The sequence below is a fragment of the Falco peregrinus genome, chromosome 10 (genome assembly GCF_023634155.1).
Source record: "Falco peregrinus isolate bFalPer1 chromosome 10, bFalPer1.pri, whole genome shotgun sequence".
Taxonomy (NCBI): domain Eukaryota; kingdom Metazoa; phylum Chordata; class Aves; order Falconiformes; family Falconidae; genus Falco; species Falco peregrinus.
Genome location: NC_073730.1, coordinates 18,550,397 through 18,685,711, shown reverse-complemented (window position 1 = coordinate 18,685,711; position 135,315 = coordinate 18,550,397). Strand labels below are relative to the sequence as shown.

At 37.7% G+C, this 135,315-nt stretch overlaps 2 protein-coding genes and 1 long non-coding RNA gene across 6 annotated transcripts in view; 2 read left to right on the top strand and 1 right to left on the bottom strand.

Moving 5' to 3' along the window:
* Positions 1-18,216: 18,216 nt before the first annotated feature.
* On the bottom strand, positions 18,217-46,922 carry SELENOF (selenoprotein F). Its single transcript, XM_005238460.4, has 5 exons — positions 46,767-46,922; positions 43,992-44,159; positions 31,390-31,453; positions 21,636-21,685; positions 18,217-19,215 (listed from the first exon to the last, which is right to left on the bottom strand). The coding sequence occupies exons 1-5, from the start codon at positions 46,833-46,835 to the stop codon at positions 19,084-19,086; spliced, it is 483 nt and encodes a 160-aa protein (XP_005238517.2). The 5' UTR covers positions 46,836-46,922; the 3' UTR covers positions 18,217-19,083.
* A 519-nt stretch (positions 46,923-47,441) lies between these two features.
* On the top strand, positions 47,442-128,819 carry HS2ST1 (heparan sulfate 2-O-sulfotransferase 1). Of its 4 annotated transcripts, XR_008749024.1 has the most exons (9): positions 47,442-47,860; positions 107,762-108,000; positions 114,568-114,653; positions 118,154-118,292; positions 121,680-121,777; positions 122,957-123,114; positions 124,174-125,612; positions 126,556-126,675; positions 127,361-128,819. XR_008749024.1 is itself a non-coding variant. In XM_055815407.1 (7 exons), the coding sequence occupies exons 1-7, from the start codon at positions 47,737-47,739 to the stop codon at positions 124,398-124,400; spliced, it is 1,071 nt and encodes a 356-aa protein (XP_055671382.1). In that variant the 5' UTR covers positions 47,442-47,736; the 3' UTR covers positions 124,401-128,819. The 4 variants fall into 4 exon arrangements, 1 of the variants encoding a protein (XP_055671382.1); XR_008749023.1 differs by having other exon boundaries at positions 126,556-128,819; XR_008749022.1 differs by having other exon boundaries at positions 124,174-126,675.
* A 5,034-nt stretch (positions 128,820-133,853) lies between these two features.
* LOC114012460 (uncharacterized) overlaps positions 133,854-135,315 on the top strand; it is a 90,332-nt gene continuing 88,870 nt past the window's right edge. The window contains exon 1 of the long non-coding RNA XR_008748983.1: positions 133,854-134,388. This is a non-coding gene — a long non-coding RNA (uncharacterized LOC114012460). The remainder of the gene's footprint in view (positions 134,389-135,315) is intronic.

Sequence of the window (135,315 nt, the reverse complement as noted above, 5' to 3'; positions counted from 1 at the left end):
GTAACTTTTTCCTAAACATTGCACCCTTTAACGTTTCATAAATAGATTTTTAAGGCTATAAAAAGATTAAAAGAATAGATTGCGTGGGAATATATATATATTATTTTTTTTATAGTTCCAGCATATTTAATTACTTGAGTTGAACCTGGTTGAAGGAAGGAACTTCAACTGAGAAGGAAATTACTCTTCTTGCAGAAGATGCAATGTTGACAGAAGTCCACTTTAGCTCTCAAGGAATACTGGTACCAGGTGCTTAGCTAACTGCTTCTGATCAGCAACTTTGTTTTCAATGACAGTTCTTTAAAAAAAATTTAACATTGTCATTGCAAACATGTAAAGAGGAAGCTTTCAGCAATATAAATTACTTCAATGTGATAGGTAAAATTGTATTCATTTAGGTAATGTAGTTGTTGAATTTAAAAATTATTATTTTTATTTTGAATTGCACTTCCAGAAATAGCCTCTTTCATTTTTAGAGTGCAGAGGTTACATTAAAACAAATGAATTGAGTTGGCTATTCAATTGCAACCTTCTTGAAGTAACTGCTGAGAAAATCCTAGATTTATTTGGTCTGTTGAATGCAACGATTAGAGGGAAAACAATAGTCTTAATTACAGGTGAATTTAAAATAACCATGAATAATTCATGATGCATTAAATAAAATTAATAGGAAGATGAAGTCCTACGGTTTAGAAGGAAAAAAGACTGAACACTTTAACCACAGTGATGGTCTTATTCATTCTTCTCCAATGTGAACTGACATCAAATGTTGTGTTTACATTCAAATCAGTATTACTTATTTGACTTAATTTATAGAATATTCAAGAATACACATGTAAAACAATTAAAAAATACACTTTACTCTCTGCTATGCTGGACCATTTGCTTCCTATTTAAATGCAATAGAATGTTATAGAGCAGCATTTAAAAAGATGGTGGGGGTTTAGTGAAATGTTAGTACAAGTATGTGAAGGTAACGTTTGGCAGCAAAATTACTTCTTGTTTTACATCAGCAGCTTAAGCTATGTGCAAGAGAAACCGCAGTTGACCCCTTAGTCTAACAAAAGTGCAAATCCATGTTCTCAGGTCTCCCTGTTTCTGTTTAATTTCAAACCAAAAATAATTTTCCTCTGAACTAAACAAAGTTGTTCCTGTTTTCTTGAACTCATCTATCTTGAGGTTCTCTGTTGTACCATTGGGAGGGGAAGCTGGTAGAAAAGTGCTTGTTTAACACTAGTATTAAATTGAATAGAATTTTATTGCAAGTGGTCCCAAAACTCAACCTCTTTAAGTGTGATATTGTAGAGAACTTACAAAGAAAAGTTGACTGGACTTACTTGGTTTTGCTTTCTGACTCAGTGATTTTTGTAACAAATAGGAAAGAATGGAAGTTGGCTTTGGGGGTCTCATTTCTTCAGTTAATTCCCTGTTTTCTTAGAACAAGCTTTATTGGTTGAAAGAAAGGAAAAAAGGTAAACCAGGCCAGAAAAGCATTATATGAAAGTTCCAGGCATCTGGGAAATCAGATTTCAAGCATGGAAAAAGGTGCAGAATACGCATTATCTTATACTTAATAACTGGTTTGGCAAGAAAAGTGCATCTGAATTGATACCTAAGGATGTGTGCATGGGGGGATAAATACTTTCATTGATGCTTAGCGTATACCTTTTTTTTTTTCTTTATTTACTGGCATTTTACTTTATTTTTCTAGTTAATGCTATGATTTTGGACCATTTCAACCAGAATGGCCATCCCACGTATACTCTGAAACAAACCCGAGTTAGTTTTTGTCAAAGATTATCAGCTTTTGTGGCAGATGGGATAATATATGGCATCGTTAGTGTGAGTAAATGAATGCTTTTAGAAAACCAAATACTAGCTTTAAATAGTTTCTACCATAATTGCTGGTTTTAATACTTTCTTAGTCTAAGATTGAAAAGTAACTCCTACTGATTCTTAACAGAAATCCTGTTTTGGACTTTTTGCAAACCATGAGATTTTTTTAATTGTTCTATAGCTTCTGTTTCTTTCTAGAGTAGTGTTGTATCTTGGAGCAGAATTCTCTACCATATGGAAATTTTGGCTATGAAACCATCAGTATACGTATCTTAATTCAGGCAAATGTGTGTGGGAAGGTAGAGGAAGGAAAGAAATATATCCATGAAGTACATGAATGTGCAAAGTTTATCAAACTTAGCATAGAGCTGTGCCCAAACTAATTAGTGTTCTGAAATGCAAGCATAATTAGCTCACAAACAATGCTGTTATTACAGCTTTACTACCTCTAGGACTGGAGCTAGCATCTCTGGATCTCATATACAGGGTATGAATTAGTATGCTGCCATATTAATTCTTACAAGTGTCACTAGCTCAGGTACCTCTATAACATTCAATAAACTGTACATTATAGAAGTTGCAAGAAAGGATACAATAAAGCCTGTATGTTTTATTTGTCAGGATATCCCATACCTTTAAGGAACACTAAGGAGAGTACTGTCTTGCTACAATGCAGATACTGTAGCAGTAGACTAAAGCAGTAATATGAAAATTTGAAAAATATGAAGTTTAATAACCGTAGGTACTCTGCCAAAACGGAACGTGAGAGAGTTACTTACAAGCTGCTTAGGCGATGACCAGCAAGTACAAGTCCAACAGAAGCTTCCAAAAGATGGTTGTGATGTTTTGGGGGAAGAGAAGCAAAAAACGAAATGTCCAAACATGAAACCTAAAGATATTTTGACAAAACCATGCACATAACCGGAGTTTATATATATGCTTAGTATATGGCTTATAGTAAGTAACCACTGAAAAAGTATAGGTATATTCTGGAACAAGATGTTGGCAGAATAAGAGTGATTCAGATTAAATATTTACACATGGTAATTTTAGATTTAATTTTTTGGATGTAGGTAGCTGTGCAGCTGGACCCTAAGTTTGGCCACAGGATGCAGTTTCGTAATTGCAGTTTGCTGTATTGTTCTCAGTAGAAGAAATATACATGACAGTTTCACTTTTAGATCTGGCCAAGGGAAGAGGTAATATTAAAACTGTTTTAGTTCTGCTATCAAGAATACATTCAGAGTTTAATCTGGGAATTAATTATAAGACATCGATATATTAAATGATATTAAATAGAAATCAGTTATTTCATGAGTGTTTGATTATTAGCACTGAATAAGGGCCTCTTAAATCTCAACTTGGTTCTTTATGGAAGATTGTACAGGAATGACCTGAGGTGTATTCTAGGAGCCTAGGTGTGATAATATATGGAAAATTAGTTAGTTTGCCTCTATAGTGCTTCAAAATAATTAGCAACACAAAAACTTGATTTACTATATGCAACTTCCATGTATCTGTGTAGAATGTGGCTTTTCATATATTACATCTGGCCTTTCCAGCCTCCTCTTAAAAGAATGCTTTCTACCAAGCAGCTTCGTTAAAGTTCATTCTGTGAATTGTGTGTTTTCCGTCTGCATCCATAGAGCTGCTTTTAACACCAATTGTAATTTTAATATCCCATGACAATGCTTTTTACTATTGTCTCAGTCAGTCATGCCACAAAATAAGCATCAGAAGTACAATGTATGTAGCTGCTTTTTCCCAGAAGATTATGGTCATGATTGCTTGGTTCCAGCAACGAGTTTCTGCTGTCAGCAGTCTGTCCATCTGGCTTTTAGATTTGGCAACAACACACACATTATAATGATGCTCCCTTTCAAGCACAGGCATTTGAGAGTATATGCTGACTCCAACAAGTACTGGTAATTACATGGTACTATTAAATGCAAGGTACACTAGCAGAATCTGCTGGGAGTATGGGTTGCTTCATAATGGTTTTGCTCTTTCTTCAGAAGTCATTATACCTTTAAGTATTAAGATGTCCATGCTAAAATTTAAGATTTACTGTGACAAGAAGTCTCCTTTGTATACAACCTTCGTAGCATAATGCCAGTAATCACTGGAAGATACATTTAAGATGTAATATTGAACAGAACCAAATTAGTGTTGTATTTTTAGATTAGTGGTGCCCAAAGTCTGGGTTTCTAGGAATCTGTCTGGCCACGCTATGTCATCTGTCTTAGAATAATTCTGCTGTTTTTCTCTGTATCTGGTGGTACTGAATGTAGAGATGCCTGAAATTTATAGTTTGCTTTGTTTGTCCTTCTTTCTTAGCTTACTCTCAGGTCTGAGTCTTGCTATGAAACAGGCTATCAAGGCTTTCAGACACCACCACCACCCCCCCCCTAAAACAAACTCAAGTATTTAGAAGTAAATAAGCAGCTCAAGAAGGCAGGAATTGGTAATTCCTAAAGACTGCAGTACTGGAGGAAAGCTTAAGTACAGTCTGTGCATTTTGTTTTAGAGCAGTGAAGGACAGGGGGCACATGCACCAATCAGCAAGATACGTGAATGATAAATTTCTTCCTCATGGTGTATAGTAAAAAAAGTTCCTCTAGTGCAGAATATAGTCTCCTGTATCCATACAGATCTGTAGGTCAAACCTAGAAGAAAACTGTATTTAGGAATGCCTTTGCTGTACATCAAAGGACTCCTGTCAGCTGTGGTAGGCCTGATCTTTACTCATGCATGTAGCATGGGATTTATGTATGATGTCTTAGGAAAGTCAGCTGGGCAGGATTGGCCTCATCTGTATTTTGTACAGTAAAGATGTGAGTACTCCCGATTTTACAAGGAGCTGGCATGGGCTTTCTGTATGATAGAAGATACCAAGAACATACTGCAATTTGGGAAACATAAGAACAAATATAAAACTTGTTAGAACTTATGCTGGCTGTGTTTGTACTGTGTAAACACCTTGACTGGGATTTCAGAATCAAAAGTATGTATTGACTGTATTTTAATACTAGTGTTCACATAATACGATTGGAATCGATTGGAATAGCTGAACTGTGCCTTTAAAAGCTGTGAGGGCTTAAAAACTGACATTATGAAACAGATCATTGGTCTGGGGTTCAAGCTAGGTACAGCAGTACAGTGGAATTGTATGAGAACAGTGACAGACTGCCTCTTCCTTTGTTTTCATTTTAAAAGCCCCAAGAATTTGTCATTTCAGTGTTGTACAGAGAAAGGCACTTGTCACAACCCGCAAATATGAAAGTCTTATGAAACAAATGTTCTCCATTCAAAAGACATCATATTACTTCCTTGACTCAAATTTCTGGCAGGAGTCCTGTTAGTAACTTTTATGCTTCCACCTGGAAGGAACAGACAAAAATATTCCCATTTGTATCCAGCACAAAATACTCGAGTGTAAAAGGAAACGGACTCTCAGATCCCCCAAAATGGAGGCTGAAATTGTCAGTGGAAGGTAGTGAAGCCCTGTAAAGTTCTGCAGTGCAACCTGGTACCTTTTAATCCATCTTCAGTGTCTCCACCTAGTCATGCAACTCCATATTAAAGTTAGAGCAAAAGGACTTTATGTTTAAATGTCTAATCAGTAGTTGATGATAATATGTGGCTTCCCTTATCCCAACTCAAAGCTCATCTTTCAGAGGGTCAGGTAGTCATCTGGTCTGAAGTAAGTACTTCTGGGAAAGTGAACAGGGTTATCAAAACCCCCATCAGTCATAAATAAACTAAGTCCTGGAATCTTGTTTAACAAAAACTCCGGTAAGAGTTAGTGGATGATGTTTGTCCCTATATGAGGTCATGGGAAGTTAGTCATTGCCTTCCTGGCACTATGGTTACAACATGGGAACAAGGACTGCGGAATTAGGCTGCCTTATTTTCCATGGATTGCCAAATGTATTTTATTTAGGGTGAAAGTCTACTGAGTCCTGTGAGACTTGAGCTGAACCCCTGTATCTCAGACCTTCTTGAAACCATTTTTTCCCTCCATTTCATTCATTTTAAGAATTTATGAATTGCTGAAAATCCTTGCTAAACCTGGCCTGCAGCCCAATCCTGATTAATTTCCTTTTTTTTTTTTTTTTTTTTTTAAAAAAAAAAGTAGAATTCCTAGCCGGGTATGTTCTAATATAACGGGCTGTAACCAATTAATCACACAGCTATTAATGGCAGTACAAGGCAGTACATTGCAAGCTTGTTAGCTTCTCTTAGCTATGCGAATTTGTGTTTGGTGAAAATGCAAAGACATCAGTCAAGCTGACAGACGCAACCTCAGTTGTCTTCTGTGCTACTGCCCTTGCTATTGTTCAGTGACATGGAGCATTCAGCATGGCATCTGGCAGTGAGAAGCCCCTCGAAACTGATGAATTCTGTACTTGATTAATTCTGTACCTTAGCTGAGGAATGGCAAGAAAATGTACCATGAACGCAAACAAGACATTACTGTATGAATTTTATACCTTTTATAAATAGTTTCCTGCCAGAAGTGAACGATAGGAAACACATTTGCATGGGGAGCTTGCATGCAGTTAATAATTTGAATGCTAAGAAATTTTTTCCTCCTGACAGCACAGAATTGTTTTATAAATTTTTAAAAAACGTAAAATAGGTGTTTGACATGAGCGATTAAGGGAAGCTATTTAGAATTGCAAAATGAATTAGAGCTTTAAAATGTCTTTACACAGTTATAGGCAGAAGCAAAAGTACTGGAATTGGAATAATGAGCTAGGAAATCACTTCTTCAAAAGAAGAAACATTTGAAACCAGAAATAATCTTCCAGTTTTACTTCTCTGAGTTAAATTGCTTTTAGTTCTAGATACTCGACAGTGATATTGATATACATCAGGAGTCTCACAAATAGGAGGTTTTTGTATGTTACAAGTTTTGGTTTTGAAATGTTGAAATCCCCTTTTTTGAGATTTAAGGAGTTATGTTTTATGCATCTTTGGAAAAGGAAAGGTGAATGCCACCAAGGCTTAATTTCACATTTCCTACTTTAACCTTTACATGCCATCCAGTGGAAACAGCGTTGGTATTTCTCCATTGGGAATATTAACCATCTAGGTGAGTTTCTAATCCTGTTCCCCTGCAGAGAAACTATTCATTGTTTTCAGTGTAATGCCTCCATATTGCTGATTATAAATGTCGTGTGTCATTGTCTCTACCTGGGAGAAACTGCAGCACAGAAATTGGGGGTGATTCATCTGTGTTGTCTTAGTGATACAGTGGTTGAGCCTACTGTTTCCTGATGGTTTGTGCCTTAGTCATATCCTCCTGTTGGCAGAGATGACCTCTTGAGGTCTGTGCTCATGTTTTGTATTAATAGAAAGAGAGAATTCTCTCTGAAGTGTTTTTTTCCATCTCACTTGTTGTCCTGAAAGCATACTTTAATGTTACTTCATAATTTTTTAATTTTCTCAAACTTTAATTGTGCTCTGATGTTTTGGTTCTTGGACAACCTGTTTAAAAAAAATAATAAAAAAATTGTTCAGCACCAGTTGTGAGAAGGTCTGGCAGCCACTTGGGGAATACAGTAGGAGACCGGGTCCAACCTGCATCAGAACAGACTTATTTGCCCTGTTCTAATAGAATAACTGCTGGTGTCAACTTCATAAGGATTTTTTTTCCCTGCCATTTCAGATATTTCTAGTGTTTTTTAGATCTGTAGATTTTAATGTCAAGATACTTCTAAAGACAAGAGTATTTCTCTCAAAAGCCGTATACAGTGACTCTAGTGCATCAGGTGAAGATCTACAAGTTACCATGACTACCCTAAGGCTTTTCCAAGTTGCACTTGACTGAGCTCACACAGCTTGTAGCACTTGAGTTTGCGGCTGTGAATGACAGGAACCAAAAGGCAAGTCCTGCCTCCACCAGACATGCTCCACTGCTGTACCACAGGAGTCTGAAGTTTCTCTGCACCATTTGTGCCGCAGGAGATGGGTTCTTGGAAGTGCAGATTCTTCCTCCCTCCAGACATGCTCAAACCCTGCCATTATTGTGAGCAAGAAGGTAAGGGGTTGTAGGGCTATGGACGGTGAGAAATGAATGATTAGAAAACCAAAATCCAAACTCCTGTCAGTGTGCAGTGGAAACCCTGTGGTTCCAGTTGCAATCCAGTTTGGGGTCATTAGGTAGCATGTGTTTGCTAATAGGCTGAGAGTTTTGGAGAAATCTGTGGCAACAAGGGAGGAACATAGAGCTTTTTGGTAATTGTGTTAATGCTGTAAAAAGCCTGTAGATCACACACTTATCTTTTTTTTTCTTTTTTTAATTTAAAGACATGCCTAAGGATAAATAGTGTTCAGCTATATTTGGCATGGAATGGCTGATGGAATAAATAAGGGAACCAGTTAAAATTAGAGATGAGGGGAGTCTGGCTGAATGTCAGTTCATGGATAGGTGTGATGGGCTAGACTGGTAACTGTGCGTCTTTAAAGCATTGTAGAGTTTGACGGGAGCGGTGTTTAAGTTTTGGTGCCAGATGAATATGGAGTGGGCATGCAGGTAGCTTTTTAATTCTTCTGGAGACTTTGATCACTATGTATGTCAGGCTTTTATAGAGGTGGCTCTTCCTAGATTGGACATTTCCAGACATTTTTTGTCCCAACAGCCCCTGTAGGCTACTGGTTCTCTGATCATAGAGGACCAGAGCCAGTGGCATTGCTTTCTGTGATCCACTGAACTGCTCTCAGCTCATGCGAAATCCTGCATATTTTGCAGCTAACCTTTATTTGCTTTAGTTTAAAAATCTGCTGATGTCTCTGTAAGTCCAGCAAACCTTTTAAATGTGCTTATGTGAGTGGAATAGTTTGTACATTCAGATTATGTATATTTGTAAGGTCTTTGCTGGTTGGAATTAAATGCTACTTTGCAGCAGTAACCATTTGGAAGAAAAGTGGAAAGCAGCGTGTTATTTTAGCCCACTCTGGCACTGCTGCCAAATGCTGATTCTGTCTCGGTGATTACTGTAGTTGTTTGTCATCCTGTCAGTTCTGCAGCAAATAGCAGTGTAACAAATGTGCTAAATACAATTTGTAAAACCACACAGTAGGATCATGAACAATGGTGACAGTGGTGTCCATCCTTAAATGTGTATCTGCAGGGATTAGGTGCTGTTCTTTGTCAAGTGGCTGTGCTGAGAGGAAGGGAGACTTGGACTGTGGAGTTGGGAAGGGACATAATTTGCTTGTCTGCATTAGTGTTTTGATTCACAATGGGTGTGTGCTTTTGATGTGAACCTCTGCTGTCCTTGCTTAGTGTGCTTTGGTTTATGTCATTGTAGTCTTAGAGTATGCGGTCTGGATTCCTTTAATATGAAATGAAAGTGGGAGATGTTTCCTAGGAGCACACCTGGAACGTGCTATCATGTAATGCATTCTCAGCACCAGCTCTTTTGCTCTCTAATTCTTTACCCCTGTGACATGCTAATGTAGACAGAGGTGGTCAGTGACACAAAAGAGTAGTGAAAACTCTCTTCAGAAAGTCTCACAGCTTTCTGAGCTTGGATGAAGGTTTTTACCTGAATTTTTTAACTAATTCTTGAAATGATACTGCTTTAAGCAAGACCACAACTTCTGCTTTTCTCACAAGCACTGGAATTCAAAACATAAGCAAACAGCCTCCCTTCATGGGGACAATGACCATAAGTAACTCACTTTAAAACCCATTTAAAATGACAGCATCTTCATACTGTGCTCCTATGTCAACAGAAGACCCATTAGAAGTATGCTGGCAGGCTCTGCCCTTTGGAAGGCTCTTTGTCCATAGGGGTGAGGTTTCTGGGTGTTGCTCAGTATCTGAACAAGAGGAGGCTGGTAATAGGCTACATGTTGCTCACATACTTCACTGCAGGGCCATAGACATATGTGCCTTTCTACATATAGAATTTATCTGCTAATGACAGCAATTCTTACCTGGATGGTGAACATTAGATCACATGAAAACTGTTGACTCTGCCGCAGGGTTTTTCAGTTAATGCAGAGGGGTTTTCAGTCGCTGTTTCAGTAGCCTGTTTCAATAGAGTTTGTACACCAACGCTGTAATTACAAGTATCCCATGAAAGACGTCTGTAGTCATGCTGCTCCAATGCAGACATATCTTTCATGCATGCATGATCTTTGTTGTCCAAATGACCCTTTTCTCCATCCCTGGTTTACACTGTTAATTCTCAGCTGGGGTAAATTGATGGTGAAGCAATGCTGTCCTTGTGATTTTGTAATCAAAGATGCAAAATTAAACTGAGGTAAAATTTCTTCCTGAATACATATTCACAGTGTGTAAATGATGATCCTTGTGAGTACAGTTTACAGAAACAATTACCTGCTAAAAAGGAGGAGGGGTACAACTATGTCTAACTTAAAACCAAACAAACTCCAGCTCACAAAACCCGTAAGGGGCAGAGCACTGGCAGAGCCATGGCACTGCCTGTGCCTAATAAGCAGCAGGTGGCAGCCCGTGTTTTGCCATGTTTGGTCCTTGCCACCACACTCCCATCCTGAGCAGGAGCTGGCTGGGATCCAGTTCCAGAAAACGTGAGAAATAGGGGAACCAATGCTCCTAGTATGATTAAATTTTGTGGCTTCCCAGTGCTTGTACGTGCATGAGTGGTGAACAGCAGCAATGCTCATACTGGGCTAAGGGGTGAGTTTCACTTTCACAGAAATAATTTATGGCAATCCCCAGCTGTTACAATGATAAACAATGATAAATAAAATAGTTTCGTGGTGAAGAATCTGTAAACTAGGAAAAGGATGAGCTGGGGAGGCCGAAGCTACACACAGCTCTGAAGCATAGGGCAAGCAAACTGAATGTCCCTTTAGACTTACCTTTTATTTAAAAGAAGTAAGAAAAGCCAACTCTTAACACCCACCTCCTTGCATGATTCTGTCTCTCAGATCACCTCAGGAAAGCACGTCGCTGTCAGCCTGGCGCTGACCACCACCCCCAGCCCTGTGCAGACCGGCCCCTCTGTGGCGCCCAGCACTGTGGGCAGGGCGAGGGCAGCCAAGATGGCGCCCGGCAGCCTGCAGGGGCCGCGCTGGCTGGAGGGCAACGGTAGAAGTGTCGCTCTGCCTTTATGGATACACACACCTCCTCGTGTGGGTGTCATGTCCCCTAATATTTGTTTCACGGCAATATGTGCTTTGCCTGATGGCAGGATCTGCCTTTTGTTCCAGCGATGCAGAAATGATCTGTAAGGCTTATTTCTTGGCCTGGCAGATCTGTTTGAGGGCCAGTGACAGCTGCTGTGTTTTTCTTTCAGAAATCCCAAATCTTTGCAGCCAGGATTAAGAAGTAGAAGTTCTGCTTTGATTTAGTTTCTCTGGATTTGCTGTTCCAATTGTTTGTAGTCTCTGGTGTGACAGGAACTGGGTGCCAGCACAGGCTCCGGAGGGAGCCGCTGCAGACAGCCGGGGTCCAGGCCGAGGCAGGAGGTCACGGGGAGGCTGTCCCACAGCCAGCGACACCGCTGCCTGCTCCACACAACGTGGAAAATCAGGTTGTGGATCTGCTTTGTCACAGTCCCTTCAGCAACCTTCCGGCACCGTCGAAGGTGGCACCCAGCCGTTCCCCTGGGGGACTGGGGGCATGCGGTGACCTCCCGCGGGGAGGCTGGGCACCCTGCGCCGGGGAGAGCCTGGCCGCGCTGCCAGGGCTGGTGTGGCCTTGGGGGCGGCAGAGTCCAGAAGTGACAAGTCATAAAACTAGATACTCTGTGACTGATGCACATAATCTGATAAAAGCGTCAGCAAGACTCCACTCTGCAGACACAGCTGCTTAGTTTGGGGCATGTGTGGCTGACATGCTGGAGCGTGAACACGGGTGTTTCCTCACTGCTGGGAGTGGAGGGACGCTGCGGTTTGTTGCTTTGTTACAGCTCTGCTCTGTCGTATCTGGGAGGGGAAAAACAAGCTGGCAGCACTAAGAGTCATACAGTCTGACTGGAAACTCCACAGGCTGGAGCCTGGCTGCACTAGGTGCAGAGGCCCTGAGGTGTTTCACCATGAGCCACCTAAACCTACTGGTAAAGACGCGTCCGCCTGTTCTGAAGACCTCTCCTTATTGAAGATGAGTGCTTTCCAGAAACTGGGTCATTTGGCCCAAAACGTCAAGTAATGTTGGAGAAATCAAGTCATTGAGGGCAGGGGGAAAAGGCAGAGTAAATAATTATCTTAACTATCCTGTTCTCTGCTTATCCTCATGCACAAAAAATCTGTGTTTGTCCATGGAATTTCTAGCCCAGTCAGGAACTGTGGCCTAGAGACAGGTTTGATAGACATCCTTCCTTAAAATTACATCCTACAATAGAAGAAAGTAGAAACTTTTCTCTGCCCATATTTAAGAGGAGGAATGCTTTTTGAGCCACTGTTCTGCTGAAATAACTACATGAAGACAATACTGGGTTAAAGAGAATTAGACTATACCAAAATGTGACTTGCCCTCCTAATCGTAGTTTTGTCCCAAGCACACAAGAGCAAATACTAAACGATGTGCTTTTCCTACCAGTCTCACTTTAATCCTGGGGGGAGTCAGAAGGACTCCTAGCTAACCAAACTAAATCCAAACTCGAAAGATCATTGTCAAGAGAACATCTTCCAGTATCTTTTCAGGATAAAAAACTTCATGGTATTAAAATTATTGAGGGACACATCTAGAAGTACTTTTATGGAAAGATTTTGAGCTGACCTTCAAGATTATATACCAGAAAGCAAAGGCCAGAGGTCTTCCACATTTAGGTACCACTGAGGTTCTCTTTTGCTGAGGTTTTACCCATCCATATTCCCAATGTTTTTTGGAGACCGATTCAGGTTACCTGGCAAGAGACTGTCATGCTGCTATAAGCTACGAACCTGTGCAGTCCCAATGTCTTCCCACTTCCTTCTTGTTTGTGCAACCAAATAGTGGTTGCGCCCTGGCATGCAGGTTCTGCAGCTATTACCTGTCCTGTGGAACCATTTTTCTAGTTACTGAGACATACCATCTAGATTACCTTCCCAACATGGCTTTCTAAAAGAAATTATGAAGTATTCTTTTATGCCTTTCCTAACCAAGCATCTGCTTGGGCCCCATCTACCTGGTAGGTAGAAGAGTGCTGTGGAATGTCTCTTCCCTCTGTCCTCACCCACAAATGCAGCCTTTGCTGGTGACTTTGGAAATGGTTTCTTTTGTGCTTGATGCACTTAACCCCAAGGAGATGTATTCCCTGCTCCAGGATACGTACTGTACTGTAGTGCTGTCAGAGAAGGTCAGGGTGTGGAACTGCTTTAGTGAATAATTTTGCAAATGTTAAAAACTTCTACGCTGTAAATCCATTACCTAGGTACTCCTATATATCAAATGCTCACACAGCCTCCTCTGAGGCTTTCCGTTACAAAGAAACTAGGAAGTATATTCTTAGATGAATTTGTGGATTTACAATAAGACTGGTTTACTCCTTCCCATTCCATTCAGCACGACTTAAAGTGGGATTTCACCACAGTAAAATCTTGGGAAGAATACTGAGAACTAAGACGCTCTCTTGACTCATGAGAGTGGTTGCTTTCCTACTGCTGCTGAGTAAATCAAGCACTTAAAAATAAGACAAAGTAGAAGTATCTCGGTCTCTGCAGTTTGATTCTGCTGGTTTGATTGTTAACTCTTTTTTTTTTTTGGTGATGCATTTTGTATGGCACGTGAACATAAAACTACCTCTCTATAGAAGACTAAATTGTTGAAAGCCTATGCAATTAATATAGCAGTAAATTAAGCAGGGTTTTTAAAGCAAGAAATTAAGGTGCTCTATTTTGTGTACAAATCTTTGCTGTTACGAGATCAAAACCCTGAATTATTTATGAAAAAATACTATGTTGTTTCGTAGCTTTGTAGTATCCATTGATTTTTTACTAAACAACTTTATTCTTATTCAAATTACTACTTAATTATTACTACCCTTCTGCCTTTGGTTCATGCCCTTGTTCCTACTAAATATAAAACACTGTTAAGTGTTCCTATGAAAATGTGAAATTGTTTTCCCCTCCGCTCCATTCTAATACATTCTTTTACTTGCTGTCACTTTTGGTAGAGGTTCAGAGCAAAGGGTATCTTTGTATTCCAGTAATGGATAAGGATGTAAATTTATGTCAAGTCAAACGACCTGAGCTTAATCTCAATCTGAAAGCAGTGAACAGGTAACCCTCAGGGAAACCAAGCAGCAGCACTGCAGGCACAACTGCAGCGTGCTGTAGCAAAGATGCCGTTTAAGCTTGTGTTCTGTGGGCTTGGCAGCTGTGGTATATACTCTAAGATCCCCTCAGTATTTGTAGCTTGTAATGATACTCATACTGGTTTGTCTTATTTTCTGGGGTTTTTTTTGAAGCTAGTTGCACTGTGATGTCCCAAGACACCACATGTGCCATTAATTCTCTTTGATGTGGTACAGACCTACCCAAACTTACCACAACCACCGAAGTGCTCATCCTGGCAAGTATCTGCAGCTCTAACTGAACTCCTATGCACTAGGATCAATTCCCTTTCTACAAAATGTTTGAACTTCATGAGGCATATATGGCCTCTGAAGGCTTTTGGGATAAAATACTAATATTGCTAGAAACTTCCAAAAGATGCACAATTAATATGTCATTAATACAGCTTTGTACTGGGCCCTTGTAGAATGTAGGTGTGTGTGGTGTGAATTTTCAGGGAAAACAATTACTGGTAGGAATACCCATATGAGGGTATACGTATGTCACCACTGCCTACTTGAAGCTTATGCATAAGGCTGGCTAGGTCACGTGGGGCCACTGCATTCCTGCAAGTGTTTTGAAACAAATATGCTTGATAGCACCACCAGAGCGCAGACAAAATGTACTATGATTTAAAACAAGTGCTTGCTCGATGCAAAGGTACATCATGGTCAACTCTTGATTTTTGGTAGCATAGCAGTGGGAAGTACTTAATTTTTGTATTCCATTTCTCAGTGTTTAGGAGCTCTGTTTAACTTGTGTGTCAGTGGACACAAGCGTGCTGCTGTATGTAAGGCTTTCAGTGTACAAAGGTGCAACTGAAATGCATAGCTGGATACCTTGCTTCTTGGACAGCAACAAAACTGATAGGCCTCATTCAGCATCAGGAATCCATTTAAAAATGTAACGGGTAAATCAAGTACTCTTTGAGATAGTCTGTGTTCACCTGGTGCCATTGTTTGTATTTAAATCAGTAAATGTAAGAATACTCCTGACTGCTTCTGCAGTTTGTCTCCTGTCTGAGCTCACTAGGTAATTTCATAATGTGTTTCCTTCTGTCCATGCTTTATGATAAATGATAAGGAAAAAAAATTGCTGAAAATATTCTCCAGCTACCCGCTGCTTAGACTTTTTATGAGCGTGCACTTGGGAGGGAAGCTGGTGTTCTGAAACACAGGGGTTTGATAACATAATGTATCAGCAGGCTGTTTGTATCAGCTTTGTCTTTTCGCGTATCTTGTACCTCTTAAACCTGACAGCAAATTTGTTTCAGAGTAATGGGGTTGAGCCGTAACAGTTAGTAACTTAAGGAAAACCACACAAATTCAAAAGCTTGTGTTTTCTTTAGATGCTTTTGATACAAATATTCTGCATTTTAGCATTTGATGGACCCTTCTCAGGCACACTAGGCAAATTTCCAAGTCCATTTACTTTAAGTGGTCAAAGCATCCCTAGCAAAGGAAATGTTGTGCTTTGTCTAACCTTCCTTACACACTGCAAGAACCAGCAAATGATGTTCCTTGCAAACTTTCTCATTAGATTTGAGCCTGTTTGCCTTTATGGGCAGAATGCAGAGAAGTTCTAATGCAGCTCTAAAAATCCTGCTTCTATGCTAATGAAGCAGATTGACAAAAAAAAGCATTTCTTAGCTTTTTATTTCTTTTGGGTTTTTTTGGAGGGGGAAGAGGGTCTAATCTCCCTGGCTGAAGAGTAACATCAGAAGATTTACTTTGCTTCTGAAAGCTCAGTTCAAATAAAAAGTGACATTTTCAATAGGACCCCAGGTTTCTGAACACACTTTTTGTGTGTGCTCTTCATTAAGTTGGCAACCTATACTATCTATGTGATGAAACCAGAAAACAAAGACAGAGTTGAATACTTACTTTCTCCCCATTATTTTAATGTCTTCTGGAAGGTTTCCCTTAGCTCTGAAACAGATTTTTGCCTGGTACAATCACTTTGTTCTAGTTCACGTTGCAGGTATCTATGACTAAGCAGGTACCCAGGAAACCCTTCCAAAAAGCTTGTACACTGTGCTTCAAATTCACCCTCATATCATATATCTGTGTACAGAATGGCATGTATGACTTTTTTTTTTTTTTTTCCTTAAAAGCACTGATTCTCTCTCTCCTGCATGATGAGTTGTCTTTTTTCCTTTCTAAAATGACAGGAGGGGTAGATGGACACTTCATATTTCAACTCAGTCATGCATACTTGCTGCTTTCATTCTTTCTTTCATTAACTCTCTTAAGATTTGGCACAACAAGAGCATTATATAAGACTAAATAATTCTTACATAAATCTGAGTGAATGCCTTTCATGAAGTACTGGCTGCTTATCATGGCTATAAGTAAAAATGAATCACTTCCTTTTTAAACAGGGGCTTTAAACCTTGTATTTTGTGTAGTTAATTGCCACAAGCCAAAATAACCTTTTGAGCTCTATGAATTTTCACAGCTGCAGACTGGAGCAAAACACCCCCACACTGATAAATAGAAACTTAAGAATTTCCAAAGGAATTATTCCCCCGTCCAACTGCCCCTTTTAGCACAAAGCCCAACTCATTTTTGCCAGAATGTTAAATGTTCCTAGCTTGTGTCTGTAAAGCCAAGAAGCTGAGTGATCATCTAAAGGATAGAAGGAGAAAGAATAAAGCAAGGACAGTATGAATCTGACACTTCAAGAACAGCATGGAGAACAGTCAACAGGTCAAGCAGCATAGGTGATCAAGCTTCTGCTAGTGGCTAACAGATCTGGTAGGTTCAGGGCTCAGCCCCTCAGTAACAGAATCACAGAAGACTCTTGACATGTTCCTATATACAGGTGAATACAGGGATGTACCTTGTGCATGCTTTTAAGCCAAGGAAGTAAGGATCTGTATTACAAGGCAAGACTAGTATGTGGAATAAGAATCAGCAAATTGGGAACCTAGGAGGAAAACTAGGAGAAGATATCATTTCCAGTCTCCTTGATGAAAGGTGGTGAGAATCAGTACTGCGAAAGGTATGAGGCTGCAGAAACAGTACTGGCACTGCAGTCATAAACCCCAGTTATGCCGGAGGAGAAATTCTTTGGCCTGGCATCCTCCTCCACTATGGCATAGTTACCTCCTGGTACAAGAATGAGTTCCTTACTTCAGTAAAAGACAAAGAGCAGGTGTGATGGACTTGGTGTTGGAAGAGGAAGGTTTTGTAGGGAAGTAGTGCACTGAGAGTAGGAAGACATGGAAAGAAAAGGGAGGTTGAAGGTCAGAAACCCACTGGCCATCACATCATATTGAGGAGGAGGAATGAAATGCCAAATGAAGCAAACAATCTCTCCATTAAGTGGTAAAGAGGATCTAAGGCTGGAAAGGACAAGGTTAAAATATTTGCTAAAACAGCACAATAAATCATCAACACAGGAACAGAAATCCCTTGCTGGAAAACAGGAATGAGAAGTATGGGATATAGTCAGTATATTAAGAGACCAGTGGATGGCAGCATATTTTAAATACCAAAGTACTGGGTTGTCATGCCATATGTTTTGGTTGTAGTTTATCTCCTAATACAAGAACAAATCCATGTTTGACTCTGATAAGTTAGAACAAGCTGCAAAGATTTGTGAGTTTTGTGTATAGCTCATGTTTTTCTAAGACACTAGTGACCACTACTGTAGCTGTTCCACACTGAGTCATCTGGGAGATGAGCAGCATGTTTTACAAGGACAGGAGTGAAAGGCATAGAATAAGAGTGAGAACAACAGGGGTAACAACGTGTGACTTAGTTCTATGCACCTTCTAAGAGTTCATAAGAATATTTCAGGAATAAAAACTCAGAAGGCTATGCCTAAAAAATCACCTTAGTCTATTACTTCTGATAATTTAGTGTAGTCTCAGTCCCAAGTTTATTTTCTACTATGAAAGCTGATGATTTCTTCTCAAAAGTTAGGAACAAAATCTGTAAATTGTTGAAAAATTTCTTAAGATATAAAATCACATGTGAAGAAAAAAACCCCAAGTACCAATTCAGGCCATAGCATTAACACCCATCCAACCAAAAACCAGTGTGCATGAAGTAGTATAGAGGGAAGACTAACTTGCTAATCAGACTTCAGAAAAAAACAAAACCCACCAAACCCACATTATTCTTGCTTACCGTATTTATTCACTCTTAAGTGGAAAAAACCTGACAAGTCATAATGGATTTGACTCATCACTATACATACTGTCTATATTCCTTGATCACACAAAATTTAAACTGAGAAAGGAAAATACAAATTTTAAACAGTTTATAAATTCATTTGATAAACAGACTTCCAATAAACTTATGAAAGTTAGAAGGAAAGGTTTTTCAAGACTCATTTCTCATGTTTTCTGAAGCAAAACACTTAACATAAAGCACACCTGACATCTGACTAACATACACCTCAGAGGTTTTCTATGTAGTCTTCACTAAAGTGCACTTACTAAATGTTTTACAATACCAGACCATGAGTTCCTCCACCAGCTTCAAAACCTGTGAACTAGATACTCACTGTAAACAATGCTTCTAAAAAATGGACAGTTCAAATACAAAAAAAAAAGAGGGCATTAGCAGTCAATTTTCTTTGGGAGATAGTACACTGCATTTGGTTCTCACTTTCTTACAAACAGCAGCAAACAAAAAGCATGGTAATAATTTCAATTATTTGAAGCTCTTCAGTTTTAAGAGCATTTGTAAGAACAGCTCCAATTATAACAAACTGATATTTGCATAATTAACTTTGAAACAAAGCATTCTGTTAGTGATAAATGCATTGAGCTGAAATATATTAAAGACAAGCTATTCTGTGAACTTGTCAGATACGTGTGCTGAAGCTTCCCCTTCTAATGACAAGATGTTTAGTACAGCACAAAAGATATTTTAAAATTAATATAGAAGCTGGAATGTTTTTTCAATTGTAGTACACTTCATTTGAGAAGATTACCATGACAAAGCATGAAAAGGAAAGAGGACTGAAAGCAATGATTTATAGACGTTCTAATTTTTCACTTAGAAATTCTTCCACGCTATCTGTATTCCACTTGAGGATGCTTAGTTCTTCTGCAATGTTCCCACTGTCATCCAGCAGCTTTAGTACAGGGTCAGAACCACGCACATACTGCAGAAAAAAACAACTCAGTTACCTTGGGCTGGAAATGCATTCTCCATATTAACACTCACCCTACCCCACCAGTTAAAAAGATGTCAAAGAAAGAATAGTAAGAAGGCCAAAGAGCAACACCATAAATACTTAGGAACAGAGCACTAAATTACATCAGAGTATTCTGAGCAAACTTTAGCAACACAATTTGTGCTAAGAAATCAACCTAAGCTTTGGCTTTTTAAAGCTCAGAATTCTCAAAAAACAAACAGACAAGCCTTGTTCCTGACAATGCTCAATGTTATAAATATTCTAATGCCACATATTTTGTTCTGATTTTATGAATTTCATCACTAGAGTGTTTAATCACAATGTATTCTACTTTTCTTGAAGAAAATAGATCTATAAAAATCAAATCAAGCTTATAAGATCAGTCTTCCAGGTTGCTTTCTCTTACGCTATAACCTCCTCTCCTCCAGTATTTTTTCACCTACTGTGCAGATTCAAAGAATTACATGTTCAAAACTAGAGTCTGCGTGTATGCAGAGGAAGAACTGGTAAAAGAGGAGACACCATACTGAAGCTTTAACGACAGAGAGATGCCCTTGGGTTGCACACTCCACCAGCAGAACTGGCCAGTGCCTGCAGCTCTGGATTAGATGCTTTCTTGCCTAGTCCTCAGGAATGAGGGTGGGTGAAAAGAAGGAAGCATAAGGGACAAAGAGGCCTCATTTCACAGGAAATTAAAACACATCAAGAGCAGTAAATGTTTATCTTGAGATCCAGAACAGTTACCTGCCTTAAATAAAACAGGTAGGAAACAGATTCAGTTCCAACTTCTGCCTTGGATTTAACATCAAAGAGAGGAAAGTAGAAGAACAAGTCAAATGAAGACAGGGTGTGGGTGCGGGTGTTGGGGTGTGTGCATGCTGAACGTCTGTGTCTTCTTGGGCCACTGCACAAGCTAATGCATATGCAGGGACAACGCCGTAAGCCTAGCTGTGAAAAACAGTATTCTGCTTCAACTGTTTTAAGTTAACCAAAGCTGGATTTTTCAATCAAGCAGCTGAATGTTTTTTCTCATATTATCAGTAGCCTTTCTACCACTTTAGAAATTTCTGGTCACTTTAACAGCTCAAAGTTCTACTATCAATTTCTAATGTAATCACATTCCTTCCTGCTGTGTTGTATCTGTGCCTGCTAGGCTTTGCTGGTAACATAATACTTTAATGCTTCTGAAGACTCACTAAGTCACAAAATATGTAATGCAAATGAAAGCTTTTAACAGTATTAGAAGGCTCTAACCATTTAAGTTTATGGAAGAATTTCCCCAGGAGCACTTTACTTTACCCTACTGAGCTAACCTAGTTGGTTTTACTTAATGAAGACAGTGGCATCTAATCCATTTTCCACAAGTCTCATAAAATAAATACAGATCCATTTGCACTGAATTTTTTCTCGGTAGTGCTCTATACCAATTGTACTGTATACTGCTTTGATGTTCAATACAGCTACAAAGTTTAAATGAAAATGAACCAGACATGCAGAAGGAAAGCTTTTGAAAGAAACTGGAGGACACAGAGACGTGAATGCATGAGACAGACAGAGGAAATCTGTTTTAGATGGAATCTGCTGCTGAGAAGACAAATCGCTTATTACAGCCATGCACAGCTATAAAGTGATTCCAGATGGTGCCATTTGGTGAATAGAGATGGGAGCAGGAGATGGGAGAATCAAGATGTATATCTGTGAAGTACACTGGAAGTTCACACAGGATTTTAAGAGGAAGGTGAAGTCTTACACTAGGTCTTAAAAGCAAAGAACTGTTTGGGCTTAAGGCAGTGCAGCTTATGCAGCTTTGCATATATGCAAGTCATGAGAAACACCGTTCAGTACATGCATTTGTATAAGGTTGGATGTTTGAATACTATAAAGAAAAACAAAATCACAGAACACAGCAAGGAAATTCTGACAGGGTGAAGAAAAATCTAAGAATGACTGAATGTATGGAAATGGCAGCTCCATCAGAAAATGAGGGAAGAACAGAACAGGAGAAAAAGAAACTACGGCAGAATAAGCTTCAGTAAATCCAAGGTATCCGCAGAGTAAGGACAGAACACAAGTATTCCTTGCATTGTTTTGCCATCTGCTATTACTTATGGGTTCCAGTATATTTTTTATTGGATTAAAAAAAGCAACAAACCCTAACAAGAAAAAAACTCAAATCCCCAACAACAATAAAAAATTGATACCAAACAGTTACCAAGCAATAAACCAATTAGTATTAGCAGCAGGAACTTGTAAAGATTTATGTTGGCAAAGCAAATATATGTCCTGCTAAAGGATTACTTGATCAGCAAATAAGGAACAATCCACAGTCTCTACCAAGCTTAATTCTTCCTAACATCCCAAATAGAAAAAGTTAGGTTACAACTCACCTTGATTTGCAGTCCCCTGAAGAGTTTTGGCTTATCACTCCTGACAAAAGCTATGGTTTGGAGAAAAGAAAGATAATCAAACTCCTTCACTTGCATAAAGTAGCTTTACATTCAAGCTAGTATTCCCTGAATTATTTCTTTTGGAATAATGCTTTAGAAAGTATCTTAATGCCCTAAAAAAGTTAATCATACTAGAGCTATTATGCCTAAGGAACACCCTATTTTCCACTAGTAGTCCAAACAAGCTTCTTATCTGCTTGGATTTTCCTCAAACACTAGTGCAACTGTCTAAATCAGTGTATTTGCATGTACAACTGCCAGTCTTCAGCAGACTGGCCCACATGTAGCTGGGATACGTAAATGTGAGGAAAAGCATTAAGACTGATCAAAATCTGGCTGAAGATAAGCTTTGTGAGGGAGGCTAAATATGACACATATCCCATCAGCACGCTCCATGCAAGCTGCAGCAGTGCGGGTGAAAGGGCACAGAGGAAACTGTGGATAGAGGTGTTAATTCTTGCAAACAAGACAGACAATCTTCTCTTGCAGAGATCTCTGAGATTACACATCAAAACCCAGCAAGAAAACATGAACAGAAAACATTCTCTTGTTGGTATGTCCTCTTCTCTTGACAGTCCTAAAGACAATCAGCTTTAAGATGGACTCTTACGGCCTACTGTGTAGCTACACAGAGTAAAGTTCAGCTCTGAGGTGGGCTGCTGCTGAACAATTCATCACTCGAAGCAGCAGTCAGCAAACAAAAAGCATTAACAGCAGCATAGTCCCTGTACCCCTACGGCACAACCCAGGCCTTGTATTATCTTTAATTTTAAAAAGAAAAGGTTATACGAATTATTTCAGGGCAAAGTGTAAGAATAAACCCCTACTTCCAAACACTTTAGCCTAATGAATGTCTGAATTCTAGAAGTATTTAAAGTTTATTTAGAAAAATAGCATAGTCTTCATTCCTCCTTTTTACATTCAAGTTACGCTAAAGACTGAATTCTAATCTCTGACATTAAGTGGATTCAGGACACTCCTGTAGTATGTCAGTAGCATCTCCCCAAGGATGAACCCTGTCAGTACAGATTGACTCTTACAGAAGTGCTAGCCACATTTTAAAGCTGCTTTTGTGAGGTTAGACAACAATGAATCTCTCACAAATTGCAGTGCATCCAGCTGGAGCATGGAGATGAGTGCAACCTGAGGACTAATGTTTCATACTGCCTTACGAAGTGTAGTGCTTTCCTCTGTAATTGTAGAGATGTCCCCTGGCATCTTTATACCTATCTTTATATTACTGTAGACAGTTACCTTAACACTTTCTCAGTATGTGTATGCTGTGAGTGGCATTTATTTTCTTCCCTCTTCAATGGTGCTCTCTGTACAAATCAAAATCATATACTCTGCCTGCTGCACCAACCACTACAGTGTAAACGAGTCTAAAAAATACCAATGGCCCAATGAGCTGCCAGGTATACTAGAGCCCTGAAGAAGAAAACAAGGGTTGTTTTTGTTCTTTCTGTAGAACTATACGCTAATGTCATATTGTAAGCTGTACTTGTATAACAATCCCAAATAGCACTAAATAACCAGTACTTGCTCACATGCTACAGTTCAATTCCGATTTAAACTCAAAGACTTAATTTTCAGCTTCAGTGTTTCCCATGTCCTTCTGACCTGTTAGTTGTCCTGGCTGTCATCAACTGCAACATGCAAAAAAAAATGGTAAAGATATTTCTTATTCTTTGTAAAATCCACAGCATGTTGAACTATTTCAACAGGAATTTTTCCACATTTTTTCCCCAATTTAAAGCTAAACCTGAAATCAGTCTCTACGGCTTTATATGAAAAGGAGGTTGTAAGCAGCAGTCAGTATGGTGGGTAACTTTAATTGCAAAACTTTAAGAAAAATGGTAAGAGAGCACAGTAAAAAGGATAAAGTTTCAGACGCAAACCTGAACTGTGGAACTCAATTGTATTAAAGAATAGCCTTTGGGGGTTACCACAGGTTACGGCACTTTAAGCTTGTAACAGGTGTGAGGATTTGTTACTTATTTGACAGATGAAAACTCATTTGGACATGAGTGGCTGTTCTCTGGCTGCAGTGCTGGACTGAACAAGCTTGCATAAAATGGGAACAGAATTAGGTGGAGGAAGCAAGTATTCTACAGGCAGTATTACATTTTATCACTTTAAAAGTAGCTATTACACACTTGTATCAATGTCAAACGTCTAAATCTTCTGAAAGCTGAAGCACTACAGAACATTTTTCCTGATGTTTTAGACAACTGGAACAAGATCCGTTTCTGTTAATGGCATATATTTATTTCTAATGCTGATCATAGTTACTTTCTGCATTAGTCACTTGAATTTGCAGTGCAACAAAGAAACATTCACTGTACAAACAACTTAATTTGTATATTCTGAATTTCGGAAGCTAAAGTAAGCAACTAATATACTGGCATGCATTAAAAATACAGGTTATCCCATCAAACACTTTTTTCCTTTCCACAAAATAAGTTGAATAAACAGCCCTTGGAATTGAGGAGGTCAGGAAGTCAGATGCAGCTACAGCACACAATTTGGGACATATGCCTGCTTGCTCATGTGATGGGGTGCACCTTCAGCACTGCCCCAACAGTTTCCCCTCTACACCCTGAAATCAACACTGCTTCCTATGATCCTATGTCTGAAGGCTACTTGCATGTCTTTACACCATTTTTTTTAATAGTTTGATGTTTAATACTAAAATCCTAGCTACCTCCTCATTGTGCTCTCCTTGTAGCACCTTTAGAAATTACACACTGGAGAGAAACAAGCATTTATACAATCCATCCATGGGTGAGCAGGGAAGGCATTTTCCACTTCGACTTCCATAAGATGAACTCTGAGCTTAGTGCCATGACATGATGTTCCAGTGAATTAAACACCAGACTAGAAGTCAGAGCTGTTCTACTGCCAGCTTTGCAACTGTCCTTCCACATAATGTTAAGAAAACCACTTCACCTTATAAAAGATGTGCAATACCAAAGCATATGCCTTCTGTTTGAAGGCAATCCTAAGGTGAGCTAACAGAGCAGACTAGATTGCCATGCGATCAGCTACAATGAAAAGGTCAGAGAAAAGTACCAGGTGTGTGTGGGCATTTTAAAGCCTGCTCAGCACCAAACTGTTTTGCAAAGAGAGGCAATATCGAACAGTGCTTTTCAAGACCTAAAAGCATCCTCTGCCTGTGAACACAGCAGAACAGAGAAGCTCACTGCTATCACTGTAACGTCACTTTGTTTTGATATGTAACACCTATTTGTTTTGAGAGTCTGTGAAAACCAGCCTGTTGGAATTAAAGCCTGAAGTCCTAAATGGAGATTACGAAGGAATCTAAGAATCAGAGGCCCAAACGGCAAGTCTATGTATCTGCATGCACACACCTGCACTATTCTCCGAGGTACAGAAGGATATACCGTAAGAAAACTTCCTGACCCAAAATGGACATGACACTCTCCATGTGGAGTTGCAGATCTATATGCTAGGCATAACCTTTGTAAAGACAGTTGACTACCCACTGTTCTATATTATGGGCATGATCCAGACTACCGAGGATATCCACCATTCAGGAATATTCACATTATTTAGATTCCTGCTTTATGAGGAAAGATCTCATGCTTGATCTGTAACTGAAAAAATACTGTTGAGAAAAAAAATAACTTTATCTCTTAATACTTGAATGACAGCCAATATACAATGGCAGTAAAATCTCACACTAGTTTTCAAACAAATGTGCACGCAGACAAGCAATTTTAACCTTGTCTGTCTCTACACGCATCAGAAGGATTATAATGGCCTCAAATCAGAAAGGCCTGGAGGAGATTAAAAAACCTTACTGTCTCTATTATATCCTTTTCAGATTTTAATGGCAGAAAAGCACAAGTCAGAACTAGTCAAATCTTCAGCACAAGGTCAGCAATAAATTTTTACTGCACAATTTTTCCTCTTGGTAAGCTACAGCATGTCTTCTAGCAGGAATCTAATGTGATTAAGTATCTGCCAGTAATGGGAAACTGCACTTGTTCAAACTTCTAATCCTTTTGTTATTTAAAAAGCTGTGCTTTCCGTTTAGATTTGTTCCATTGCTTACTGTTATAACACTTACAAGGACTATGTATGCCCACGGGGATTCACCCAGCTTTTTACACTGCCTACACCCTTCTTAGTTTATCCTATTTTTCTAGTAAATGCAACCCTTTAGCTTCTTCTGAACGCTTGATGCTGTGTACAGATACACAACTTCATATTACAGATAAGTCATTAAAAATGCTGGCTGTGCACTGAAAAGCAGCTGCATACTTTTCTGATGGTGACTATCCCTGCTGTCCCTCAGTATTACACCAAAAGAGTCCATTATGCGATCATGGCAAGGAATTGTTAGTGCTTCAAGAGTAACATTAGAAAGGAATGCTTCCATCATCATTCATAAGTAAGGAAGGATGTTCCAAAATCTGTATGAAGAATGATCTATTTTTAAAAAAATATTTAAAGTCTTTGTGATGCATTTAAAATGTTGTTTCACACACTGAATTAGCAATAGGAAGCACATAAGTTATTACCAACTTTCAAAAGACTTGCATTTTATGGAACAGTAGCATGGTACTTTGTGCAACTCAATGCAGCACGTATGTTTTTATTTGATTTTTAAAACTCAAAAGTAAGAAAGACTAAATGTATATAAAATGTGTTACAGAAAAAACTGAAGTGATCTAATACTAATAAAAGAGGATGATTGAAATACTTGTAGGATTATCTGTAGTTTTTCTGAGTTAATTTCAATAAAGAAAACGCAGCATTACTTAGCATAAATCAATGAAATAAAGGGTAGTTTGCCTAACTTGGCCCTGAATTATTAGACACAAGCAGTTTGAAAGTAAAAAAAAAAAATACTAGAAACACAAGCTTGTGCAGAATGTCATAGATTTGTACGTTAAGAAAGGCAAAAAGGACTTGACCGTACCACAAACTTAACCATTTTGTACCTGAAATGAACTTGAATAAAGCAATGGTTTTATTGAGGCATTGCTAATTATCAAGTGTTAAACCTATGAAAAAGAAAAGCAACCAAAACAAGAGTAGCAGAGTGATATTTTATGAAGACAGAAAAACCCCAGCGTTTAATTATGTCACAAATACCTAAGCATTGCTAAGACATCTGGCAATATTTCCTAAAAATGTGAATGTGTAAGTCACTGGGAATACAGGCAAACCAAAAGCATTAGTTTCTTTCCTCATACTCTTCAATAATTTATTTTGGGGACATATAAATGCTCTGCAGTTTTGAAGATCGTGTGAGCCTGCTTCCAAAGATACCATGAAAGCCTAGCAACAAGATGGAACTACAGCAGACCTCAAACTCTCATTTACATTTTAAAGGCTATAGCTCTTTACCTTTTGGAGACCTCAGTCTCAGATAAGAATTTAAATATAAGAATTCATAAGGCACATCAATAACTACTATTTGTAGTCTATTAATCGAGTTACAATGCAGCTGTTCACAATTTCATACAAAGCACCACACGCTTTCAAAATCAAATCCAAGACAGAGCTCTGATCAAGTCTGAAGAAGAAAGTTCACAAAAAACCCACAGACAGGGTACTTTATAGAACCAGCAGACCAAAAGACATTTCCAAATCTGAAGAGGACCATTGTTTTAGTTTCTGTATAATCTGCTTACCAAAGACTATGATAAAACGATGCATGTCTGCCACTATAGTATCCTACATTTCTTAGCAAGAGTTTTACTAATATTTCTACCAATGCAAGATTTAAGGTTAATAAAAGTTTCTAACCTTCCTCCTCCAGTGTAAGAATTGCAAATTAAAATAACCTGGAAATAAGTGATCTTACCTACAAATACAATCCCATAACAAATTACACTTTAGTAGCTAAAAGAATCCCCTTCACGATTGCAAACCTGGGCAATGTAAGAGTGCTTACTGACCCTGAAGTCAGAGGATCTAATGTAGTTGCATACTGCATGAGTTCAAGGATGAAGGACCTTGTTCCTCTAACAGATTTGCTGGGAGCACGTCCATTTCTCAACTAAGAGAGCCACACAGGGAGAGGTGACAGTTATTCTATTGATGAACAAAAGGAATGCAGAGAAATAGCAAAGAAATACTCAATTAAACCCCCCAGCCTAATTAAGTTATTGTTAAACTGGAAAGAACACAGGAGTCCAGACACTGTGATCTCCCATCTCATCATTAACAGAACATGGCTGCCACCAAAAAGTCAACTTAAAACAAATATGCTGGGTTAATCACTGACCCAGCTAGTTTATTATGCTATTTCAGAGACTTAGTTTTATGGATGTCAGTCAAAAACTGTTACATTTTCTGTGTTTCCTGGTATAATAAGATACTGCTTCATCTATGAATCTTGTCACTGAAGTTTTCAACGTTCCACTTTGATGAAGTGCTTTTAAATGGTAAATATTTAAGAACAATTTTATACAGAACAATTTCAAAATATATGTAATATAGGAATTAATTTTACAGTACAGCATTTATAATGAAGCAATTTATTTTTAAGGGAAACTTAACAGGAGAAATATTTCAGCACTGAACTTAGAGAAACTTACAGAAACCTGTAAGTGGTCTGTTCCCTGACTTAGCACAAGAAGATGTATTTGAAAAACATAATAGACATCCCTGGCCATATTCACAAGGGCATTTAATACTTTGCTATGGTATTGCAAAGAATAACATTCAGTTTACGATTGAGATAATCTTGCCAAGGACTAGATTTTTTCATCACTTGTCACTTCTTTGCTTTCCCAGTATCTACAAATATATTTCATATGTAATGGTTCTCCCATATCAGGCACACAGGTGTATTCAGCAACTATTTTAGCCTAAAATTATATAACCAGTAATTCTGATACAAATTTTGATACAGAAGGACCACAGAATATTGCATTTAGTTACCATGAGCAATGCAGGTTTTTCCAACTGTGTAATATCCTTACTGTGTAACTTTTACAAACATTTATTAATTCAACAAATTAATATTAACTATTAACACAAATACTACAAATTAATGATTTTAAGGTGTGAATCTCATAAAACAAACATGCACACTATTCATCCTTTGGCCAAATAAAATATAATCCAGAAGTAGTCTGTGACAAATCAAGTCTGTGAGAGTAAACAGTGACAAAACAATTTACACAGGTGCTTAAAAGTGAAGACTTCACAGTCAGATACAGGAGTAACATATACTAATCCAAGGAATACTAATACATACACAGTCCTGCAATTAGTGGTGCCATTTTCTGTATATTCTGGAAAAAGAAAAAATCCCAACAAAATCCTAGCAGAAGCTATAGGAAAGGAATCAAGAGTTATTTGTGATAAGACATTGCCAATGACAAGCTACACAGTTCAATGAAGCCTACAAAAACAATGCCTCGAAAGCAGCAGCATGACCTTCAGGCAACCTAACTTCCGTAGCAAACATCAAACTGAAAAGTTAAAACAGCAACACTTCTTGAATGTTAATGTCTTAAGATGAAGACATTAAATACCTGTTTCTGGTACAAGTTAAAATCAAGGGGAAAAAAATCACAATAGAAGTATTCTTAGATTAATACTAACGTAAGGACAAATTCCAGCTGGAAGAATATATTCTACTGCTTTTTAAAATTTCTAAGTATGCTCTTAAAATTTAATTCCAACCTGTTTTAATACTCTAGAAGTAAATTTGGTCAAGATAAATTTAGATTGGGTAACTGCAGAAACTGGTAATGAACAGGCAAACAAGAACTTAAGCACACTAGTCAGTCCTTTTTTTCCTTCTCACTGTACCAAAGAACTGGTAGTTAAAATCTACTGAAAAACCACTGAAATTCATTCAGTCATTTTAAAAAGCAAGTTATATGATTAATTGAATGCAAATCTTTGAGCATCTTTAAATAACAAAGGACTGAAAGGAAAATAAATCTTTAAAATGTTCAGGCTTTTCCTTTTGTACTGTAAGCTTCTGGAACATGTTCGCAGCAGAAATTAAGGGCCATTTCCTTTTAGGACCTACTGAGGACATAACGCAGGTGGGAGTCAGGCCAATAGGTTGACCTCTTCCTTCAAACCAACAGCTCAAAAGAGCACTTCAGTGTAATAAATTCACAACCATGAAGAAGCTGAGCGAACAGGCAACAACAGTTGGGAATGTTTTTATGTTTACTAAATTTGAATAGTCACGGAGATAATATGGACTCCTGTGCTAATAAAGTTAATCTCCTTGTGCCCCTGCACTAAACAAGTCATTTAAACAATCCCTCTTCTGGCATTTTAAACAGTGGAAAAGAGAAAATAGTTCGGCTCTGGTCTCGCGGTCAACTGAACTGTATGTGGGTAGAGGTGGAAGGAGAGGGTCTAAAGCAGCACAACTTACATAAATTATAATCTGTTTTAAAATCTTCTCACGTGTTTGTCAGTCAGCCTTCAAACAGGCAGGTATGAATACTGACCACGGTAGATGGAGACATGCTGTTTGTGCAATTTTTTTGTCTAACGCTAGACTAGATTAGTTTTTGTTCTCTATGCATCTGTGTCCAACGTACAGTATTAGGATCTTCATCACGGGGGGTGGGAGGGAATCTAAGTAGTGCTATCACCTAAGCTCTTCCCCATTTATAAGAAAATTCCAGTTTGAAATTTCTCACAGATGTTTTTCCTGCAGCTTCTTCCCACCACACACTGATGATACCGATTTTCCTTTTAAACTACCGTATTCCACTTGTTACAGATTTGCTAATAAGTTAAGATTGATTGACTTTATTTGATTGATTATTTGATTTTATAAAATCAATTATGTAATAGAAATATAGAAGGGTAAGAAATATATTTTAATGAAACTTCTATAGTAAAAGCTGCTATAAAAATCCTCTGTACAGCCCCATACTAAGGCCGGAGGTATTGGTCAGAATCACCTAGTAGGAATGTTTAGAACTTAGATAACAGACTTAAGATTTGAGATGATTGTTCATATGTAACCTAGGAAAATGTACTGAAATGTCAAAATGAGAATTAATGTGAACTGGGGAAAGTCGAGTGAAGCAACCCATAGTTGCCGGCCAAGAAACAGTTACCTTAAGTGAAAGGTAATTCCGGCAGGGGGAGATCGAGACCACCGACTCATATACCACCTACCCAAATGGTACCCCAGACCCATTTCCGGACCTTTCTAACCTTTATTGCGCAGAATCGGATATGGGAGGAGAGTATGTTAATGATTTATGGGAAAACTTATGATTTTGTATGAATACTCAATGAATATGTACGGATGAGTTTTATAAAAGGTGTATGATTTTGAACCATGGTGTGCGTTGATCGTGAGAGGACTCACGCACGCACCCGGCCGTTAATAAAGAAGTGTCTGCTTATCTACATCACATTGGTGTCAATAAGTTCTTCATTCCGAGATTTCGGTAACACATTCACTTTAGTTGACATTATCCACAGACAAAACAATTCTACTAGAGGATCTGTGAAAAGGAAGTAGTTCTGTAAGTGCACAATACAATTTCATTACTGGAGACCAGTTCCATGAGTCTCAGGTCAATGCAACTTTCCTGACATAATATATGAAATTTATGATATATGAAATTTATGACTACTTGTAGTAGTACTTAAAAGCACATTTTGTCATTCAGCTGTGAAAGGATTTCATATTTGAAAGAGCAGTAGTGGCTTTACTTACCCTGGACTTGAGGGAACCTTCCCAGTTTTCATCCACATACCTCTAGGACAGCTCCTGCATAAAGCTGTAATGAAAAAAAGCTGTTAGTGACATAAAAATTCTAAATCACTAGTTTACTTATGGCATGTTATCTGTTGAACTATTTTTCTTTGAAAAGACAATATGCTATTGTGTTGATAGTACCTACAAATAAGATCTTAAATAGAATCACAATTCCAGACCTGCCTCCAATTTAATGCAACAACAGACTGTTCCCTCAAGACACATGATAATTTTCATTTATTATATTAAAAATGTAAAAACAGGAACAAAGTTCATGTCAGATATACTGTTGCTGGATGCAAAGTTTCATTTTAAAAAAATGAACACAACTGAACATTTTACAATGCAACTTACAGACTAACAATAGGAAAACAACTTTCTCCCCAAAGATGCTAAGAAAAGTCTAATTAGGTGAAATTTTAGTTTCCATTTTAAACCTAACTTGGACAGTGAAATACTGTTTATAATAAAGAAAAGGCAATGAATTTAGACTTACAATTTGGGCTAACTATTAGTAGCTTATTGTAGTTAACTGGGATTGCAGAAAGGACAGATCACATTAACAGACCTCAGCTGAAGTAATATATGCAGGCTGGACTAAATTTGATGCTTGTACTTAGATGTCACTCACTTCTGACAGCTATACAAGATACTCAGATGCAGTGTTCTTAAAGCTAAATAGAAGTTCATTTCAATTTTATGTGCTATCTAAATAAAAAAACCCTATTGATAACCTATTGATCTTGTATATTGTCACATGTTTTTAAACTTCCTGGTTTGTTTCTTTTTGCAACATGCAATTGATTCTATAGTTTGATGAATCTTAAATCTAAACAACAAATTTTTCCAGCTACTGTAAAGTTAGGCATTTTAATCTTACATAGCTGTCAATACTGTATACCAAATCATGTCCTTCTAACCCTGAAACCCCACTGTTAACAGAGAAGCTGACAGAATAAGCTTCAGTTAATTTTTTTAAATTCAATTCATTACCTTCTACAAACAACTAAGACCCCTGCTTTCATTCTCTTTCAGACAGTGTCTTCATAACAAATGTGCAAGTCAGGACATGGAAAATATAACCTTACTGAAGTGAAGCAAATCCACGTTTCACTTACAATATGAAATGTGAATACGTGTAATTAAAAGTGAGCTTTCACTATGAAATTTAATCAGCACTAACCCCTCTGAAAAAGGGGTGACAAGTTGTAAAAGAGAACCATACATGATATGACAGAAATCTCAGAGACAATTAACTTTGTCACCTATATATGTAGGCATTATGGACAGCCAGGAATACATCTTCATTTCAGAATACGAATCTTCTGAATTCAGGTCCAACTCAATACTTGCCTAAATTCTACAAATTAGAATATAACTACTCAAATCATTTGCAGGGAAATAACAACTTCTTTCCTGACACAAACTAATCTGTAATCATTACTTCCACAGGAAACAACTAAAAACGTTACATTACATTATCTCTTCAGAACAGCATCTCAGAAATTTGCTTAACTGCATTTAGATTTTTAACTAGACATTAGATTTAAGATAAAACCTAACCCAGGACTGCTATGAAACAATACTTGAGATCAAAAATACCAATTTTTTAAAAAAGCTTTTTCTCACTGCTCAAAGATTTTAATTAAAAAAAGGCGCTGATAAACAGCTCAGATACTAGCTTGCATAATTAAAGTTCCTCTGGACTTAAAACATGAAGTAATTACCAAGATAGAGGAAATATGGAATACTGAGATTATAAACTTAATTTACCTTGTCTCTATTAATTATTGTTTAAAAAGTTCAACAATAATTATATCAGCAGTTCTAGATTTAGATATTAGTTTGCACACTCACTAATACACTGAACATTTATACTTGTTCTCTGATACTAACCATTATCTGCATTTTTCTATCAAGAAGTTAATATAAAGAAGTAGACAAAGGCATAAATAGCTTTTTTCTGTCTAATTATTTCATTTATGAGTATAAAGAACTATGTACACCCAAATTTAGGACAATGGTAAAATGAGCATTTTTCAATTCTCATTACTGCAATTAATTCTTACAGTTCATTTCTTCCTTTCAAACAAGGATTTCTATGGAACAAGATCACTGTAAACTACTAAAACTATTAAACTACTCAAATACTTAGTTACTAACATATATGTTATATTTAACTATATAATATATAGTTATATATAACTTATATATACTTAAAACTAGTTTAATACTTAAACTATTAAAAACTACCCCCAGTTTGTAACTCCTAGACAATATCTGATAGAAGTGAAGTTTAACAAAGAAAACAGCTCAGTTGCTGATGTCTATATTTTGAGCTTGTGACTGCCCTAATTGAAGCCCAACTGTGCTGATACAAAAAAATTCAGATTCACGCTGGGACAAACAGCTGCTGTCTAGATGGCCGGACAAGAAAAAAAGAAAAATCAACTGGCTTCATTTATAAATCTAAACAAAGGTGTCTTTTGCAAGAAACACAGGTTTATTTGCATCACTTAGCCCACAACAAAAGCATACTTGTTAGTATCTGCTGCTGCTACCATCTCATCATGTCCAGAGCAGATGTCTTCCAAACTTACTTGTGAAGGCAATTACTGTGTTCAAGTATTACTAAGAATGACATGTATCACTCAGTGTGGAGGCATACAAACATGTCGAGTCAGTTCATTACACAATGCTTAACTCATAAGTTAGTTCATTTTAAAATAATGCTTCACTTGTTTTAGTGCTCATGAAAGTGGGTTTACTACTACAAGCAACGAAATAAAGACTCTCTAAACTATTACTACTGTTCATTTTAACATCCAAAACAAGTCCTGCTATGACTTCCAGGCTGATTCATGTCTGCATCTATAAAAATAACTTAGCTTTTTTTAAAACATTCTAGTGGTGTGCTTTCTAAGGCTATTGTGACAAAATCTGAACTCTTCCCTCATCTTTTACAAAGCATTGTCTTGAGTTAAGTTTCATTCAAAAGCTTTTTGTAAACACCCAAAGGTCTTGTAATAGTTCACACTGATGTAATGAAGATGGCTCTTCACAACTGAGAGGAGGAAAACCACACTATCAGTCATGCCTGCTTTAATAATAAAGGAAAGTGGTAATTATAACAGAATAAGCCATTTACATAAGAATCATATTAAAAATATGTATTGTAAAAATAACTGTTCCAGCAATAAAAAGCAAGGAACCTTAACTTAGGTTAAAGAAAACATTTCACTGGTTATTAGGAAGAGAGTTGAAGTAATTTCTGCAAGACAACATTCCAGCAGCGTTTCATTTATACATAGATATGGTACTGTTATCACAATAACTCATGTTAAAAACTCCAGAAGAAAAATTAAATTCCTGCTACAACGCTGCTATATAACTCTTAAAAACTAAACAGGAACTCAGATCAAACCAAACTGAAAAAACGGTACTTAACAGTGATTGCTTCTTGATAATAATAAAATGATGTTAGATCAAAGGTGACAAAAGAAGTTTTGTAAAATACAATAAATTATCACTAATTTTACTTCCATAGCACCTATATTTTGCATAGTGGTTTCTTCTAACTACTGACTAAGCCTGACCTTGCAGAGTTTACAAAGTGTCACTCAAACTGGATTTGTACAGCTGTTTGCAATCAGCTGAAAAAAAAATTGTAGTACCATCATGTCTTAAGACATGCAATGAAACAGACTGTTAAGATAAAGCCACACAATGGTAAACAGCTATCTTACGGTATCTGGATTTTCTCAGATACCTGCGTATTTTCCTGTCCTAACATCAAACAGTTTAAAAAAAAAAATAGTTAAGCTCTGAAAACAAATGGTAAAGCACACTTATGACTACTGCTAAAACTCTGGAATTTTCAGTTGCCTCAGGTACAAGACAATCTTTTACTAAATATTTACCAAAACTAATCTCTTTTCAATGCAAAGAATTTTTGTTTTTATGAAATTCGCTGTAATTTTGATTTTATGTTACTATATAAGCAGATCTGCCAAAGAAACCTCCTCATCCCCTATCAACGGATACTAGAGTTTTACTTCAAGTAAGTCAGGAAAGATAAGGATATTATTATTCTTATTGGCCGAAGTTACTTGGCATGTGCAAACCTGTATTGTTTTAAAATAAGGTGCATGATCTCTTTTTTCAAAGGCATGCAAATTAAGTTTTAGTGTCCCACCCACAAAGCAAAGCAAGTTAAGAACTGAGTTGTTCTGAGAAATAGTCAACAAAGAGATTTTGATGCAAGTTTCTTCTGCTCTTGCCTAAACTATTATAAGTACCAATTAATTAGTTACTTTTACTAGAAAACTACGTTAGTTAAAAGAAAGGAATATACATTGTGATATAAAATATTTTGTTTTCCATGGGGACAGAATGTGGGGTATTTGTATGAACAGCTAGAAGTTTTAAAAAAAAATAAATCACTCTAGTCTTCCCCTTTCCTGGAGACAGAAAGTGAGCAAGAATCTGTGGGTCAGCAGAGAGCAGTCAGAAAGCCTCACTGCCAGGAACAGTTATGAATTGCTGTTCTGTAATGCAAAAAGCCAATAAAGTCATTGCTACACACACATCACTCAGATCTGATGTAATCAGTAAATTTAGCAACAAAGAAACTGCTCCTATTCACAACTCATGATCCAGTGAAGGCAGATGCCTAACTCTTAAATAAGAGTTTGGAAACAAAGAGTCAGTCAAAAAAAGTTATCTGAATTAGCACTATGTATTACAGGCAAATTCCTCTGAAGAAAGCTCAAGCAGAATCTAAGCTTGCATTTATTTGCAGGGAAGGAAACTCCCAACAGAATACGAGGGTGACAAGTTACAATGAGCATGTTTAAGCACCGAAATAATTTATAGGAAAGCTTGTAGAATCTATATCTTTGGAGATCTTCAGAACTTTTGAGTTCTGCTTTGAACTCAACTTTTTCATTCTGAATGTACACAACACAGTTGTACATTACTATTCAAATCTTCAGCATACAGAAAGTGTGTCATCCATTAAGTGTCTTATTTTTTGGTGTTAAAAAATCTCCTCCACGCAGTATTAAGTAAACAGTTTTGCTCTTTGAATCCAGCCACCACCAAAAAGCTCAAAACCAACTTCCCTTCCTGGCAGACTATTTTTTGTTAACTTTGCTCTCAGAATGGTTTGGTATAAGGTCATGTGAGCAAAAGATGAAAATGCAGAAGCTGAGCAGCCATCAATTCTAGACCTCCAGAGCTGCAGCATGGATTAGATGGTGTGAATGCCCAATTTACCTGAGTGGCAGTGGAGGCAGTGCAGAGTGGAATAGAGAAGGGTGGCAGAAAAAGGGCTCCTGTGTACAGACTCACTTGGATCTGGTTAACAGAATTATATAAACTAAAACGTAGAGAATGTTAACAGTTTAAATTCTAATTTTGGAACACACTGTCCAATTAACTTAGCTATCTAACCACCTACTTGTCTCTAGAAGCAGAATCACCGAACATCTCATATTCTCCAGAATCTGTGCTTTTTTAAAGTTGCAAAGAAAACATTCAGAACAGAACTCATCAACTGTTTAATCTGACTTTGCGCATTCAAGTAATTTTGAGACTGTACTTTTTGAAGTTGTTTTCAACAGAGTCAAATACCAGTATTTTATCCAGATGGAGGAGGTCAGACTTCATTAGCTAAACCTATTCCATTCACCATCACAGATGCGCATCAACAACTGTAACTCAGACTTAGCAAATATACATTTATCATTTCCTTAACTTTTCTTTTTCACTGATAAGATTAGAAAGTGCTCTTCCATATGTAAGGCTTGCCCTGCTACAGACAGATAATCTATTTTACCTTAGTTTATCTGACAGAGATGAACCTTCAGTGAATCTTAAACATTGACTAGCTAGCTGGACCTTCCTTATCTAGGACTACTGTTTGTCAACATAGTTTTCATTGCTGATAACAACATGTACAGAATGAAGGGAAAGAGTGTACATGGTAAAGTTCTTGAGAAGGACATCCACTTCACATTTTTAGTACGAGGTATGGTTGTGCATAATATTTGGAAGTGACAGTATTCTTTCTCAACTAGAGAGAACAATCATCTCAATTACCCAACTTCTCCATCAATATTCCTCAAAGTAATTCCTCTGAACTGTATGGGACACGTTTTTAGTTAAAAGCAAACTTTGAAGGGAGGTCATTTGACGTATCTGATTGATTTGAATGTTAAAATAAGCTGTCACTGAATTATGTTATTTTGAAAATTCACACTTAGTAAAAACAATGAACGTGAACCATTTTTAGGTAGCATGTTAAAAATAAGGAGTACATCCACGTAAAAGCACAACTTGATTTTTACAAAGCAGACAAAGAATTTTATACAATCCAGCTTTTTCTGTCTTGTGGTTTTTGAGAAACAGCTACATGTAAACTAAAATTCTAATGAATTGGTATCACTTACACTTATGTTACACTACTGAGGTGTCAACGAATTCTAAGTAGTTCTCTATTTTTACCCATCAAGTTAAAAACCAAGAGATGAGACTGCTTCATTGGAACTATTCATATTAAAAGTCTCTGGCAGAAAGAGGAGGCTGCCAACAGTAATTTTTGAGTTTAGCACTTTAAATAGTGAAATGAAAAGAAAAAACCCTAAAAAATGAAACTAAATTGGGTCATGCAAGAGTAGCCTAAAGCATTAAAAGCATTTCAAATTTCTCTACAGTTGGTAATTATTGTGAGTTTTATATACTATTTTGAGTTTTAAAAAGCAAGTCTGAACAAGAATGTCACCTTGCTCCTCCTTGTAATTCATAACAGCACATTTAAAACATCTGTACATATAAAAAGATGAGAATTTTATAAGAACTTTCAACTTGATTTTTTATTAAAAGTAGCACACAGTCAATTACAGTGGGCATGTTTATTACTAATATTACACTAAAATATTTGTTTTGTTTCCAGGAGGGGTCCAACACTAATTCCACCCAAAGAAGTGGTTTTAAGTTATGGTCAAACTACATCATAAGGAGCATATAAGCATTATCCATTAGGATTAAAATAAACTGTTCTGAGGAACAGTTTTCTGCATACATGCTCATCTCCTACTCTACAATGTTTAAAGGCCTATGTAACAATTTTGTTGTGAGTGACAAAGTAGACTACAGCAAACTGAATTTGTATAGGCATATTTTTTACCTTTCAGTGAAATTAAGAGTCATCTTTTCCTCAGAACAGAGCAAGCTGAATGTTAGCAGGTACTTCATACGTGGACTAAACACGTATAATTCACTCTTCTGTTGCATATTGTCCCTCACCTCTGTATTCTTCACTCAGAAACAAGCCCCTCAAATTGTGTGATACTATGCAGAAACAGGTGGCTGACATGGAAGAAGGGGTCAGAGCCCAGGCTTCACTTTTGACAGACTAAGTTCTGTGGTTTTGCAGGGTTGAAACAGGCTGAATCATTAATATCTTAAAATGATTTCCCACAATTTCAAGTACCAAGGACTTGCAACAAAAATAATCTCATCTTGATGTGGTGAAAACAGGTATAACCTTCCTGCAGAAACCACAAAAGAACCTGGTTAAGTACAGCACCAGTTACAATGTAATAGCTAGCAAACAGGTCTGCAACATGCCTCATTGCCACGTTTAGATCAATCCAGCTGCAAAACTGCTTACCCAACTGGTCAGGGGAAATACATAAAACTCTAGGAAAGATTCCTCTGCTGTACTTTGGGTTTTCTCCCCATTTTCCAGAGTGTTTTACTATGCATTCTTAGGATTTTATCTCCAGTTGGTTTTCAGCATTTTTCAAAATGTTGAGAAAGCATAATACTTAAAGGTCACTAAATTCCACTCTTTTCTAAATCTCATCCATTCTGTTTGTCTACAGCTAATGGGGTTATGTCCCTAGACTTGCATTAACTTTCAAACAGCAGTCATAAATACTGAAAATCATTTTAGGTTCAGGTAGGATGTAGAATGAGGAGCTGCATGTAAAGCAACCTTAAGATATAGGCTTTAAGATTTTTTGGAAAAATAGCAAAGTTTAAGTTGCCCATCTTTATTTCAGGTTAATATTTCACAATACTTCCATGTCAAAATGAAAGGAACCTTCTGTATTTACTGGTGCAGAAAGAACATCAAGTTGGAAACCTCCCCTCTTACAGCACAATAATCCTTTTCAAGTTTCTGAAATATTTTAGTTTGTCTTGTTACATCTAGTATGAGTTTGGTGAAAAATAACCCTAGATTTCTCACTGTCTTAGCAATGCAGAGGCCAGACATTTCAATAAATTGTTAAACCATACTTTGACAGCTTGTATTTTGACAACCCTGAATATGTGCACAAGATAGTTGCTAAAAATGTCAGGATTTTATGTTTTTGCTTGAATTTTTACAGTGGCACTGTTATTACCCATCTGTATGTAACTTTATGCATATAGACTTCTATATTGTTACGTTTGCCTTGATTTACAACAGAATCATAAACTATTTAGAAATAGCATATGATAGACACATGTGATGTTACCCATGACAACTGGCCATCTACACCATCCATCCTCATGTCTCAAATTTCCTGGCCAACTTTTGCTTACACCTGATGTTACATTATCTAATTCATCAAACACCATAACAATAACAAATCAAAGTGCTGAAATTCAACACATCTTAGTGAGCAAAATATATTTCAAAGCTCCGTTTAGCAATATTGATTACTTTTAAGGGTTGTAGCAATCCTGCACAGTGCAACTGTGAAATTTAATGTATTGCAAATTTCATTACAGAGTTGATTCTTAAAATCAATTTGGATTTTGACATGCATATATTGTGTATTATAATCTTAGATTTATCTCAACAATTAATGGAATATGCTTATCGCTATGTCTGAAGTGATCACACAGCATAAGTGAAGCTGCAGATGGAGTGCAGCTATTTTCAGCTACTGCAAAATATGGACAATCTCTCCTGCTACTACAATTTCACGCACAGTTAGCTTCACCTCCATTTCATCCTTCTACATTTTACACACCAGCAGTACTCTGCATCTGACAGACTGAGGCTTAAAACTTGCAGCTGTCTAAAGCAATACTGTTTAAGCTACCTTCTAAATTAGTCTGGAAGTGAATACAAAATCTCTAGAAGAGGAGAAAATACCCAAAATATTTTTTTCATTTTACCCACAGTACAATTATAAAGTAATAAAAATATCTCATCGGACAGGTGTCAGCAGAAGTTAAGAGCAAGACAAACACTGAATAACAAGATTACCTCACAGCTATTTTCCACAATGTCAATTCACAGAATACTGGACCAATAACAAGACCAGGGTTAATAAACATTTTTCAAGGATATGAAACAGTTGAAATCTGTCAACATCTCATCTGAGGTTGCACTGATGCTGTGCAGCACAAAATATTTTTAGGACTGGGCATATTTCACAGATCATTTGTGAACAGTAACAATGACAGACAAAAATTCTCAGATACACATGCTATCACCTTACCTTTAATTTTAAATTCTCATTTAAAACTCAGGCACAAGTTGTGCAATAAAATAACTCTTGCTTTCTAACACTTGACACATACTTACAAGAAGAATTAACTTTGAATCCTGAAGTCTGTCCAGGAATTCTAGTAGTTTGCAAGTTTGTAGCTCAAACTGCAAACATGCTGTGTCACATGATCTGAACAGTGACCTGCTCACATAATGAACAAGCTAGGTCATGTACTGGAATCATGGTTCGGAAAAAAACCCATAATCATACACTTTGATGATGTTCAAGCATGTAGTCACAGCATCAACAACACCCAGAGCATGCTCTGGAACTCTGCAACATATAAAGCTGCTAATCAGCAAGTTAGACATCTTACACTTAGATGCAAGTTGTTAGAGTAAGATTTAAAAAAAATCTTCAAGGAAGAGGGTAGGGAAAAAAAACCAAACTTTTAAAGACTTTCAACATCTATTCACTCTTGACTATCAAATTTTCATTAGAAAGATTTCTATTATAACCTGAAAAAAACCAGGGAAAGGGGAAAAATTACAGCAAAAGGCAGCATTCAGTTTTTCCATTCTTCATGCATATCATGAGAATACTACTTTAGCAAGAAATTACTATGCTCAATTACAGACACCTATTACAACCAGCACTATGATAAAATACAAGTCAATCCAAAATGTGATGATTCTGAATATATTTGTGGTCATTCTTCCCAACATTACTTTTCCACTGGCTAGTCTTCAAGGAAGATTACTCAGTATAAATTTAAAAAAAAAATGAAAAAAGCTTCCACAATCAGAAAATACAAAAATATATATTTCCAAGTAGTGGTAACAGTATAAAAAACCTTCCACCTTCTGAAACAGCATTCAAAACATTAGAAACAATGCTATAATTTAGCACACAGCCATTATGTTACAACAATCCAGTATTTCTATTCACACACACCGTATGGAAAAGCCTGCACTCAAAACTGGATATGAAAGTGCATGAAAATATTATCGTAATCACTCCATGCTGATACTTAACATGCTAACTCCAGATCTCAAGTATAACTTGTTCTAAATTTCTTACTTCCGTGACATTTTTGAAAAGCTAAAATACTAATCAAGATGTACATTTTTCTGTGCTATATCAGGAAATTGTTCATATTTACTGCAAAGCGCAAGCAGAAAATGAAGCTGGGTAAACCAACACAAATAGATTAAAACCCCTAAAACTTATAATACACAATTTCTTGGTTCCCATGAATATACAACAAATACTGTTCACTATGTGAAGGGATTTGTTGAACAACCCTGAGACCTCATCTAGCCCTATGCTATTTGTTCGACTACATTCTGCATGACTAAAATAGAAGTTTTGAAACTAGAAACATTTATAATGTAAAGCCCTGACCACAAAATGGCATTTGATTAGTCTTACTCAAAAAAGTATGATTATCCACACAGTGAAATCTAGGTCTGATTCACGATAATCATAAATATCTACTGATTTAAAATCTTTTGGTTGACCCGGCTTTTATTCCCGTAACGTTTACAATACAAACTATGTTACATCCTTGAGTAAATTACTGATAAATTGATAAAGACAGATTATTTTTTTCCTCAGAAGTCACACTGACAGAAATGCAACAACTCCTCTAGCTTATTTTCCCAACAAATGACAACAGAAATTATCCTGCTCCACAAGTGCTTGTGCTGTATCTTATGCACACTGAGGGAAAACTTTACGAATACTACCTGAACAAATAAGAGCATCCTCTTCTTAGATGACAACAGGAAGCCTTGCTGCTGCCACCGTAACTGTCACTGGTTGTGGTACACAACCACAGCACAACTGGAGATGCCTTCCTGTTTTTCCATTCCCTTTTAGTGCATTTCATTAGGTTTTATCCTGAAACTGTTCAGCTTTTGTGCATGTATAGATATATACATACATATACACAAGAACTATGGCATTTTCCAGAGACAACTTTACAAGATTCCTATATCTAGTAAAGAAAAAGTCTTATATATCAAGTCCCATAAGGATTGTACTGAAATATTGCTCCAAGCATTCTTTTGTCAATATATGAAACCGCACAATTTATAGTCTTGCCTCTTACCTTAATAGCCTGCCAATATTAAGGAACTACTAATTATCAATTCTCTGCAAGTCTCAAACACTTGTTTCTTGATATTTATTATATTGTACCTAACATCGTAATCAGTAATTTTATTAAAAATTTTAGGCACAATTTTTCTTCAATATTATGGTGAATTTAATTGACAGGAGAAATATGTTAGATCTCCTCATTATTTTCATGGTGTCAGTTATATAGCTATCTCCCAGCGACTAAAAATAATTTCAGCATCTCTTCTCCATGAAATCTCTACTTTCCTGATAAATCACTGGTCTTCAATGTATTCTAGAGTGCTTTTTAAACAAACATATTTGAAAGCATAGGTTCTTTTCAAGAGCTCTGTAAAAATTCTTCCTTGCTGATGTACCTTAAGATACATAAGGTTTTGCCTTAGCCTAACTGCCTGAAGCACAGCATGGGCTCCGAGCAAGATCATTCCCAGTATTTCTAGCTGTTAGAACTTAGCTGTTCCCATCACTGCAGAATGGAATTGAGCAGTCCTGCTTCTGTCAGGTTTGTGCCACTTCAGGAGCTGACCTGACAGCTACACCAGCCTTTTGTTTCTCAGGACTGAACTGAACTATCCTGGCCTACCCCATTACACCATGGTCAGTGACCGAGCAACAGCTGCAATCAAGGACACCTGTCTCCTCATCCTTTTTTTTTTTTTTTTCCCTCTTCAAATCCCATACATATTTCAATGTAAAGAAATTGGACATAGCTCCCATTAGTCACTTCATGCTAGAGAAGGGCTTGTACAGGGGCATTATTTTAGAGCAGTATGGCAAGTTGCAAATCTAGTCCCTACATATACTAGACTATTGAGAAAAGTTGCATTTTCCTCTTGAGATTATACTCCAGATGGCCATATATTTTTAACATATATAAACATAACGTGTTAAATTATTGCACAAAGGACCTGTTCCAAAACCCACCTTTCTAGTTTCCAGCTGAGCTTCTTCTTGGCAGCACTGCCTGCAGAATGGATCCAACTGATTCAGATTGAACTGTCCAAGAAGGTTGCAAGAACTGCATAGCAAGTTACTGGAGAAGCCCAGCTCTCTGCAAGCTTCTGATGACAACTGTGTTCCATATACACTTACCTGAAAATCAATACGTTATACTTTAGTATTAAATTTGATGTTTAAAAAAAAAAAAAAAGGAAGACTAAATTCTTTCATGATTAGGAAGAACAACTAAGTCTCTTGCAACTGTTTTACAGTAATAACTAATGGTCTGCTCCTAAGTGCAAAACACCATCTTATGGTCTTAACAATGGTCTTGAACTAATAGCAAAAATTCTACACACCCATAATACATATATTTCAAGGTATCAGATCTGCCAAAATTCATTTATATACACTTCTGACAACTACTGTTTTTCCACAGCTAGCTCTAAATTAAGAAAAAAACAAGCATAATGAATCAGCTGAAACACACACAACTACAGCTCTCTAAAGCCCGCTCTTTCAAAACAATTTCAGTAAAATTCATATCACTGAAAACACACTTGGAAAATAAGTGCAACAGCTAAGCTTGGGAAAAGCACAAACAGGGAGTGACAGAATAGACTGCTCAACAAGGCATACAAGTAGAATTTTAATTTCATGTTTGCATTAATGTTACAGGAAAATTGCATATTAGAAGTGGAAGTGTAGATAGAAACCCGCAATTCTGATTTACTAGTAATACATTAAAGTAGGCAACTCAATTACATGTTTTCTATGTAAAACACCGGTTCTGTTTTTAATAAGCAGCAAACCCATTTTTACCAACTATGCCAACACTTAAAATATTTGGGGGTTGTATTTCTCACACCCTTGCTTAAACCTTTTTTTCCAGCTGTATGCTAGTGAGAGGGTGGGGAAGCAAGAGAGGAAACAGTTTTTGCAGATGCTTCTCAGTCTGGGTAAAAGCCCTCAGGCAAAACCCACATCTAGAACCCCAACAAAACAATCAGCCAGCACCTCTGTGTTCAGAGAAGAGTGAGATGATACCAGCAAACTGGACTGGATGATAACAGATCAAGAGTCAGAAGAAGTATGCTGGGCCAAACAGAAAAATACAGAAGAAAAACTAAGTTTGTCCTTCAGCAAACCAGACTTTCTTCACATTCACCTATCATTTAACACATACAGCATAACCAAGTAAGGCAGAGACAAAACCCATTTCCTCTGCTGAAGTGGCCAACCTATGGCCAAAAGAAAGACATGTCACTGATGTGACAGACAGGAAGCGTTATGGATTAGGAACCGGTAGAAAATATTAGGTGCCTCATTATTCTGTTTCTCTGTATCTGCTAAAAAAGTTAAAGCATGAACAGAAAAGTATAACGTACAGAAAGTTATTCTGAAATTACTATTTTGTCAGGCAGAAAGCTATTTTTCTTCTTCCTAAAGGACACTTAAAGTAATTTCTAAGTACGACAGCAGGCAAGCAAAAATCGGACGCTCTTATGCTATTCCTCACATTTTTGAATCTGTGCACCTGAGAGCAAAAATGGCTTTACTGGAATTGTCATTTTGCTTCCACCAGCAACACTCTTTGCACCTTTCCCCAACAGAGCTCTAGAGCATCTGCATATATAGGGTCAACACTCTCCTGTTTTGGGGGGAGGGACGACCAACCAAAAAACAACATATGAAAGCAATAAAAGTCTCCATTACAAGATAATTCCTTAGTGAAGAAGTTCTGGTTTCACAGCAAGCTTGAAACAGCTTGAGAATAAAACTACAGGGAGGAGGAAAAGAAAAAAAGAGAAACTGGCACTCCCTAGTATCTTCCCTCAATTTTTAGTACCATAACTACTGTATTATCCTGAAGTAAGTACACGAATTGTAATAAGTGTCTGTTTAGGATTAGAAAAGAACCCTCACATTTCAAAAGCTAACTTCCCACGAGTACAAGATAATTTCAGTTACTCAGCCAGTGATGCGCCTCAGCAGCGGCATGCTCTCCTTTGAAACTTTGATTACAAATACACATTACACGACTGCTTTGCTTTCACATTAGATAATTTAATATATTAAAACAAATGTAGCATCAATACAAACTGCTTTAGTGTGTACTTAAGAGTTAAGGGTGAAAAGTTTGAACAGGTCTTTTGTATAACCTCATGTCTCTGGAGTTCAAGTGGGTCCAAACCGGAGGAGCCTGACCTTCCTGCAAGCCGAGGGAGAGCCCTCCCCGGACAGCCTTCCCCTAGGAACCACAGCCCGCCCAGCTTCCCTTCCCAAACCCATCCTTAACTGCGTAACCCGGGTCACGAAGTTGATAGCAGCACGCAAATCCCGTTACAAACTGTAAATTTATTTCAGGCGACACCGCAAGCGCCACGCGGCCCACCCCGTTTTCCGAGCCGAGGGGACAAAGCAGGGCCGAGGGGAGGGCAAGGCGGAGGCGTTCAGGCTCCACAACGCGCCTCTCGCAGCCGGGAGCAGAGGCAGCATGAGCAGGAGGGCAGAGGGCAGGAACAGACAACAGGCTGCGATAAAGAGCGCAAGAGGCGGCCACGGAGGCAGGAGAGGGCCGAGGCTCAGGACGACGCCCCGGGTACGGGACGAGGTGGGGTGGGCAGGGCAAGGCCCGCTGCATCCGCCTCCCGCTACGGGACACGTCAGTCTCCCTCCCCCTACACCTGCACTTTTTCTCCCACGAAATTGCAGCCGCAGTCAGCCCCGAGCGCGAAAAAAACCGGAACGGCCTCTCACCGCCTGCAGCCCCACTAGCAACCAGAACCAGCAACGCCCCAGGGCCGACAACTCGACAGCCACCGCCATCTTGGTGCCGAACGCTCCTGCCAGCGTCGCCGGAAGGCTGCTGAGGGACCTCACCGGGCGCGGGTGCCCGACGCGCTGCCTGATACGAGAGAGGGCAGACGTCCTCCCGACCCCGGCACCACAGGCAGAAACTGCTAACCCAGAGCACCCGCGGGAAGCGCCTTTTAGTCTGTTCAGAGCAGCGCTCCGCAGCAAGGCTAGAGGAGGCGCCGCTCCGCAGCCTTAGTCAGGCATTGCGGAAACAACCCTGAATGAGGTCCTTTCCGGACAGTTGCTGCCAACCGGCATGTAAGCCGCAAGCCCCGGCGATTGACAGCCGGCCTGAGCAATGCGGTCGTGCCTTTCTCCAGCGCCGCGGCGCCTGTGCGCAACGAGGGTGGGCAGGTGGGTGGGACCGCAAGAGGGGCACCCAATCACGAAGGGACGCATGTAGGCGGGGCATCGCGAGGGCCCGGCAGCTCGGAGACGAGGGGGAAGAAGGAGGAGCCGACGTTTCGTGGGCGGGGCGTCGCCTGAGCGGGGCCAATCCCGCGCAGGGAGAGGCGGGGCGTCTGCAGTACCGCCCAATGGCGGAGGGCGCGGGGGCGGTCCCGCCGCCGGGACTCGGTGGCGGCGGGGGGGGGGCGAGCGCGCGGTCGGGCGTTCCGTTGCTGAGCAGCGCACGCAGACGGGGGAGGGGCGCGCCGGCGGCCGCCGCGCGGCGGTTGGTGACGGGCGCGCGGGCAGCGCGGCGATGTGAGAGCGGCGGCGGGCCCTGTCGCGCAACCCCAGCCGCGCTCCCTTCGCCTCCCCTTGCTCGCGCCGTCCCTGCGGCGGCGGCGGCGGCGGCTCCCGCCGGCCTGCGCGGCCGGGCCCCGCGTTATGTCGTGATCCCGGGCGGGCGGCGCTGCTGCTGCTGCTCATGGGGCTGCTCAGGATTATGCTGCCGCCCAAGTTGCAGCTGCTGGCGGTGCTGGTTTTCGGGGTGGCCGTGCTTTTCCTGGAGAACCAGATCCAGAAGCTGGAGGAGTCCCGCGGCAAGCTGGGTGAGCGGCGGCGGGGCGCGGCCGGGGGCCTGGGCCGGGGCCCGGGGCGTGGGCGGGCGGCCCGGCGGCGGGCGCGGGAGGGGTCGCCGCCCGCCCCCCCCACGCCTCGGTGTGCCCCGGGCCGGGGCGTGGGGACACGCTCCGCTGGCCGCTCCCACGCGGCCCCCGTGTTTACATGCCCGACACGGTGAAGGGCCGGATCGATACGCGCTGGGGGCTGCGGGGGGGCTGTCAGCCGCGCAGGCGGCAGCCTTGGCCCCTGAGTCCGTTTGCGTGCGGGCTCTGCGGGTCGGCAGCGCTAGAGGGACGCCGCCGGGAGCGGCGCGCTGCCCGTCGTGGCCGGGCGCGTTGTCCGAACCGGGCCGCGGGGAGCGGGAAGCGGGGCCGGGCAGCCCGGCAGGCGGGGGGCAACGGGGGTGCCGAGCGTGTGCCCGGGTCTGCTGCAGCGCGGCACCGGCGGCTGCCACTTCAGCGGCTGCCTCCGGCGGTTTGCCAACGCCTGACATTGCAAAGGAAAGCACAGTGTGAAAAAAAAACAACCCAAACCAAATCCAAACAACAAAACACCTAGAGACATCGCTCCTGCGGACAAATGGGCAGTTTGTTTTACGCTCACGGGATGCAGGGTATTTTCTGCAGGTTGCTGAGTGGAGCTAGGGATCGCCTAGACAGTCGCTGAGCTGTAGTTGAACAGAGTAATGATGAACATGACAACTCTTCTGTAAGATTTCTTTTGCTTTTCCTGCTTCAAAAAGACCTTGTTAGAGTAAGATCTGCCTGGTAGGTAACATATTACTACTTCATCTGTTGTACGTAAGGCTGCAGAACTTGTATAGATTTTACGTTACTTAATTAAGGGTCTCAGGGATGTGAAAAAATACCATTCTGAACCCAGTCTGTGGTGCCTGAGTTTTAAAACCCGAGCAATGACACTTCTGGTCTGGGGACTGGTCTGCAAACATTGTTGGTTTGAGTCCTCATATTATTTGACTGTACTAAGGTACTTTAGACTATGAACACTTGGAGTTTGTAGGAAGACAAGTGCACATGTTATGTCCCTACCGGTCTTCAAACTCGAAGTGGCCTTTGAGTGACATGGAAAGTTTCACAATGAGCTTCTAGCAGCACCGGAGTCAGCTTAACGTAACACTGAGATGTATGAATGCTGTTCGGATTTCATTTCTCAGCATTTCTTTTCCACTTTGCTCTCTCTGAACTGGATGTTAGAAATTAGGACCCTTGACATGGCAGTGGTTGACTGCTTGAGGTACAGGCTGCTCTTACTCTGCATATTTTTCAACTGAAAGTTCATACCGGTTGTAATCAAGGCATAATTTTTGCAGGATCTCAATAACTGTAAATAAAAATTTAAAGAAGAAAGTGGGTGAAACTGGAAGGTAATTCAAGCAGATGTTAACGTAGTGCTCAAGGTTTGGTGGAATTTTCTATCCATCTGTCTTAAACTGGTTGGTACCCGTGGCTTCAGTGCCTCTGTTGCAGGCAGGGTGTGTTACTTTAGGGAAATCTACCTCCTGGCATGAAAAGATTAACATAATGCATGTGACAATAAAGAATTTTGCTGGTAAAACTTCCTTTTCTTCATTAATGTATGTGCAATGGGCATGATTAAGTTATGTATTTAGAGGATTAAAATACACAGCTCATACTGCTTTGGGACAAGAATGTAATTACTATGTTCTGCTGATTTTATTTCTTAAGGAGAAGGGAAAACTATTGTAAAGTTTATTGAAAGTATAATGAGAATTTGCTTTTTGAGCAACTTACTAGTGATTCTCTAAAACCTGTGTAAAGAGGAGAAAAAGAGTTTTCTGCAACAGCTTTGAACTCGGGTTCTGTGTTTTTTTTAACGTGAGAGTATGCTTTGTTAAAAAGCTTCTGGCTGTCTAAATGTTTCCTTTTTTACATACTGTTTTGGTATGTATTTCATGACTAGCAAATATTAAGGCTTCATTACAGAAAATTTTTTACCATCATGGTTGGTGGTATTTCTACTGAGCCATAATATGGAGAATGATTTTCTCCAAATCAAAGTAATTAGTTGGCCTAATGCACTTGAATTTCAGTCTTTCTCCCTGCCCGGCGAAAGAATGAGGGGTGTGTGTGGGAAGAGGCAGTGATACTATGATTCGATGATAATGACAAAGTAGTTCTTTTGGTCTTTCAGTTATGTTTCAGTGGGTGCTTTATGTTAGAAGTCATGTGGCATATTGTTTGGGTACTGGGTTTTGAACTATGCTATCTGTTTGCTTTGATACATCATGATAAACTGTCATGTTGGAAAGTAATTACAAGAATTAGGAGCCGACTAGGAAAACCAAATGACTTCAGAATTGAATAGCAAATAAAATAATTCTGCCTTTTTATAAGCAGTTTTAATAATATTCAGCCATACTTTCTAAAAGAAAGTAACATACCACTACTTTGTCTGTTGTATGTAAGGCTGCAGAACTTGTGTAGATTTTACGTTACTTAATTAAGGGTCTCAGGGATGTGAAATAATGCCCATTTCTTTGCATATGAGCAACTCCTGATTCTGTACTGAACAACTGGTGTGTGTGTGGTAATTTCAGTTCAACATCTTAAAATACCTTGCCTGTAACATGAAATTTGAGCATGTTTCTGGGAGAAAAAAGAATGGGAACCTCTTTCTTCCTGTAAGACTTTATATAGGTAAAACTCAGTCACCCTGGCAAACTTTTCCTGTTTAAAGTTGAGAAGTACAGGTGACAGAAACAAATGACCATCGCAAATGCTGATGCTTTTTTTCTTTGTGATGAGATTATTATGATCCTATTACAATTTTAAAAGGTATTTGTAAACCTGTGGGTTTCTTCATCACATGAAAGATAACTCCCTAATTAAAAAAATAAAGAACAATCAAAATATTCATTCTAACTTCTCTGCAGCTGTTGGACTTCTTAAGCTCTTTACAGATAGCTCGTAGCAGTGAGATCACAGGCAGAGCCCAGGCAGAACCCAGTTTCAAGTACTTTTTTGGTGAGCTTTGTACATACAGCTGTTAATCTTGTATGTTATTTTCAAGTTTGCATGTAAAGGCAGCTAAAGTGGCATTCTCTCCAGACTAAGCTGTTCCCAGTTGCCAGTGAATACTTTAGTGTTTTTATTTACGCCTGTTTGTAGGTGCTTGGCCATTACCTCTAGGAATGCACAGTCCTAACAGAGGGTATCGCATGTGAAAGGCAGATGTTGAGGTTTGCACTATCATTCCTGGAACAGAGATAATGTCTGACCATCCCCTTTGGTTTATGGAAGCCTGGTGGGTTCCGCTCTGTGTATGGTTTAAACTGACCTAGCATGAAACATCTACCATGTCATCTCCTGCATTGCCATGAGTGTTCATGGTGAGTTGGATCAAAAACCTGATACAGCTGGAAGTAATTGATCCCTCTCTTCTCTCCCCAAAATTTAGTAATGTGTTGGTGGAGAGAAGGAAGAAAAGAGGGAAATTTGTATGTGTTCTAGTTCTTCTGTTAAATTAATTTTATTCTACAATAGCAAGTACTAGAAGCACGTCAGTAGCAGGTGGGGGAAGTCTGCCTCATTCAAGGAAGGATAGATTAGAGATCGTGAGGATAGTAGATGGGTAAGGATTAGATTACTCTTTGGTGGGGTAGATGTGCGGTAATGCTGCTACTTTCTAGCTCTTTAGTAATACTTATCTATTGGATTTTGAAAATAGTCCATGTCTGAGTAACATAATATACTGTGACAGGGAGAGCAAGGATTGAACAACTATTACTGTTGCAAATTCTGCTTCAGATCGTGTTGAAACACTGGTTAGCTGTATTGTGGGAGTATTTCTTCTGCTAAGTGATAAATTTAGAGCTCATATCTGTTAATTCAGCACCTTGAATTCAGCATATAGAAATCTGTCATTTGAAAGAAATTCCTAATGTTTAACTTAAAAAAAAAAAGAAAATAGTTGAGAATATGTGAGTAATTTGAAAGGCTAAGGCTCTTTTCCTACGCTCAGGGAAGAAAATTTAATTGGTGATTAACTGATTGCCAGATTTTTATTATTTTTAAGGTAGTTGCCTAGCACCTGTGGCCCTTGCTGGGGTAGTATCCTTCTAAGCACTGTGCAAGTACCTAAGAAACCACTGTTCCTTCAAAGTTAAATGATTTAACTTCCCAGTGATTAAATCTTATGCTTTCTAGAAATATGAGAGTATCTGCTTTTGGGGGATGTTGAAATAATTGGTATCCTATGTTTCCTTCATTTAGAAATAAAAAATAATCTCCTGTCAATAGGCCTGCCAGTTGCATGTGTTTGGAAAATCCCTCAGAAAACTTCTTAATTTGTCCCTCATAATATAGCATGCATGGCTCCTTAGTATATTATTTATATTTGAACTTCATTTGTAAAGAGTAGTTTGTGATTGTTGGCAGTTCTGGCTGCACACAGCTATGCAAATAATTTACTAGCATTTCTTTTAAATATAGCTCTATTGCCCAATAGTTATTATTTTCCGCTGAGTAGCCTGAGGCATTCTTTCAGAAGCTGTTTTCTGGTGTACCAGGTTTCCTGAAATAAGAGTTTTAATGCTGCTTCCTCAGTATATCTTCAGCCAGTGAAACACTCTTCCATTTTGCCTTGCTGGTTCTATCATACTTTTTCATTTAGTTCCCCCTTACCATGCCCCGAGTCGTTCCAGGAACTTTCAGAATAAATTTTTAACTACTCCCATACTATGGTTGTACTTGCCATTGAAAATTGTGATATAGAGCAACTGTATGAATTTTATTTTATTTATTTCTTTATTATCTTATTGTTTGTAATTTTATATTTATTTATAACTTTTTTGGGGTTAAGTGTTGCAGCTGCTGCTGTTGCATTTTCTATGAAATCGGTAATGTCTGAATTTTGACTAATACAGAACTGTGCATGTTCGCAAACATGTACCAAGATGGTTCAGACTTCTTAACGGGCTCCGAGGCTCGATCTCACCGCTTTTTGCTGGCACTCCAGCAGCTGTTTCTAATGGTGGAAGTAAGAGGCACAACTTTTAAAATTTCTTTCCTCTTCTGCAAGGCTGCACACGAGAAGCTCCAGTGTTGTACCCAGTTCGCAGCCTTCATGCTTTTAGTGAAACGGGTTTGAGAATTAGTGATGTGGTGAGAGCTGTGCCTTCATCTCTAATAGCAGATGCTGTCCTGAAGAGTTATCTGGCAAGGGGATATTTTTGTTAGACATATTTTGAGGGCAGTTCTGAGAGATTAAATGGACTTGAGAAATCAGATAAAGCTTACGCCTCCGGTCCCTCCAGCCATGGACTGCAGTGAGTGAGGGAATCGCCAGGTAAGACACTGCATCTCTAGATTCTCCATTGGAAAAGGTCAGGTTTGGGCTAGTGCATATCTGCGGATGTTACTTCTTAATGCACAAATTTAAGTTGAAGAGCTCAAAGACTTACAATACCATCCCCCAGGGATATTCTGGAAAAGAGCCATGATTGCAATCAGGTGTTTAGGATAGAAGGGCTTGTTGGACAGCCAAAGAAATGCAAGTGCTGTACTCCTCCTCCTCTTTGTGAATTGATGCAATACTACAGATTTCGTAACGGTAGCTGTGAGGTAGGTTCAAGGCTGAGAACCTCAGGAGAGAGTGTTTAAAGGAGATCTAGGTCCTGTTCTTCCATATATTTTTTTTTTCTACATAGGAAGTGAGATTGCATTATTTCAATGATGAAATACCTGGCAGGTTTTAGCAATGTGCTTGGCACTGAAAAGAAAAAGTGGTAGCACTGCTGGAAATCAGAAAAAACTACTTTTAATGCCTTTATTTACTGTGATAAAGTAACTAAAATGACATTATGGCATGTGACACACCAACGCTCCCTTTGTTTTTCTTGTCTATTTTCTACTGCTGAGTATGGTGAAAGAAACTAAAATTTTCATGTCTGCAACATGCCTTTGAAATGGAACGATTGGAAGTTGCTGTCGTTTTTTTTTAGTTCTCACTGGAGATTATTATCAAAGGGACTGGTTTAAAACACAGCAAAACCCTAACAAAACCAGAGACCCCCCTCAAATACTCCACCAAATTAAAATTGACTGGTTGTGCAATTTATGTATGTATATATGTATATAAACACATACAAAATGTATACATATTTAAAAAATCAAAAGCCCCAAACAGCCCTTGCTAAACTACTTAAACTTCTGAATTAGCATAACAGGTTAAACTATTGCTTTCCAGTTTATAATGTGCATCTGAAGTGAAATGAATTTTAGTTGGGTTGTTTTTTTTTCTGTATTTCCGGAAACTGACATATTTGCAGTTGAATTCTTTTTTTACACTTTGTATTGCCCCTGGCTGTTGAAGTTAGGGACATTTGAACAGTACATGAACAAGTGATTTCCATATCTACTGACTGGCGACTGTGAGTCACTCACTGTTAGACTTACTCTGGCCAGACTTATCTTGTCGTCTAAGAATTAATGCCTTCCCTCAAATTCATGCTTCTCTTCAGGAAATAGATGGCTTTTGCACGTGGTATCCACCATGCATTATCGCTTAATTGGGTCAAAAGACAGCCTTTTTGTGTAATTGTGTGCAATCTGTAGTTTTTGTCACTTAACTGAAATGTATTTAAACCTTGTCAAAGCAGTATTAAAATAGTGGTAAGTGCTTTGCTTGAAATGTGGTGCTATTTATCTGTTTATATATTTGAAATACTGGCTTAGCAAGCATAATGAAAGTGCCATGCTGTGGAAAAATAGCTGAACTGTTACATGTATTTGTATTATTTTTTCAACCAGAAATAAAAGATAAAAGACTGAGTGAAAGGAGTCCAGTGTTGAGAGAGGCATCTGAAATTTGGCCAGCTGGCTGCAGCCTTTCATCAATATGTACAGACTTTTAACTGCAATCTGTCCTAGTCACTATCTAGATGGGGGGCGGGTGGTGTCTTATTCAAACCCTTAGCTTTGTGTGATACTCAAGCCCATCAATTCTGTTGGATTTGCCCACTCCCCTAAAAACTTGTGGCCCTGTGAAGTTGTTGTATTCAAAGCAAAGTCTTCATTCTCCTATGAGAGAAAAGCCAACCTCTTTCCTTCCTGGAACTGGGTCAGTTGGTTCTTTATCCAAACTCCCTCCCCCCGGCCCCCAACTCCTCACCACTTGACCTTTTAAGTTTTGGAGAACTGAAGTCCCTCCATTTGGCATTCCTATCGGTAATTGCATGTATTAAAATTACTGCTAGTTCTGATTATAATTGGGCACTAAAGGTATAAATTCTCAATACTTGCAGAAGCATCCGTGTTGCACATGTATGTATGTTTTTGTGTCAGGAATATGCTGACTACCAGGACATCAGTGTTATTGCAGGATGTGCCCTTGAGCGTTAGGGTCTTGCTTCATATTGAGTCTCTGTATGTTCCCAAGTAATTAATTCATTGCTGTGATTTAGCTTTTTATGGCTATAAATTAAGAAGATATTTTTACCATAGAGGTATTGTTTTCAGATATGTCTGCAAGAAGCCCAACTACATCTGCATGTCTTCTCACTTCTAGTATTCAGGGTATTATTGTTGTCCTTACTTTGCAATATCCTTGTGTCATCATGATTCCAATAACATTACTGCTATAATAATTATTATTCAAGCTTTCTGGTAGTGATAAAATTCATCACGAGTAGCTAGGAGTCTAGGGCAGTGAGAGAATTAATAAGATAATTAAATTACAAAAAGTATTTGGAAAGAAGCTATCTATCACTTTGGCCCAGTCTTTGCATTTCTTTAGGTCCATCCTCTATATCCAGTTAGAGTTTAAAATGACAGCTGACATCCTTTTTTTTATCAACTTGCTGTTTAATTCTGAATACTAATTTGTGTTGAAACATATGTAAAACTTAAGTGCTGTTTTGATAAAACAGCTTTTGATGATTTTGAAGTGTTTATGCAAACCTTATGCATAATTGCTGTAAAACTGTAAAGAGTATGGGGATGGGATCTTAGGTTCCTTAAATTAAAATGCATATCTTCCCCATTTACTTGTGTAGTGGGTTTTCTCTCAGATCTTATTTTATATTCATCTTTATATATATGAACTACACAGGGGAAGGTAAGTAATAAATAAATCTATAATGTATATGATTATAATAAACATAAATGTTATCCATGTATATATCCCTCACCCTCATTGTCTGTATTTTCCAATGTTGTAGTATAAGACTAATCTTTCTTGGACAACAGATTGAAAGGCAGTAGCATTCCATTCAACTTTTTAAAATGTGCAAAAAGGCTGTTGAGATCATGAAGGAACTTGGAGATAGGAGAGCAATTGCACAGAGACTATGCTTGTTCTCACTTTCTGCAAAGTGGAGAGGGAAATCCAACTGATTTTTTTTTTCCTCCTGAATCTTTTCCCTGCATATCTTTCCATTTTCAGTATTTCTGTTCTCTTCTTTTCTGGATATATTGTTGTTGAACATACTCAGAAAAATTGTATAAATAGCATATCTGTGTTTTCATTGAAATATATGCATTTCTTTACATTGATTGTGTGAGGGGCTTTGAAGGAGGTTTTGCAGTAGTAGAAGTCTCTTTTTGCAAAATGTGGCATTTGCTGTGCGTTTTAATATACAAAGCATTAGTCAGTAATTGATTGTTTTATATTGGAGTTGATTTTGATCATTCATTCTGACCAATGGATTTCTGTAGTTCTGAGAAGGATTTACAAATTTAGAGTAAAAGGGAATGAAGTCAAAAAGTAGGGTGTGAAAATGATAGAATCTTATTCTGACACATTAAATAGACCAAAAAGTGTCTCCAGAACAAAACGAAGCAGTCTAAGATTTTATCTCCTTTAACATTTGAATGACAAATGTGAATTGAGGAGAAAATAACTTTTTGGAAGACCTAAGTTCAAATTTTTGTTTCCTTCAAAAAACAGGGATTCATTTTTACAAAAGCTGAGCCCAGCCATGTCCTTCCATTGCCTGTGGTAAAAGTGTATCTCACAAGGCTTTATTCCCACGCTGAAGGACAAAAATACTATACCTTGTCTGTTGACCAAAACACTTGAGCCCAAGTGTATGATCACTTTCTGAAGATGTCATTTTGTACCCAGTGCACAAAATACCTTGTGTGAGGATCTGTGGTTTTGGAGACAAAGTCATAATGTCAGGTTTTGTGTAGCTTGGTGTTGAATGAAGCATTTCATAGGTAGAATCCTGTTTCAGCTGCATTCCCACTGACAACTTTGGAGCCAGGATTTTTCAGCATCTCATTTGTCAGTAAACCTTCAGCAGTATGTGTTCTTAAAAGTGAGAAAACTTATTTTCCTGGCAGAATATCTATAACTGCGTACTATTACTAATACATTATCCTATGAACTCTGCTGAGATGACCATAGCACTAAAATGCTTTCCCTTAATCAAGTTGGTGCCTTTGGGAATATTGAGTGTCTTATAGTTTGCCCCTCTTTTTTTTTTTTTTTTTTTTAATTTTAAGCCAAACAGAAGAAGCTTTCAAAGCCCTCCTGCATGTCTGACAACAATTTAGTCTGTTTTAATAGGGTTTTAGGCAAATTAAATATTTTGTATTAACTTTGGTGATGCTGCCAACAAGGCAAGGTTTCCAAGATAAGTACCTAATAAATAGTTTGCTGTCTTATGATGAAGCAATTAGATCTTACTGTCCAATTTGATGACTTCAGAGTGTGTAAAGTGGGATTGGACTTGCTATGTTTCAGAACTCCATTTCACTTAACACAGGTAGCATTTCAAGAGTAGATGTATATTTGTTTTTTGGAGAATGTTCTTGATTACAAAGTGACCTTTTTCAGTATGATCATTTAGTAGGAATTGGAACATTGCATATTTTTACTTTCTTGTTAAAACAAATTTTATTTTTTAAACACTTCTGGGCTTCCCTCCCTCTGCTTTCTAAATTGTTAGTCCTAACGTGCTGCTTGTGCAGCTGCTGGTGGTTTGAGTGAAGACAAAACTTGCAGTAGCTCCTGTGTTTTAGCAGGACCTGTTTAAAGTTATCTTCAACAGGAGTGTACTTCATGTTTTCGTTTGATCAAGCTGTAACCAAAAAAACCCCAGAAACCTAGAAAATTTATGGCATACTGCTTGATTTATATACTACTAAATTAAGGCTTATAGTCTGTGTGTTTAATGTGTGTGCAGTAATCTAGGTGTTTTCTGCTATGAGATGTACCAGCACACCATACTTTTTAGTAGGCTGGTAGTATTTATTCTAGTCCTTGAACTGCCTCACAAACATGCTTTCTGAGCCAAAAGCAAAGGCTGAATGACCAGAAATACCTTTCTAAGCTTTACGTTTAAACATAGCAGTGTTCATAACCTGTCATGTCTGGTGCAAACTTGAATTTTATCTTTGAAACTATTCAATGGCCAAAGCAGTTAGGATTACTTTTCCACAGAATTCGGCTGGAGCAACTTTTATTCCAAAGTTTTGAATTTTGAGGAGAGGTTTTGGAAGGGGTGATGGAGTAAAATTGCTGTCAGTCATGGAGGTGCATAAGAGGGCTTGAGAAGTCACAAGACCCAACAGATGAGCTGTCAAAGCTAGCAGCGGGTGCATACAATGTTGTTGCCCCAGCAGTGTGCCCAGCACTCTTGTGGGATAGTGTTACCCCATTGCCAGCCAGGGTGGTAACCAAAGGTGTGCCCAGCTGCTCCTCCAGCAGGGACCAGAGCATGGAGTACGAAGCTAAAGCAATCTCATTTTCAGATTAGTTCAGTGCTTTGGGCTTTGAGCTGCAGAGATGGCATATGTTTGCTTCTGGACAGGAAAGGACAGCCACCCCTTCATCCAACCCAGAAAAAATTGGTAGAGCATATTTGTCAGGCTCCTTAGTTATTCATGAAGCATGTGAAATGCATTCAGCCTAAAGGCAAATTTATCTTGTAAGCGCGTGGTCAAGCTTAGAGGAGAATATTAAAGAAGAACTTTTGAAGAGGGGAAATGAGGAGTAGAAAGGACATGCATGTGAGGATCAGTGCAACTTTTGCATGTGTGAGCTATCCACAATCTCTATGATTCCAACAGAAAGGCAGAGAGTATTTTCAAGGCTGGCTTCGCTCTAATTTAACAGTCTGAAAATGTACTTGCTTCTGATTCCTTTTGCTATGTCGTTTACCCTCTACAATACTATTACACCCTCCTTTCTGATGAAAAAATGACATAAAACTGAGGTGGTCATTTAGCAGCAAGAAATGATAAATCAAGTAGTAAAATATTTAAATGCATCCTCTTCTGGTTTTCCTGTCTGTGCTTTCCAAACCATGCTCTGAAAAACATGGTCTTGCTAAAATTCCGAGGGAGCATTTTTCTAAACATTTGTGGTCACTGGAGCAACCCAAAGCATTTTTTCTGGTGATTTTTATGTGCCTACTTATGTGTGATTGCATAGTGCAGATGGCAAGGCAGTCTTAATATGAGAATTAGGAAAGAGGAATAGATGATAAATTACTCACGTATCAAGTTTAAAGAAAAAAATACACATGTAAAGGAGGAATGAAGATACTGAAAGACGTGGTTTTTTTCTTTTTCTTTCTTTCTTGTTCTAAGCTGTAGAAGAAAAGCCCTTAGAAACTGAAAGAACATTTTCATATTTTTCCAGGAGCATTATTGGTGATTATGTGTAAGTTTTAAGTATGTGCACTATTTGGTGGAAGCTTGTGTCAAGGTTGCAGTTAAAAGTGCCTATTGTTTTGTGATAAGTAATGGGATGTAATAAATTAAATTTCTTTAACTGGTACTGTAAAATTTACATACAACGTATTTGTTTTGCTGGAATTGATGAGAAAAGGTTTTAAATGTTAACTAAGATTGAAATACTGGTTTTCAGGAATGAATGTTGGTAAACAGGGTAAACTTTTTTTCTAGACTTGCTTCCTCTCATTGTTATACCATCTTAAAACAATATGGAAATAAAAATAGCACTTAGATCATGTGCTTTGTAAGTATGAAAAAACCCTACTAAATGTCTAATAACATGACACTTAAGCAACAAAATCTGTCAAATATATAGCAGCAGGAATATGAAATACAGTGATTGTTGCTACATCTCTTTTACTTAGTATATATTAATTATGTGTGTGTAAATATAAACATGAGGTGGTACTCTAAAGATAACTAGTATGCAAAGAAACCTATATGAAAATCCTCTCAGATATCCAGGAATTGATTTGGATGAGTTTTATGCCCTTGATGGAATCACATATCCAGAAACTCTCCACAAATCTGTTAATCCTTCAACATTTGCTGTATCAGGTTCCATAATTATGGAGTAACCTAAACTGGCAAGAATATTTGGCTTCTCTACAGGAACATATCTAAGCCTTACAAATATGTATCAGGCAAAACTACCAGGTAGTTTAAAGCTTTACTAACTGATAAGGGTTAACCAAGTAAAAACTGTAAAAAGGGATTGTTCTTTTTCATTTGTTCAAAACCTTTTGTTACAAGGAATTTGAGAAGCTAAAATAACTGATATTTGAGGATTGGAAATGCATTGATTTTGAACATGCCTAAACTTGCTGGTTTATGTAATTTCAGTAACACCCTTCATAGTTTTCCTGCGCTATTTAATATACGGCATTTTGTGGTGACAAGATTTTAAGTAACTGCATGCTGTATGAGATGGAACATGGTAATGTAGCGTATGCTGATGGTTTGTGTATGTGTCCTCATCTTGTCCCAGGGAGGCCTTCATAGAAGTTTTGAGTGTTGTGTTTGTGTCAGAGCAAAGAACCTTTGTTCTAGGAAGTTTGTAGACAGAAAAAAGTAATGATTTGAGGGTAATTATTTTCTTAACTTTACTACTGCTTCCTGTTTGACCTAAATGCAAGGTCAAAATTAGCTAAAAATATCCCAACATTCTTTGAAAAGTATGGCACTTAAATTATTAGAAAGTACAAAGTTTTTAGGAGGTGTATCATTCAAGAACTGTTACCATATGTCACAGAGCATATGAATTAGTTGCTAGAAGTATTCGTGGATAATGGTGGCTGGTTTTCTCTAATAATTAATTTAAAAAACAAGTAACAGTTGGCACTTCTCTAAACTATGTCTGAGCTTACTGCAATAATTATACATTTTATTGGTATTGTTTTATTGTACTCTGCCTTGACAGTAGTACTGATTTTATAAATGTAAAATTAGTTATGGTTTAATTCCTTTTTTTAAAAATAAAAGATAGTCTGATCTAAAGCAAACTTCCCAAACTTCATTTTAGTACTTATTAATCATTCTGTGTCTGTAACCTTCAATAGGCCTCACAGAATGAGTGTTAAATGAAGTAGTTGTGTTTCCAAACTAGAACCAGACAGTTTTGTGTAGGGTAATACTTCCAACATTAACTAAGCACTTAGCATTCTAAATTTAATTTTGGGGTTGTTTGTTTGTTTTAGCTGCAGGCTTATTTCAGGTGAATTTAGAGTACTTTGGATTTAATAATTTTTTATAAAGGGATTGCTTTGACCAGAAAATTTCAGTGTAAATTGTACTTGAGAATTTTATGTGGTAGACACACATATTAGCAATTCTGGTGGCAGTTTTGTGACTAATACTGTTAATTTTATAATAGTGGGAATAAAATTATGCAGTGACACTGTCTTTCCTGGTTGGTTGCTAAAGAGCTAAACTTTTTGGCATAGAAGTAACTATTGGGTTGGGGGGGGAGGTGTTTAGGTTTGTTTTAAGTGAACAGTTACTAATGCCAACTGCTGGAGTGGCATTTTCTAACAAAAATTTAAGATCTCTTCCCTTGAGTGGTCTAGCAACCACTGCATCAACAAAGTGCATGTGGCTTTCCTTGTTTGTGTGTTTTGTGGAAATTTTCCCTTTCATGCTCTGTGAGCCTTGGCTATGATGTTAGAATGAAGAACATCTTTTATTGAGCTTTTTGCCATTTTACAGGTTAATTTGTGAACCGCTGACTGAACAGAACAACTTTTACAGACTATAAAGTGCAGCCTTGTAACGTGGAGTAACAATCAAATAAACCAGAGTCTGTTGGGGAAAGTAATTTTCCCACATCTTTTAAAGAGTCTGTGCTTGAAGCAGGGGAAGGTTGGGGCTGTAGGGTCTTGTGATGATTCATAGCAGTACAAGAGATGTCGGGATGGGAGCAGGTTAGTACTGACAGTGTGGGCCACTATAGGCCATCAAGCATGGAGACATTTAGTAACACTTCTGTCTTTGCTCCCCTTGTGTGTGGAGTCCCAAGGATATAGGTGATTGGTTTATATGAGGGGGGGGGGCAGGAGGAAATAAATGAAAACGTCTTAGTATTTCAGATGGACAGTAATTTTCAAAATATCTGTAGTGACCATCCTAGTACAGAAATTATACAGTCTATCACTTTGATTTGTGTCCTTTGCAGGTATGTGATGTTCATCTGTAGTGACCACCCTAGTACAGAAATTATACAGTCTATCACTTTGATTTGTGTCCTTTGCAGGTATGTGATGTTCTAAACTTGTGAATGTACAAAAAGCCAGTGTTTGTATTTATACTCAAGTTTAAATTTGGTATTTCTTCATACAAATTTGAGAAATATTGCTATGGGTAGAAAACCGTATTGGTATCCTTGTGTCACCTGACAGAGAACTCCTTAGTCTTCCTTACCCTGTTTAAAGCTACGTTGAGTTAGGTTTGAATGAGCCAGTATGTTTACTCAGGCTACTGCAGCCTGTTTTGAAGATATGAACTTGGCTTCTCTAAGCATGTTTCTGCCCAGGCGTTTGTTCCACAGCTCACTTGCATCTTATGAAGTGCTGCATTTGTGATGTATATTTAAGCATCAGTCTGTTCATGATGTATGTTGCCTTGAAGTTGCTGCAAAATAGGGGTTTATGGGTCTTCTTTTTTTTCTATGCCATTTGTTCCATTGTATATCATACAGAATATAGAGCAATTTCTTCTCTTGGAGTCCTGCACCCATCTTAGTGCTGAGAGAATCTTTATAGTTGGGGTTAAAGAATTTCCTGAAATATTTTTAGTTATTAGTCCATGTGGATTGTTAATTATATAAATAACTGTTCAGTAGGCATTGAAATAAAACCTTTATAGAGTTAGTTACTTTTTAGATTAATTGGAATTAAGCTCATTAAACTAACATTTCAGGGGAGAGAGCATATGTTTAGAAGACTGATGACTGTTTCAGGGACAGTATGTAATTTCTGCACAGTACCTTATAATAAAATCATGCTATTAAAGACTTTCCTGTATCTAACGTGTATATGGGCAAATGTGCTATGATTATTATTCTATTCCTTAAATAAGCAGTAGTCTGTCAGCCTTGGAAGGTCACTGGCTATGTCAAGAATTTAACCTGCTTTGACACTTCCATGCTTTCTTCCTGTGAGCAGCTTGAATACCACTTACTCAGCAGTAAGTTAAATAAAATCAGCTAAAGAGAACAGCATACTGTAAATGATGCTGGTAACAGAAAAGACATGTAAAATTGCTTGTCGAGATGATAACATTTCATAACATTCTGGAAAACAACCTATCATGTATTGATCCTTTTTTTTCCCTCATTTTTTTTTTTAGTTGTTCTCCCCCCTGCAAAGATGAAATATAGTCTTTCAAGGAGTCTTATTCCTTTCTTGAAGACTTGCTGTATTGATCTGAAACCACAGAGCTGAAATTGGTCATATTTTAATAGTGTTCCTTCTCTAATGACAATATATGGCCCTGCTGTTTAAGTGGAAAACTTGCCGCAGTATTTCTGTTACTGGAATTTGTAGAAGAGTCAGTGAGGGACTGCTGTAAAACCCCTTATGAGATACTGCTAATGGAACGCTGCACTGACATCTGTGTGAATGAATGGCAGACCTCCGCAGGTGTGATTCCTTAGTTGTGCTTCATGGAAGCATACCACCAACCTGCTCCAGAATAAAGTAATGGGACAGAAGAGATGTTGAGTAACCCCTGTATGAATACAGATTTTCGTGTTTTCTTTTTGGCCTGCTGCTTCACTTATCACAGGCCAACTACTCAATACACTTCTTGTTAGTGCAACTTTAGGTTTCTCAATCAGTGATAAATACAACTTACCATCTTCCTCAGAACAAGGGACGAGACAGTTTCCCCTTTGCCAAATGATTAATTTAAAAATTGCTGCGTATTAATTATTCCCCATAATAACTGTTAGCCCTTGTTGCAAGACCTTGCTGTTATTCTAAAAATAAGTTTACAAAAGGACTTAGCATTAATGAGAAGGCTTCTCCCTCTCTCTGCAAAGAAAATAGGAAAATATAGTCTGTAAGAAAGCATAACACAGAGGCTTGTGGCGATTTTTATTCAATTTTTTTTTTTTAAGTCTAGTTCTAGAAACAAAGGAAGTACAAAAGATCAGAATGACAATGTAGCATTTTTGGTGCTTTCCAGCCTCACATGTTCTTTTACCTCCACTGGCATAAGCCTGATGCTTCAGAAAGTGGCAATGTGTTTGTAATCTCTTAGTGGAACTACAAGTGAGTTAACGTAAGTTTAAGAGTAACAAATATCATCTTAAACTCATTTAGCCTGGCCACTCAAACTTACAGCAGTATATATGCAACAGTAGAATTACTGTATTTTTAGCAATCTGTATAAATAAATAAAATAAAAATATTTTTAACAATCTGCAAGGTGAGGATAGACAACTGAAGGACATCAAGAGTGTGCAAGCTTGGCTTTAGGGAAGAATAGGAACCCAGTAGGTCTAAGTAACTTAAACTGAGCCTGTTAAATTTACAGTCTCAGAACAGATTATTCTATTTTGGATACCACATAATATAAATTTAACATTAAATCAACAAATAATTAAATTGCAGACATGTCTGCAGTGAGCCATGTTTTTAAATCCTAGTGCAGTGCAATTTATGCCAGGAAAATGGCCCTCCAATGAAACAAGCAAACAAACAAAAAACGATGATAAACCATACAGTTTGAAGTTTTGAAAAACTTAAAGTCCAAAATGTTTGTTCTCATCCAATGCACAGGAAAACCAGTTGGTTAATAATGTCACACATGGTTGGGAACAAAATGAATTCAGAATGATGCACTCTTGTGTGATATAAACTGTTCCAGAAAGTGGTGTTGTCAAGAGAACATAGAACACTAAGCAGATGTATTGTTGCACAGAAATTATAAAGGCATGTTAGGCACAGATTTACTGAAACGAGATAGGAGCTAGACAGTGAATTTGATATTCCTCCCCTTCCCTATTGCAGTTGTGCTGTTCTCACGTTCATCGCATGAGAAATTAGTATTGTATGATTTCACAGCAATTTTGCTGAGGGAGGACGGTGTTACCTCGAAACTCACCGAAACTGTACGGTCTCAACATTGTAACGTTGCTTTGCATATTAAGTAGCAAAAGTTTTTGAAGCTAAAGTTTCATCAGTAAAAAAGCAACAATTGCCCTGCTGGTCTTTAATAAAGCCACATGGTAGTGTTGGCTTACATCTGGCAGCGTTGGTGTCTTGTGATGAGTAGTTGTTAACAGTAAAATTGAGTCATCTGGAGTGTCATTCTGAAATTAGTTTTCTTAAGTTTCTAATGTAGTCACACCCGCTCCAGTAGTACCCAGTGAATGCTTTTGCATGTTATTTAAGTGTGTGTTTATATATGTATCTTTAAATTTAAATTCTGAAGAAGTCTATTTAAAAAACAAAAATGGAAACAAGCTCTATTGCATGGAAACTGCTTTAATATATTTTGGAGTAGTGGAGTTTCAGTCTTTAAGTATTGGGGCCTGTGTGGGCTTTTAAAAAATAACCACATGGTATGATCTCTGCAGGTATCTCCTCCTTTACATCTGGTTCCTGCTCCTTCTAATGCTTTAGGGAGAGGGCTGAATGGTAGCTGAACGAGATTTGTAAATTTTTTTAAAAGCCTTTCTGTCCTGTTAATTATCTCAAAAACTGAATCTTTTAAGGGTTGTGATTAGAATTGTTACATGTATTTTTTACTGAGCATTAATTCATGGTTTGCATTTGTGATATGCATTTTTCTGTTTGTTTTAGAGATTATTGTGCATTGTGGGAAGACAGTTTAATGATAACAAGCTATTTGGGGAAGAATCTCTCAATACCAAGTGATCGGGTAATGGCAGGTGAAACTGAATTTTTTCATATGTAAGTGTATTTGGAGAAAAACCCCAGATTTGCACATGGCGGATTCTGAATTGGCTGTCCTCACTGACGACAGAGTTCTTTGAGTTACAGAAGTTAGCTCTATGTAATCTTAAGATCAATTCTCCACAGTGGTCAGAAATGCATGTAGCGTGCTGGAAGATGAGAATCTTTTTTTTTTTTTCTTTTTCCATTGGATACAGCAGTTCTACTGTGTTGTCCTTTCTTGCCCTTCATCTCGGAAAAGGTTATAGCAGTGTTGGAAAATATATATGACTGGTGAGGATAATCAAAGGAACAAAGCATCACCCATATATAGGGGATGATTCAGTAGACTAAGGCTCATCAGACTTAGGAAAACATGTTAGGAAATGAAAGATAGGAGCCTCTCGACCCATGAATAGTATGGAAAAAGTGAGGAAGGAATGCCTATTATACAAGTGTAGGAAACAATAAAAAATAAACTATTGGCTCATAGCTTCAAAAATACTGAAACAAACTGATGAACTGTAGAACACAATGCCAGAGTATATAATGATTATAGAAATGCTTAGAAAACTAGGGGTGGAAAAAATCATTGATCTAAAAATTCACTAATTACTAAGTGGCAAGTAGGTGGACAATAGTAAATACACCAAGAAGATATGACCATGTGCTTGACCTGGTTTTGTGTCCTCTCCAGACATCTGTTGGCCTTTATCAGAAACAGGACATTGGAGCTTTGGTCTGAACCAGTAAACCCCATTAGGTAATGTATGCACCAGGCCACTTCCCTTAAATACCATGTGTCCCTTAATGCATCCTATTCATTCTTTTCATGCAAGGGTTTGCCTGACAGTTTTTCAGCACTGCATAGATTCATAGCTTTTGCCACTTCAGAAGGCAATTAAATACTTAGGCTGACCTTTTGTTTGTCATTAGTCACTTAAATTTCAAGTGGTACCTAGCAAAAGTTTTGCTAATCCATTTCTTCCAGGAGGGGATTCGATCTTGCTTTGAAAAGATCATCAAGAAATGGAACATTTCCGTTGCTCGTTTGTGAATCACCTTTGGAACCTTTCACTATTTCAAAATGAGGCCTCAACTTCTTAAAATCCAGACACGGTTGGTCTCACGTTTCAGCACTGGATCTTGTTAGTATGTTCTCTGTAGTCCCCTCCCCACCACCCTGTGGTATTTTCCCCTGTGAAAGTACTTTTATCCTGTAATCATCTCTCTTCTCAATCTCTGGAAAACTAAACACCCTGAATTCCCTAAGCCTCTCATTGCAACATAGCTTTCTGATTCTTGAATCATTTTTATGGCACTTCTGCAACCTCTAGTTTTCCACTGACCACTTTAAAATGCGGACAAATATACGGGGTGTTCCAGCAGCAGCCTCCTCCCTGCCATGCACTCCATCTTCCCTCTGCCCTGCCACGTGGATGCATTTTTGGTTGGCAGCGGAGGCAGCTGCGGGTATGGCTGAAGTGGCAGGCTGTGTTAACCAGGTGCCGTGCTCCGACGTTTCTCAATTTTTACCGAAATCAAGTAGTAGATAGAATTCTGATAACAGCAGCATTATGTGGAATTGAAAGCAGAGAATTTATCATACTATCTCCAAACTAAAAATGCCAACAAATATTCAGTTTCAATTTATTCGCTAGATACTAGCGACTTAGTTTGTAAATCAAAATACAGAGCTTTTATAGTATGGAGATGAAAGTATAGCTAAAGCTTCCCCAGACTCCTTTGAAAAGTTGATACTTGCAGTATTTACTGATTTATTTTATTGATAGAAAAATCTATCATCTACCATCTATCAAATACTGTGAATATATGTAATGTGGAGTTTGTAATTCCAGTCCAAAAACACTATAGTTGAGCTAGCATGGAGCCATATTTGTGCAGCTGTGCTGCGTTTATTTTTCAGCTGGTTTCAGGTTTGTCCACATGTTACTCAGGGATTCAGTAGGATTTCTTTATAGAACGCAAATCAGGAAAAAAAACCCCCATATCTTAATTTTAAAGGTCTGCATAGGTTTTGCAGAGTGTTTAAATGTCTGTGATTTTAGTATTTATTTGAAACACTGCATAATTTTCAGTGTTATAACAGTATGAAACATGATTGAACATGTTTAAGGATGAGCGATGAATTACATTCTGAGCGTTGGTGGAGTAAATAACAGATCTTAAGATAACATGCTTCTTCTTTATTGCTTGTAATAGTACAGTGAAAGAGAAAGAAACTCACACTTTCATCTCTCCAGTTTTGTTGTTTGTTTGTATTTCCTGAAAGAAAATGGTTTCCCTGGTTTTTCCTTGAGAAAGTAGTTGGGCTTTTTGGATTTCATAATTGACAAGTGGTACTTCTGCTGTTCGACTACCTTAAATATTTAAAATGTAATTTCTTCCACTTGAGAGGAGACAAACAGTTACTTTTCTGCCTGAGTGTTCTGATTTCTATTTGTGATGTGCTTAAACTGGAGATAATGTGGTTTGTAGCTTGTATTTCTGTTCCATAGCTGATACTGTCACACATAAGAGGTTGGAAACCCTTCTGCTAGTAGCGCTACATTGAGAACAAGGCATTCATGGTAGCAGATGCTTTACATTGCATTTATATTTAAATAGGAGAGAGTGATATATTTTCAATTTTAAGAGTTTTTCCCATGACAAAGTAACTTGCTGTCTTGTCTTTTTCTTTGCCATTGATTGATCCATTTGCTTACTTATCCCCAGGAGTGGGAAAGAAGAAATCTAGAGTGAAAAAGCCTTCATTTAGGAGTATGCTGAATGCTTCCTAATAGTGTTTGAGTTCAAAAGACCAGAGTCCTCTGGGTCTGGTTCATTTATATAGTTTTAATTAGAACTGAGCCTCATTAATGAAAATGTGCAAAATAAAACAAGCACATCTCTTTAAAGTTCAAACATACACGTTGTGAGAGTGGGATTTGTGTTTAACCCAGGCAGCTGTGAGTTAGGTGCAGTACAGTGTGCAAGTCAACCATTGCAAAGGATCTTACCCATGCTGACCATTATTATTCACCTGGTTCTCATTCTTCCTAAATTAATTACTGTTTCTTCAGATGTAAACTTTTAGAATCATTGCTCAGGTTATCTATGTTCTGGGCTTGTGAAGTGAAGAGTTCGAATGTAGCTGAGAAAATGATTTCCAACTTGTTATAAAGGGATCTCTGTTTTATGAAGAAATATTGTTGGAGTGCTCTTTGCACTGACTGAGGTTGGGACTCTGTACAGAGCACCGTGAGTGACAGAAGAGTGGGCACTCGCTGTCTCTCTGGTTGCCTATCCAGATTTTTTGGATGATGAAGGAATAGAGCAGCTATAAGAGCTCTGCTCATTTTTAACACGGACAGTCATGGTTGTAACACCAAATGTGTAAGGAGTTGCACTGCTTTATGTAAGTAATTGTTTTGAAAACTAACTAAGCAGTATTTTTGTTTGTTTGTTTGTTTTTCTGGAGTCAAGACCATAGCTTGATCTTGTATGTCACTGGATATTGGGGGTATTTTATAGAAGAGCATGTGTATATGGTGCTTACTATATGCAGCATGCCATTAGGACAAGACTTTATCTACTGTGCCTCCTAAGATGCTGTAAGGTACCGTGCCAGTCCCAGTTTGGAGAGAGACAGACAAACTGGATCAGATATTGGAGAGCTTGTTTCCTGCCCAGCCAGCAGTAGCCCTTGTGTGGTTGGTAGTGGAACCTCTCTGAGACACTGATAATGCAGGAGTAACGTGCTACAAGTGGTTTGCTGTGTTATGGAGAAAGATTAAGTGCATCATACGGCTTTATCAGAAAAACAGACACTCAGTTTTTCAGGTGCAGTCTTGTCACAAATGGAACTGTTTGGGACAGAGGAACAAACACAGATCAAGTGTGGTCATAGTAGCTTTAATCTGTGATTATTCTGGATTGAAAGCATGTTTCTTCATGTTGAGAAGTATGTGGCGTGCATTTACTTGAATGTTGGAATCATTCAGTTTCTCTTAATTCCTTCAATTTTAAAGAGGAGGAATACGTACAGAACTTAAATGCACACAACATATGGCTGAAATACCACGTATACTAAAGATGTAAAAATCAAAGTTGCTGTTTCCATGACAACTGTAACAGAGCCAAAGAGTTCTTTTCATAAAGACAGCAGCCATGCACAGCTAAAGTTCAGAGTCTGGGAACCTGATTCCTAGGATGCTTTAGGGTCTCCATATAGATCTCTGGGGATGTGCTATTTATGTTTGTTATCCACTTGTAACTTAGAGTGTCGCTTGTTCGCAGATACTGCCTACAAAACACACTGATGGGAGTAGAGTGTTTTTATGATATATGATTGATACGTCTGAGATGTTGCAGATGGGAGTAGCAAACTAAGAAGTGATACCACCTTGGCAAAGAGGAGTTTAAAATGGAAAATGGGAGCATTTCTATCTTGAATTTTGGGGGCGAGGGATGATGAGGGCTTTGAACTGCAGCTTTTACTAATCTGAATTGTTTATACGAATACCCATAACCAGATTCTTTCCATGGAAAGACTCTCTGATCTTGTTTACTGGAAAAATTAGTCTATTCAATTTTTCTGCTGTAATGCCACTATATTTCAGTCATGTCAGATGGAAATCTAGTTTTTCTTCCCTCTGACATTAATTGTTCATGTCTTCATGAACTTCAGGAAAAGTGAGACCATAGTTAGTCAAGACAGTGAAGTGAGTGAACCAGTATCTTAAGTATGGCCAGTTCTATGTAAGCGTAGGGTTGCACTGATGTATTTATCATGCTTAACTCCGGTTTAATTTGGATTTTAGATCGATACTGGAATAGAATTTTTATGAGATTATTTACCCTTTTTTGAGTTTCCAGACATAGAGATAAATCAAGGGTGGATTAGCCAAATCTCTCTGCAAGTCATTTAACTTCATCCAGGCTACCCAGCAGAGAAGCTTCATTTTACTCAACTAAAGCAAATATTTCAAATATCTTTTTTTTGTCTTTTTTCTTTTTTTGGCTAGTCTCCAATTTAATATAAAGAACTTTAGTTTAAAATTTTAAAATGGGTAATCTAGACGTTTTAATTTTGGTGAACAAAAGCTCTATTACTTAAAAAGGGAGGAAATAATAATTATAATATACTCTAGTTTTTTCCCAATTAAGAAGTAAAACTTTTAATACATGAAAATTCTTAAAAATGTAATTGAACTTTCAAGAACCCCATTACTGTAACTGGTTAACATTACTTTGATTTGAAGAGTTCAAACCTTTTCTACTGGGACAGCCTGTACAATAATAGAATTGTTCCTTTTTTCTGCTCTGGCTCCTCTATATTAACATACCTCAGTGGCAGTAATCGAGTTTGATCATCATATTTCTGGAATACTAATTCATGAAAATTTAATCCCCCGGTGATACACGTTAGCCTTTCCAAATGTGCTGTTATAAAACCACATGAGAACTGAGCTGGTGGTGGTTTGCAGTCAGTGTTAGCACAGTAGATGGAAGCTAAGTGTTTAGAAACGTGATGCCCCTCCTTCATAAAAGAGCTCTCATTCACATTCCCAGATGGACTTTGCTATCTTGGTTTAAGTGATTCTGTGCCTTATGGGCCTGACCTCCCCAGCTGCCAAAGGTGGTGCTCCTTGGCAGTGATGGTAGGAGGGGCTTTGGGCCAGCTCATCGACCCCTTGACACTGGTATCCTTCAAGGTTTGACATGAACTCTAGGCTAGACCAGAAGCAAAGTCTCTTGGCTGAAGGAGCAGAATGGGATGTACTCATTGGGCTTTGGTTTAGGTAGGTGCTCAGATACATTCAGGCAATTTTATCACTACTTACTTATTTGAGGGGACTGGGGGTGTGAGGGTGGAGAAAGGCTTCGCTGTCAGAGAGAGCATGGGCATGTGAGGTGTCTGACTAGACAGAAACTCCCAAATACAATTATGAATTAATGAATAAATCTCTATTAATAAATAACAGGAAAAGCATTAAAAATATAGCAATTGCCTAGTAACAATGCCTAGCAAATGCCTAGTAACAGATTCTTTCCTTCCACTATTTGGAAAAGGTTTGTGGACAATGCCACTTGCCCCCATCGTCCTAAAGTCAGTGCTGTGTGTTACCAGTGAGGGCACCCTCTTGATCGAAGAAGTTATAGATACAGATTGCAACAGAAGTTCTAAACTGGCTTTTTAAGTGACATTGATTTTTGGAGACATATTTAGAAATGGAACTGTATTTCCTGACAAATGGCTTTACAGTTAAATTTTTTGTTATTACTTGAAATAACTGAATGTGCTTTAGCTTCTGTCATTGAAGTCTTGGCTCATGCATCAGGTTTTGAAATTGAATTTGTAGATAGCATTCTTGGAAAAAGTGCCACCCAAATGAAACATTTTTCTTCTGGTTCCTTAAGTGCTACAGATGTATCAGAGACTGAACATGGATGTCACTGAAACAGAATTCTTAAATACTATTTTCAGAACCAGTACACTGGAAAATATGACCTTTCACTTCAATTTTTCTTTACCTCCAAGCCCAGGTGATGTTCCTCAGTTTCTACAAAGTATATGAGACCACATCACAGTAAAGTTGCAGATTTTCTGAGCATTGTAGGGTTTTAGATTGTACAGGCTCTGTCATCTGTCACAATTCTGCAGATACTTGTACAGAAGAGCATAATTTTTTCCATTCTTTGTTTTCATTTAATGGCAAAAAATCATTACATTTTGCTAGATTTCAAAATGAACTGTTCATGGCTGCTTTCCTAGGCTCCATTTTGTAGACCAAAAGTCTTTTGAGAATAGCTTATGATGTTTTAGCAAAAGCATATATAATTGATAAACTTCCTTTGAGAGTAATATTTAAACATATAATTCAAGTGTCTCTGTTAAAATGCTTAAACATTGATTAGCAAGAGACAAATTTTATCTTTCCCAGCCCAATTCACAAGTGACTAAGGTTGATGAGAGAGAAGTAATTGCCATTGACATGACTGTTAGCATTACATTTGAGTATTGAAAGCGTAGATGGGCTTGAGTTACTGTAATGGGTTGAACCTTCTATCCTGAAAGTTCTGTACATGCAGCATTTTCCCTTTTCTGAGGTCTTTCTTAACAAACTGCTACTCTGACATAACAGATTTTCTCCCTCGATAAAATTTTCCTTTATGTATCCCATGCCCTTTTGTACCTTTAAGGCTTTCATATACTCCTGTTATTTTTGTTTTGTTTCTTATTATGGAAATACAACTGTTTAACAACTCCAGTATTCAGCTACAGTTGTTTTCAGGCGTTTCCTAAAGAGTGATTTTTACTTTTTCCTGGGGGAGAATGTAATTGAGAAGGGTTGTTAAACCTGGCACATCCTCATTTGGTGTTACTAAACACATGAGGAATCATTTTACAATGCAGAATCCATGTCTTTCTAATCAACATTAGTGAAATCTGGCCAGAATATTTAAAACAAGCTATATTTTTTCTTGTTAGAGGTTTAAAAGTGCATGATGTCTGGATTCCAGACTTGTCTTCTATATTATGAATTGGAGGTAGAATACAAAATATAGTTTTGAATTGTAATACATTTGTTGCTTAGCTAAGTAGTTGCAACTTAAAAATTTATTCAGAACTGATGTTTAACATGGCAAGTTGATGTTATTGACGTACTTCTGCCAACCAGCACTTTATACAGTGGTAGTATGGTGCGTGGTAGTTTACTACTGGGAATACACTTTTTTTTTTGCGGTGTAGGACTTTATACTGACAAGAGTTCTTTCAATGAAGTCCATCAAGCTTCAGTCCTGGGCAGGAATCTGGTGGTAGTGTGATTCATTACTTTTAAAGCAAGACAAGTTTAGGTGAGTCATCGAAAAATAAATTACTAAAGCACAGACTTAAACAGTGAATGCTACATGTTGATGCAAGTTGGCAGAAAAAAATTACAGATGTAATCTTTGGCTTTTTACTGAATAGTTCTTTGTATAGACGTAGCTTAACTGCTTTGTTATTGTCTGGTATAATCGGTGCAAGCTTGCCGGTTACATTTTGGAATTTGGAAGTCTGCATGGGACACTACTTTGAAATATCTTGGAATACTTCTATGATCTAATGCTGGTTTTAAATGGCAATTTGATCTTGGCAAGATTAGCCTGGGGCTTCCTCTAGCTAAGCTTGAATAATGAAATACTAAATGCAGTGACAAGTTGTGAGGTTTCTAATAATGGTCTGGATCGATCAAGATCAACTTTATGCTTTGTGCGTTGGTGTTTAATGGTGATCACCGTCTAAATAATGCACCAACTTGATGGTATACCATAAGGGTATGGACCCTCAGCCCATCCGAGCTTACATCCTGGTGGAAGATACTGAATGAAGCTTCCAACTTTCTGGGCAAAGACTCAAAACTGCTAGTTAAACCATTGTAACTAATTGTGCTATATGTTATGTTAGGATCACTTAAGAACACATTGTGCTGTGACGTAGCATCTCCTTTATAAAAAACTTAATGCTTCATAGCTCTGGTGTTATGTTGTATCAGTTTAAATAAAGATTGTCCAAGGAAAAAAAACAGGAGAAAGAGGTGAAGATAATCACAATTCAGCTTAAAAGTGTTTAAGCATTCCCTGACTAGTCTAGACAGTGGTTTTAATTAGTACAGGAAAGAAAGACTTGTGAGCAGATATTTATTAAGTGCATTTGGAAGGGAGGACAATACAAAATAGTTATCCTGAAAACTGTCTGCCAGATTATTTTCCCCTCTCTTTCAAGAGCAGAGATTGAAAATGTGAAGTGTGCTTTTCAGATCTTTGAAAATACTTTACTATATTTCATATTACTCTGGCATCTGGGTTAGATATCTTGTTTTATTTCTGTTTTAGGACTTTACAAATCTGTGCTTTTAGAAGCAAAGAAATGAGGAAAACAGGCATTTAAATCTGCCTGCAGACCAAACAGTCTTACTAACAATAACAAGTTTGTGTATTTCTTACTAGTAAAACCTCAAAAAAAACAAACACCAACTCATCCTCTCACCTCCGCTTTTGTGGTCTTCCTTTGTTGCTACATTTCTAACTATTAAGTTTTCAGCAGTCTTGTGAATTTCAGCTATTTAAAATATGTACCATACAAATAAATTAAAACAAGCAGGAGTTCACTAAGATGTGATAGCAATGATCTATACAGTTTATCCCTTCTCACAGTTGTATTTGAAATAATCTGCTATAGTCAGGCATTAAATGTGCACTCATAACTCCTGGGGTTTTTTGGTGATATTTCTACTAAAGATATATTAAAAAAAAGTGTAACTTGCATTACCTGTGGAATATTGCTTAAAATTCACATAAATGTATATTGTACCAAGAGGGAAAACGTAACATAATCATATCCTAATTGCATAATCAATTCACTGTGTTTATATTTTCTCCCTCAATGCAATTTAGTAAATGGGTGTTCAGGTGAAACAGTTTCTTGCTTACTGTGATTTGTTCAGTTAGTTTTGGGTGGCTTTTTTACCTTAGAAATAATATCTCTTTAACTTAATTCAGAATGTATTTCCCTAATGACCTTTTCAGATTGCACAGGAGGTTAGATTGCTTTCTCATTGTTTGTCTACATTCTGTATAGTTTAGATTTAAACCAGAATAATACAAAAAACAATTCCTTAACACAAAACTTTTTTTCCATTAGTATTAGTATGATTATTCAACATTTGTGGCATTCCTTTATAGTAGCTAAGGATATAGTAAGTTTTTGTGAGCAAAAAAGGCGACAAAAGAAGAGGAGTTTGAGATCTGGAAGTTACTTTTAGCGTTTGGAAGAGAAACTAGTTCCTATTTAATACAGAATAAATACAAGAAAATAGCTTAAATATTGGGAGTGTTAGTATAACATAAAGGCACTTGTCAGCTAGGTTTTTGTGTCTAGTTTAAACCTTAGTGTAAATTTCTCAGTTGTGCTTGACATGACCCAACACTGAGCATCATGGAGTATCACTGACTATAGTGTTGATTCGTACACACTGTACTGTATTTAGGACTTTGTGGTGTGTTTGTATAGGATAAAGCGTATATTCTAGTTGCACCTACTGTAACAGGGATAGACATTCTTATGTGGGCAACCAGTCAAAAGAGCTAGAACCCTGTCTTGAAAGCAGTTTTTCTATTTCAATGAGGTGTAATGATGTGGGGGCAGAGAAGAAGCAATAGGTAGTATATAGGTATGTGGTCCACGTAAGTGCCTTATGCATATAAATTAGCCAGATGCTATTTTAAATTCTCAGTGCTTTCACACAGGGGAAGAGACCAGGGTGTTGTGTGTGTCAGTAGGTGTCACTGAGAAGCTCTACTATTGAAAGTAGAATACAAAGTCTGCTGGAATACAAGGTAGATCACAAGGCAGTCATAGCTTTATAGCTCTGAATTAGAAAAAGGGGAAAGTCAGCTCTGTCCTGAGAAAGGTGACTGAATACCTATGATCAATAGCGACGCTCAGAAGGAATGGATGAGAGCTGAAAAGATGCGCTTTTCTTTAAGCACGGACACACATTGCTTCTCATTATGCACCTGGGCCTTTCAAACCTTTCTGTCGTACTGAGACTCCCAGCCAGGTGTTTTTGCACTGTGAAACGAAACAGTCTTGGGTGCTTATGTAGCTAATGGAGAAGATGCCCAAGGCCTGGGGCAGAGGTCCTTCTCTGCATCTAGCTGTGCTTATTAATTAAGTTAATGCTGCTGCCCAGCTGGAGATTGCTGCCCTCACTGTTTTGCTGAAAAAAGGGGATTCTGTGTATGCTTCCTTGCCTGCTTTAGGTTGTAGTTTAAACAGATGATAAAGGCTGATAAGAGCTAACTCACCTGACCTTGCCTGAGGTTGTTTAGGAGAGCTCACATAATATTTAAACTGAGTAACGGCTGATAGAGGTCAGCAGTCAAGAACTGTACGCTACAGGTTTTTTAGGTGAACATCATCCTATGACCTGAGGAAAACAAGTCTAAGAAATTTCTATAGAAGTAAGTGCTTGCATATTAGGATTGTGCAGATATAACTTGATTATTTCCTTTATTAATTAGGAGTTAAGTTACATGATTTTTCAAGTCTATAATTGTTTTCACTTCAGTGAGTCAGTAGGTGCTGGCCTACATGTTGCCTAGACAAAGGCACAGCACTTCTGATTTTTATGTTTGTGAATTTTGGCCTTGCTGTTTACATAAGCAGTATTTATGACAGCAAATTGATGGGTTGGTTTGTTTGAAAGCAGTCTCTGCTTTGGCAGTGATAGACAAAATGATACTGATTTTACAAGCAAAATGTTTAGCAGTTATACAGTGTATTCATAGAGATGTCTTCAAACATTTTTGGGGGTATTATGAATACTTCTTTGATGCACAGGGTATACGAATATCTCCATCATACAAGTATTTTTTTAAAAAAATAGTGCGCCCTAAACAAATGAAAAAGAAAGCCCCAGAAACCTAAGATTTCTGATAATAAATAATTTTAAATGTGACTAGTCCTATACTAGTGAGTGGAAATAGTCAGTCATATGCTTGGAAGCAGAGCTATTAGCAGTATCTTCAACCAGTACAGTTAGATGTCTATCTCACTTATATGCAGAGGTCCAAGAATTAAACTCCTGGGGCGTATTGTTGGTGAATGCGCTGTCTAACTGAGCTCTCCTCCCTTTCTGGAACACTGAGCAGAGTTTTTTTTCTATTAGGATAACTAAGTGTAGCTTGCAAAATTGCTTTAGCTGTGTGTTACTGCTTCAGAATTTCTAATTTTAGGAAGTAATGCTACAAACATCTTGAAATACATAACTTAAATCTACTTACTTTTCCATTAAAACGTTTGTCACTTATGTCATGTAATAGTTGTTATGTTTTGGTAAGGCTTTTTCCTGAAAGCTGAGTCATATTACACTGAAATATAGAACATCTTGTTGGAAAATCATGTGATTTTGGTGTTTTGTTTTGTTGGCTGTTTGCTGGGGTGTTTTTTGATTAGCTTTTTAAAGACATCTTAATTGGTCTTATATTTCTTTTCAGGTATTCCACAAGTTACGTTTAATATTACACTGAGAGCAAAGCGGGTTTGAGAAGAGTGTTGCTTTTCTGAAAGGCAGGCTAGCATCCAGACATATTATTTATTCATTCCTCAATGTTCTAGGTGTCTTAGGGATGTACTTTGACATGCGTTATTTCTGGCAGCAATGATGACTTAGGCATACCCTGCTCCTCCTTCCCTTACTGCTTGTTCCAAATTCTGTATAATCTTTGTGGGTTACAGAGGTAAACTGAATCAGAGATTTGGTTTACCATGTAGCAAAAGTGGTACTGGGAAGCATAAGGACAGAAAGAGCAGTGGAGAATGTGAATATTGCTTAAATATCTGTATATTGGTGGGCTCCTTTATTTCTCTGAAAATAGATGCTTTGGCATAGAGAGAAGCTAGTTTCTGAAGTGCTGCTGGCCATTGGAACAGGAAGTTATGAAGCTGATCTCACTGTAGGGGTAGCAGGAAGAAGATGAAAAAATATACCCCAAAAGTAACTTAGTTTAGGTATGTATGCTCTCTAAGATTAGTTTGCCCCTCCTCATTACGGTGTACAGTTACACTGTTAATGAAAGTATGGTTGAAGGTGTGTTTATCTCATTGTATAGGAGCTCTGATGAAGAGTAAAGAATGGTAAATAAAGGGGACAGCAAAGTAATAAGGATTGATGTTTATTTTTATTTTTCCTTTGTCTTAAGTTGGCATGTTGGAAGTCACTGGAATTGAGACTTCATAAAAGACGGAAGATCAGGACTTGGGAAAGAGTCTTAATTGTTATACTATGTTTTCACTTCAGCATTAGATGTAGGTTATTCCATAGTCCCTGTTACGTTGTTTATGGAATGGTTTCGTACATTTCTCTGCGTTATCACAGACATCTGTATCTTCCATAGTGACTGTTCCTTGGCAAGTCAGCAGAGATGCTCTCCTAGTACTTCATTCTCCATCTATTTGCTGAACGTTCTTTGTCTTCCCAGTATCTAAAAAAGATAGGGAGCCAGGAAGCTAGCTGACATGCACTTTAGTTTCGCTAAAGACAATGATGGTTTTGGGCAGAAGGTTGAAGCAGTTTTAGAAATTAGCTGGATTGGTAAATGCAATTTGATTTGAAGGCATAAGGCCTTCATTTGTGAAGGTGAACCGCAGTCTGAGTTGTAAGATTTACTGCTTGTTCTTTGGATTGCCTGGGTAGCCAGGAAAATATATTTGTTTCCAGCTGGCCAAATGATTACAGCTTTTCTTTGAGGATTTGAACGAAACTGCAGGCATCCATCTTTGTCATCTTTAGGCTTGATTACTATAGCACACATTTTCTTTATGTACTTTATGCCTGACATTTTGCTTTAATCAGCATTTCCAAGTGAAACTGCTTGTAATTGGGCTTGCTAGCCTAACATGCTCTATATTTTGCGTTATTTACAAGTTTACTCTTGGAATTGCTTAGTATTTGATGACCTGACATTTCATATACCCAAAGACTGACTTTATGGGGCGTATATTGATATATATCTGGACACACTAGCAGCCTGCTTAATTAAGACAATTCTGGTTTTCATGAGAGCCTGAATCTTACTATTTCTGAGTCTTTATACATTGATCTGAGCTATATGAATTAGTAAATTTTTTTAGCCTCCTTGCTTACTGAGATCACTTCCATCTTACATTTTTCTGGCTTGAACAGGTTTTCCTTAGTTCTTGGTTTTTTGCATCATGCAACTGGTAGTATCTCTTGCAGTTACTTATGATTAGAATTGTACTATTTTTAAGCCTCTGAAAATATTTGAAGTTCTACACTTCTATTGATAAATAAGGCTTCAGTTTTACAGTAGTAAAAATAGAAGAGTATAGGGATTGTATCTGGAATTTGCAGCTGCTGAAAATTATATTCACAGATTCTTTATGCATCCTTGGTATCACACCCACACCCCAAGACCCTCAAACCCAAACATCAGTCTTTTTTCAAGCCTTAAAACTTTGTAAGGTCTGTGAATACCTCGACTGCCATTAAAAGAGGAAAAGAGCCAATGTAACTGTTGATACTTTGTATAGTACTTCCTTACATACAAAACCTGAAATGCCTTTACAGATACAGCACTTTAAAAGCGAATGCAACAGTATAAACAGTGTCTTAGGAAACAAGTAAATAGCTTGCCATGTAGTCTGCTTTATTTATGGCCTGACAGCTTACTTGTGCAGTTGGACGTACAGACTTAGACAAGCGTATTTGAGAAGGTACTTTAGAAATATTTCTCAGCACCAGCTCTATAGAAAACCCATTGACCTGTAAAAGTGTGCTGCTGAGAGCTGTATGTTCATCTGGATAGTAAATGTATTTTGTTTTTCATTACTGGTGCTAGTGATCCTGAAGATGTTCCAATGTATACTTAACTCAGGTTTTCCTCTGTATTAGCAGTCAAATGTTACTCTGTTTTCATCTGATTTAGTGTAATGATAGCAAAGAATGGCTCTCAACATTTGGTTGCAAGAATAAAGATACAAAAAAAAAAATATCTGGAAATAGCCTGATGTAAATAATGTCTGCATTTGTAAGACAAGGGTTTTGTTTTAATATTCAGCTTTAATATATTAGTAACGGGAATGACCCTGACTGAAAGGACACTTTACCTCCCTTGGAGGAAACTTACTACATTTTTTTAATTATTTCTCTGCATTTCCTTTAGATATCACATTACCGACTATTGTTTTTAATATCGTATGAACTGATTCCCTTGGTCTCCAGGGGAAGTATGTGGAAAAAGGTCCCCCATCCCATCTTGTAACACAGGAACATCTCTGGTGCATCTATTCGTAAAAAACAATATGACACAAGGGAAACAAAAAAAAAAAATCTTTCAAGAAATCATTGAAAATATCTCTGGGGAAAAAATCCCAAAATATAATGGAAAACAAGGAAGACAGAATCAACTCCAATTTATGACTATAAATACCATTTTATTGCAATGGTGAACAGGAAATCCCTGGTAGGGAACTTCTTGGTCAGTGGCTAAGTGCTTGGGTTTGAACATATTTATGAAATGGATACTCTGGATATTTGCTGCAAATAGATGAGTAGCCTATTACCCCTGACTCCTATTGCAACTTTCTGTCATTGTTTTCTGTGACGTATGTAAAATCTAGAATTCTTTTCAATTTAAGAGTTAGAATGTCAGCTTTTCCTGCTGACATATTCAGAATTGATTTGCCCAGGAAAAGTGAAAAAAATTAAAGTTCTTCTAAAAATGTATTCTAGAATATAAATGGAAATATTTACCCTTGTTTCCATTCACGTGAAGGGAGAAGAGATGAATAAGAACATTCAGATCATATTTGGTATGGAGTAACACTTACATTCTTAATACAGTTTTGGATTATAAAGTTAAATTAGGTGGCTATCTTTCTTGCACAAATTGAGGAGACGTTTTGTTTTACTATAAATTTTAATGAAATTCCAGAATAAATTGACAGGCACTGTTTTCCTTGGGGTATCTTCCGTTACTTTAATATGTTCAGCAAAGTAGTCATAACAATATTTTCTAGTGAGAGTAGTGGTGAATTGAAGCCGGGTTTTCACATCAACATTACCAGCTCAGCTGCTTTTTGCTGCCAGAAGAACTCAGTGCAGTTTACAGCAGTATTTCCAACCATATTAGTTGTGCTGGTTTGTTGGTATAGTGCATTTTAAATACCATTAAATCCTTAATAAAAGCATTAATGTGAATAATATGTCTATAATATTTAGAAGTCAGCTGGGGCTGATTTGCATAGACAGAGGCTGTGTGCTGATTGATGGCATCCATTACAGCAACTCTGTATTTGTTTTAAACAACAAATGGGTAATTATGTGCAGACTGCCAGGTACAGAAGGTAATTCTCAGGTAGATAAATTATAGTTCTTGATCTCATTGATTGGGTCTGCTGTGGGACTATTGATTCCTATTGTAAATGTTTCTTATCAGGATTGTAGAAAAAGCTGAAAATAGGGAAACCTGTCATAAACCTCTACACTTCTATAATTATTAGGATGTTAGGAGAAAAATCCACTTTTGGGCATGTAGTTTCATAACAATAGTTTAGATTATCAAGTTCTTAGAGCAGTAATTGTTTGAGAGCGCTATGAGTTACACAGCTCCTCACCGGTTCCCAGCTTCCACATTCCCTTCAATGCCTGGAGTGGGTTATCTTCCTGAGTTCTATCTTTGGAGTATCCTGAATGAAAAAATACAGAGTTTGAGAGAAAGCATGTATTTCTAGAACCGTAAACTTCAATGATTTCATCTTTTAAAACTCGATTAGTTAATATTTTATATTTCATTGGATAGGTTAGATTATGGTTGGATGGTTTCTTATTGTAGCTCAGCAAGTGAAACCTACTGATTGATTATAAACTCTGGTCAGTATTAGGTATGTTTCAAATTTTTTATTAAAATTAAATTGGCTTTTAATTCTGTGAAGGGTAAATATACAGTGGCATGTAAGTTGTTTCTCCTATGAATCTAATGTTTAATGTTCAGAATATAAGTTTACCCAATGCCTCCAAGTAAAAAACCCACAATGTGTATGTGATGGAAAGGATAGATAATAATATTGGTCATGGAAACTGCAAGATGCAAAGAATTGTTTTTGTTTCCAAAAGCACAAAGAAGTGAAGGAAGTATTTTTAAGATAAAATTTAACATTGAGTGTCAAGGTGGAAATCCAAAGCAGTAACGAGCTCATTCTAACAGGCAGGGTGCTTACAAAGGGCAGCAAACCTACCTGTGCAAAACTAGCTGCCATCCACAGAGCGAGCTGAGGAATATAGCCAGGTTCTTAATGTAGCACTGCATCTGTGTTTGAGGCTAACACTGCTGACATTCTCCTTTGCAATTTTGGCATGACTTTCACTTTAGAAGGTCTTCTTTTAGGGAAATAAAGCACCCTTTTTTAACAGGCTGAATAAATATTGTGTATTAATTTACTATCAAAGAGAAGGATGCCCTTTTCCCATATATTCATCTTTAATAGTCACATCCACCTTAATTAATAATATCTTCAAAAAGTCATTACACAATTACTACTTGTGTTGGGGGGGATAGAGCATATATCTTGGATGAATCTGCCAGAACTTCTTTCACCTAGCTTTCAAACAGCTGAACCACTCTACTAAATCTTTTCTGATAAAGAGCAACAGACATCACATGGTAGGAGACCTTGCTAGAGCAGTAACTAAAGCTTGCAAGTCTCAAGGGACACTCAGAAAAGTACATCAAAGTACATTAATTTTGTGTATGTATAGTTACAACATGTATTTTATTCAGTCTGGTACTCTCTTTGTCCATGTGGAAACCATGTTGGTGGAACTAAAATACAAGGACGAATTCTCAAAGAATTGATGAATAAACATCTAATTGCAACGTAGTACCATACCACTAATATCTTGGGGCTTATTACAAGACGTCTGGGTAAGACAAGTCTTGATAACTGAAATTTAACATTTGATTGAATAAACCTTATAGTTGGTAGAGACACTGATTTTTGTCGCTTTTTTCCCCCCTGCTAACCCTTCACATATGCCACGTTGTCTCTATACAGGTACTAGCAACTTGGTCCCATGCTAATAGAATCTTTCAAAGCCAGCTATCCTTTTTCTCTCAAGGGGCCTAATTAGTATAGTTAAGTTTAACTAAGCACAATTCTCGAAAACTGTAATTAGTTTGGAAAGTGTCACTTCTTGTCAGACCTGACACTTCAGAGACTGAACACTTGCTCACCCATTTTTATTTTTTTCCTCACGTATATCTTTTTGTGTAACTTGAAGTGCACAAGATAAATGAGTAGAGAAAGGTAAACTTTTGATGACAGAATTTTTTTTCTGAGAGTTGTGTGATGCCTGCTGTCATCCTCAAAGGACACCAGTGACTTAACTGATTTTGATAAGGTATTGCGCTTTATGCAGTAATGTAATTGAATTATCTGCAGCGAGTGTCAGCTTCACTGCTATCTTGACTCTCTGCTGCATGCAAGATTCAGATGTAGTACAATGTGTCCTTTTAATCCAGCTACTTCAGTGTCAAGTGCCCGTACAGGTAATTTTATGCATATTAGAGAGCTGCATTAGTAGCAAAACAGGGCATAAGGTGACACTGCAGCAAAATAAATCTTATCTAGCTGTTTGACAAAACATTCTGGTGAAGAAGTAGAAAATAAAATGTGCATTCTGGTGTGCAGCTGAAGGTCTTGTTCTGAGAAACAAACTTGAATAAGATTGCAAGACACCCGCCTTGAAATATCAGCAGCTTCTTTGGATCAGTCAGAGCTGCAGAGAACTGTGACAAGTCAAATTGATGCTACGATTAAGGCCTGAGCCCAGGATTTACACAGCCTAGCTTTAAATTCTGGGGTGTGTGCGTACGCATGCGCAAACAGCTTCTTTGTGCTATGCTTCCTTGTTTATAAAATAAAGATACATCTTCCAATCTCAAAGGATTTTTGGGATATTAAATCCATAAATTCTGGGACTGTGCAGGTTTCATGGCAGATGTGGCCGTCATGGTCCTTCCAGAAACTCCTAAGATACAAGAAAGCAGCACTTGGCTCTAAAATGCTCTAGACACAATGGTCAAGTTAAGGACAATTGTATACTACTAGTTAGGTTCTTTTTAGAAATACTTCCTTTTTTTTCTCTACTTTTCAAAATCTTTCATAGAGAAGGGTATTTCATTTTAGGAGTATACCAGCTCAGAACCGAATAGCTATAGATAAATGCAATGAAATTTTCTTGGCATCAGCTGTGTTACTCTTTCTCACTATTTCTATGAAATAGTCCCTGTTCAACATTAAAAACACTCTCCTTGCTAGGAATTTAAGCTTTGAGGCCAATATTCATTTAGTAAATAGTTGCACTCATTTCTAAATTTAGTTATTACACCGTGGTGGGTTGTTTGCCTCTCACCAGAAGTGGAAGAGGAGAAAGAAGAGCAGATTCTGGGGAGGAAAGAGCAGCTCTGTTGCAACATTCCAGCCCTTTGTGGTACTCCAAAGGGGGGGAAGAAATCACTGTAGATTTGGAGAGACATTTTTAGGAACAGAGTTGGGCAATCAAGTACCGTGAGCTATCAGAAACTCACACGGAAATTAGTTTTGCAAAGAATAAAGTTCTTGCCAGGTACATTCCCTCTAACTGCTCTGCCAGTTGTGGCATCTGGGAGTGTAGCTGGAGGAAGGAGCAGGGAAGGAATTGCTTCTGTATGTTGAGTTGATCTGAGGCCCAGCCAACCATGAAAACTTGGTGCCATCCTTGTGGAGCTGCTTTAAAAGCACCCGTGTAGATTCCTTTGATGTGTTAAATAGCTTCTCTGATCACACCTGTGAAGATTTTTGCAAGAAGTAACTTAAAACCAGAAACTCTATTAATTTTGCTGTTACTTTGAAATACCTGTTCCATGACTGGCATTTATTCTCTTCTTTTAATGTTCATTTAAAGCTATGAAAAAGCACATTTTCTATTTAGTCTTTATAAGCTTATTCACTAGTTTTGGTTTCTATTTTCCAGTGCAGTATAAACATCAGACTATAACTGTCTAACTGTAGCAGTAGTAGTTTTACTGTTTATTGTATAAAAACTGTAAATATGCAGCAGTTTTTATCAAAATGTTTTGCAAACTTTTGACTAAATTAATAGCACTCCTGGGGAAAAGCCAAAAAAATCTAGCCATTGAATACGCATGCAGATCGGACCATCATGAGTTGTGAAACTTTATGTAGCAGTATATTAAAGTTGGTCTCAAAATGCAAGTGTTCCCATCATTTCATCCCGCGTTAATCTTTGGATCTGTGTGTATTTATTGTCATAGAAATTTAATTGTGTTAATGTAGTGCCTGACTCCTAATGAATAATTTGCAAAAGAAGTGGACTGACACTTTCTCAGCATATTGTGTTTGCATCTTAATGAACATTTTCTGCTTGGTCATGATCAAAATAGGAGTACATTTACATAATGTTAATCAAGCACTTGTTCTTAGCATTTGGAAAAGGGCAGGACTTAAATTTAATTTTTAGTGTGTGCATGTCTCTTAACACAAATTTAACGGCTAGTTTAAACTACAAGCTACTGTCACAGTGAAAACTGGTATTAACTGTCCCTTCTACAAACTCTGTATTAAATGTTCTTTTAAGATGTTTTATAGATGGATATTTTATAAGTCATTCCTATTGCTTGCTCTCTGGACATAAATCTTATATGAACTTTCCCTAATCTTTCTCAACCTTTTTAATTTAGATGATTACTTGCCATTTTTAGCTATTCATGGAGTGATAATTCTTTTCTGCTAGTTTGGTACCACTTCATCTTTGCAACCGGAGAATAACAAGTGCTTATAAACATCTTTAAAGATTTTTGTCTCAAAGTCTAAAGGAAGCAGGTATTTTGTTGGTATTTTCCTTTTCTTGTCTTTTTTTCTCCTTTCTCCAGTGTTAAAGTGGAAGTATAATCAGCTTAAAGTTGAGAGAAACAAAATTCTGAAAGGAAGCATAAGAAAATAATGTGTGACACTTCAACGGAAAAAGAAAATGTCAGTCACAGGCAACCTGTTTTGACTATATAGTTATTATTATTATTATTTGCCTCTTTTTGGTTTTTGTTTGGGCTTTGTGTTGGTTTGTGGTGTGTGGTGTGTTGTTTTTCTTTTGCTTCCTATTCTAAGAGTGTCGTGTATTTCATTGTTTTATTAATTGACAACCTAAAAGTTAGCATTCACCTTTCTGGAATCAGGGGGAAAAGAAGCTCCTGCCAGGTGGAGATTTTGCAGTAAGAGAAATGTGTGTTGGTTCCCACTGTGAGAATAGAATATTTTGGCCAGAAGATGATGTGGCATTGCACAGGAAAGTAGAATGGAAAGATGAAAAATGAGAAGGATGAGAATATAGGAAAAAGAGGTTGGACTAAGGAAAAAAACCCCAACATACCACATTGATACTTTGCTTTCTTAATTACTGTTGTTTATTTTTAAAAGAGAAAAGCATGCTCTGCATCTGTCTCCCCACTTCAATCTTTCAGAAGAAGCTAAAATGTGCTTTTCTCATTTTTCAGTGCAAACAGAGCAAGGCTACAGGGCGTTGTATGCTTTCAGGCATATTGTAAGAACTGGATTATGAGGGAAATATCAGCTGTATAAATGGACTGTGTTATCTGTTGGATTCCTGAATGGTGTTTAGCAAGTCATTTGAAGCACAGGCTTGGGTTGTTAGTGCTTCTGTGACAGCATCTTTCATCTGTTGCTGCCAATTGTGTCCGTAATGGTTCTTTTGGGCTGCTTTGGAATATCAACGCGGTTCCAATATGACTAGAATCAGGTATCAGTTAATGTAGTAGTCCAACTGTCTCCCAGTGCTTAATTGTCATAAAAATCATATGCAGACTGTATGAAGCAATTCTGTCATGATCTTCGTTCCAACAGGTTCTCACTGTTTTCTGTCGGCTTCTCACTGAGATAAATCATCCATTATCGGTGTTAAAACACTGCGCTTCAGGCTGCACCTTTTACTCTGCAGTAAGCTCACACAACTTGATTTCTTTTGAAAAAGAAACATGTCTGTGTGTACAGCTGTAGGACAGCAGCAGGAAAAAACTAATACTGGTAACAGCAAAATGAAGACTACTTTCTCTTGGTAATCTTCATCTATATATGGTGACTTCGTTTTTGTGAATTGTTTGATTTAGAGCCCATGGATTTACTGAGAAAACTTCAAAAATTTCTCTTGATTGCCTTCGTGCAAAACAAATACTGATCTGGCTTTTGCCATCCCAAACTTCTTTTTTTCCAGTCCGAATGGCTATGACATTTCCATAGCACCAGGCAGTTTTGGCACAATGCCTTTCTCTCAGAACTTTCTCTTCACCCATGGCGTTGCTTCCCACATGAAGCAAAAATCACGAGAGGATCAAACTGAGAGTATCAGGCCCAAACAGAGGGCCTGATAGATGAATTTTGCTGTATTTTGATGCAGCTGTTGAAAAAGTGCATGTGTCCTAGTTTCCTTCAGCTCACAGCTGTGTCTTTGTTGAAAGTTTGTCACTGGTTCATGGTTTACCATACTGGCTTAAGCCACCAACAGGAGTGTTAGGAGGCTGAGATGGGAGGTAGGGCTGACACATGGCCCGTTCCTCATTCCTGGGATGGAATGGTACTTCCCAGCCTCTGCTGTGTCTGTCTGAGCTCTTCTGTACAGTAACTAAGTGTCCAAAGGAGCAAACAAATATTGCACTGACATCTGGAATTTTAGGCAAGCCAAACAAAAGTATGTATATCTGCTGTCACCTTTCCTACAAATGCTTTGATAGAAGCAGACACTCTAGTAGCAAATGTTTAATGTTTAATGTCACAAGTTTAATGAGCAGCCTTGTAAAGACAGTTACTGGTTTTGATTTTACAGAGGGTTTGACTGGTTTACGAACCATTGTACATAGTACATGTACATAGTAGCTGCAGTTGCATAATGAGAATATGATGGTGTGTAATGTGAAGATTTTGTTTCAAGGAGGAACTGCAATGTTCTGACAGTCCAGGTTCTTTCTGAAAAGGAATGAATTAGCAATTCACTGTGGTGAACCTCTGAAGGGTCTGAGTAATCTAAAAATTCAGTCAGTGCTGGGAAGAGCATTGCAAGCCGATGTGTAATGCTGCTTCCAAAGTAGGTATTGACAATGGACTCTCATGGTGAGAGAAGGAAAAGTGATGGAGTATTTGCGCTTTGAAATCAGAAGTCTAGTGTCTTTAATTCATTCTTTCAAATATACATGAGCATTATTAAATTTTTTTACTGGCAAAATTTTTTTGCACTCAGGGGATGTTCTGATTCTGGTGTCATTAGATATTCCACTGGATCTCTGTACTTCAAGGATGGAGAAATTGATCCCTTAGCGTAAGTTTCATTTGCATAAGTATGCTATATCTGTTCTGCATAATTATACACCACCAGTATGAGCAGCAGAATGTTACATATCTGGAGCTTGAAAAATTCTTTTAATTTGACTTTTTTTTTATTGTTTTGTCAGTCAAGGGTTGGTTTCATTTTACAGAACAGCTGAATAGGGAAACTATGATTGAAGTACCAGTTTCAAGCATCTAGTCTATGTGTTAGTCATTACCATGCTTGCTATACCAGTGTTTATTTATCCTGTATGAGAATTTTCCTTTTTTTTGTTGTTGTTGTTTTTATTCTTTTTTAGAAAAATACAGGCATAAAAAATGCATATGACTAACTTGGGTTGGGATATAAATGTCTGAAAATATAGCATGGAGCAGAAAACAAAAACAACTGGAAAAAAACCCAATAGTTCAATTTGTCACAGTGTAGTGATTACCCAGACCTTGATATATGTAAGAGAGCTTAATAATAAAGATTTCCAAGTGATTTTTGTTTGTCTAGCGTTCACAGCTTCTTCAGAGTGAAAGTGAAATCTTTCCATGAAGCATCCATGTATTCCTGAAGATAAATCTCTAATAAAACATTTCAAAATTGCAGCTGAGGCAGCAAGTGTTTGCTATGGGACAGAATTTGTGAAATGCAAAGAACAAAACTCTTCTTTTAGCTGCAAAATGCATAATTCTTGTTTCTTTTCTGTAGGTGTGTTTGTTCAGGGGAGTTGTCTTGCGACTGGCATTATCATAATCTGGGGACTGCTTCTGCATCAATAGATAAAGTGTGGATTTTCTTAGATAAGAAGAATGTTTCTATCCATAAGTGTTTAGCTTCTTTATTCCAGTTGCTTTGTTTTTAATTGTGGATGGAAACTAGGCAAAGCAACTTGGATGTGTCTTAACATTTGGGAGTATTTAAGACAGGGGAGTAGGAGCTTCAGCATGCTTAATAAGAAGGAGGGGAGTTTAGGGAATACTGGGGAGGTTTGACACTGGAAGCTGAAGAGCTAAAGGGTTGGTGCTTGACATGAAGGCAGTGAAGGCAGACGAGGTGTGTTTGAGGAGACACCAATACCTGTGGATAGAACACAAATAGGGCCATCATAGCTGAAAACTCACAACTGTGGGCTTTATTACAAAGTACTTTGTATAATTGTGTACTGGTATGCAGTTTTTGATGTTGGTGGCAGGGAATTATTTTGGGTGTTTTTTTTTTGTTTTGGGGTGGTTTTTTTCAGGAGGTACTATAACTGGGTACTGTATCTTTTTTTCCCCAAGAAGAAGTAAATGCTCTGTCTTCCCAGTGGCAGTGCTTTGAGAAGAAAGGAGTTGGATGTTATATTCCTTCCCTTTAGTTTACAGGTCTGCAATCAAAAAACTTGTTTACTTTGGTCCGCCAGCACAAATACCAAGTGTATTGAAAGATCCTCTGGTTCCTCACTTTGATATATTGCTGAATACCAGTGTACTTTCTCTGAACAGATCAGTGGCTCTGTATACTTGGTTCTTTTTTCAGTCTCTAATAAATGGGCAAAGAAATGTCTTGATTATTTTTATAAAAACAGTTACATTCTGTAGAGCAGAAGTTTGTGCTTGGAGGGAGTTTAAGGGGAGCTAAAGTGATGTCCCCAGTGTTTTCAGCCTGCTTCACGAGCCTTTTGTATGTCATGTTATATTACCTCTGAGTTGGAAGATACTAAACCAAAATCCATTAAGACAAGACCTAATGTTATCTCAACTGCCTTACATATAAAAAGATAGATGAAGACTATCATTCTTCTGTATAGAGAAAGCCAAATGTCCATTCCCCCTCAAATTCCTGAGGCTTTATAAACAAGTATTTGTGTTCATTCTTTGATAAAGCAACCGCAGAAAAAAGGCTGAGGCAGTTGATTGCATAAGCCTGATGGTTGGAAGATGGGATCCTCAGGCCTGTCACTGCTTCCTGGCCTCAGACTGTTCTCATTCAAGCATGTTAAAAGCTACCTAAAAAAACTTTAAAAGCTTCTGAAACTCCTGGGTTTTTTTGTATGGAACTAGCACTGTTTCTTTACCTTCAGTGCCCCTGGTTAGAGCTCAGGGTGTCTGCCGTTCTTTCATTCTATATGAGGGTCTATTTTTCTGCTGTCTGGGATCATTTCCCACCTTTTTTAGTGGTTTTCTGGCTGGTTTTTTTTTTCATTAACTTCACTTGCTAGAACTATGGTTGTGTTTTAATGGTGGTTTCCAATAAAGCCTAAGACTCCTCTCTTGTTTGGGTTAACAGGAGATTTGTTATTCAGCTACATAATATAAAATGAAAGGAAAACACTGTTAATTATAAATGACTAGCATTATTAACTGTATCCAAACATATATTGCAGAATTCTGATGCCCTTCCCAATGATAGCTGTGTGCTGCCAGGTTTACTTTCTGTGTAGACTCTATTCCCAGCTCTCACCAAAATAACCTAGGCTTTTTGAACTTCTGTACAACTGTATGTGTCTGTATGTACAAATAAGAAATTCTACGTACAAAGTTTGCTCTTTAGTTGAGGATGGAATAATACAGCATTTTCTAATTGATAGACAAATTGGACGTTATTTTTTCTTTCCAATTTCTCTCCTTCCTCCCATGTTTAATGTACTTTGACATCCTGAATTCACCACATTGATTGGGGAATTAAGAATGTTGGCTTGGATGTGCTTGAAGCCCTAACTGTTGTTAGTTTGGAGTAATTAATAGTAAGGCCCTCTGTTATTTAAATCCTTTTGGAGGTCATCAGTGATCTTGAAGATTGGTTTGTCTTTAAGACCATTGAAACAGGAGTAAGTCTGTATGCTTCTCAGCTTGTATTGCATTCGTGCAGAAAGGGAGGTGAAATAAAAGAAGCTGAATGTGTGGGAAAATAGCGTTCAAAGCTTTCACTGGCGAGTCTAGGAAGAAAATAGCAAATTCAGTCTATGTACAGACTAAAAAACTTATGCTACTATTGACTTGCTAAAGGAAACGTTTGTGTAGTACTTAATGTGTTCTGAAGTCTTGATGAAATATTTTGGAGATTTGCTAGTTTTCAGGTAGCTTTATCAATTTATCAGTTGTGGAATACAACTCCGATGACTGATTTATATTGAACAATAAACTGAACCCAATCTATTTAATGAAGTATGCTAGGTACTTCAAGGAGTGCCTCACCCTTCACTCTGTATCTTACCTCCTTTACCCCCACATTCCTCTTGGATGGCATGTTCAGCAACTGTTATTCTGACATTGGATTTTTACTATAACCTTTCTATAATGATGTCTGTATTGCGCTTTAATTGCATTAATATTTACTGGGTTTTAAAGTCCTGGCAATGAAGCAAAAGGTTCTCATTAAGTGTAATCCAAGACAAGACTGTATTTCAAAGTAGTTGTATTGATTGCAACAGCTGATAATACTTTGCCCTTAAACTAAGGGAGCAGTTTATTTTCATAGTAAGTTGGTGTTATGCACCTTGATCTTTGCAACTGGAGTAACTTTCACATCTGAATGAAATAAACAATGTGTTTGCTATTCTAGCTAAGACAGTTCATTACAGCTTATAATGGGAAAGTTTAATATGTTTCTGGTCCTTGATCCTATAATCAGCCCTTCAGACAAATCTGTGAAGCTCTGTAGGGCTTGACTGACTTCCACAGATGTTCAGCCAGAAGTAAGAATTCAAACCTGAGAAGTCTTAATTTTTGACTGCAGCTGAAATGCATTGTCATGAAAGTTCTTTGGTGGCTACTTTATTGGTTTTGATCCTATGTTGTCTGCTTAAAGGTGAAAATATAGTCTTATTTATGCCTATCTTTATATGCAAGGGGCTTGAAAAAATATGGGTTAAAAATAAGTTGCTGTGTCACAGGCATTACATGGATTCCTCTGATTTTTTTCAGTGATTTGATGTTGGCTAATAGAAAATGTTGAACATATTTCCTCCCCTTCTTTTTATATAAGTTTCTGACAGGAAATCTGTAGCTAAATATCATTTTATGATTTCCATCTGTTCATGTATAATAGTGTTTTATAATGCAGTCCAGATTGCTGCCCAATAGAAATGTCTGTCCTATAGCAGGAGATAGGCTTTCAAGAGATTGTTGTACATACTAATTATTTTTTTAATGAGTGCTTCATTTAATTTTGAGGAAAAGTAACTAATTTCACAGACAGCTTCCTTGATGCAAAATTTTCCACTAATTAACCTTAAGATAGTGCCTCATTTTTCTAGTGCCAGTATTTTTTAAAAGAAAGGTTTGAATAGTTGTACTACCACAGTAAAATAAGAAAATAGAATGCACCCTTAGATTCAGAGGTAAAGAAAAAGAAGGCAGCAGAAACAGAAAATTGTTGCTGAAATGTTTCTCAGTAGCTAACTTTTGTGATCTCTGCGGTGTTTCCCAGATAGTGAGGACTAGATTAAAGAGCATTTACAATAACAGATATAATTTTAATTTTGACAACTCAAGTGATTTCCTCAAGTATTAAGAGTAATTGATGTAACTATTAAAACACTAGCTCCCTAAAGATGTTTGTCAGCATATGTTTTAAAATGAAAGTTTGCGTCCTTCACAGCTGGGAAGAAAGGGTTGGTAATGGGAACCAGGTGTATCCATATGGTGGGAAAACAAGAAGGCAAATGAAAAAAATTTACCTGTGTTATTCATGCTCTTCATCACATGCCAGTCTTGATTTTTGTACAACTGACCGTAAATCATTGCAGGGGTAGTGGACTAGGTGACCTTTAAAGATCCCTTCCAACCCAAACTACAAATCTATGATAAATTATTGTCGCTTTTCTTTATAAACTTTGCAATCAAATTGCCTTTACATGTCTTTACTGCCTGGGAATTTCCGTCTTTCACATTTAATGATAATCTGAATAATAAAATTAACATGAAAATTGGTTTAATGTTTATCAGCTCAGGACTAACTTAGGGACAACTGTAGTGTGTATTAAACGAGGCAGGACACTGTCTGTGACCTGCGAATGGGGCTGGAAGTACCTCTCCAGGGCAGAGCTGTGCTGCCCCCAGTGAGGATTAGCTTTCTAATAGCCTAAATAATTGTTATAAAGAGCTCTTGCTTCCTAAAAAGAAACTTGTTTTCTATCCATGTTAGATTTCCTTTCACCCAGACAGTTAGTTGCAGACATTTTAATGGCATGAATCTGAATTTTTGTGGGGTTTGCAGTTCAGTTGTTATCAATTAAAAAATGTTCTCTATAGATAAGCTAATTTCCTATGGTTTGTCTCCCGTGGCTGTACGCTTTGCACAGGGTGACCATTTGCAGAGAAGGAGGTAGTAATCCATCTGAAGTTCGGAGTTTGGAACTATTCATGTATGTAGTCGTGAAGGAGTACGGATCTATCATTTTGTAAAATGAATGCCATTGGATTCAACTGCTTTTTTGATGAATATACTGAGTGAGTTAGTATCTGGGCTGAAAGCAGGGATTGTTCTCAAATGCTTATGCCCACAACAGATGTGCAGAGACAGCTAGTCTGACTCCCACAGCTCTGTTGGGCTAGACAGCGCCATTAAACTTCTGTCAATTACCCCATTGCCAGTCACATCACAGCGGCTTGCGACAGCTTTCCTCTGATGTCAGGAGAGACGTCTGTTGTGTTCTGATGCAGACTCATGTTTTCCTCCTCAGAGAGAAGCAGCGTGAAACTCTTTTGCTTCAAAGATGTTGAGAGCCATGATTTAAAAACAAAACCAAAACTCCACAACACTTAAAACTACATATTTTTTTTTTTCCCCGCTCTGAGCAGTTGGAAGACACAAAAGCAGAACAGAGCTGTGGCAGCTCAGGTTTTTTTTGTTCAAAAGAAACCTGCCGTTTGGAAACGTGTTACATTTTGAAATAACGCATACCATGTACATTTGTAAATTCAGCTTTCAGACGTTAATGCATTACAGAAATTGTACCTCAGATGGAGCACAGGTTAGAAACAGTTTACGGGGCATACAGAAATTACTGAAGTTGCAGATATTTAAGTGGCACATCTAAGGTCAAATGAAATTTCTCCTACTTGAATTTGCAGGCTTGTAACTGACTACAGAGGGTGGCCTTTTCTGTAGGCTCTGGAAGAAGCGGCTACTGGTTTAATCAAATTATCACTGTGGTAATGTGTCCACATTTGAGGGCAGGCCACTTGGACAGAATAACCTGTTTTAAATTTAACGTAATTTTGCTGAAAAAATTAGATATATACATACATACTGAAGTACGGCTCTGTATCTTGCTTGAGAGTTCTCTTATCTTCTCAGTTGGCCATAGGCTAGTAGCGTACAGAGATGTGAAATCCTGATCTATAACAATTTCAATACAGAATTTTCTTTTGATAAGAAGTGACCCATTTTCTCATTGGTATGGTGATGTTTGAAACATAGTGAGAATTTTTACCCTAAGTCAGTTTTAGTCCTCCAGATTGATGTCAGCCCATGATATCCTCTCCTTCCTGAGAAGGTAGCATGGTATGAATTAGGTGTCAAGAGAAGCGTGAAAATATTTTGAGGTGGCTGTTCAGAAACTACGAGAAGTTGCTTTTATCTGGGAGCGTAAAAGCAGTAAGACTTCAGAAGTTATTTTAGTATGAGCAAGAGAGGTATTTGTTTACAACTTACAGGCAGCCAAAGTATTTCCTTTTGAAGGATAAATTGTGTATTAAAAAAAAAAAAAAAAGGTGCTTTAATCAAAAGGCCAAGTGATTTTGCACTTGAAAAATGTGCACTAGCAATGTGGCTTCTTTGTATGTCTTTAAAAAGCGTTTGTAGATGTCAAGTTTTGGGAGAAGTGCATTAACACTAGCCTTCCAAGGAGGCAGTAGAAATGTAATCCTTCCTGTATCCGAGCAGGTCATTATGAGTTTAAATGATTCATGGGAAACCATGGGCAGTGGTGTATGATTATTAGCAGAGTGCCAGGAGTCTGTAAGGAGAGGCTGTAGCTATCAGAGGAAGATGATGTGGCAAATAACTGGAAGGTTTAAGAAGATGTGAGATAAGGCAGTTGAAGGAGACTGGTATGCAGATGCTATTCTGTAGTGGGCATACTGTACTGCTAAATCATTTGTTACCGAATACTGTAAGTTTGTCTATTATTTATTTTTGAGTACCAGTTTACTGAAGTCCTTGTGTGGGAGCTTTCATTCTTTTTCCCATACACAGCTGCTTGGTTCCTTTGTATTGCCTTTGCAGAAGGGATGATGTTCCTTCCTTGAAGAAAAGTCCATTGAAGAGAAAAGGGCACGAAGGGGTGAGGATAACCTTAAAACTTGACAGGAATTATTGATGGGGTGGATCTAGAGCGGTGACTGAGGAGATGAAGGGTGGGAATACGCACGTTCTCACTATTATTTGCTTATCCTGGAGCTTCCTTTGGACCATGTGGTACACTGAAGGATTATTGGCTCCCTCTTTTCTGCCCAAACTCATGTCTGGATTGCTCCTACCGTGATACGGTGTCTTTAGAGCTCTGTTGGTACATGGGTAGTTCGTTTCTAACCACTGCAACTAAATCTGCTGAGGATTGTGAGTCAAATTTCTATTTATATGTTATTTTATTTTATTTTATTCCTTATGTGACAGTGTTGCCAGAGGGTCTGTGTCATGGCAGAGAAGTCCTTTTCATGTTTTCCTCTGCTCACTCAGACTGAAGAATACCTTCAGTGTGTGACATGTTTCTGGAAGGTAATATGTCATCTCCCTGGAAACAGAATTCACCAGTGGTATTTTTTGCTTTGAAGTATCCCAGACAAATAAGCTATTTCTTACAAAAACTGTATCAATTGGTATATCCTCCCACAGAAGTTTATAATACACACACCCTCAACCCCCCCAGTAATGGCTTGGTTTAAAATACCTTTCTGATTTAACACTCTGAAGAAGTAACTTCCACTTCATATAGCAAAAAAGAGGACTTGTGTGTTTTTCCATACGTCCTTTATTTGAGGTACCAACAGATATTAAAATATCCTTACATGGTTACAGCTTGTTAATATAAAAATGAACTTTTTAGCCTTCCTATTCGTATACACAAAAATAGTAACTGAGACTAGCGGAATTTGAGGATGGTGATTTAATGCAAGGCAAATTTATAAATATATATATATGGAAACCATCTGTGGTCACTGGAGACTTAAACAAAAAGCAGCTCAGGAAATTTAGGGTTCTTGTAGGGAGATGTGAAGAAAAAAGAGGAAAAGCTTTTTTAGATGACTTCTGTAGCTTTAATACTGGGGTAGAAAGGAAGTGTTACGGCTGTACAGCTTCTCTGGGGAAAGCTGAGCTGAGACAAATACCTGCATCCCTGGTGAGAGCACACAGTTCTCAGCGTCACACACCTTCATGTGGTGGGAACATAGGCCGTGAAGTTTCAACAGATCTTTGCTTCAAAACACGGTTTTAGCATTGCTACGCGCATCTGTGCTGACTGTGTAACGTATTGCTTAATATCAGGTTAAAATACCTTAGGTGGCTCAGTATTGACAGTTCAAAACACTTTCTGTCTGAATGACAGCAAAAGGATTATTCCCTTACAGAGCTCTACAGGTTTCAGCCATATTAGAAATGGGTTAATGCTAGATTTTAGGCTATTGACTATTGTTAGAAGCAGATTACTTTGCTTGTATAAAATAAAAGATGACAATTTAAAGTCTTGATGTCTGCAAAAATTAATCTGACCAAATACGTGAATGTTCCTGGTGGTTGCTTTTTGGTTTTTGTTTTCAAGACCAGCCAGCTCTTATATACTGTGCAATTCTACGTCAGCTGCCAACAAAATTATATGTAAAGCTAAATTAACTTTCTCATTGTTCCAGGGGCCTTCGTAGAATGAGTATTTTAATGGATTTGAAATGCTAAAAAGAGAATCTTGATTCCTTTTTTCTCTGTTTTTACTGGGGGTGGTCGGGGTGGTGGTGTATCGGTAGGAATTCTTCTTTACTTTTATTTCAGTGGCATTGCATTATCCAGCGTAACTTTCTTCAATTCTGACTTTTAGTAAGTTCAGCGATGATGTACCTTCTGATAATGGGTTACTGTAGTGTCTTTTAGTCGGGAAGCACTGTCAGACATTGATGAATATAAATCTATTGTATCCCCTACAGTCCGTATCCCCAAAGCTCTGAGCAAGGGGCTGGAGTTCTTGTTACCTTTTTGCAACAGCTGCCTGAGATGCAGCAAGGGAATTGCTTGCCCTTTTGTTCTGGTCAAATTTTCATCAAATAGTCATCCTTGTGCAAAAAAGGACTGATTTGGGGGAAGAACAAAATATTTCTCATGCATGTAGGAAAATAATTCCTTTTAATTAAAAAGCTTAATCCAATTTAAATCAGGATTAACACCCAGAGGCTCTCAGTGAGCAGCTGGCTCGCTTACTAGTGGGAAGTTTTTTGTACAAAACCACCTTACTGCACATCTCACCAGTCCTGGGCTGTCTCTGTTTTTGCAAGAAGGAGCCTCCATATCATCACACTGACATGGAACTAGATAAAGCTCTTGCTTGTATAATTTTGATATTGCTGATCAGTGTCTACTGAAAAGAGTTTTTATGGTAGTATTGTTGGTGTGCAAGTATATTTGAGCTGAGCATGCCTGCTCAGTTTCTTAGCACGGAGAAGATGGATGTGGAAGGTTTGCATTAGCTGGTTAGTTGTGTCACAAGTGTTCTCTAAGGCACAATTTCAAACTCCCCGGGTAGGGCCTGGGAGGGTACACATTGCTAGGACTTGCAAGCTTTCCTTTGTAATATTCCCTCTACCAACCCCTTGAACCCACTGGGCCACTGCTCCTTGTAATGCTCTGAAAGTCAGAGGGGAAGGGCTACCTTTAGAGCAGGTGATTATTTTATTCAGGTAGAAACCAGGTTGATACTGCGTGTATTTGCTCTCCTAGTTCTGCCTGAATATAGCCTGGACCCCCAGGTATGAAGAGGTGTAGGATATAGCAAGAAGAGATTTCCAGAGGTAGGTTAAAAACTATTTAATTCAGTGTTCATTGTAGTTCTAGCATTTAATTAAAAAAGAGTTTTTCTTGTACTTTCATTTATCTAAAATGGCTTGAGGTTCCTGAAATGTAATTTTTGAGTGGTCTGTGTGTTGTTAGAGTTGATCTTTATTCATGTTTATCATTTTTCATCTTCATCTCAGATGAGGTCTATAGTCTGCAAGCCTAAGATTAGAATAACAGATAAAGCAGTATTTTTTTATATATACATTGATATTTAAGCTGCATGAGCTAGCAAAACTCTCGATTAAAAACTTGCAGGTTTTGGGGAAAAATAAAACATACTTCTTATTTGTATATGAAGCAACCAGGGTATAGAATTAAACTGAAGTTCCTATAATGAGTTAAGAGCAAGATAAATGGTTTTCACAAAGAAAGCAAAATATGTAATCAAGAGCTTATCTAGTCAGTATTTAAGAAACGTAATTAAAATGAATCTGTTATGACTTAATAGCGGTGGGGCTCATTCAGCATGCAGACTCATTTCTGTTTTTTCAAAGGACTTTACACAAACTCCTATAACTACATTAAAGTTAGAAATCATGCTTATCACTGTAAATGCTAAGACACAGCCAATGTTAATTAAACAAATACCATGCTGTATCTGTTGGTACTACACAGAGTTATCATGTTTATTCTTGGTACTCATAACTTCCTAAGATTCCTAATAAAATATTTACAATCTTCTACCTTAACCACGTCAGCCGCTGTTCTGATCAGAAGGCAGTGCTGTTTGCTATCTTGCTGGTTTTTGGCTGCTAGACCAGCTGGCAATAGTCTGTTTTCCAGATTAGGTTAGTTTAGCCAAGAGCTGTGAAGACAAGCAGGGGTGGTATGAGTGGAATATGTTGCAAACAGCACTATATCTTACCAGTTACTTTCATTAAATCTGATGGTGGCTTACTGTAATACAGCATTGTCCATACACCCAGGTCTTTCAATGATTTTTACAGACAGCTTAGTGATCCTTTTTGCTTTTATGCTAGTCAGTATCCTTTTAGAAAAAGTAAATGATTGTATGTCTGGAGCAAGCTTGTATAGAAACAACAAAACAGTCTCCAGGCTGCCTTACTAAATGGAGTCAGATGATCTATATTGATCTTGCTTTCTTTCATTACTTGAATTGGATTTTGCTTGAAGGAGTGACATGCATGCACATTTATATAGTGAAACGCTGGTGACAACTGTATCCTTGTATAAAACAGTCCCATTAACTTTTCTTGCTAACACTGAAGTCCTGCATTACGATATTAAGGCACTGTAAAAGCAAATCCTGCTGTTACATACTCAGCTGCAGTTTATTATTTAGAGAACAAATCCTTGATTTGCAAGTATTTTTCATTGCTGTTTTAGTCACAGTGCTTCGTAACAGTTCATGGACAGTTTTGGGGTTCTGAAAAGCCACAAACCTTTTTCTTGTGTGATTACATCCTTCTCTTTACAGCTATCTATTATTCAAGTTTCCTTGTCCTAAAGAAACTAGAAATTGCAAGTGACTGGGAGGAAAAAAAGATAAATGGTGTCTATTGTGTTTGCTGTCACGCTAATTCATTAACTGGAATTCACCACTTGTCAAGCAAAACAGTTCAGTCTGAAGTTGGAGAGATTATGGAGCTGTTTGACATATGCTTATCTTTAAATTTTACTGCTGCACCATGTTGCCTAAAATGTTTCTCTAAATTTGTATGTAGCTTTGTAATTAGGTTTATTAGCAATTTTCAGAAGTCGCAGTAGTGATGCTATAATTACAGCTGAAGATGTGTTTTTATGCACCTTTTCCAGAATTTACAAATTTTTCGAAATTTCATATTTGGTGGAATGAAATATCCTTTTTTTTGTTTTATTGGATATTCTTACACAAATATGTCTGCTGTAAGCCATAACCATGCTTGTTGGGGTACCTAATATTTGAATCTATAAGTGCGATTTATCAGATCTGTGACTTTTCATGGGTTCTTTTTTAGTTACGCCCTTCCTGGGACTTGAGATGCAGGCCCTTACCTGTCCTATGTATTATGTAGCTAAAACCCAGACTGACTTCATAGTACATGCGTGGTGTGTCTGGTCCTGTGTCAAAAAGGGCCACAACATAGTCTTTCATTAAGATATTCTGCCCAACAGAATGCTGGAAGAAAAATATGTAAGGCTTTTATGTTAGCTGGCTTTTTTTTAAAAAAAAAAAAGATAAAAAAGTAAATACTTGTTCAGAGCTTAATCCTGAAATACTCTGTTCCTTATAAATGCAGTTGATCAACTAAAAAAAAATTGCAGGAAAATGAGAAATGCAGGTTCTGATGTTAAAACCAGCTTGGATGTGCATGTAAGACAGTGATTTCACTGTTGGATAGACTTTTTTTATAAGCTTAAGTCAAACCCTTAACAATATTACACACTAATCAATATGCTTCTACTTATGTGTTCAAAATAAAGCCCTGGCAAAAATGCTATCTTGAAATTAAATGATGAGTATCAAATGCTAATGAAACTGTAGCAGGTTTTTCAGCATCACTACTTCTAATTTTCAGACAGCTGCTGCATTAGATTTTAGTTAACAATCTCAGTGCCTAGCTGGAGGTGCCTCCTTGGTGGTCTGGGTTGGGTTTTTTGGGGAGTTATCCTTGCTTTTAACTAGTTCCAATCTGCATTTGTTGGAGTTTAAAGTTTGGAGTTTGAAAACAATTCTCTTCTGTCTGACTGTTCATTTTCTTTCTGTTCTGAAAATGCATTAACCACTATTAAAAAAAAATATGTTTTGGCAGTGTTAGTGACTTTTAATTGTTCACTGAACTACAGTTTATTACAGGAGATCTTTTATACCTGTTTCTTTTCATGCCTTACTTGGAAAAAAACCAAGCTGGAATGAAATTTCTAGAATTAGTCATTAGAATCTCTTGACACTAAGGCAAATTAATTTTTAGAAGGGGGAGGAAAACATGGGAGGTTTTCTTATCTGACTGGTATTGCAAGACTAGTAGTTCATACTTCTATCACATAGCCCGCTTTCCTTGTTTCTTAATGTTGATTGTAATACGTATATTTATAGATGTTAATGGAGAAACAAACTAGTTAGTTACGATTTTAAGGGTGGTCGGTCAGAGACGGCGGTAAGGAGTCACACTTGAGATCTCATCTGAAGTCCCCGGGACTGGTTTTAAGAGCGCTGCGGTTACCGGAGCGGGAAGGCAGGGTTTGCTGCCCCTCTGGCACTCCCCTCACCCAGTGGCTCACCCAGAACTGCCTTTGAGAACATTAAAAACATTCATTAATCAGCAGTAGAGAGACAGCAGGTTCATGGAATATTTGCATAGAGGAAAAGAAAATTGGGAGAAACCGAAGGCTTGCTCAAAATACATGTTGGTCATTAAGTCGTGCAGCTGCTAAAGAATCAATGTGGTGATTCTGCTGTTAGTAAGACTTGAAACTAGAGCGGGATAGAGTTGTTATTCTTAAAGGTCTTGGAAAGTGTTGGTATGTTAATACTGATACCTTAAACAAATTCAACTTTAGGCATCTTTTATTAATTCAATCTATATTTTCCCTGCATTTTTAACTGGGTATAGTGACACAAATCCTCCATGGCCATAAATTGTCATAGCGCCATTGATTCTGTCTCTCCTCCTCTCAGTCCCCAAAGTATCGATACCCACATACAGCAGCACTGTGCTGGTTTGTAAGATCTATGCTGTTAAACAGCTCCCAGAGGGGGCTGCATTTCAGTGAAGGATGGAGGCTACGTGTGTATGGTGGGTGTATATAATTTGAAAATGAATCAGGACATTAACTTTGCTATGTAATTATGGTTCATTTTTAAGCCGCTGTTCAGTTCAGTTTTCATTCTTCATCAGAGGAGAATGCAGTCAATAGTGAGTGGGTTTTCAGTCCTGCTTTGGTTCAGTATTTAGGGCAATCGTGTGTTTAATGCAGCTTTTGGGCAGGGAAACAGCTTGAGAGCTGCTCGGTGCCGCAGGCTACCAGCTGCTTGCCTAATTGGCCTGGGAGCATGGTGGAAGGAAAGCGGAGACACCGAGTCAGCTGGCTTCAATATTGTTCCCAATTGGAAGAAACCTGCTTATTGGTTTGAAATGGCATCCAGTATCATGGATACAGAGCAACTGTTTGCACAGGGTTGATGCTATCCATACTAGCTGTTGAGTTCCTTCACCACCACAGCAAGTGAGTGGAGTTTGAATCCACAACTTTTTCTTCTGTTGGGTAAGGCTTGAAGGCAGCTGAGCTATAATTTAAGACTGAGCCTGTCCTCACCCGTGTGGGAGGTTTCACCAGGTAGCATGGCAGGCGCAGAAGACACACTGAAGAGAGAGCCTAAATAATATCCATAGGTGGGTGCAGAAGGGAAATAGACATAGGGGACAGAAAACATAGTTTGGAGATGCAGAGTGGCATGCTCTGTATTATTCTTCCAGATGCTTGGTTAACTTGACTTTGATAGCCAGCGAGGCTCAAAATGTATCCCTCATCCAGAGTGGTAGGGGAAAGAAGCATTCTGGGTTTGATAGATTTTCCTGTTAAGAAATCGCAGGAGGTTCTTGGGTTTTTGTGAAAAATGCAAGGAGTTTGAAATGCTTGGTTTTGTTAACTTTTAAGTTGTTAAAATCCATGCCACTCTGTTTTGTTTGGGACAATAATTATGCAGTTAACATTTGGATTTGAAATAAATGCTAATAAATTTGTTGTATCTAAGACATTTGTTTGAATGTACAAGAAATGTAGACAAATAATTGCTTATGATCACATTGATTAGTTTCTATAATTATTTAAATATTTTTCAGTTGGGTGATTGGTTTCTAGAATTATGTAAATATTGCCCGGTTGGATTTTCAAATATTTTTATAGGTATGTTTGGGTCCAGTGTATTTTCACAGGTGATTTTATTAGCTGAGATCCTAACAAAACATGGCTAAGCAATCAAACGTGGTGTGTCGATTTCTCTCCCGGGCGTTACTTCTTGTATTAATAGCTTTTTAAACTTGTTGACAAACAGCTTGTAACTTGAAAGGGCAGTTGTCTTGAAAATAAATAATTCTGAATTTTTCCATAATCAGTGGTGGCATACAGATTGAATGTTGCTATTAGTGCTTCTGCTGAAGGAGAAGACATAACTTGCCCATTATATGTCATTTTCTGATAGCATCTGACTGGCAAACCAAGTTGTTGCTAGCCATGGTATTTTCTGGTTTATTGCTACGAAAGGGTGGCTCAAGAAATGTAAGTTGTGGGAAGATGCTGATAGTTACAGAAATGGGATAAAGGAGGATTTTGAAGAACATGTAGACAAGTAGGTGGGAAAATGAGCTTGTTCTGTTGTTTACAAAACACCTGCTTCTGCCAACTGAAGACTTTCTGCAAGTAATTCCTCTGCTGGTAAATAACCACTGTAGTAAACCTTATTACAGTGATCTTACATGGTGCTGCCTGTGTGCAAACTGGCCTTGCAGTTGATGAAAGTTTGTGTGTAGGACAACTGCAGAACAGCATTTTTACTGACTGTATAGTAATTACATTATTTATGACAGTGAACCTAAACAGGCAGTAATAAAAAAAAGTGTGAGACAGAGTATTTTATGCCTTAAAATTATCCTGTATTATATTACTATGAAAATCTCTTGTATTCGAAGTACTACGTTCTTAAATGCTGCTTACCTTTTTAAATTGTTATCAAACTTAGTGTGGACAGTCTTAACCCAGTTTACACATTTAGCTCAATAATTTTGCCTAGATGTTTTTCTTACAAAATTAAGTTTAAATAGAATGGAATGAAGGTGGTGAAACTGTAGGATATCATTTTGTCCACGGGATCTCAGATAGAAAAAAAATTACCTAACCTGATTATTTTTTTTTAATTGACTTCAGAGAAACCAATCTAAGTCAAGTTCTCATAAACAAAGTTAAATTTGCAGGGCTGTCATCTAAGGTTATTCTTTGGTAAACAAAATATACTTAATAAATACCTAACATCGTCTTCCTCCCTATCTTCTACATGTAAAAAGTTATTAGAACATACATTGCATTTTCTACTGCACTTGTAAAAGCAGGTAAGAGCTGGTCATTTTTCAACCGTTACAGGACTTCTGCTTCCAAAGATACTTAAATTTCATAGAAGAGCAAATGAAGTAGTTAGTCAAAGGCCCATCAACTCCTCAAATTCTCTTAACTCCTGATTAACTTAGTTATCCCAAAGACTATTCTCAGTTGCCTGTGACCATTACTGGTTCTCCTCCTCCTCCACAAATAAATAATTAAAAAAATAAATATAATTCATATGTATCAAATCACGTGCCATTTTAAGAGTTAAACTGACTTCAGAAAGTAACAAAGAAAGCTTCCGACTTCAGAGGAAAACTGCAAACTACTCATCTGTGGGAAGAAACATGCATTTTTACAAAACTGGCAGTTTTCCTTGTTGTGTTATTAACAGACTACAGTGAAATTGGCCATTAGGGTGGCTGACCAGGGTAGACGCTTTCAGGTGCTGCTGTATCTGCTTCTCACTGGCTTTAGCTTCCCTTTGCACTTCAGCAGTTTATATCCTGCGCTTCATCTCAGCTTTTGGGTTTTAACTATTGTTAAATAGTTATTTCAAGAAGATTATTGTGGTTCTTAATCATAAATATTTGTTTTAATTTGAAATGTAAAGCCTTCTTATTCTTTAGGTGTTAGAACTGTGTACTTGACACTTGTGAAGGTTCTCTTCCTTGTGTGCGTTCTTGCTTTCCCTTCTCACCGTACAGAGTTGAAGGTTATCATATGTAATAGCCTTTCTGCTAATTGCATCTAATCATACATCTTTTATATCTTATGCACAGTCTTTAAAGTGCACTTATCATGCTAATTCTTGAATCATCGTGGTTTCAAATACCTCATTAGAGGAACACTTCTCATTGCTCCTCTTGCAAATCATGTCTGTTTCTCACAAATGTTTACTACTTCGTTGTGGAAGGGGCAGCTTCCCTCTGCCAGCCAGCCTCATCAGCCCTGGAGCTCTGCACAGTTACAATTCAAATCTAGCTGAGGTCTACTACTCTGGTGTAGAAAATGCAAATTAAATTTGTTTCATTTCCGCCTCTCTAGGTGGTATTCAGTATCTGTGTAGCCTTGGGCAGCCATGTGATTAACTGTGCCCCCTACCAAATGCTTCCTCTGATCTGTTACTGGCAGGCAGGGGGGAGTTGCCAGTCCCTCTTTGTTGTAGCCGTCTTCAGACAGAAGAAACCTGAGTCTGTTGTCTCATCTCTTTCCAAAACAGGACCTTTGCCAGCAGTGATGGGAGAGGTGGCAAATGAGAAAGGAAGGAGCAAAAACTGTGACTGATGTAGTGGGGAGCAACAGATGTCATGTGGAAAATTGAGATATACTCAATAAGCATTTTCTACAAACATTTTCATACTGATGTAACTTAGTTATGGGGTGTGAGATACGAGCATATGAGAGAGTGAGTGAGTTTAAGCTTTGAAGCATTTCAGACAGATGGAAGTTTGTGGTTGAAGACAATTTATGTGGAATTACAGGCTAGTGGTGTTCACAGCTTAATGATTCTGCTTTAAAAGTGATTTTATGTTATAATTAAAGAGATGTGTTGAAAGAGAATAGAAGGAGCTGGGTTACAGGAAGCAAGGGAAGTAAAGGCCAGAGCTGCTGCCGTTAAAAGCGTGTCATCCAGAAAGAGCTAAACCCCGTGTAAGAACACAATACAGAGAATTACAGGTTACTGTTGTGGGACTGACTTCAGTGTGCACTGTTGGCCAATGCAGATGTCTTTGAATACATTATTAAAGGCAATATCGCAATAAATGAATCAGAAAAGATGCTTTGACATCTGTATTACAAATCATATTAAAGTATATACTTATCTAGAGCAGAACAAAGCTGTGTCTGAATCAGCAAAAAGTATTCACTGTTCAGCAGCAGGAAAAAAAATTAAAATGCTATAATACTGGTGATTTTATTTTCTGGATAGGCTTTTAGCACTTGAAGCAGAGTTCAATTACTCCGAGTATTGCCCTTTGTATAAAAGGAAAAATGGTTTATTTGCAATGTACTTACCTTGCCAAAATGTCTTGTTCATAGCTTGCTTTTCCATGTTTCCTTCTTTTTGATGTATTTGATGTATTTCAGTACTGAGAGATCGCTTTTCACCTTAACATTAACGGTTTCATAACCACCTCTTGCTTCTATTCTTGTCATACCTGAAATTAATAAATCTAATTGCATTTTTGCAAATCCATTTATTGTAATACTTCACACTTGGGGCTTGTATCAATTGAAATAACAAAACCATGTTTTCACCTGAATTCCAGTGTTTCTACACAGTTACTTGACTAAATCTCTAGTGTTAGTATTTCTACTGTTTTCAGAAAATTCGTATTCTCCAAATTGCCTGACGTATTCCTTCTATTATTATTTTAAAACAGGTGTTTTATAGAAATTATTTGGGATATTTTGGGGATGTCACCATTTTGATAGCGCACTATAGACATTTTTCTTTAGAGACAATGGCTTTAGGTAACAGTATTATGAGTCATGGAATACAGTATGTGTTCCCTAAACATTGTTTTCCAGTCTTTGTGTTCTGTGTCAAACTAACTCACCTTTTATCATTCGTTCACTTTATAGATTAAGTTCTGCTTCAGATGTATCAGAAATATATATGACAGCAAGTGTTTCCTTTATCGCTGAGGAGTTACTGCTTTTCACCAGGTCTTTTGCATTCTGTGGTTTGAGCTTCACAATTGGTGATACTTACATCGAAATTCTGTATTTGTCATCCTTAACAGAAAGGGCTATCGCAAGACATGAAGTCAGAGAAATAGAACAGCGCCATACAGTAGATGGCCCCCGCCAAGATGTGACACTGGATGAAGAAGATGATGTGGTGATTATTTACAACAGAGTACCTAAGACTGCCAGCACATCCTTCACAAATATTGCCTATGATCTTTGTGCAAAGAACAAATACCATGTTCTACATATCAACACAACCAAAAATAATCCTGTTATGTCTCTGCAAGATCAGGTAAGCTACTGCATTTGGGATGTTTTTATTAAACAAGGGGAAAGTATAGGAAAATTTATTGCTATTGCAGACTTACGTGGTCTGATGGAATTGGCTTTTATGTCCCATTTTGCAATATAAATGGATTCTAATGTGTTTTGTAATCTCTTTGTAGAGAATTAATATTACTTTTTAAATAATAGGTTTAGGTTTTTGCTGGGCTGCTGGGTGGTGGTAAGTATCTGTTTATTGGACAAAAACAAAGATAAAAAGGGACACAGCTGGGGCAGAAATTACAATTGTTTTAACTGTAAAAGTTTATTGTATTGTCAACTGTCTGCCTTTTGGCTGTGTAATAGTATTTGCTTGTCATCTCCATCTGTGGTGAATGCAGTCTTACATGATTTCCTCTCCCAAGTAGTGCAGGCACCGTTCCATGCTGTCAGGGCTATACTTTTGTCTTTGGTACTGGGTCCGGTCAGGTCTCACAGGTGATAAAAAACAGGTAAAAAGAAGTGGTTGTAAATCGCTTGCACTCTAAAGGATCAGTCACTTTGCATCCATGTAAAGTTCTCACTAAAATCAGTGTAGTCCCAGGCTAGAAATGATCATGGCTACTACCACTGCATCAGATGGTGGGTGTTAAAAAAAAGATGAAGGGTCAGCGCTCTGTTTTTCTTGGGGTGTGGTGTGGTGAGGGAGTAGATTTTTTTTGTTGTTGTTGTTTCATTTTTTAAAATAATATTTCTTTACTTGTGAGTGCACATGTAGGAAACACAGGTCAGAGGTCTGAAACATCACCATGTCATCATCCCTGTCTGTAAAACAAACATTTCCAAACTCCCAAGGAATGTACCACCAGTGGTGTGCTGATCATCTGAAGTTGATATGCAGCACAGGCAGGAGCTGCTCTGCATTGCAGCACGTCACCGAGGTTTCCAGCTCCTTTAAGTGCATGCCTGCAGGCAGAGGCAGCTCAGCACAGCTGCTGGAGTGGGGCAAGGGGAAGCAGGTGCGGCCCCTCGCTTCCAGTTCTGTATACAGGGAGAAAGGACTGAGGTCAGGATCTCAGCACAGGGGACATAGAGTGTACTTGGGGTGGGACTGGGAACCTGTTTTGTGATAGTGGGGTTCTGTTACTGTTGGGGTTTTGCTGTAGTGAAATCTTTTCCTAAATATGAACGTGATATTGTCAGACATGATTACTGAGATTACTAAAAGTAAATCTGGTAGCCATCCCTATAGTCCTGTCCACTGCGTAGAGCAAGTACTAAAGACCCGTGCACTAACAGCAGAGTGATTTTTTTTTTTTCCCCAAAAGATTTAACAGGCTTATATCTGTTAATTAAAAGTCATGCTCAAGTCAGTCATACTTAGTGCTGTGCTTCCAACCACAGACTCTTTGAATTGTACTGGTCTGTCCTGAAGGACCAGGAGAGCTAGTCATTGATGGTGTAACATTAAACATAGGCAACCTTTCCTTAAATTTCTGCTTTTGTTTGGAATTCATTCAAATCAAATGTGTTCTTTATTAGCTTAGTTTTGTCTAAGAGAAACTCTGCTCCTCATCTTCCCTCTTAAGAATTACTTACTGAAAAATGAAAATCCATCAGTGCTGGGCATGTATGCAATACTGGCAGTCCTACCTTCATTTGATACTATGCTGTTGTCCAAGGTGGTAAATTATGTTGTTTAATTAGACAATTGATACTCCTTCAGTGGCCATTAACTGGGAGATGCTGACAATGAAAAACTATGTATTGCATAGTTGTTCAAAGAATAAGAAATAATGATTTATCATTAGTCTATTGAGATAGCACTTGCCATTGTAAATCATAACACATAATTCTGGAGGTGGCAAGGGTCCTGATATTAGCTGATGAGGTATACTCTTTGTGGGCTTGGATTTGCAACAAATACTCACATACTATCTTCATCAGTGTAGCTCATTTGAGTGTATTAGGTGTGTATGCAGCAGTAGTAAAATACATAAACATATCACAGAGGCAGAATTGTTTTATAAGTGATGCTGTTTGTTGAAGCAAGTCTCCCTAGGCAAAGTGAAGATTGTCTTGGGCCTGACATAAATTTGTAAGATAGTGAGCTCTCCATTATGCACTCCTGCTGTGCTTTTTCCAAACTACTATAATTCTGTAACACATTTTAAGTTTTCTGCCCACGTGTGAAACCTTTACTTCTTGAATGCAATCTGAAAAAAACCCCAAAAAACCCTATTTAAAATCCACTCCAAACACAGTCTGTATCTGATTTGAGATAATCCACTAAGAGTCCCTAATACATCCATTTTAGTTTCAGATGGAACTTGTTCCAGCAGCCCTCCTTTCTTTTGCAGCTTCTCTGGCAGCAGGATCCTGGGAACTGCCCCTCTTTATGCAGGTTGGGCCTTTTCTCTGCAGCAAGCTGAGTGCCATGTTGCCCATCTTGCATTTCTGACCTCTGTGGTCTGTAACAAAACCACTTGCTTTCATTAAACCAGAGTAGTTGTTTGGTTGGATTTTATTTGTTGCTTGCATGTTTCAGTACTGATACTTTTTGTCCTACAAGTATGCCTGTGCTGTGGCTAGCTGAATGGCATACCAGCTACACAGACTTCAGCTTTTTTGTTACATGGTGAAGTTGTCACCTAAAACGTTTAAAATGAAATTACTATTCTGTCTTGCAGCATGTATTCTCGATATATTGTTAGAAAAGGGGGTATGAGAACACATTCTCTGTACTGTTGCAAACATAGACAAGCCATGGTACAATTATCCAGCATTTCACTCCCTCAGCTTGCTGTTTTCTGTTCCTTGTTCTTTTTTCTCCCACAGTTTCTCTCCCCGTTTTTCTTGAAAAAGCAACCTGAAAACATATAATCTTGCTTCCAAATGTATTCTAAAACAGTGCCCTCTCAGAGGATAGCACACTTACACTGACTTTAGTGCTTATTTCCTCTGCTGGTGAAGTTCAGTGGCTGTCAGAAGTGGAACAAGCGTAAGGTTGCCATACACTGCTAGAGGTGGAAGTACTGTCATGTACTCCTGAACATTTAAGAGTGTTTCTCTAGGAGTCAGATGGCCTAGTGAGTGCTAGCGTCTGCTGCTGTCCATGTGCCGGTTGTCTTTTTCCTTCTGAGAAAGAACTGTTCACATGAGGTGGGTAGCCTCGCTGTACTGTGGCTGAACTGGTGAACTCTCTTTTCACCATCTCACAAAATTGCTTCTCAGCTGCCCTTGCCTTGAACTTGTTTGTGGCTTTTCATGGCATGCAGCCACAGGTGTGCTGCTAGCCTGTTTCCAGTGTTCCTGACCCTCTGATTTAGAGCTAACTGTTAGTTATTAGCTTGTATGACAGTTTTGATAGCTAAGCGACCAGTGCCTTCCTGCAGAGCAGTTCTGATTCAGTCATTCCATCACGCTTGGTCTTTAAATCTGAATATGAGATTTCCTTTAATGGGGACACTTTGTGGGTCTTCAGCCTTACTTGAGAGCCCTAATTTTGTAGCTCAAATGAAAAAATCCTCATGGTGTTTCTCAGCAGGCTAGGCTTGTGATATTCATCCCCCCAGTTATTTGTCATTTTAAGACAGTTATTCAGCAACTGACAAACAAAACTAGAATGTAATGACCTGAAAAGCTGGGGCTTTTTTGGTAGCCAGGATTCCGTGTGATACCAGCCCACAGGGTAATGACCATACCACCTTCTGGGGGCAAAGGCAGGGGGTGTGTTTGTGTTCGGACTGTAGAGAAGTGGGATTGATGGAAGCAGGTAGTGGACAGAGATGACAGTTTACAACATCGCTTTGGTTTGCATGTACAGATTTTCCAGGGCTTTTTTTCTCAGACCAAGTGTGCTGGTGATGGTTTTTTGGTTGGGGTTTTGGGGGATTTATTTTTTTTTTTTTTTAAATTTTGGCTCACTGAGACTTGTTTTAAGTTCTTATCATCCTAGAAACTGAATGTATTTAACTCACCTTTCAGGACATCTTACGCCCCCAGAGTACATTTGCTCTGACTTTTTAATTCAGTGAAGCTCAGCTGATTTCTCACTTACTAAAGGCTGTGAAGCAACTTTGTAGCTAATTATATAAAAGCACCATGAAACAACTTCCCAGCAATTCCATTCACGTCTATCCGCACTTTTAAAGTAACTTCAAATTTTATTCAGTTGGGTTCAGATGGAGAACCTTGCTTGGTCTCTTGAAAGCTCCACTGTCTGCTAAGCCCTGAAAAGAAAGGTAAAATTGATCATAGTTAACAATATGAAGCGGCAAGCAATATTGATTTCTGCCTTTCTGCCCTAAAATGTGTTAATCCAGTCCAAACTCATTGGGCTGTCTGTAACCTGGAACAATTCTGATTTTTGGAATGCTGCAAACTTGGGGTGAAGGGGGAGGGGGGGTATTCTTGCCTGCAGGCTGCTTACAGTTGTTAGAAACTTAAGTTCTCAGGGCCACAGCATGTTGCTGGTCTATCTTAAGGCAGATGTAAATGTTGCATCTGTCTTACAAAACCTTCCTAGCCTTCTCTTGGCTTGCCTGGTGTTAAAGTTAGTAAAAGGCTAGAATATCCATCCTATGTTTATAAAAATTATTTCCTTAGCAGACAACAACATTGTAGGGTAAAGACAGTAAAGGATTTCTGAACTGTTACTGGAACATCCAAGGTCTGATGCCCGATGGTGGCATGGGGATCTAAGATAGACCTGACCCTTGGGATTTTGCACTAAACATTTCCCTGTGTCTAGTCCTAGTCTATTAGAAACTGAAGTCTAGCTGGTGCTAGATTTCAGAAAGCTTATTCATGGAAACGTAACTGAAATGTACACTTTAATATGCATGCTGCAGTACACATGATAGGTAGCATAACTGGTTTACTTGCAGGGTTGTATCAACTAACCGTGATATTTTGGAGTCTGAGGGTGAGGGAAGAGAGGATTATATATACTTTGCATTTAGGAAACTTCTTTCCTAAGTATAGAAATACCTGTAGCTGAGGCTGTTCACTGAAAATACCTTATGATTGATCTTTGGCAGGTACAGTTAATGAAAGTGTGGTTTGTTTCAATTGCAGTAAAGGTTGTTCAACTAGATTCAGAATCTCATAGATATATCATCAGTTTATGCTGTGGACAACACCAGACAGAAAGCAAATGCAGTTTATGAAACACCATTGTATAACATTGTGCAGTGCTTTTCAGCTACATTTGCCACAATTTTCATGTGCAATATATAGTTTAAATTGTGAAATGCCACAGACTGTAAAACTTGTACACTGAAAAAATGAGCACTGCCTGTTATTAAGAGTAATATATATTTCTTTTACCTGAGAGTCCAAGAACTATCATCTGGAGAAATAAGCAAAGGTATCAACCTCTTAAATTCTAGACTGTGAGTTTTGCATGTTTGAAGAAACAGCATCAGGCCAGTCTTGCTTCTTAAAATCCTCAACTGGATAATTATAATAAATACCATGTTTCAGGACACTCTCAATCCATTAGACCTTACAGAATGTTAATATGTTGTCCTGAGCTCTCAGACTTTTGTTTTTTCACTCTCGTCTCACCTCAGTAGGTGGTGGTCATCTATGTCACTGTATAACAGAAAATATATTGTAGATGTGTAAGGAATGCTGTCTTCTAATTCTTAGCTTCAGAAATGACGTATCATTGTCAGACAGCTCAGGCAGTGCAGATTTATCGTCTTTTCTTTATTATCCAGTTCACTAGTTTTGGAATAACTTCCAGAGTTAAATGCTTCGATGTTAAAATATTCTGTTCATTTAATAAAGCCAAGCTATATCAGGATTTGCATGTCCCACTTAATTTGATCATAGTTTCTGGTTTGGGGCATGTATCTTATTTTGTTCTTTGAAATGTAAAGCTATTCCTATTTTTGTGAAGTTTGCCCATAACTGCTTGATCAACTTTTGTTTAAGGGCTACTTCATGCTTTAACATGGAAGTTTCACTGAAATGTTAGGCATAAGGTAACTGTTCCAAATGGTAAACTATATATCTGATTTACAATGTATATATTTATAAAATTTCTGGATTACTCATGCATGGCATTTTGGAATGGGGGAGCAAATAAACCACCAGATTTGTTTCTGATGTCCCAGTCAAAAAGGTCTAAGAACATGCTTGTAAATCTGGTACACTTTTTTTTTTTATTTTTATTTGGGGGATAAATACAGATCAGACAATTCCGTTAAAACTGTACTTGCATTTCTACTTGTTGCTGAGGGAATTTCACATTCCTTTCAAATTGCAAATAAAATGGACTGACAAAAATCTAAATGTTTGTCTTGCTAATGTTTTTGTGGTAGCTTTCCTTGAATTGCCCTTCTGATAGCTGTATGCTGCTTTTGCTTAGTTTCTGGTCATTAAATTGTGATGATCTAAAATGAGTCAGCTGTATGCTTGCAGAAAAGTCTATTTTAGCTGGCACAAATTCTTCGGTAATATTCAAAATAGACTTTTTTTCCTAATGCATTATAAGATTTTACTTACACAACAGAAAACACTATGTATGATGAAACTTAGTATGTTCCAGCTGTATAGAAACATTTTCTGCTGTCTACCTTTGCAGGTCCGGTTTGTGAAGAATGTGACTTCCTGGAAGGAAATGAAACCAGGGTTTTACCACGGACATATATCTTATTTGGACTTTGCAAAGTATGTTACCCTTGGATTTATCTGTTGAGTAGCATAGTAGTTTTAAGTTGCTTGGATCCAGCTGGGCTATTAGTGCCCTCTAGTGATGCAGGGCTGACAGCTGCGGTTTCGAAAAATTCACACGCTGAAATTCGTATGATGAGCAATATTTGGTTTTGATTTTTCACAGTTTTCTCTTGTCTATTGCATGATAAAATGTAGCTGAGTCTCCTTTCAAAACTATTTATATGCCAGCTTTATTCCTTGTCTGAATTACAAGCTCGTTTTACTGAAAATCCTGGCTTTTCTCTGGAACTCTGGCAGATCTGCCTAAGGGTTGGCTTCCCATTCTGGGAATTTTAAGATACCTGTTCTCAAATATATTTCATATAGCAGCTAATACTACCTGGCTCTTAAGTTCTGTAGTTCTTCTATATTAGAGTGTCCTTTTACACTTTATCAAAATAGTAAAAGTTATACTTTAAAGCAGTTTTCTTGCCTATATTAATTTGACTTGCTGTAAAAAGCATTGAAATAATTGTTGTGGAGTTAAATTCTGTGATTTCTAAAAGCAATTTAAAAGAAAATGAGGTAAAAACCCTCCTAGTGTCTTCAAAGGTTCAGGATTTTATCTGTAGTCATTGTCTTATTTTTGCTTGTGGATCTAAAGCAGTGGTCCTCCGTAGCTCAGTCTTGTGAAAACTCCCCTCGAACTGGCAAGCCAGTTTTGCTTAAGATGCTTAGTAGGCAGTGCTTCATCTTGCACTTGCAGCGTGTGGAAAGTGGTTTAAAATTGGAAGTGGAATTTTCAGCTCTCAGAATATTCAACTGCACAAACAATAGTAACCACTACTTTTACCTCTTGGTGGTGGTCAGTCCGTAGTAATGTTATATTTCTCTGTATTAAAACATTTATTTAATGAAATGAGGTTTTTGTATGCAAGAACTTATTTTGTTTAGTCATTTGTTTTAATTATTCATTATGTACACTGATTTCAGCTTTCTATTACAAAGAATGAGAAGGGAAAGAGAGAGCGTCATAGATTCCCAGGACAGTATATTACATAATAGAAAATGCTAAAAGCTACAGTAGTGGCTGGAAATTACCAATGGCACAAATTAAAAGTTTGAAGTTTACAAAAAGTAACAGGCAAGAAGTCTTAATTGCAAATCAATCATTAAAATAAAATTTTCAAATTTCATTAACTTCCTTTCTGCGTTTTTAACGTTTAAATCCTGCAACATTAATAAACTAAAACTGAATAACAGCTTTCTGGAACAGCAAAGGTGAATATTATTTTATACATTAGTCACTTCATAAAGCTGAAAACATTTTCAGATACCAGAACTTTTTTAAACTAAAATAATTACTTTACATCTTCAAAGCAATTTCACAGATTTCTTTCATCTGCATCTTCCCTCCAGGACTGTTATTCTTGTGTTTGTTGTTTGTTATCCTTTCACCTATATGATTTATTTTTTTCCCACAACAGCTTGCTTTTTCATACTTTGGGTTTTCATTTTTAAAATAATATCTTGAATACTATGGTTGCGCTTAGCAAGGCCCACGCTTTTAAGGCTGGAGGTGTGTTCTCATAGTGAACATTTTTGTAGTTGAGAAATGTAAGATCTTTCAGAAGTCTATGCCTGTTTATACGCAGACATCAGACTTAGGTCCAGGGTCAAATATCAAAAGTACCTCTTAAATTGTGCTGAAGCTTAAAGTACTGGATTCAATGGATGACTTACAGTGTTGAGGACAGGTTATCATAACCCATCCATATAGAAATTACAGTAATAAGAGTTTATTTTTTCCCCCTTTTTTTAAACTTCTGATTCACCCTTATTTTCTCTGGTAAATGGTTGGGAAAAAAGTTCTTTGACAACACAGCTGCCAAATCATTATCTTTATCAATAAAGTTACAGTGGTAAGTGGCTTGTGTTACCGTAACTGAAGCTGGTTTGACAAGGTCATGTGCAAATCCATATGAATGTATAACCCAGCACAAATATTCCAAGGGCCTTGACACCTTTATTTATCCCAGAGTTACATATCATTAGTTGAGGCTGCTGCTGTATCAGGATCGTTTGTTATAGCCTTCTACAGCACTTGCAGTAGAGTGTGTAGAAGGAGACACATGTGCATGTCTTGGGCACTTGAGTGGACCTGAAAGAGAGTGCAGTTCAAAGTCTGGAATTTGCATCAAAATGATTGAAATATTCACAGGCTCCTTTTTTGCGGACGCTGCGGGGTAAGAGCATGCAGAGAGATGTCAGCAATACTGCCTTTAACTGCTACGCTCTGATTCATTGGTACTCTGCTGGCAACATCTGAAGAAGCAATTGCTTTTTCTGTAGCCTTTAGCAATTTCTGTATCTGTAGTGCTAGTCTTTTGCCAAAGTAATGCTTTTTAATTGTTTTTTTTCTAACCTTTTTCTGCTGTTTATTCTATGTTTCTGTTCTTTTGCTTTTCAACATGAGATTCCTCACATGAGCAGTACGTGGTATAATTTACAGAGTACCGCTTTAACAACAACAGTACTGCACCTTAAAACTATGAGCACACTCTTGGTTTTTAGCCAAGCTGGGAGGCTTGGACAGCCCTCTGTCAATGCAGAACACTTTCCCAGTTTGCATGGGAACGGAAGATAATTTTTTTTTCCAGCTCCCAGCTTTGCTTCAGGGCACTTGACACACTTGCAATTTCTATTGTGATATAACTTCTTTAATGTTTGGATACCAAATTTATTTGCCACAGTAATGTCTCAAATGGAAAAGAAAATAAAACTGAGAAATGCATCTTAAAAGCTGTCTTGATTGTAGATCATGGAAAGGTAGTGTTCAAAACAGTTTTGGTGGTTTAAATCTTCCTTGTGTTTTTCCTTATTTCATCAAGCATCCTGTTTGTACCACAGTAAATCAAAATTTGCTTATGGTAAATGTCTAAGGAAAAATATTTTATCTTTGGATAGAAAAGTTAATATGGTTACAGATACTATCTTAGGGTTATATTTAATAAGCATAGCCATATGGATTTAATCCAGGTAATAGATGGGCTCTGAGCTCTGTCTTCCTTCTGTTAGAGTTCATGTCTCTGGCAACTGATGATCTGCCAGGAAAACCACTTGCAGCATCGCATAGCACAGTTCAGGAGGGCAGGAGCTCAATCTGAAACGTCCTTGTACTTTACACATGTGACTGCTAGGTTAATAAGGCATTTCTAGAGGCAGAATGGTTGTATAAACATATTTAGTATTTGTTGTGTGAGAATGTTTCAGGTTTGTTTGTTTCTCTAATAAAAAACCCTAAAAATTCACAGTCCTAGGAGAAGTGAAATTGAACTGACTTTCACATCCATGTAACGCACTGGATATGGGGATGAGAGGATCATTAAACTTCCTCTCACCATCATCTTCCCTGTATATAGATTTCAGTTGTATCAATAGAGACAGGCTTTTAAGTATTAGATGAGAAGCTTTGATTTGGCCTTCTAAAGACATTTTTTCCTTTTTTACTTTAGATTTGGTGTTAAAAAGAAACCAATTTACATAAATGTCATAAGAGATCCTATAGAACGACTAGTTTCTTATTATTACTTTCTGCGCTTTGGAGATGATTACAGACCAGGGCTGCGGAGGCGAAAACAGGGGGATAAAAAGGTAAAGTACACTTTATTATATATGTTGTTCTTACTGAAGTTAACGTGAAAACAGTTTTTTAAAATGCTTTGATAAAAGCTAAATAGTTCTTGTATCAGCCTCTGGGTGATGGTGATGGCTTTGGAAGTTACATTCTCCCCTTCATGTCCATACTCGACCAGAATATAACATTAAATATGGTCTTTGTAACATTATAAATTCACTTTATGTTGCAATTTTCTAAAAAAAAAAAAAATTAAATTAAAAAATGTTTTCAGGTGTCCAGAGTTGAAGTATCAAGTTAAGCTTATCCTTCTGTGTAAGAAGTATACATCTCTTCTTGTTGAAAACTGAGACATTTTTCACCAAGAGCTGTAGAAATGATGCTTTTGCTGTGATTTTATATATTTATTTATATATATATATATATAATTAGCAACCCTTTTTTAAATGTAGCTACTTCGATGGAATTGTGTTAAAAGTCTGCTTGAAAACTGTGGAGTATGAACCATACATTCCTATACTTCCTCCATCTTAGGTGGCTATAGGAGTAGTTCAAACCTTGATTACTAATAGAGTTTCAGAATGGCAGCATCATTTAGTCTCCATAATGAATTTATTCCAGAAAGAATTTACACATCCACTGTCAGGGTTTACAGTAAGATATTTGTTGCAGCAAGTTGCTTTGGACTTTTCTTAAATCAGAAGGAAAAGTAAGGTATTAAGTATATGAAGATGGCTTATAAAACTATAGTTAGAACAGTGTGGAAGCTTTTATAAAATGTAAAGGGATTTTGTACTTCAGAGGCAAACGTTTTAAAATGTCAGTGGCAATATTCTCTTAAACTGCTGAAATTTTTCTGTGATGTTGACAATTCAGTGTAGCACTGTGTGAATGCCAAGAGATATTGAAAAAATAACTAAGCAAAAATCACACTGAATACAGCTTACTCTATAAACACCATAACAACTAATAAATGTGAATAATCCTTTTGTGTGTGCCCCCCCATCCAAAGAGCATCCCCCTTTTCTTCCCAGTCGATAACTGCTCCTCTGTTCTTTAGGTTTTAGCGCCATCTTCAGCTACTGCATTTCAGTTTGTCCCAACATCCTACAGCGTAGGTAGAGGAAAGCTTCAAACAGAACAAATTGAAATTAAGCTTAAAAACATGTATCTTCATAGGACTGGCTACAGAGACGCTTTGGTGATATGGTATCATAAAGGCATTTTTAAAAAGAGAGAGAGGATCTCATCTTCTGTAACCTACTCTGTTCCTCTTCACGAGGAGCATGATTTGGCCAGTGGAATTCCTTCCTGGTGGAGATCAATAAGTTGGAAAGCTGAGCATGCTACCAAGTCCAAGCTGTTTAGAAGACTTTATATTTATTAAAAATAATGAAATTTAACAGTGCTGGTTTAGTTTTGAATTATATTCCGAACAGCCTTATTAGGTAGTCACTGGGAAGCATTAGGCCAAAATCCCTAATTCTACTGCTTGGTAGGCTGCGCTGTAAGTTCTGTCTGGTGGAAGAAGTTGAAATGTATTCCTATGGATAATATTTGTAATGCATTGCAAATCATTTTATGTTTTCCTACTAAAGATGCTTTTTTTTTTTCATTTTGTCACTATCATACTACTTTGTTTAGGTCTGAGACTTAGTTGTTGCCATACAGATTTAACTTGTCCTCTAGTTCATTAGAAGTGAAATTGATTGGCTATGCCAAGTTTTAGGTTTCTTTCATTTTCATCAGGTAATACTATTTTTCCATGCTGTTTCTAAGAAAACTGTACATATATAAACAGTGTCAGTTTTATATATATTAGATATAAAATTCGGTAAGCTCAAAAGTGGATTGACCTGTGTTACAGTAGATTTCACTAAGAACTTTTCACATGAAAAATAGGAAAGTAAAAAATGCAATCTTCCTAATGAAGTCAATTTTTCCTTTATTAAGCAGAAAGGAATCTCAACATACTTTACACTCTTGCCCCTCCCAGTCCCTACTACAGCATATATATGGAAGAGTTCTTCATTCATTTTCTTTCTATATCCCTGTGCTTCCAAAGTTACAGATAGTTTGTCTCCAAGAACAGAATCTGTAAAGACAAGTGTTTCTTATAATAAAATCTCTGGATGGAATAGTCAAGGTAAGTACATAAGAAGAAGTGGGGAAGGAAGCCTGTCCCGTTTCATCTTAGAAAATTACTTGCTTGCTTTTGCATATTAGCTATAAAATAACCTGCAGGTATAAGCAAAAAAAAAGTCTTTCTTTTGACAGGTGCCAGTTCACATTTAGTATATACATTCATAAGTTAGGAGGTGCATTTAAACAGTTTAGATTTTAGGTAATGTTGATGTTATAAAGTACTCATGATAGATCAGTGCAAGATTTCTCTAGAGAGCTGTGCTAGAGAAAGCATACAATTGTTGTCCTGGTTAAGCTGCATTTTTGTCTGTGATATGCAACATGTACAAGCTATTCTAAACTCAAAAGTGCAGGGCACTGCAGGTTAATCACTGCTTTGGCCTGGTATCAGTAAGTTTTTCAGGTTGACTCAGGAACTGCACCTCACAGCTGTTTTGAACAGGAACTTGTACTTATACAGGAGAAACAGTCTAAAAAGTTGTCCATGTGATCACTTATTTGTTATTAAATACCTTTTTAAAAAAAATCTATCCTAGCTGCATGGCTTATATCTTGATTAGAAATATTATAAATACTTACTTTATGGTGACTGGGTAAAATATTTACAATTTCTTTCCTGTGCTAATGGAGTTCTTAATGTAACTGTGTTACTACAGTTGAAAAACTGTATTGCTACAGCTGTTTATCCACATAAAGTGATGTTGTATGGAATATTCTGTTATGCAATGAACAATTAGCTTTTACTTCTTCTGATTGCCAAAAACATATTAGCCTTGGAAATGGCAGTTACTTGTCATAATATTTAAAATGTAATAGAACATTGTTTAATCTAAAACGTATTCTATGGTATAAAGATCCAGCTGTTCCAGTATCACACAAATCCGGATGGCATTTGTTGCTGGTTTTTCAGTGACTTCTTCTGTAAGGGAAAATGAATGATACCAACACTTATTGACTGTTCCTGCTTGTTTTGGCATATAGCCTTTATCAGGGTTATATCAAAGGTATATCAAATGTATCAGGTAAGATCAAATTGTTATTAGTTCTAACCATAAAAGACTGTCCAAGTACTATTTTAATTTAAATGAATAGGTCCTCCTAATAACTCTGTGAAAGCAAGGCTTGAAAAAAGTATTTTTTTTCTTTCTTATCATATCTTGTGGTTTTCTGTCCCAAATACATTTAGCAGCTAACCAGATTGAGATGTTTGATACATATACTCGATTTTAAAGCTCAGCTCTACTTTGTCTTTGTTCCAGACCTTTGATGAATGTGTGGCAGCTGGAGGTTCAGACTGCGCTCCAGAGAAACTTTGGCTTCAAATTCCATTCTTCTGTGGCCACAGCTCCGAATGCTGGTAGGGAGATAAATGTAGCTGAAGTTGTTAGTCAAGTATATCAGCACTGAAATCTTAACTTAACAAATTTGAATGTATAGCACAGCTGGGGAAATTGATAGGGACTGGACACAGTGAAGCAGCAGTTACTTTAGTAATGCGTTTTCTTTTGAAGATGCATTTTAGTGAAACAGTCTTGCAATTCTTTAAGTAAGCAATACGTTAGCATACTGTATCAGCAGTGCTATCAGGGAAAACAGATGGTTTTAATTTAAAAAATAATTTTTTGTAGATTTGGAGTCTTGAAATTTTTTTCTTATGTCAGGCTACAGTATCTGTCTTTCTGAATGGAGATACTTTGTTCAAGCTCCTAGAGTTTCTGGGGAAAATAAAATAATTGAGATCAAGATAAATTTGTCTTCTTAAACCTTTACCAGACATCTAGTAGTCAATGCTACTTAGTAGAAATGAAAACAAAAGCAAATAGTGTCCATCTGTCAATGCAGCATGTTTTATAACAATGGCACAGACTTTTAAAAACTCTTTAGCAAACTCAAAGAAAAAAGGACATAAATAATTTGAAGGATTCTGAGTGAAGTCAAGGGCAATTATTTGTCAAAGGTGCTGTTCATCCAAACAGAAGGAAAGTAAATGGCTGCTTGGGAGCTCCCCTTCCAGTGCCTGTTGGTCAGACTTATCTACACCTGGGCCCGGTGGAGAAATAGAGAAACAACGAACTATGAATCTGTTTTTTCACCCTGTCTAGAGCTATAAAAAAGGAAAAAAAAAATTTAGTTTAATTTCGGTCTGTTGTTCAGTAGGGAAATCATCCCCTTAAGTGCAATGACTTTCTAGTTCAGAGTTAGGCTTGTAGAATGCAAAAGGGAAGGTGTGTTCTTACCAGAACCATTTCTGGTATCTAATGTGAAAGTGGAGACTGAGTACTGACATTGAGAAAATGTAAATCTTCCAATAAATGCATTAATAGAGACAGTAACCATATACACACATAGGTGGTTTTGTGGATGAGGTACTAGTCAAAATTTTAGGTAAGAACACAAATGAGAGAAACTAATGGTTATAACTTCAAATGAGTCTTGCCTTCCGTATACAAATGTCCTGTTATGAAGTAATCTCCATCTAGGGACCAAGGATTGTTGGCTGACACCAGAACTTGCTGTAATTGTTCTGTCATTTTAGGAATGTGGGAAGCAGATGGGCTTTGGAACAAGCCAAATACAATCTGATTAATGAATACTTCCTAGTGGGAGTTACTGAAGAGCTTGAAGACTTTATCATGTTATTGGAGGCAGCTTTGCCCCGGTTCTTCAGGGGTGCCACAGAACTGTACCGGACAGGTATTTAAATGGTTGATTTCCATGGATTTTTAATCCTCTTATCACTTTTTCTAATGTGGATTCTTTAGACCTAGATGAATAGTTTTGAGTCCCTGCCAGGACTGCCTCTCAGTTGGCTGATGTTCCTGCAGAAGAGTCGAACTCTTTACAAATTTTTGAGGGCAGCCCAAGTATCTTCCTGCCTTACGCAAATTGTAAATTTAAGGCTTGGGGTAAAGGCAGTGGTGTAGGTCTACTACACTTAAAAAATTGTGACAGATATTTATCAGAATATTTCTGAAAGGTCTTGCAGGGGCCTCACTTTTGTAAAACGGCTGCTAGCAGCAGATTTCCATTTCCTCAGAAACCCTGCTGAAATTAACTGTGCTTGATGCAACCTGGCTGGTTGTGCAAAAAGGCCCTGGGATACAAAGGCCCAAGTATGTGCTTCTCTTCCTGGGGTCGTAGTAAGACACTTGTTTTACAGCTAGTAGCTCAGTTTCTAGGAGCTGGCCATGCAATTTATGATGAAGAAAAGGTCCATCTTAGCAGGACTTCTGTCTGCAAACAGAAGGAGAAAAGGGTCTGATGTATAGGGCCTAGATGTGGGCTATAAACAGGTTTATTACAAAGCAACAGATAGCACTTCCTAGGGAAAATGCTGTCATCATTTTGGTCATCTTTGTCTTATGAAAGAAGTCTCTTGCTCTGCAGTTTCAGAATTCTTAACATTTGATACCAGATTAACATCTAAATAATTAATTTTGAAAGACCAATCTTGCTCCAAGTACATTATGTGGACTAATCTTGTTCCTTAAATGAAGTGTTCATTCCCTGGGTTTATTAGAGTAAGGAGGAAGAACTGAAAGAACTGATGCAAAATTCATTAACATTTAGTGAGAGAGACTGCAATTTTCCAACCCCGTATGTTATGTTAATAAATTCTGGATTAAATTCTGTCACTTCTAATGCAGTTCATCAACATGCTGAGAGTATAAAACTCTGTAAATGAAAGGACTGTAAACACTTTTTAATCACGTGAGCTTTAAAGTGAAGTTATTGCTTTCATTTTGCATTTAGGAAAGAAGTCTCATCTTAGGAAAACAACTGAGAAAAAACTTCCCACAAAAGAAACTATTGCCAAGTTACAACAGTCTGAAATCTGGAAAATGGAGAATGAGTTCTATGAATTTGCACTGGAGCAGTTTCAGTTTGTCAGAGCACATGCAGTTCGGGAAAAAGATGGAGAATTGTATATTCTGGCTCAAAACTTTTTCTATGAAAAGATTTACCCTAAATCAAACTAAGAACACTATACTGTTAGATTTATGGACCTAAATCTTTGGTCACATCGTCATCTTAGTCCTCAGCCATGGAAACTAGATTGCTCGTAAACCTTCAAGACGTTTCTTTATAGATCTGAAAAAAGTGGGCTGTGGATCACCTCCAGGGCATTGGATACTGGCTAACTATGTTGGTAATCCAAAAGCAAAGGCTTAATTTCTTTTATCTAACTAATACTTTCAGTGGGAGTTAATATCCTTTACCTGAAGAAACCTACACTTTAATTCGGAAAAATTAATACACAGCAGTTCTAGTTGAAAATATAAACAAACATAAAATGCTTCTGTTGATGCTCTTTTTAATTTTCAGAGCAATACATTTTCATTTATACTTCTGTGAAGAGGAAGTCTTTTTTCCCAGCTTTCAACATGGAAATTTTGGTTGTATACAATATGAGTAGTGTTAATAACTGGTTGACATCTGTGCTTTGTTTTTGTGAATCATGTCACATAATATTAATTGGGATGGTTAATCATGTTCTGCTCAGAAATGCTGCTGCTGCTGCTGGAATTGCCCATATTTATATATGTGGTTTTATTAAAAAATGAGAACTAATCGTTAGTGTTAAAACGTCATTTCCACATTAATATTGTAAAAAGTTAAAGAATCAGAGCAGTGGGGGTTTTGTTTTGTTTTTTATCCCCACCACCACTGACTGAGGTTGGGAAAACTATGAAGAAAGTTGGTATTTGTCTGCGGTTCTAGTTGATCCTTACACAGTGGTATAAAAATCGTAAATTTCAGTATTGAGTTTCTCCATGGATTCTTTGTAATAATTGTAAACAGAGGTATTGGTGAATCCATATTATGACTCCATTAGTGAGCTGTGGTATGGTTAGGGTTTTCCTACTACTTCGATACTTTTATCTGTAGAATATTTTTACTAAGGTGCTTTATAACGTGTTTTAAAGCATTGCATTTACAAAAGGAATAAAATGCTGTAAATACTGCTTATTTTATGTATTTGGACCAAAAGGTTTAAAGTAACTAGTTTAAAGTGGGTTTTTTTGCACAAGTTCTGTTATGTGTGAAGTGAAAAACATCACATCTACTTCCTGGTTGAGTTAACTGTTGGACATTGCTGAAATGCACTTCAGTGACCTCTCAGACTTCAATACCAGAAAGTTGTCCAGGGATTCTCTTTACAGAAATGTAGTCTTCATCCTTTTATTATGGTAAGAGGACAAGAAGAAAAATGTCATGTGTAGTCTGGTTAAGAAAGATGCAGTGACCTTGATTGACATAGTTGTATTTATGTAACTGCCTTATGTGACTATTGTAAATTTGTGGGTTGCCATTATTAACAATGTGAAACACCTGGTAGATGAAGTAAATTGCAATTTGAGAGCAGATGTTTGGGGCCACTGCATTATAGCAAATGGCAGTGGAGAACTACAGGAATTTGTTTCCTATTGAATTTTCTTTAAGATCTGAGTATTTACACATCTTACACCTGCCTTTTCTTAAAGTGCTTTTCACAAGGTTTGATGGGGGAAGGCACTGAGGAGACAAAGTAAGGAATGGTGGTAAAAGTTTAAATTCCTAAGGGATGATGCTGAAGGCTTAGTTTAAAATTACCAAGTGGAGTTTCTTTAACCAGCTTGTTCTTGTAATGAAAACAAAGGAAATGGAAAATGGTCTGTGAACTGGATGTCTGCAGCCAAAAGCAACAGCTCAATTACAGAGAGGATAATGAGAGTCTATCAAGTACATCTTGTAGTTTTTTTGTTTTCTTAGATTTTTCCCTTTGAATTTTAAAAATAGATCTCTCTTTGTTCTTCCCAAATAATCAGGGAAGTTCCTTCTGATAGCTTACCATTTATATAGCATGAACCACGCATAAGAGTTCCTGTTCTAGTTCTCATCTATTGATGTCATTAATAATGCCAACATGTTTGGGAATAGGATGTGTTAGTTCACACATGAAAACATGTTTCCTAGCTAAAGAAAGGAACAGAGGAGTCATACACAAGAAGTAGCTAACAGAGATCTAAAGATTTCCATAACAAAGCAGTAACTTTTTTGAAATAAAATGAATATTTATAGTCCCAGGAAAGATTATCCACTCAGTGATAGTTTTATGCTGGATTTTATTTTGACTGTGTTGTTTTCCCTCAGAATAATTTGGATCAGTTTACCTCCTTGAATCTCCTTCAAAATTTTCAGAAGAGAAGCTCTAAGAGAGCAGAAGAGTTTACTAAGTGAAAGCATAAAATACTCATCTAAGTAATGAAACAGGTATGTAGGCAAATGCTTCTGTATTGACAAGAAAACAACAGGCAAAACTTCTGATTTCAGTAGGGTCTACAGAAACCTCTTCTATTCTGTAAGCAATTTTAAAAGTTGTGTTTCTTTTTTTCTTTCCAGGATTTAGAATTTCTTAATTAAGAGTCTTCAGTAACAAAAATAATAGAACAATGCAAATTTTTTTACTTTCAGAAGAGCAATATATTTTTCATACTTCATATAAGAAAACACATTTTATTTAATCAGATATTGCTTCCTGTTCTTTGCTGTGAACTGACAGGGTTGAGACAAATGAGAATTTTAGGAATATTTTTTAAAAATGCTAGCTACAGTTGGAGAGGTATTCATTCTACACGTACTCTGAAAATGTTACTGTCTGTGGAACACAGAAGGAATCAAGACTGTCTACTTTTATATCTAGTGCAACGGTTAAGTCAACTGTGAACTTTTTAGAATCCTTTGAATTCAGAACTCTCAGACTTGGATTTACGAGAAGACAGTTTAGGAAAACTGATTTTTAATAACCTACTCTGTTCATCTTATGTTTGGAAATGGAAACAATCCAAGTTGTTGGTATTAAAAATACTTTACAGTATATAAACAGAATTTATATTGTGTATTTTCCCTTAATTACTTATAGTGAAAAGCAGCAATATATGGATTTTTGTTGTTGCAGGTTGTGTGATCAGTAAACTTACTATGCAGCCTCCTGAACACGGATCTTTTAACTGAAGTCACTGTAGTCTCTGCACAGGAGTAAGTTTGGCTTTTTGCAGGGCTAAGTTGGTTTGAAAGGTGCTGAAATGCTCGTATATATATATGATAGTAGGTTTTGTTACACTGTTCTGTACTTTTTGTACAAAATTAATGCCCAGATTTTGCGCAAACCTGTAGCCCTGTTGAAACTCTTGATGTCAGCATAATGGCACTAGGTCCAGCTGTGCTGGTGACTACATGTCCATAACCACAGCATGCCTGGAGCCCATGCGATACACTGGGCAGTGCTGACAGGAGAGCAACAGTGTTTTTAGCTCCTTCCCGTATTAATTCTGCAGCCATGCAACAAGAATTTCACTCTTATTTTGTTAGTGAGTCTGTAAGCAGACACAAGACTAGGATATGGAATGTCCTAAGTGCACGTTGCCACTTGCTCTCGGTTGATTTTCAAGCAGTCTCTGTTAATGGTACGCTGATCAGGGCTTCATTTTCAAACTGGCATGAGAATGTGTAGCTATACAATATGGGAGAGGAAGAACCAGCCCATCCTGGTTGTTTGAAATGCCTTTTCTGGGTACTCAGTTTTTGTGAAGATACTTCGCTATTTTTACCTTCCAGGAATAAACATTTGCTTATTTATGGTCTCAGAGCAGTTCTATCTTATATCAGGGAAGATTCAGTTATTTTCTGTTACAATTCTGTTAAAAATTTCCATTAAGCTTACCTGGTGTTGCTAAACATGTGTATGACAAAAAGATGTATGGATGACGCTGTCTGAACTGTGCTGCTTAAGCAGTCAGTGGAAAAGCCTGATTCAAGTGCACTGCCAATTTAGCTCTTCAAAGTCTGAGCATATTTTATGACTACTAGAGATTAAACTTAAGGAAACTGTAAGGCTGCTTAGTTGGATGGAAGCTTCCTTTACTGTAAGCCTATGCAACTATGTAACCTTTGCAGCAGTATTTATAGAAAGAGCCCTCTTCCTGAGACTTTTCTGGAACATAATTATAAATGTTCATACACTTGTACTGTCTGATATTTACATCAGCAGCTTTCTGTAGCTTCTGTAAAAAGAGACAGGTTTGTGAGCATTTCTAAAGCAGTACTGAATGTAATTTTGAAAAACATGGATTGTGCTTCATGACTTTTTTTTTTCGTTTTAAACACACACAGAGCTAAATAGTGCCTTTTTTCCTCACAATCCATGTTGAAGATGCTCGCTCCCACTCACCCTCCATAAACTGATTCGTTTGTGCAATACTATTCCAACTTGAAACCATTTTGTCACAGCTGTTTGAGAAATAATCTCCATTTTTCCTTACTATGCTGCCAGCTTTCTGTTGTTGAAGTGTTTCAGTTGATTACCTAATGCAAATGCTATAAAATAAAACACCCAATGGGAAGGGGAAAGAAAAGAAGTTTGGTGTCCTGTCTTAATATTTGCATGTCACATTCACATTAGTTTATTTTTTTTCCCTAGAAGATACTGTTATGCAGTATTGTGAACTTCATTTGCAGCTATTGTGATTTTGGAGGGGAGGGGTGAGCTGGAGCGTAGCTCGTCTGTAATAATTTCATATAGCTATAACCAAATATATTTATAGGCCTTTAGAATTTGCATTGGGCTTTCTGACCAGAAATGTAATAAATTTCCAGAGGGTATACACTGTGCTGAAAGTGTCAATGAAAAGTTCTGAATATTAAAACTGAGATTTGTAAGAATAGAAAACTGGCATTAAAACAGTTCATTGATACATACGTGCTTTCCTGCCTGAGGGAACAAATGACTGGAGTGATTACTGTGGTACTGGGAAATGCTCAGTTACTGCAGTGGTGAGTGTGGTATAAGAACTGGAGTAGAATAGGAATGTCATTTACATTTTACGCAAGCACTTAAAACAAGAAAATTACAGTGGGCATGGGTATTCCTGATGTGCACCTTAAGCGTTGCCCTGTAAACCTGCCTGCCTGCAGGCACTATGGAGCTGGACAGTCATCTGACCCAGCCAAGTTTCTTAACGCAGTAGTTCCTAAATATTTAGTTATCAGCCTTGATGATTAAGAACCATCATGCAGTTACTCAGCAACTTCCACTTGAGGATTTTGATGCTTTTTAAATCCCCCTTTCATTGGAAGTACACTTGTCCTTACTTTCATCAGTGGAAGCGATAGGTGTAGTTGTGCGCAGGAAACAGTCTCTCTGCTTGTATCAGCCAGGGGGAAGTAGAGGAAAAAATTTCCTCTACAAAGGTACAGGACTTCCTAAGGTCACTGTACCTCGTTCTGAAATGATGTAGTAATAAAATGACAGCCAAAACCAGTTACAATACAAAATTTAATAAATATTGTAATGAACAATATTTATTAAATACAATTTAAATAAAATGCTTTATTTAAAATGACAGTAGCTTCTCCTGTGAAAGACAGAAGAACTGTAATATTACAGATGTGTTAAATACCGGTTGAACAATTTTTTTAACTAATGCTGCCATGTGCACGTGTGATTAATCTCATCAGTTAGAATTCATGGGAGGAGAGTGAAAGAAGGGAAAGGGGTTTTTTTTTCAAAGCTACTTATTTTTCCGGTCCTGTATTTTCATTTTATTTATTGTTTGAATCCTTCATTTGATTTCAGTATAATTTCCTTACTTCTTAATAAAATACAAGAAGTTGCTAGTGAATGTCAAAGCAATGTCCAGATGTTTTCTTCAAGCACAAGTCCCCTGCTATGACCTCCCCCTGGCTTCATTACCACATAACGCAGATGTGGTAACTTTCAATAAGAGCTAATTTAAAGGACTAATAATACTCTTTATTAAAAAAAAACTCTACAAAGAACACCTGTGGCCTAAAAATGAAAGCTTTGAGACCTTTCACCTTGTCATAATAACCAACTGCATCCTCATAAAAATGGAAAATACTGTGATAAACATTCTCTGCCCATTTTCTGCATGTTTACAAGGCTGATCCTGAATCCACTCTCAGATTTGCTGCACACAAACATTAACTTCTCATAATAAATATGGCTGTCACAATAATTGCACGAAGAACAGCTACCCATCTTCCTATTGAAAAAAAAAATATATATATCTCAGAACAAAATAGATTAAAATGGTGACTCATGGGTATTGTGGTTATAGTTCAAGTATACAGGTATTGCATTCCTCTGATGCTTTAAGAAATGGTTCACTGCTATGCTGTATACATACATGTGTTGTTTCATTCTGTTACTGATATGAACTCATTTGTGTTTTTGAACTAAAAAAGCATTGTATTTCAAACATAAATTCAGTATTAATAAGGAAAAACTCTGTTCTATTTTGAAGGAGAAACATACCTAATTTGGTATGATAATTTAAATGCTCTAACTCAACCAGAACTCTGGGTTTGCTGCAGCAGTTACTGGAAAATATTATGAACTGTCTCTTTACCAAAAAAAAGAAGAAGAAAAAAAAGAGTAGAAAATAATGGTCTTCTGGCCCTAAAGACATTATTGTCTTGACAAATATTGATTCCCATTTTTAGCACAGAATAGAATTTGGCATCCTTAGTCTCCTTTATTTAGAATTTAATAACTTTTAAAATGTTGCGTGACTTGGAGAATTGGCAAGGGGAAAAGGAATGCTTAACTGTTAGAGACTTGTGCAGTTACAAGCTGGCTTTGTCAAGACTGCCTCGGTGCAGTGTGTAACGAGTGAATATACAGACAAATGGTGGGTAAAGCCGTCGATATGGTAAGAAAGGGTATTTATGCATCTGTGAAGACAGTATGTAAAGAATGCAGAGGGGAGGGCAAGCAGAAATAAAAACCACTGTGTGAGACTGCAATAATTCCTTAAGTTAACATCCGCTGATGGCTATCTTTGGCCTATCTGCTTTGGATCTTCTGTGCCTTCCCTTGACTGACTTAATGAATTCAAATTTGCAGCTGTCAAGGCCAGTGCTGTTGTAAGCAAGGCCCGTACACCGACAAATGAAATGTCTCCTATTTATAACCCCAGACCAAATATCTACTTCCAGCACTTTGCTCCAGTACTACTTACAGCTAAGCTATAGATCTGGAAAAATATGAGGAGGCTCATCTGCTCTGCATTTGAGGTCCTTGCTTCTTGAAGATAAAATAGTCGGCAATTGCATGATAGAAATCAAATCCATGAAGAGTGGGAGAAAGCATCTTACGCTTAGATTATGTGGAACAAAAAATGTGTGCTTTTTTTGGTGTCCATTCAGAATGAGTTCACTGGCTCAGGCAGATTCCAGCCAGACATCTGTTAATACTAAAGGCTACTTCAGAGAGATGGTTGGAAAACTGAGGTTTACTTTTAGCAAAAATTGCCATAAATATTGCTTTTCCACAAAACTTTTCAACCAAGGGTTTGTTTTGGGTTGGTTTTTTTTACTTGAGACAAACTGGGAATTCTTCCCTTAAAAACAGAGCAAAACAGGAAAACACTGGTGCCCCCATCGCCCCAGCAAACGTTCTTTGTCAGTGCCCTTCTCTTTTTTTTTCCCCAAGTGTATGGAAAAATGTGTGAGAGTGTATGACAACTGTTCAGCCTCTCCCTTTTCTCAGCTGGCTCTGTGAGATAGTGTAATAGGTTTCATTCCTTCACAAGCCTTCCAAAGGGCAAGTCTTATCTTGCAGGTATTGTTGTAGGCCATGAGATCACGCTCCAATATGGAGTTTATCAAACTTGGTGTTTACTCAGGATCACCTTTGAGATCCTGGTGGCAATAGAGGTCCCTGTCCTGCATGTCAGTGGTAGTGCTTGCATATTGTGCTGAATTAGTTTGTGCACGCTAGTGACTCTGTGTACAACAGCTTGGATACGTTTATCCAATGTATCTGACAAGTCACTTCATCTAGCAAGGTTATTTAACTTGTGTGGTTTTTTTGTTTTTAAATCTTTGTGCAGGACAAGTACCTGACAAGATGAGAATCAGGCTGCAATCAGCAGGTTTTATTAACTAAAGCTCTGCAGCCAGCTCATGTGTAACTTTGGTTCCATACCCCCTCTTCCCCAACTCACCCATCCAGGAATGTCCTCTCACATATATAGGTGCACATGTGTGTCTACACATAAATTGTCATAGTTCTCATCACTTGATCATACCGAGATAAATGGAGGGTGAATTACAAAGCCAAAAAGATTCAAAGGCAACTTTGGAAGCCAAGTTTGAAAACCTTGTCAGTAGTCAGAGGGAGCAAAGCATGCTCAGGCAGACACTTGAATGCGCTTTCAGAGCCCAGCTTCTTTGTGTATCTGAAATGGCCTCTCAGCATCTGCTGAGCAGTCCAGTTTGGCCTTCAGTCGAGGTTCGAGTACCTAGGAAGCAAATTTAAAAGAGGTTTCTGCAGTGGAAGATCCTAGTATTAAAGGTTATTGCTCCTTTAACAACAGTGTTTTCCAAGACAGTCATGTACCTTGTGACTGAGAGGAGGGAGAAGCCCTGATGTCATGGTTTATCACAGACTTTGAGAGAGTTGTTCAAATTTATTTTGGCATTTTATGTTCTGCTTATGTGCGTTGACTTCAACTCATTCTTTTTCTCATGTTTCTCATATGCACAAAAAATATGTGTTCAAAATCCAGAAGAATGTGCTTTTCTCTATAGCTGCATTGTAGACTCTCCCCCATGCCAATCTCATTTTGTTATCCAAATTCAAATAATGATTGATAAGCACAAGTCTTACTGTCTAGTTCCAAAGATACTGCAGAAGGAAATGGAGATCTGGGTATCGCAGCCATACAGGATATTCTCAAATTTCTAGGAGTCTGTGATATTCCATAGCTAAAAGCAATGCAAACTAAGTGTTGTGATAACAGTATTGGTTGTTTTTTCAAATGGGGAGCCTGAATTTAGCTATTTATGTTAATATGCATTTGTTTAATACATTGTCTATGGGTTGTTTTTTTCAGGTTAAGCAAGTATCAGTAACTTTCTAGGAAAGCAGAATATCTAGTTTTGGTGCCAAAGTATTCACATCCATCAACAGTTTGGCACCTGAGTTTGTAATTGTTGACTTTATTCTTTTAAAGCCACCTAGAAAATTGTTTTCTGTTGTTTCTTGTTATGAAAATACATTTCTAACAATTTTTTTAAAAATTGTTTCGTCTTCATATTCTCTTCCGTAATCACATCTGCAAGAAAAATGTGAGTTAGGAACATTAATCATTTGAGAGTCTTGTGTCTAAGTCTTTGAAGACAAAGCGCTGCTTCTGCTGACTGTAGACTTTTTGCCCAGGGTGGTTTCCTCTTTCCATATAAATCAAAAAAAAAAAACCCCATACTACTGTTCTTCCCAAATCAGGTGGGGGCAGGGGGAACCCTCAAGGAATAAATAGCTGTTTTTCATGTGATGCTGCTGCTATAAAAAAAAAAAAAGCGCCAGCAAAAAAAATCTTAGAAGATTTTTGAGAAACAATGTTTAAGCAACATAAATGAAAAGCAAACCCAAATTCCCCACCTGCCCAAGGCTGGGGCAAAACCCCCACCCACATAACTTCAAAAACTGAAGGGATTCCACTCACCGAATGTCCCTTCACATTAGGAGTGTTTCTTAGTGTTCTGTGGATTGGTTTCTAGGCTCCAACTGCCAATACACCAGCTGTCTATAAATGCATCAAATAATAAGATTTATTAGCAACATTTGTTCATGTTTCAAATTCATGTGAAGAATATGCAGGTGATAGGCAAAAATGGCTGCTGGCTGAACACTTGTCTGGCTGCCTTGAATGGCAGTAGGAAGGTTAGTTGTGGAATATTGGTGTCTGGTTCTAGGAACGATAACTTTCCAGTCTGTCAGATGACATACAGCGTAACTGAGAAGTTTAAGTAACTTCCCCACAGTTACTCATCAGAGACAGATGTTTTACCCTGCACATGTAAAGCAAGTAGACTAGCATAGATGGAGGAGGAGAATTCCTGCATTTTGCTGGCTTCTGTCGTCATTATCTATCCAACAGAGAAAAGTCTTTCCATCAGGTAAGAGCTTTCTTTTCCTACTTGGGAGCACTATAGGTGCTTGTTCTTTGTAGATAACTTGGTGTAAGAGCTGCGTTAGTATTATTGCACGTAAATATTTTTATTGGCACATAAACCAATAGTGCTGCAGATCAAAAGGAAGCCTGTGTTGGTAAGCAGTATTGGCATGTGGCTGCCATAATATCTGATTATTACCAGATAGTATTGAATACAGTCCTCTTACCCTTTGCAATGTTTTCCTTAGAAAATCTGGTACCGTTATTCTGTATCAGATGTAAGGCACTGAAACACAGGTGGGATTTGTCTGTCCTGAGAAACTGCATCTCCTGATCCTTCCTGCTGCCTCCATGCAGGCTCACCCCTTGCCCAGCTGCAGCATGGGCCCGCTGGTGCTTCCGCAGGGATGCCCCGTGCAGGGGAGGGAACGGCCCAGCTGCATTCCCATTTCTGCTGGCAGCGAGAACATTGCTGCCAGCTGTTGGGTACAGCAAACAGGAACAGTTTTTAGGAACGAGGTCTTGCCTTGGTGGGTCTGCCTGCTGAGGTGCTTTAATATTGATTTGCGCTGAGATAACAACAAGACTGGGGTTTTCATTGCACTCCTAAGCCAGGAGTGCGGTGCCTGCAAATACAGCAGAGATGTTGGTATAGGTGAATGGCTTACAGCTACGCAAGAATGTTGTGGAGGAGCCAGGAATTCAGCTGAGACCTCCTGAGCCCCTGCAAGAGCTCCTCCTATGTCTCTTCGCTAGTCTTCCTATATAACTTTCTGCCTTGGCATGACTAATACTCCTAATTAATGCATGCTATCCTCTAGCATTTTAATATAATAAAAAAATTCTTTATGTCTTAATATGGAATTTAATTTTTCTACTTGCCTGTCATGTTTCAGGCACTAGAAAGGGTCAAAGAACAGGTGTGAGGGTC

Bases quoted from the DNA above. Each gene is read 5' to 3' on its own strand.
- HS2ST1 (XM_055815407.1), top strand. From the start codon at position 47,737: ATGGGGCTGCTCAGGATTATGCTGCCGCCCAAGTTGCAGCTGCTGGCG. The intron at 47,861-107,761 runs GTGAGCGGCGGC...CATCCTTAACAG, and splicing joins GGAGTCCCGCGGCAAGCTGG to AAAGGGCTATCGCAAGACAT. The intron at 118,293-121,679 runs GTAAAGTACACT...TCTTTGTTCCAG, and splicing joins GAAAACAGGGGGATAAAAAG to ACCTTTGATGAATGTGTGGC.